This window comes from Mustela putorius, unplaced genomic scaffold (genome assembly GCF_011764305.1).
Source record: "Mustela putorius furo isolate JIRA1106 unplaced genomic scaffold, ASM1176430v1.1 tig00003909_pilon_pilon_pilon, whole genome shotgun sequence".
NCBI classification, from domain to species: Eukaryota; Metazoa; Chordata; class Mammalia; order Carnivora; family Mustelidae; genus Mustela; species Mustela putorius.
The window spans coordinates 42228448-42372626 of NW_025422057.1; the positions used below are offsets into that span (position 1 = coordinate 42228448).

The following is a 144179-nucleotide window of genomic DNA, read 5'->3' on the forward strand; positions in this document are numbered from 1 at the left end:
CGCTATTAGGGGCCTTCTCCGGACTCCACCAGACTGGTGGATGACAAACACCGGCGTGACGGGTTATCAGGTCCTCCTACTTAACAATGACTGATTAGTCTGTACTCCAGTCATTACAGGCATTACAGTCTGTCTAGCCCACGCAGAGATCCTATCTGCCCACGCTGAGACAGAGACAGAGCACTGCCGCCAAGTGGAAAACTCGGAGCCTCACTGGAAGGAACCCTACCTACATCGAGATCCTGACCACTCCCACCTCCAAGACTCCCTACCTTGTTACTGAGGCCAGCTCGGACCCATGATTGGGTCCTACCTTTGGTTCCTCTGAGGGGGAAATGTGGAGGCCAAGAAAAACAAGGCTGTACCCATCTCGAGTCTAGCCCTAGCATAAGTGCAGCCATCTTGATGTTCCAGATGATCACAAAATATTTCTTGGGTCCTGACCTACTCAGGTTAGCACTTTAAACAGTCCCTCTCTCCTTTAATGATGGATTTAAACCCCTGGACTCAGCTGCCTCTGTCTTTCATAACTCCCCTATACCTTCCCCAACTGATCAATGATGACCCGAGTAGGTAGGGACAACTCTACGCCCCTACTCAGTAGGAAGAAGTTACAGAAGATGAGACTTTCCACATTCAACAACCTTAAAGATTTAAGGGTCAAAATTGTTCAGGAGGAAATGTGGAGGCCGAGAAAAATCAAGGCCATCCCACCTCAGGTTTAGCCTCCACATAAACAGCCACCTCAGACCCTGTGCCCAAGGGCTAAACTTTCCCCTACTTTGCTTTAGTTCCAGGAAGCCCCACCCTACTTTAGTTCTAAAGACCCCCACCCTGCTTTAGTTCCCGGAAGCCATAAATACCCATGCCTTACCTATGCTCTGGGTCCAAGTCCCTACTCCGCTGTGTCGCTTGTACTTGGGCCCAAGCTTAAGCTTGTCAAATAAACCCTCATGTGATTGCACTGGTGCTTGGCTCCTTGGTGGTCTTTCGGATGCGAAAACTTGGGCACAACATTCTCCAGCCCTGCTGCTTGTCCTAAGCAAAAGAATCCCCACAAAGTTTCGGAAGCTTAAGAATTTATTCCATGTGGGGTGCCTGGGTGGCTCAGTGGGTTAAGTCGCTGCCTTCGACGACATATCAGATAAAGGACTAGTATCAAAAATCTATAAAGAGCTTAGCAAACTCAACACTCAAAGAACAAATAATCCAATCAAGAAATGGGCAAAGGGGCGCCTGGGTGGCTCAGTGGGTTAAGCCCCTGCCTTCGGCTCAGGTCATGATCTCAGGGTCCTGGGATCAAGTCCCGCATGGGGCTCTCTGCTCAGCAGGGAGCCTGCTTCCCCCTCTTTCTCTGCTTACCTCTCTGCCTACTTGTGGTCTCTCTCTGTCAAATAAATAAAATCTTAAAAAAAAAAAAAAAGAATTTATTCTGTCTGCCAGGGACCCGGGCTGGTTCAGTTGGGAGAACATGAGACTCTTGGGGCACCTGGGTGGTTCAGTTATTAAGTGTCTGCCTTTGGCTCAGGTCATCATCTCAAGGTCCCAGGATGGAGCCCTGCATCGGGATTCCTTCTCAGCGGGAAGCCTGCCTCTCCCTCTTCCACTCCCCCTGCTTGCATTCCCTCTCTCCCTGAGTCACTCTCTGTCAAATAATAAATAAACTCTTAAAAATAAATTTTTTAAGAAAAGTATGTATTCCTTGTGCCTTTGGGCAGGAGGGCGGAGTGGATTTTTATACCTTCCTTGGTGGCACTTAAGCAGCATTTGAGAGATTATTTTGCAGGTGATATTATCACATGGGTCCTAAAGTCGCCTGTACAACTTGATAAACTCTGGGAGTGGGCTAGGCTAAGAGAATGGAGAGGGTACAGAGAAGAGCTATGTCAAGGCCCTGTCCCAGCTAATGTCAGTCATGGGGACTGAGACAAACCCAGCCAAGACAAAATGTGGAGCAGCAGGCTCCAGGTCAGTAGGTTCAACCAGTTGCTGGAGTAGTTGGGAGGTGATCACCCCTGGCTCTGGTGAAGGGTGGAGAGCTTGGGGAAAGAACTTCAAATAGGGGCACTCTTGCGGGCAGCTAACAAAAACACTGAAGCTGCACAGCCCAGAGACCTGCTGAGGAAGAACAAGTAAGCCAGCTCCACAGGAGAAAGGAGGCTAAGCAGATAACTGGAGCCTGGGAGGTTCTGGAACAGGATTCTTAAGCCTGGGCCTGGACAAATTTTCATGGCCTGGAGCCTGAAACTTGGCGCAGAATTGGGAGAGCAAGCGCATTTTTCAGGGCACGGAGTTAACAGAGCATATCCTTTTCTCAAAGGTTGGCACTACTGAAGAGTCTGCGATGTCAGGAGACCCACCGCAGCTCCTGGACAGGGTGAGATAAAACAGAAGCTGCCTTCGATCAGACCTTGCAGTTTATCGACAGAGCCCGCAGTGGCGTGGCCCCCTAACTCACAGCTGCCTCCTAAAACCCTTTTGGAGGGGGGAGGAGGATTGGTATGAATTGCCCTCCTTTTACCAAAACTGACGTGTCATTCCCTTTCCACAACCCCAGGTGTCCTCCAAAGGTACCTCTGAGATTCCAGAGGAGGGATGCACAGCCTGGGGTGAGTATGGGAGACTGCGTGCACACATTTTTTCTGTAGGCGAGACCCGGGCCCCTGGACCCTGGGTCCTGGACAGAGGGAAGCCAAGGCTTGGGGAAGCAGAGGGCACACAGCTATTATAGGTGCGATTACAACTTCATCGTAGAGTGCTATTAGGGGTAACCAGGGAATTTGCGGGCGGAGAAGAGGTTCTGGTCTCCGAAGCCTGAGGTTGGTTGTGTATGTCAGCTTCAGCAAGACAGAGGAAGCAATGCAGAAGTGAGCGCGGGAGACCTGAGCGCTGCAAAGACCGGCAGGAATCGTGCACCTGGCAGCAAAGGCTCGGGTAGCGCAAGGCCTGGCTGGGTGGGCACTACAGCTCGTGAGGCGCCACGAGGCGGCCTCAGGCTCCGGACCGCGGGTTGGTGCCCACACTTCCTTCCGGGAGCTTTACAGGCCGCACCCCGATAGGACTCAGAAAGAGGGAGGCGTGACGGTGCCGGGTGTCCACACCATCGGGGCAGGCGCAGGGCCGGCCAAACCCTTTTGGACTCAGAAATCTCAGATAAAGATATCAAAGCCCAGGCGGGGGTGGACGGGCCAATCCCACCACCGCTACAGATTTCCCAACGACTCTAGAGCACCGCGCGGGACAGCAGAGCGGGTGCGCTCGGGGGAAGGCAGCCCCCACGCGCTCTTGGGCGGGTGCAACTCTTGGACCGGCCTTTGCTCATCACTCCGCTTCCGCTCCCTGGGCCGAGGCCGGACAGCCCCGCTTAGTCCCTGGGCCATCGATCAGTCTAGGAAGTGCCCGCGAGGTCATCCGCACAACAAAGGCGGTCCCAAGCGGAGCCTTCTGTCTTGTAAATATCAGGTCCCGCCCCGGGTAGAAGCTGATAAGGGCACCTGCCTCCTCTCCGCTCCCCACCCCCACAACTCCCGAGCTCTTTCATTTGAAATGTTAATGTCTCGAAGCTTCTTTCTGGGCCGGGTTTTCTCACTGAAAGGCGGTTGAAACCTCTGGGATTAATAAACAAACCGGCATTAGACTTGGGTGGGAACAGGGTAAACATTTGTCGGTCTAAAAGAGACAGGCAGGTGGGCGTAGACAAACGCGGGTAAATTATTACACAGCCCCGGCTACTCGCTTTAAAAGAGACCGTTTTGTGCACGGATCCCAGGACTTGGAGAAGTTTTCCCAAAGAGAAAACCTTATTTGCACCGTACAGACTGAGGGCTCCGACTGCACTGCCGTCCGCCCCCGCCTGGCACTGGGGAATCCAGGTCTCAGGTGGAGAGCGGACTGAGCCGCGCTCGGGCGGAGCCAAGGCCAGGCCCCGCCTAGGTCCTCCTAGGCTGTAGTCCTGCTGAGCTGGAACCTCCTCCCGCAAGCGGCCGCTAAGGTTCCGGGTGTCCTCGGGTAGCCCTGACCACCGCGAGGTTGGGTGTCTCTGGCCAGTTGGCCCGAGCATAACATGCTCGGCTACCGCGCCTGCGGAGGACCCAGAGGGGTGTCGTAGCCGGTGCTTTTCAAAAGTCTTGGCGTGAGTTTCCCTGTCTACATTCGATAGTTTGTCACGGTTATTGCCAAAATGTTATCAAGTCGGATTCCTTGCCCAGCCCAGCTGCTAGCGATGATAATAGTACCCGCGGTTACTTCGGGAGGGCTGACACTCGGCCGTGCACTGTTTGAAGCCCTTCACATTGAGAAAGTAAGCTGTGACGACACAAGGCATTAACTTGCTCTTTCTAGCGCGGGGACATCATGTATTCTCCACCTGTCATTGCGGGTGACAGCAAAATGAGGCATGTGCCCTCACCGGATTTGGGGTCCCAATGGTACAGGTCTGACTCCACGTGCCACAGGAACCGTGTGTGCCGGGGAGGGCTATGAAGGTGACCGAGGCACCATTGTGCTCCTGGATCGCAGCCAGGTCCCCACAATTCCCCAACTTCAGTATTCTTTAATCCACTAAATCCTCCCAGGCACAGCCTGGTCTTCCAAAAGCTTTTGCCTCAAGCTGGGAAAACCCAATAAAGGAACGATCATTTTTCAACCATGGGAGCCAGCAACACTCATACATAATGAAGCAAGTCGCACAAAGGAAGGAATTCTTTCCCCTTCCCCTGGGAGAGGCCCCTCAGCCCAGGGAATTTTCAGAGCTGCCCAAATGCCCAAACTATGGGCCAGCCTGGGGGGGGGGGTGCGGATATAAAGAGGGGGAGGTTTACTGAGGGGGGAGGTTTACCCTCCCACGCACCCAAAGGCCGGAGTTGTCACCTGAAGAAATGCCAGCCCAGGTTATTCCTAAGCATTTCTTAAAAATCCTAATTCCTGCATTTTCTCTGCCCCGGGGTGCCAGTTGTGGACTCCCCTGCACGTTGAGTGATACAGAGAAGAGAGGAAGAACAGCTTATAGTAGAAGATGACCACCCATGATAGCATTTGGATGCTGTCGGAGGACCCAATGGACAGGGTGGGAAGAGATTGTACACCACCTGGTTAGGACAAGGTGCATGGGCCCGGGGTTAGTACATACATCTGATTTTGTAAACACCCATCTGCCCTGCCCCTCTACCCTCAGTGCTCATAAGATACATGATCGCCCAGGTTCTTTACACATTCCCCGCAGGCACTAGCCCATTCTGACTCCAACCTGGTCACTTCCTTTCTAAACACCCCTGAGGATTCAAACAGATCCTCACTCCTCCAGCCAGGCCTGGATATCCTCGGGCTGCAAAGGACAGCAAAAAAATAGGATTCCTCTACCTGGTGCAATGTTAAAGACCCAGGGTAACATATGATTCATGCCTGTGACTTATGGAGAAAAACAGTCACCTGTTAAGTAGCTGAATGATTTTGGGCGAGTCATTTATCTTTGCTCAGTATTCCATAAGTTTCCCATTAGCAGAGTGGTCAGAAATAGAACATTCCTGGAATGCCTGGGTGGCACAGTTGGTTAAGCGGCTGACTCTTAATCTAAGAGTTGTGAGTTCAACCCCTGTGTTAGAGCCCAGCGTGAAGCCTACTTAAAATCCAATAATAATAAAGTAAAATTTAAAAAATGAAAGAAATAGAACATTCCCGGAAAGGTGGAGATGTGGGGAAATCTGCATTGTAAACTCATCACCCAGAAGCCTTCTCACACATTCTGATGAGGCCCCACTGTATGAAGGTGGAGAGGGAGCTCTCACTGCCATGCTGTCATCTGGCCTGGAAGCGAAATACTTGAAATTGACTCACCCTGGCATCCTGGCTTGAGTGAGAGGCAGTGAGGGACAGATTGCCTTTCAGAGCAGGTGACAGTCCAACAGCCTGTCTCCTATCACTGGAGACAGGCAGTCAGCGAACACCACCTTACTGCTGGGATGGATCATACTCCCAGCATGGTATCCCACCACCTCTTGCCTGGGATATGAGCCCAAGGGATCTTCACTGACATTAAATAGCCTTGTTCTGCTCCCACTGTTTCCGTCTCAAGGATATCAATCCCTAGCCCGCGTGTGGCTATCAGACTTCTTTTTCAGCATTTCCATATCCACTTTCCAAACTTCCATATGCCCAGTTTTCTGTATCTGCTTTTATTTAATTTAGAAAAGGTTTTATTTATTTGAGAGAGAGAGAGGGAGAGAACGCATACACGCATGTGAGCATGTGCTGGGGGTGGGGGGACTGGCAGAAGGAGAGGCAGGGGGAGAAGCAGGCTCTGGGCCAAGCAGGGAGCCCAACATAGGGCTCCATTCCAGGACCCCAATCATGACCTGAGCTGAAGGCAGATGCTTGACCAGCTGAGCCACCCAGGAGCCTCTGTATATACTTTTAATTTAGAATGTATAGAAACAGGGGTTAGAGGATGACTGACTATATGCAAGGGTGTATGATTCACTAGGTTCTAAAAGTGAGGAGGGAGAGGACTTTCCAGGTTGAGGGGCTGCACGAGTCAGGCAGTGGAGGCCTGAGACCATTGGTGAGTCTGGTTTAGCTGGAGAGGAGATGAATTGGAAAATGGGGAGAGGTAAAGTGGCAACAACTAAAGCCAAACACCAAAGCCAATCATAGTGGTTGTGAACTTACACTGGTAGACACTAAATTTTTTTTTTAAGAGGAAAGTGGTGTGTTAAATTTATGTTTTAAATCATTTTGGTAGCTAGCTGTGCAAGGGTGAATTCATTTTTTAAAATAGATTTAAAAAAAAAATAATAGTAGTTTTATGTTCACAGAAAAATTGAGCATGTAATACAGAGAATTCCCATATACTTCCCACCCCTTCCCATAGTTTATTACTACTGTCTTGAATTGGTGTGGTATATTTGCTAAGTCAGTGAATCAAAGTGAGGTATTTTTTTTAAAAGATTTATTTACGTGTCAGACGGAGATCACAAGTAGGCAGAGAAGCAGGCAGAGAGAGGAGGAAGCAGGCTCCCGGCTGAGCAGAGAGCCCGATGCACCTATGCAATGAGGGGCTTGATCCCAGGACGCTGAGGCTTTAACCCACTGAGCTACCCAGGCGCCCCTCCAAATGATGTATTAACTAAAGTCCATAGTTTACATTAGGCTTCATTCTTTGTCTTGTACACTTCTATGGGTTTTGACAAATGTGTATCATGTATCTACAATTATGGTATCAGACAGAAGCGTTTCATCCCCCTAAAAATTCCCCTGCACTTCACCTATTCATTCCTCCCACCTTGCTGCTGTAAGCCCTTGGCAACCACCAACTGCTACAGTGTTGCCATTTGCAAAACATCATATAGTACATGGACTTTTCAAACTGGCTTTCTCTTAGTAATATGGATTTATGGTTCTTATATATCTTTTTGTGGCTTAATAGGTCATTTCTTTCAGGAAACCTTTTTTCCTTTCAGGAAACTCACCAATGGTCTCAGGCCTCCACTGCCTGACTCGTGCAGCCCCTCAACCTAGAAAGTCCTCTCCCTCCTCACTTTTAGAACCTAGTGAATCATAAATAAATAAATAAACTTTTATTTATTTATTATTTATTTGTCAGAGAGAGAGAGCACAAGCAAGGGAACAACAGGCAGTGAGAGAAGCAGTCTCCCTGCCAAGCAAGGAGCCAGATGCCTGACTCGGGACTCTGTGCCAGAACCCTGGGATCATGACCTTAACTGAAGGCCGACACTAACCAACTGAGCCACACAGGCATCCTCGGTAAGCCTTTTAAAAAAATCTTTTCCTTTGGTAAATATTTGCTGAAATTCTGTATTGGTACTATCTGATAGAAATATAATCAAGGGGGTACCTGGGTGGCTCAGTCAGTTAAGTGTCTTCCTTCAGCTCAGGTCATGATCCCAGAGTCCTGGAATCAAGTCCTGCATCAGGCTCCCTGCTCAGTGGAGAGCCTGCTTCCTCCTCTGCCTGCTGCTCCCCCCATTTGTTCTCCCTCTCTCTCATTCTCGCTCTTGATGTATCTCAAATAAATACATAAAATCTTAAAAAAAAAAAAAAGAATTATGGTCAAGGTTACAAACTTGCTTTTCTAGTAGCCACTTTTAAAAAAGGCAAAAAGAAACAGATAAAATTAATTTTAACATTCTATTTGATATATTCAAAATATTATTTCAGTATTTGGTGTAAATATTATGGAGATACTTTTTTTTTTTAAAGATTTTTATTTATTTATTTGACGGACAGAGATCACAAGTAGGCAGAGAGGCAGGCAGAGAAAGAGAGAGGAGGAAGCAGGCTCCCCGCTGAGCAGAAAGCCTGATTCCAGGACCTTGGGATCATGACCTGAGCTGAAGGCAGAGGCTTTAACCCACTGAGCCACTCAGGCGCCCCTATGGAGATACTTTTATTCTTTTTTTGTACTAAGCCTTTTAGTACAAAATCCAGTGTGTTATATTTTATTTTTAAAGATTTTATTTATTTGAGAGAGAGAGAGAGAATGAGAGAGGGAACACAAGCAGGGGTAGTGGGTAGTGGGTAAGGGAGAAGCAGGCTTCCCACCAAGCAGGGAGCCCAGTGCAATGAATGGCTTGATCACAGGATCCTGGGATCATGACCCAGGCTGAAGGCAGATGCTTAAGGACTGAGCCACCCAGGCACCCCCATGTCTATTTTATATTTTCAGCATATCTCTACTTGGACTGGCCACATTTTTAGTGCTCAGTGGACATGAAGTGGAACAGAGCAGTACTGTGCTGGGTACTGAGGACATACAGCAGGGGACAAAATGGACAAGGCCTCTGTCCTTACATGTAAGGACAGTCTAGTATGGGAAACCCATAACAAAGTAAACAAATCATTTTGGAGAGTGGTATTATAGACTGGGAAACTGAGCTAGTTTGCCAGGGTAGTCAGGAAGGCTTTTCTGAGCCTGAGAACCAAAGGAGGGGTCATTAACCATCAATTATCTATTGCCACAATAATGCAGTGTAACAACCCACTCCAAAATGCAGAGGCTTAACATAATAACTATTTATTATTGCTCGTGAGTCTAAAGTCATCTGGGCAGTTGGTCTGGCCCCAGGTGGGCTCACACAGGCATCTGTGGGCAGCTGCAGGTTGGGTAGGTGGCTATGCTAATCCTGGCTTGGCTTGCATGTTTGGGGTCTGCTGACTATTGACTGGTGTACGATGACCTCAGCTCTTTTCCATGTGGCTTCTCCTCCTCCAGCAGGCTAGCCCAGGCCTGCTCTCCTTGTGGAGGCAGGGATCCAAGAAAGAATGTGGAATCGTTCAAGTTTTCGTTAAGACTCCAGCTCAGAGCTGTATCTCTTCTGCCATGTTCTTTTGGCCAACCCAAGTTACAAGTTACAGCCCAGATTCTTCAAGGAGCTGCAAAGTCACACTACAAATGGTGTGCCTACAGGGAGGGATGGAAAATTCAGGTGATTTTTGTGATTGATCTTCTGTATTACTTAAAAAGCTTTCAATTCCACCAGGAAGTTATAAAAAAAATTCCAAATTTCTATGTGCCCAATAAAATATCCTGAAAATATGAAAATGAAGATAGGTTTTTTATTTTTATTTTTTATTATTTTACCATGAAAAAAAAAACAACAACAATAAGGAAAGGGGATATGGAGTGCTTGGCTGGGAGGGTGAGGGATTTAACTAAAATAGCACAGTTAGGGTAGGCACTACTGAGGAGACACCTGAGTGGAGGCCTTAGAGGTGACTGAGTGAGTCAGGTGCTTATCTCCAGGACAAGTCGAGGGAACAGAGGCCTGAAGGCAGGAGCTGGTTTGGCAGGTTCTAGCAGTAGATAGAGGCAGGCTGGGTGAGGTGGGAAGGGATAGGAGTATTGGGTCCCAATAGCCCATGGCTTTATAGGCCACAAGATGATTTTGGGTTTTACTCTTGATGATGGGAAGCCCCAAGAGGGTTTTTGTTGGTGGGGCGGCGGGGGGGGGGGGGATACCATAGAGCATTAGGGGTGAGGGGCCCAGGGGAAAGTGGCTGTTTGGAGATGAGGGTCAGGTAGCCAGAGTTTTAGAGGTTGCTGGGTACCAATCCTTGTCAGGCAATATGTCCCCAGGGAATTCGCCTTGCTTTGCCTTTCAACTACCTAGACAGCAGCTTATTCCCCAAAGGATGTCACCATCTCTGGAGAACATATTCCAATTATGCTGGAAAACAAGGTAATTGTGATTATAGTAATATTCATCTTCTCAATTCTCAGAATGAAAGCCTATCCAAAGCAAGAACAAAAGATAACTCCAGAAAGCATTCTTCCCCCACTTGGGAAAACCCAGTCAACTATTTATGGTGCTACCAGTTATAGGAAACTATTGTTAGTTTCAAGTCTCTTTCCTTTCAAGATACAATCTTACATGAAAGAAGGAAATAAATGGGGAGCATTTAAGTATTTGTTGAGCACCTACTGTGTGCTACACACTCTTCCATGTGCTAGGGTTTTAGCAGGAGATAATAATCCCTTCCCTCATAGGGAAGATAAATATATAATACAAACACAAAAATGTGATATACTAGATGAGATAAATGCCCTGAAGAAAAATAAAGTAGAAATAATGAACATTTTTGGACTGGGGTGTTACAATTTACAATTTATTTTTAATTTTTATTTTTTTAAAGACTTTTATTTATTTGAGAGCTCAAGCAGGCGGAGGCACAGAGGGAGAGGGAGAAGTAGGCTCCTCTGCTGAGCAGGGAGCCTGGCGGAGGTGGGAGGGTTGGGGGTGGGGTGGGTGCTGAATCCCAAGACCTGGGGATCTTTACCAGAGCCCAAGGCAGATGCTTAATTGAACCAACTGAGCCACACAGGCACCCTGGGTATTATAATTTAAGTAAAATAGGCTGGGGTGGGGGTGGGAATAGACTAACTGAAAAGAGAGAAGGGTTGGGGAGTGTTAGGGAGGTAAGGGCAGGGCCTGGCCCTCATCTTGTAGGGCACTGTAACACACCACTACAACATGCAAGTATATGATTTATAATTTTTATTCCCCATCCAAAGATAAGGAAAAATTTCCTATAACCAATGTGGTAATTTCTGACTTCTAGTTCTCTGAATTCTGTAAATTGGGATACATTTTATTACCCATTATCAGAAAAAAAGATTACACAACTCTATTTAGCAACTCTAGTTCTAATAATTCCCATGCCTGGGCTAGAACAAAGACACAACAATGGCAGGACAGATTCTTCTAGTAGTTTTCTTTGCAGGATTTTCTTTTTTCGGCTGAAACAAAGTAGTACTCCACCTGAATGGAGCTCCCTAAAGGCCCAGTCTGAACTTCCTCCTGGAGGGGGTCTAGAATAGGCAGTCTTTAGTATGAGGCACTAAAGGAGGAGAGCAGAGAGCCCCAGCACAGCTCTGTTCGGGATTAACATACTAAGCTTCCACATACTACACCCACATGCACTGTTTTCCACTTTTCAAATCCTGTACCATTTTCTACTAGATTCAACAGTATCTGTAAGTAATAATGGGTATCCAATGTTTCAGAAAATGTTTGGGGACGGCTGGGTGGCTCAGTTGGTTGAGCATCTGCTTTCAGCTCAGTCATGATCCTGGGGTCCTGGGATGGAGCCCAGCATGGGGCCGGCGGCAGCGGGGAGGGGGGGGGCAGATCCTTGCTCAGGAGGGAGCCTGCTTGTCCCTCTGCCTGCCACTTCAGCTTGTGTGCTCTCTTGCTGACAAATAAATAAAAACTTAAAAAAAAAAAAAAGGAAAATGTAGGACTTCCTCATTAGTTACCATACCTTGAGCAAATGCCAACCTCTCAATTTCCTCACCTATAAAACAGGGATAACAAGCAGGGATGCAAATGAAGAGCCTGGCATCATATCTGTTGTATAATAGGTTCTTAATGGTCTCTTCTTTCCTTCCCGAATCGTAACAAAAAAGATTCGAGTTTAGATAAACCTATAGGTATTCTTGAAAAAATAGGACTTGTCCACCTTTCCTGTGTGGACCAGTTACCTGGGGAATCCTGTTAAAAGCACCAATTCTGATTCAGTGGAGTTGGGGACAGGAATTCTGTATTCCCAACAAGCTTCCAGATTATGCCATGCTGCTGACCTGGGATCACTCTTTGAGTGGCAAGAATTTAATGCTATGCAAACACAGTTACTGCACAAAAAGCCCCTAAATGGGTTCCATGGATTGTCTCTGTCTATAAAAAATTACTTCTTGTACTTAAGCCTCATGTGGAGTCACTGACCCAGCCAAATAACCAGGCCAGGTCATAAAGAATACATCCTTTGGTCCAGGAGGGTTCACAGCACCACTTCTGCAGGAAGATCCTGCAATTGTCTCTCCACCACTTTCGGCTTTTTGATCTTAGCCTTTGCCTCTGATGATAATTACCCCTTAATTAGCACCCACCACTCTGTCATCTAAATAATTATAGTAAGTGCAGCTAGCACCTCTGCTCTGCTCGCAATCTCTAAACAGATAAAATAAGATCCTATGCTGGTTTTTTAAAAAAAGACAAAACTGACCCAAATACAAGTCATGCACATACTGCCCACAGTGGAATATGCAGACCTGGTTATAACTTCTAGTCACAAAAGCTATCAAAAGTTTATTTATTTTGAAACAATCAAGAGAAAGTACTGTTGTGATATTTGGGAAATTGTAAATGTCAGAATATAAATTTTGTAAGCAATATTGCAAAAGTCAAACAAGTCAGCCTGCTAAAATCCACTTTAACTTCCCACTGGGAAGGGCTGCAGAATCTCTGAACTATTTTTTTTTCTTTATTCGGAGTTTTCTGAATATATTGGAGGAATTTGGTAACTTCTGGGCGCGTTTAAAGCACATTATCCTTTTGTGGAAGAAGGGGCGGGGTTTTCACTAGAACCAATTAGTTTTCTAATTTCCCAGGTGTATCTCCATTAACCACCCACCCAACAACAGGGCTGTCCGGGACAGATGAATCACGTACCTCTTAACACAAACTGATAGCGCTACTTTTTAGAATGCTGTTTTCCCACTGAAGCTTTAAAAAAAAAAAGACAGAAAACCCCCAAATTTCCAACTTTCTGAATACGTAATACATTGATCTGGAAAAAGAACCCGAACAGCACAAAAGAGCGTACAGTGTAAATAACACTTTCCCCCTTTCATCTCCCACCTCCCTGTCCTCCCCAGAGGCAATCACTGGTTCATTGCTCTAAACTTTTCATTATGGAAAATTTCAGAAACATTAGAGAGCCTGGAATAATGAGCCCTTGTGTACGTATCACGCAACAACGGAAAAACACCCCCTTGGTTTCTTTTATTCCCCTTCGCCCGGTATTTGTAGGAGTTACTTTCAAGTAAATACCAGACTCGAAATCATTTTACCCATCAAAACTTTAGTCATTTTTTAAAATTAGTTCTTACATAACCACATTATCGTTATCAAACCCAACAAGGTTAACGATAATTCCTTAATATCAGCCAGTATTCTCGGGGTCACTTTTAACCGGTGCGGGAGAGATCCGAGAACTATGAACGTACGGCCGAGGAGTCGGAGGGGGAGCATTTAAGGGCGGGAGCCGACATCACTCGCGGCGTTACCTGCCCAGCGCATCGGGCTTCCCGGTTCCCGCAGTCGTTACCTGCGCTGGGCCAGCATCCGCCGGGCCGGGCTGAGGGCGGTTCCGAGCCGCCAGCTCCCCACCTCCCCGATCCCGGGCCGCGGCCCCAGCAGGCCTGGCGCAGCTGCACAACCCATCCTCCCTAGACACCGGCGTGTCCCTGGGGGGGAAACGATTGACACAGCTGCCTGCACTGAGGCCCCGGCTCTCCCCCGCAGCACCTGGGTCTCCCGGCAGGGCCGGGAGCTGAAACTGGCTCCCGAGCCCGAGCGGGTCAGACCCGCCACGACCGTTCCTCCCGCCACCCGCTCCCGCGCCCCGCTCCGAGTATAGGGACCTCGCGGACCGGGACTACAACTCCCGTCGGGCGCCGCGGCCGGACCAATGGCGGGCGCCGGAGCATGCGGGGAGCGGCGCCTGCGCGGCGGTTTGAGTAAGCTGCCGCGCGATTGGCTGTGGGGTCGGACGGCCGCGCGGGGCCTGTGGGAAGCGGAGTGACGGAGCGAGCGGCTGTTGGAGGAAGGAGGTGGGGGCCGGGAGCGCAAATGGCGTTGAGATGGTTCAGGGCCCTGTTCAAACTCCAGCGCTGACCATTCACCGGCGGAAGCGGCGGCGCAGGAGGCGGCGGCGGCCTAGCGGGGGCACGTAGCGAGCTCCGGTACCGGCTCCAGCGGCGGCGGCCAGGGAGGCCTAGACCCGGGCCCGGCCGGCGGCGCTCAAGGCGGGGAGGGAAGTTGCGGTGCCGCCGCTCCTCCCCCCTCCTCCACCGGGTTTCCTATTTACCCACAGCGGAGTCGCGGGTTCTGACGGTGGCGGAGCCCCTTGCCTCTCTTCGCGCACAAGCCGCCCCTGTTCTCCCGCGCGGGGCTCCCGCGCCCGTCCGTGGGCCGTTGGGAGCAGGAGAGGCGGAGGCGGCCCGAGGCCAAAGCACCCGCCAGGCGCCGAGGGTAAGTGAGGTCTCGGGCGGCTGCCTAGGCCCGGAGCGAGTCAGGGAGGGTGGGGGAGGTAGGGGTCTGGAAGTCTCGCTGTCTCACCTACACGGCCTCTGAGGAAGTTGGGCAGGGAAACGACATGAGGAACTCTCTTTTTCCTCTCTTATTTTTCCTTTTTCTGAGTTCCTTCCGGGCGGCTTCTAATTTACTTCCCTCCCCAAGCGCGGTCAAGTGCGTTGGTTTCAGCCCTGAGTCCTTCGCCGTCTTTTCTCCGCCCCTGGCCGCCACCGAGGCCTTACCCTGCTTTGGGGATTCAGTCGCAGAGGCTTCCGGGGCGTCGGAAGCTACATCCCGTTCCTGGCGGTGGGGGTGGGGAGGAGAAAAGTTGCGTGAGCTTCCAGCCGGAGGGGGCCGCCTCTCCCCGCCACCTCCCGGTGCACCGACCGCCCCCAGGTGAGGATTTCTGGGTGGTTAGCTTCGCCCTCTCCGGCTTTCACTTCTTAGTGGAAGCCTCTAAGCTCTTGGGGATCCTAAAGACGCTGCACTTGGTTGAGGGTTAATTGTGAGGACTTTTCATCCTAGCGCACTTTCCTGAAAATTCGACCTGGCTTTGGGCAGAAGCAAGGGCCCAACGACCGAAAAAGACTTAGTTGTGAATCATTCTTTCCTTTTTCGTTAGGAAAGTCTTTGGAGTTTGAAACCTGAACAAGACAGCCTATGTACTTGAGATATTCTTAAAATATAATGTCAACTGTGTCTGCACACTTACTTGAATTAAACCTGCTTTACACCCTAGGCGTAGATAATGCTACCACAGTTGTCTGTTTAGTGACTTTTCCAAAAAGACATGGAAAACTAAAGGAAGTCAGAAGTAGGGGGTATTATGTAATGATCACCCGTGTATTAATCGTTCAGATTCAATAGTTACTCTTAACCAAATGTTTCTCATTTACATGCTTTCTGTTCCACATCCTTTAAAGCTAGAGAATTGCTGATGTTATTTCACTAGTATTTTAGTATATATTTATAAGGGTGGACTCTTAAAAAACATAAGCATTATTTTCTTATTGCTTAATATAGTTAACTCCTTTATATCAAGTGCTTACAGACTTTCAACATGAAACAGTGAACGCTTTGTGGTTCCAGGACCGTTTTCCTCCAGGGCCCAAAGGAGTTCAAGTCTAGATTTTTGGTTTGGCCTTTAGTTGACATTTTTAGGTGATCGCTACCATGTAATTGTATACAAAATGTTCCAGCTTTGTTGGTGTATGTGTAAATGTAGGTGTGTGGATCAGGGCTTTATTCTGTACTTAGAGCTGCCAGATATACTTAGTTTTGTTTAGGCTTTATGCAACAGGAACGAATGATTCTTTAGTGTAAATCTACAGTAGATGGGAAATAGATCTCAGGAAAAGGTTTTCTGTCATATTAGAAGGTCTTCACACTATTTTCTCTTAACGGAGAGCTGTATGATGACCAGATAGTTACTTTGTCAAATTAGAATTGGTTTCTAACCAAAAATGAGAGGAAAATCCTCTACTGGATATATATAAAACTAAGTTTATAGTGATGTAAGTTGCAAGAATTTAAGTTAGTAGAGGAAAATGTGTTTAAAATGTAGATCAAAACGTATTCAAAAGTAGAAGACAAATGTATTTCCAGTTGTCGTATTTTAAATTTCAAGATACAAAGATTTTCTCTAAAAAATCTAGACAGTTCTTTATTTCTAGATATAGTTGACATATCGGTATTTAAACTTTAGAAGGTTAAAGTGTAGGAAATGGATAAGAATTCATAGTGTTTAAAAAGGACTGTAATTTGCTTTAAAAACGTTTTACTTCTGATTTACTGTCCTAAATTTTTTTTTCTCATAGTAGTTATTATGTAGGCACATCAGATGAGTGCATTTATCTTTTATAAAGCAGAGTGGAAAATAAAGTTATATGCTTCTTTTGCTTCGTTTAATAATCAGAGCAGTCTAGTATGCTGGAGTTCACCAGCTTCAGGAAAACGTAACTCAGCAAAGGAGCACAGCACTATAGGGACAAAGAAGATAGAAAAAGTATGGTTCCTTGTGAGTAGGAAGATGACCAACTAGGGAGTATTTGTCAAGTCGCAGTTCAACCAACATTAGACCAAGAATCAGAACCTTTAAGATTGTTTTAAAAGCTATAGGTTCTGGGTTGCCTCGGTGGCTCAGTGGATTAAGCCTCTGCCTTCTGCTCAGGTCATGGTCTCAGGGTTCTGGGATCAAGCCCCACATTAGGCTCTCCGCTCGGCAGGGAGCCTGCTTCTCCCCCTGCCTGCCTCTGCCTACTTGTGATCTTTCTCTCTGTCAAATAAATAAAACCTTAAAAAAGGGGGGGGGGGCCTGTAGTTTCTAATACGTGAGAAAATAGTACCATTTTTCTGACTTTTTCCCCTTCAGTTGAATAAATGCCCTGAAGTTTCAAAGACCTAATTTAGTCAATTATTTGGTATTTCTGAGATCCTGAAAAAAATCAACGTTTTGTGTTTAAGATTTTATATTAGGAGTAATAACCTATGGAGATTATTTTTGTAAAGGTAACTTGTATTTATAAGGATAGTGCTTAGATTCATTTGAAACCTAAAAAAGGGTTTCAGTGTTTATCAACAATGTTGATGTTCTGTTCTTAAGTTGGTTTGGGGGATAAGTTGGTTATTAGTTTTTATACTTGCTTACTTTCTAAGTAGTTTGTGAATATGTACTCACTGAAAGAAGGAAATGGAGATCTGGAAATCTGTAGAATAAAAAAATGAACCCCTTTCCTTTATACGCCCTCTCATATGTATTTAACCATTTTACAGGTTTGTATCTTCAGTTTTGAAAAGCCCCAAGGGGAGAATTCCTGGTTCTTATTTTTATATTCAGTGTTAACATTTGTTACATATTTGGTGATTATATATATATTCTTACTTTTTTTTTCCACAGAGAATATGAAACAGGTGTCAAAATGACATCCAGATTTGGGAAAACATACAGTAGGAAAGGAGGAAATGGCAGTTCAAAATTTGATGAAGTCTTTTCCAACAAACGGACCACCCTTAGCACAAAATGGGGAGAGACCACATTTATGGCTAAATTAGGGCAGAAGAGGCCCAATTTCAAACCAGATATCCAAGAAATTCCGAAGAAACCTAAAGTGGAAGAAGAAAATACTGGAGATCCTTTCGGATTTGATAGTGATGATGAGTCTCTACCAGTTTCTTCAAAGAATTTAGCCCAGGGTAAGGGTTCCACTTATTCAGAATCTAGTGAAGCTGCTCAGCTGGAAGAGGTCACTTCTGTACTTGAAGCTAATAGCAAAATTAGTCATGCAGTGGGTGAAGACAGTGTTGTATCTGATAAATGCTTACATTTGGAAGAAACTTTGGTTGGGAAAGAAAAGAGCACAAACCGAATCTTGGAAGATGATGCAAGCAAAAGTAGCTGTGCTAAATTAATGACTTCAGGTAAGTTTTGAATTTCTTTATTCTGAGCCAGAAGAGCTTTGTGTAAACCATTTAGTTAAATGCTTTGAATTCTAAAATACTGTGCTTCTTGTGTTTTCTTTATGCAATTGTGGTTAATGGGGACTATAGGTAATTTTGTAGAAGAGACTTAAGAACTTTAAAGAAACCATTTGGGGGTTGAAGTTTTATTTAAGCAACTTGGATATTAATGTTTCCAGGCTGTTACTCATGGTACATTTTGGGAACAGTTTTTCTTATATCCGTAACTCCGTTTCCGCAAGAAACATCTCTTTTTGTTGGGTTAGCATCACACAGTATCTCATTTCTGTTACTGTGGAGGATTTGTATTGTTACTGATAATGGAAATTGGATGAGCATTTACACTGAGGATTAAGTTTAGGAGTGTTTGGCTTTCCTTCAAAACTAGTTTAGAAAGATTAAGGAGGTATTGTGGAAACATTGAAGAATTGAACTTGATTGCAATTTGAGATTTGTTTGGAGTCTGGTTAGCAACTTGTATTAATAGATTTTAATCCACAAAACCAGTTGTATTTTTAAGGTGCTAATTTGTAAATCTGGCATCTAGTATTCATTCAGAAAACAATATATTTTGTCCATTTTACCCCTAGTCCTTTTGTAAAAGATTTGAGATTTAGAGTAAGTGATGAAAGTATAATTAATTAAAAGACCAAAGAACTGAGATTGGAGGTAGCAGGAGAGAGCATGCTTGCTTTATTAGTAATAGGACAAGGATGGATAGCACTGTAGTTGAAAATAGACCTTAGATTTCAACTTCTGGCAAAGTTTGGGGATACAAAAGATTATACAGATCTCTTATTTTGAAAAGAGATCTGTATAAAGACAAAACTTTTCCTCGTACTGAATTCTTAAGAAGAGTTTGTACTTGAGGCTTAATATAAGTGCCTCGGAACAGTATAATAAAAGACTTTGCCTTGCATAGTTTTACTAAAAATGCTGAACATTTTTCACTCTTTTTTTCACCCTTGGATGAGAGGACGAGCCAGCTGTTATTGTCATTCCCTTGATTCTGCCGGTTAATTCTGATTTGGCTGTCCTTATGCTTTGCCCACATTTTCTTCTGAAGCATTGTTTAAAACTTAAGGTTAGGATAAACTTTCATTAAAAAAACAGCTTAAAAACTGTTTCTCAGATCAGCTTCTAAAAACGTAATCATAGGACTGTTAAACCAAAATAAACTAACTCAGGTCTACTTACTTTATAGATGAGGCTCAAAGAGGTCAAGTGCTATCCAAGGTTGGGTAGTGGCACAACTGGAGTGAGATTCACTTAGCGATTTTAACACGTTGAGCACATAATGTGTGCCCTCCACTGTGGCTGTGGGAGTGCTGTTCCACTTCAGTTATCCAGTGTTCTTACTGCTGTGTCTTGTCCTCTGATAGTTCATCCACTCTGTGGATCACATAGCCTGGAGGAAGGAAGATGAGGCTGAGGAAGTGACAAAACTGGTCAAGGAAGGCAGACACAGCTTTTCCAGGTGCTGTCTTTTTGAGAGCAGGGTGTCACTGGCAGGGAGAGGATAACAGCAGGATGAATGTCTAGGTAGAGGAACAATATGAACTTAGAAATTAAATGTACACAAATGGCAGTTGCTTATATGGTTTTGCTGATGTTAGGTCTGTATCTGTCCATACCACCATAAGAAGTTGTTAGGTGGGAACTGGAAACAGTTTTCTGTAGAAATGAGATATTAGCTTCCCAGTCTGATACAGCTAAATTGTAGTTCTGCTGCTGATACTGTGGACTGACTGGGAGCCCAGACAACATTAGAATGGTTTCATGAGGAGAAAATGTGTACTAAAATACAGATAAATAGATGTTTAAGAACATCTTGTCCCTCTTCCTTCTTTTATTTTTTTTTTAAAGATTTTATTTGACAGAGATCACAAGTAGGCAGAGAGGCAGGCAGAGAGAGAGGAGGAAGCAGGCTCCCCGCTGAGCAGAAAGCCCGATGTGGGGCTGGATCCCAAGACCCTGAGATCATGACCTGAGCCGAAGGCAGAGGCTTAGCCCTCTGAGCCACCCAGGCGCCCCGTCCCTCTTCCTTCTTCACGAGGTATTCTTAGTGGAAAGGGCATGAGGTAGCTCTATGAATATTTTTTTTTCCTCTCTTTTCCTTTGACCACTCAGAGCTGCAGCAACTCTGGCAGCCCCCAGTAGGGTAAGAAGGGAACTTTAAAGGAATGGTTTTAGTTCTTACGGTAGTCTTATTCTAAGTTCTTTTTTTTTTTTTTTTTTTAAATTTATTCGATAGGGAGAGATCACAAGTAGGCAGAGAGGCAGGCGGGGGTGGGGGGGAGAAGCAGGCTCCCTGCTGAGCAGAAGCCTGATGTGGGGCTCAATCCCAGGACCCCGAGATCATGACCCGAGCCAAAGGCAGAGGCTTAACCCGCTAAGCCACCCAGGTGCCCCTTATTCTAAGTTCTTAAAAACCATTTATAGGTTTGTATGTTTATAAGTTGATTATAGTTTTGGAAATACTTGTGTACATTATGACCTTCCTTTTTTTTTTGCTCCTGCCCTCTAACATTTGGGCATTTCCCTGTTTCTAGACTCTACTCTTACTATGTCTGTCACATTGTTACTGTCTTTACTGTCCTTGAACAAGCCTTTGGTTTTAGTTGAAGTTTAGAAACCCAAACTTAAATTTTTGATAAAGGGAGTCTTTATAAATCTAAAGTGGTTCCTAGCCTTTTTTGAATTAGAGATCCTTGAGAATGATAAAATTTTGGACTCAAGATAAAACTGTACATGTAATGTCTCAGAACTCCCTTGCAGGTCATTTTATTCAAGAGCCTTTGAGAAATTTTGGGATAAAGTTTGTTCAAAGCATACTAGCTAAATTCCTTCCCATGGAATTCAGAACATTTTCACTGTAGAATTATATCAAATCGGTGAAAAGGTTCAGATTGACTATATCTAATTTCTCTTAGCATTAAGTGTTAGGTGCATATCTTTCTCTGTAGGGGAATATGTGGTTAATTTTTTAGCTATTGGTAAAATTGTTTCATTATCTATATTATTATACTTCATTCGAGGGAGTACTTTTAAAAACTGGCTTATTTGGAGAGGAAATGCAGAATGAGGTCATGATGATATGTATTATTGTTGCCATTTTCCAAATAGAGGTTTGATGGGAAAGACAACCAGAAGCAAGATTACAGACTAAATGAGAACTGCAAGGAATGGTTGAGTTGCTTAAATGTCCTAACTTTTCTTTCTTTCTTTCTTTTTTCTTTTTTTTCAAAAAGATTTATTTATTTAACAGAGAGAGAAAGCCAGAGAGAGAACACAAGCAGGGAGAGTGGGAAAGGGAGAAGCAGGCTTCTTCCTGAGCAGGGAATCTGACATGAGACTCGATGCCAGGACCCCAGGATCATGACTTGAACTGAAGGCAGATGCCCAACGATGGAGGCACCCAGGTGCCCAATGTCCTAACTTTTCATTTAAAAACAGAAAACTTAAGGGCATCTGGGTGGTTCAGTAGGTTAAGGTTCTGCCTTTGGCCCAGGTCATGATCTCAGGATCCTGAGATTGAGCCCCAGGTTGGGCTCTGTGCTCAGTGGGGAATCTGCTTCTCCCTCTTCTTCTGTCTCTCCATGCCCCATTTGCTCCATACTCACTCTACTTTCCATCCTCTACTCCCTGGATTATTTTAAAGATTTATATATTTATTTGGGAGAGGGGGTGGGAAGGGTGATAGGGGGAGAAGCAAACTCCCTCCTGAGCACAAAGCCTGATGTGGGGTTTGATTCATGACACTGAGGTAACTTGAGCTGAAATCAAGAGTCAGACACTTAACCTACTGAACTACCTAGGCCTTCCTTCCTGGATTATTATTATTTTTATTTTTGTTATTTTTTAAAGATTTTACTTATTAGGGAGAGAGAGTGAGCACCCACACACCAAAGGGAGAGAAGAGAAGCCCCCACTGAGCAGGGAGCCTGACCTGGGCCTCCATTTCAGTACCCTGAGATCATGACCCAAGCCAAAGGCAGATGCTTAACTAGCTGAGCCACCCAGGCACCCCTCTCTGGATTATTATTATTTTTATTTTATTTTATTTTTTAAAAGATTTTATGTATTCGACACAGAGAGATCACAAGTAGGCAGAGAGGCAGGCAGAGAGAGGGGGAAGCAGGCTCCCTGCTGAGCAGAGAGCCGGATGCGGGGCTCCCAGGGACCCTGAAACCATTACCCGAGCTGAAGGCAGAGGCCCAACCTTCTGAGCCACCTAGGTGCCCCTCCCTGGATTATTTCAGTGTAGATTCAGGACTTGTGTTTTATACGCAAATACTTAAGTTGTGATTGCTATTAAAGTGAGTTTTTAAACAGGTGTGCTGCTTAAAAATGGCCCTTAGCAGGACCTAAAGGTTTGCCCTTTTAATTATGAGGTCGTGGAATGTTCTTTAAAAAGTTCTTTAAAGGGCTGTATTAGGGTCACAAGAAGGCTTCTCTTGCCTTTTGTATGAGGCTGTTTCCATTTTCCGTCTTTGTGCTTTCTGCTACAGGTTTTTAATCAGGACTCTAGAATAAAGTATGCAAAGACTTATATTTCTACTTGGCACACTTTCCTTGCCAGCCAGCTGGGATTCAGTCTACACATCCTGCCAAATATTGAGATAACTACTGCATAGGATCTTAATTTGCATGACTGGTTTCGTAGCCAATATATTTTTTTTCCATTTGCTTAAAGCTGTACTGAGTGTTTGTGTGTTAGATGGATGTTATTGTCAGGAGTTTAAGAACTTTGATTAGGAACTAAAGATGATTTTTATAAAGGGTTGCATTATTCTATTCCTGAAAGCTTAAAGTAGGCCAGGAACTCCTGAGGTGAGATGAGATTTTCATCTGCTTATTGGATAAAGTATAGGTGTCTAATGAGGATTATTAAAGAATTCTGAAAGTATAATATCACGAACAGTTACTAGTTTTCATTTAGGTACTGAATATATTGTTTAGAATATATTTAAGTAGTACCTAAAATTCAGTTTTTCAGATATTTTATTTATTCATTTGAGAGAGAGAAAGTACAAGCAGGGTGGGAGAGGGACAAGAAGCATACTCTCTACTGAGCTTGGAGCCTGTCATGGGGCTCAGTCCCAGGACCTGGAAATCATGACCCAAGCCAAAGGCAGATGCTTAACCATCTGAGCCACCCAGGTGCAACTAAAATTCTTTTTAAGAGAAGTAGATAAAAGACCTATTATTTATTTAGCTCCTACTTTATTTTGAGCCCTTTATGTATCAGTTGACCCTTAATCACAACTATGTAAGCCAGGCTTTATTTCCATTTTATAGAGGGTAAAGGACAGTTTAGTGAATAATTTGGATTACTAGTAGAAGATATGAAAGACATCCACAGTGTTCTTTTCATGAATGAACATAATTTTATCATATTTAAAGACTTATATTTAAAATATGTCAACCTGCGTGCCTGAAACAAATAACACTTTATATGTTAATAAAAATAAATAAAATAACATGTCACTGGGGCACCTAGGTGGCTCTCAGTGAGGTGACACCTGATTTTGGCTTAGAGCAAGTCCTGCATTGGACTCCTCAACAGGGATTCTGCTGGAGATTCTCTCTCTCTCCCTCTTCTCCTTCCTAACTTGTGCACTTTCTCTCTCTCTCCCAAATAAAGAAATCTTTAAAAAAATAATAGTGTCACTGTACAGTCATTTTTGATGTTGGAAATAACTGATGGGAACATATTATGGATTCTCTCTTGTTGTTATTTAAGTAATTCTAATAAGAATTTTGGCCTAAGTAGTTATAATACTTAGTCAATAAAACTGACCTTATTTTTATAAGTAATAAATATCTTCTATTTTTAATTTTTTGTTATATACAAATGGAAATTCAGTATGCAAATTCTGAAAGATTAATTTTGCTTATTTTGTTCTAAAGTAGAATTTTTTTTTTTAATTTTATTTTTCTTAAAGATTTTATTTATTTATTTATTTGACAGAGAGAGAGAGAGAGAGAGAGATCACAAGCAGACAGGCAGGCAGAGAGAGAGAGGGAAGCAGGCTCCCTGCTGAGCAGAGAGCCCGACGCGGGCCTCGATCCCAGGACCCTGAGATCATGACCTGAGCCGAAGGCAGCGGCTTAACCCACTGAGCCACCCAGGCGCCCTAAAGTAGAATTTTATTTTTCAGATTTTACTTATTTATATGAGAGAGAGAGAGAGAGAATGAGAGACAGAGAGCATGAGAGACAGAGAGCATGAGAGGGGAGAGGTCAGAGGGAGACGCAGACTGAGCAGGGAGCCCGATGCAGGACTCTATCTTGGGACTCCAGGATCATAACCTGAGTCAAAGGCAGTTGCTTAATCAACTGAGTCACCTAGGTGCCCCGTTTTTTGTTGTTGTTTGTTCGTATGTTTGTTTATAATTTATTAACTTTTTTAAAAAAGTTAATAAGAGAGAGAGCACAAGTAGGCAGAGAGGCAGGCAAAGAGAGGGGGAAGCAGGGTCCCCGTCGAGCAGAGAGCCCGACGTGGTGCTCGATCCCAGCACCCTGGGATCACTACCCGAGCCGAAGGCAGAGGTCTCAACCCACTGAGCCACCCAGGCGCCCCATAGTTTATTAACTTCTCTAGTAATCTCTATACCCAGCATTGGGCTTGGAACTCACAACCCCGAGGTTAAGAGTGGCATGCTCTTCCGACTGAGCGAGCTGGTGCTCCAGAACTTTTAATTTCTTGTAAAATTTTTTTTTAGTAAAAGGAGAATTATTTTCAGGGTCTGAGCAAATAACAAAAGTGCAGTAGACCACTAACAAGTTTCTTTTTGGATCCAGGTTGAATACCAGCCATGGGAGGGTAGTACATAGAAACTTAGAAACTATAAGCATAATCTCTGCCCTCTGGGAATGGAACTCTTGATTGCCGCTGATTAATAAGTAACTGCTTTTAAAACAATGACCAACACATTTGTATAATACTTGATGCTTTTCAGAGATTTTCCATATGCCATATTTTTAGAATTTAGAGCCAGATGACACATATATTTTTCTGGTCCAATCTCTGACTCCAGGAAGCAGTCCACAACTTTTCGAGAGCCCTGATAGTAGAGGAGGATAAATTAGTTTGTAGGAAGGTCTGGGGGAATGCCTGCCTTCCATCCATTCAGCTATTTTAGTGTCCTCTATGCTGAGAGCTCATTTATGCCAAAGAACAAGATCTTGTCTTATTCACATTCTAGTGGGCAAGGCAGTAGATTGAAGACAGAATAAAAAGTGTGCTGAAAATTATAGAAAGATAGAAGGATCTGAGATGCCTGGTTGGCTGAGTCAGAAGAGCCATGTGACTGGATCTTGGGGAACTGAGTTCTTGTGCCATATTGGGTGTAGAGATTACTTAAACTTTTTTTTTTTTTTTAAGATTTTATTTATTTATTTGAGAGAGAGAGAGAGAGCATGAGAGAGGAGAAGGTCAGGTGGAGAAGCAGACTCCTCACGGAGCTGGGAGCCCCATGCAGGACTTGATCCCAGGACTCCGGGATCATGACCTCAGCCGAAGGCAATCGGTTAACCAACTGAGTCACCCAGGCACCCCTATTTTTTATTCATTTGAAAAAGGTTTTATTTATTCATTTGAGATGGAGATAGCATGAGCAGGGGGAGAGGTGGAGGGAGAGGAAGAAGCTGGCTCCCTGCCAGGGAGCCTGGTGCACGACCGCTCCATCCCACGACCTTGAGAGTATGACCTGAGCCGAAGGCAGCTGCTCAACCGTCTGATCCAGCCAGTGCCCCAATAAATAAACTTTAAAAGTGGAAAGAAAAATATAGGGTCCTGTGAAATTGTATAATAGCCTATTTACTGGTCTGAGTGAGGGGTAGGGGCAAGGCTAACATTTAACTTGAGACCTGCTGTACTGAGCAAAGGATAAAAGTGACAGCTTAGTAGCATGGGCAGTAAGGAAGAAGGAGACGTTAAAAATGATTCTCAGTATTTAATGTGAGCACCTGAACAAATGGTAATGTCATTCTTTGAGATAAAGGGACATTTTGAGGGCAAGTTCATCAGTTCAGGTTTATGCACATTGAATTTGATGTATTTGTGAGGGTTAGGATATACTAGTATGGAACTTAGATAAGAAGTCTTGGTTGGAGATAATACATTTGAGATTCAGCATATAAATGTTATTTGAGGTGGCACCTGGGTGGCTTAGTCAGTTAAAGGTCTGACTCTTCCTGTCAGCTCAGGTCTTGATTTCAAGGTCATGAGTTCAAGCCTCCTGTTGGGCTCCCTGCTTGTGTGTGGAGCCTACTTAAAGTAAATAGTAAATGAATGAGTGAATGAATGTTACTTGAAATTACAGGATTACATGAAGTAATTGAGAATGTAAGAGGAAAAAGCACTGTGCTATGAAGAACTTGTAATATTTGATGGAGAGAAGAAAAACTAGATAAGGAAATTGAATAAGAGCAGAGCATCAATAGGCACATTGAGTCAGTGCTATCTTATAGAAGCCAGCAAAAAGGTGTTCATGAAGGATCAACTGAATTGGAATGTTCTCAGGACCACAAAGCTGGCATTGGAGTATGCAGCTTGGGTTGAAACAGTCTGAGTAGTGAGTACATAGTGAGGGTATGGGGGTAGCAAGAATGTACATGACTTGTTAAAGATGTTAGATGGGGAGAAGAGAGGTTTTGAAAAGTTATGAGGTGATGAGAGGGGTTCTGCAAGGTTTGATTGCATGGAAGAGCCTTAGAACATAGGCTTCAAAGCACAGGAGCGAGAGAGGTCTTGGGAGAAGGATGCTGCGTTTTCTGGACAGGAGGAAAGATGGTTGAGAATGTGAGCTTCCTGAGAGGTGGAAGATAAAGTGGCTTATGGAGGAAAGTGTTTTTTCCCCCATGAAATGATAGAAGAGGTTATCCCCGGAAGTGGGAAAGAAAGGCAAGGAATTGCAGGGGCTGGAGTGAAGGAAGGAACAAAGGGTTTAAATTGATGTTGCAGAAAATGGAAGGAAGAAGTTGTGAAGAGACAATTTTTGGATATTAATGAGACCTTAGTGAAGATAATACCATTAGAAACTCAGTTTCTAACTTCCCTCATTATATTTGTGCCCCTCCTCCCACCTTTAGCCATGAACCTGCACAGAATGTAGAATACTGGAAAGGAAAATTAGATTATCCTGGATGGTCATTTTTGTCTAACAAGATGTGGTGTGAACAGATAGAGAAGGAAGAATTTAGGGTATCGCCCAGAGAGTGATTGAAATGATGGACTGTAGAATTTAAAATGTTTAGGATCTGGACAAGGCTGGTGGATAGGAGAAAGGAGAGAAGAGGGGTCAGTATACTAAGAGTCTTACTAAATAAAAGTTAAGAATGGGGTTACTGGAACAGGTTAGGTAGTTAGTAGACTGTGATTGAGAGGTGAAGCCACTTTGGATAGAAGTGGCTTTACCTCTCAGTCACAACCTGCCACCACAAAGATACCCAAAACTATCCAATCTGATTTTGATATTTAAGAGGTGAAGCTTTCTGGGACATGACAAGTTGCTTCATGAAGCTAAGAACTGGTGTCTGAGCTGGAATGTAGAAGACTACAGATGGGAGATGGTTAAAGAACTGTGAGGTCAGGAGATTGGGATTTGGTGGAATTCAGCATGATAGCAAGACTGGCATGAGAGGTAGGTTATAAATCCTGTGTAAAACCCTTAAATGAAGAATAAGAGGTTGTTAGATGGACAGGTATGAGGAAGATTAGAGGGTAACTAGCTGAGTGGCACAAGCCTCAAAAGAATGGGCTTTTTATAAGAGGGTGGAGTCATAATAGTTTTATAAACAGGTTCTGGGGAGCTAGAATACCAGTGACCCCAAAGCATCCTACTCTCAGATACATAAAGGGGCTGAAGAAGAACAGACATGTGTAGTCAGGGTTCTGCTAGGGCATGGAATTGGTTGAAGGAATGAATCCCCAGGCATATTTGAGTGTCCTGATCACCAAAGCCTGCTTGCTTTAGACATAAGGGTTTGGGTGGTGGTGATGCTCATTTTTGGATTATGATATTGGAAAGAAGTACAGATACATTTTGAGTATTAACATTTAGGAGAAGGTAGATCACAAGATGTGTTCACGTTTTGGATCAAGACACAGAGAAAGAGGTGAGAAGCATACGTTAGAACCAAATTTTCCTGTAGCAGTTTTTGAACCATATATATGCAAAAGATTTACTGAGAGAGAGAGAGGACAGAGAATGTACGGGTGTGTACATGGAGGGAAGGGACAAAGGGAAAGAATCTTCAAGCCGACTCCCTGCTGAGCGTGGAGCCTAACTCAGCTGCAGCCCAGGACCCATGATACCATGACCGGAGCCAAAACCAAGAGCTGGATGCTTAACTCACTGAGCCACCCAGGCACCCCTCCCCATATATTTTTATAAGTTCTAGTCTGGATTTATTAGTCAAGGTTCCCACTGAAAATAGGTTGTGTGTCCTAATTAGGCTAACACCAGGAAAATATAAAGGAGCTATTTAGAAAAGTGTGGGGAGAATGTTAGGGAAAGCACAAAAAATGGTGTTGTCGACTTGGTTAGCTGCAGTGAAGCTATTATCACCCATTTTCACAGGGACAAGAAATCATTTGAGTCTTATAGTGGAGGCCACCTTAAGAGGAACAGTATTCTGTTGAGGGGCTTCATAAGCAAAGGGCTGGAGGGGTAATGTACCTGAACCTGTTTCCTCCTTCCCTCCTTTGTCCTGCTGGGGGTCCTCATGGGTAGAACCCAGTAGAAGAAGTAAGGGGACTTTGATACAGGTCAGCCTCCTGAGAGGGCTAAGATCAGGGTGGAGAGTGGATCTGGAAGGACAAGTGGAAAATACTTGATGTAATATCTTAAAACAAAACTGCTAAGTTCTGTGGAAATACATACATTTGTGTAATTATTACCAAGATACAGAATATTTCTGTTATCTCGAAAGTTCCTTCATGCTTCTTTTTGGTTAGTTCCTTCTCTTACTTCCAGGCCCTGGCATTCACTGATCTGTTTTCTGTCTCTGGTTTTTATCTTTTTCAGAATGTCCTATACATGTGATCATGGTATATAGCCTTATCAGCCTGGTGTCTTTGAGTTAGCATAATGCTTTTAAAGACAGTTCCATGTAACAGTAGTTCATTCCTTTTTGATTGCTGAGTAGTATTCTATTATATATATACTGTAATTCATTCATTAGTTGGAGGACATTTAGATGGTTTTCAGTTTGGGGCAGTTATGAGTGAAGCTGCTATAAACTGTCACATTGAGATTTTTGTTAGACATATGTCCTCATTTCTCTTGGATAAGTACCTAGGACGGGATCGCTGGTCATGAAAACATTGATCATAAATTTAAATGGTTGCAAAGGGTATAATTTCCTATGAAATAATATAATTTTAAAGTAAAACTAACACTCCGTATAAGTATCAGTGATTTTTTTAACCTTTTTATTGTAAAATAAAACACAGATACGGAAAACCACACAATGTAATGCATAACAATATGCTTAGTTTAATGAATTATGAGAGCAACACCCTTATGACCAACACCCACATTAAGAAATAAATTTTGGCAACCACTCTAGAATCTCTTCCATCTGTCCCTTCCTTCAGTCCAGAATAACTGCTCTCTTGCCTTTTATCATAATCCCTTTGTTACTTGCAAGTGCTGTAATTATTTACTGTTTATTTTCATATATTAAATAATAATAAAAGAACAAGTTCTTTTTTTAACAGCCAGATGATTTACAGTACTCCTTTTTCTTTTTGAAATATTTCTATACCACCTCCCCTTCAGAATTTTATCCTAATGAACATACTTATGCTTAGCCTTTTAATGGTCATCCTTTTCATAATTCTTTGTACAAAAATGTATATCTACTTAAACTTCTAAGAATTCTCTGTGATTGTCATGCTCTAGGTATTTAAAAATTCCCCTAGATTATTTGCACAATTAATAGTGCATAATTTATCAAATATGAATGCTATATGTTAGAGTTAGGGTTTAAAAGAAAAATACTGCTGCATGGTTATGTCAGTATCTATGTGCTGTAAATTTCTTAAATGGGTCATTGTTGATATGAGACTTTTGGGTTGCTTTCATATTTTTGTTCTCTTTTTTAAGTTGCTTTATTTTTCAAATACCACTTAATAACTCTATGACTATCAACTAGTAACTTATATCTGTTATATTTAATTTGCAAAATGGGGTACAGGTTCACATTTCCTTATATAAAACCTTCGGGGCCAGATTTGTCTTGGAATTTAGGATGATTTTGGAATATAGGAAGTGTATATATATATATATATTTTTAAAGATTTTATTTATTTATTTGTCAGAGATCACAAGTAGGCAGAGAGACAGGCAGAGAGAGAGAGAGGAGGAAGCAGGCTCCCTGCTGAGCAGAGAGCCTGACATGGGGCTTGATCCCAGGACCCTGAGATCACGACCCGAGCCGAAGGCAGCGGCTTAACCCACTGAGCCACCCAGGCGCCCGGAAGTGTATATATTTTATATTAATATTGCCTGTCAGAGTCTGAGGCGGCACTCTAATTGAACACCATGTTTGTTCAGAAAAAGAAAATAAATTCTGAAGTATTTGTATTTATTTAAATAGTCTCACTTAGGTGAGGTCAGGTTTTGCTTCAGAATGTATTATGAGAAAACTTAGTTTTCAGAGCTTTTTGGGTGTTGCAATTGTGGATAAAGTCTTATGAACTTGTAATAATAGTGCCTACCTCAGATGGTTGCTATTAGTCAAATGAATTAATATGTAGAAAGTATAACAGTATGGGGCATATACTTAGGGCTTAGTAAGTATAAATATAGTTCAACTTTGTTTTTTTCTCAACTTTATTGAGATATAATTAACATATAACATTGTGTACTTTTTTTTTTTTTTTTTTTTTAGGAGAGAGAGGTGGAGCAAGTATGTGTTTGCGGGGGTTCAGGGGTCGGCAAAGGGAGAGGGAAGAAGGGAGTGAATCCCAAGCAGGGTCCATGCCCAGCATGGAGCTGGATGCAGGGTTCTATCTCAGGACCCTGAGATCATGACCTGAGCCAGAATCAGGAATCAGACCCTTAAGCAACTGAGCCACACCGGTGTCCCATGTACTTTTTTATTTTTAATTTTTTTTCTTTAATATATATTTTTAAAAGTAATCTCTGCATCTAACATGGGGCTTGAACTCGCAACCCCAAGATCAAGAGTTGCCCGCTCCACTGACAGCCATCCAGGTGCCCCTGTACTTTTTTTTTTTACTTTGATTTTTAATTGTGAATGAAATAAAATACTTTTTCATAAGTTATTCATTTATATTTTTCTTTAAATTGCTTCTTTATGTTTCTAACTTCTGTTTTTACTGAGATGTTGACTTGCTCATGCATAAGACTTTTTAATATATTAAGGAAATTAAATTAGCCTTTTGCATTTCCCTAATGACTACCAATGAGCATTTTTCATGTGCTTATTTGATATCAGAGTAGTTTCTTTGCTGATACCTGTTTATTTTTTTGCTCATTTGTAATTGGGTTGTTTATTTTCTTTTCTTTTTTTTTTTTTTTTTAAAGATTTTATTTATTTATTTGACAGAGAGAAATCACAAGTAGATGGAGAGGCAGGCAGAGAGAGAGAGGGAGGGAAGCAGGCTCCCTGCCGAGCAGAGAGCCCGATGCGGGACTCGATCCCAGGACCCTGAGATCATGACCTGAGCCGAAGGCAGCGGCTTAACCCACTGAGCCACCCAGGCGCCCGGGTTGTTTATTTTCTTGTTGAATTTAAAGAGTTCTTTATATATTTTGGATAAAGATCTTTTGTAGGTATATTTAGTGCAGACATTTTTTCTGGGTCTGTGGCTTGTCTTCGCATTCTCTTAACAGTGTCTTTTGCAGAGTAGAAGTTAACTGATTTTAATTAAATCCCACTTTATCACATACTTCTTTTATTACAAGGGAGTATACTCTTTCCCCTAGGCATTCCCTTTGGAGACTTCTAATTTAACGTTAATGTTCCTGCTCTCAGCCCTTACAGTTTGTATGAATTGAATGATTTCTACACATTGAATAAGTTTGTTCCCTCTTCTCATGACAACAACCCTGATAATTAAAGACAGCTTGAAACAAACAAAAAAAGAAAAAAGGCAGCTTGTTTGTAATGGAGGTTCCCCTTTACCCCGTAAATTAACTTTTCTAGTTACCTCCTCTGTATTTGATGAATAATGATCTCCAAAGCTTCTTCTCTGTCTGTACAGTCTCCTTAGTCAGGTTTTGTTTAAATCTAGTCCTCAGCACATCACTTGATTCATCTAGCCAAAACATTAGATGTTTAATCTGGATCTTTTCTGTTAATGTGGATTAAGATGGTTTACCTGCTTTAGTATTGCAGTTTTCAGCGACTACCCTTCTAGGTAGTTTAATGTAATAGAACTTATCGCCCTCGACCTGCAAGGACGACAAGAAGCCCCAGTTCAGATGTATCTTCTCTCTCTCCATTTCAGCAAGTCTACACACTTATATACGTTTACATGACCAATCAGCGAGCAGGTTACAGGAGGGAGCGAATCAGGCCGTGCACCTAAACGAACAACTTCGCTAGCAACCAATGCTGTTTACTTCCTCTTTGGGCGTTTCACTTAGTCTCACGAGGCAATCCTAACCTGGCAACTAAACAGGCGCCATCTTTTAATGGCGGAGGCCGCCCTGGCCAGGGGCCTGCCTCCGACAAGAACTGGGCTTTTTAATTAGGTCTTTTGGATATTGGCTTAGTTGATAACTGTTGCTGTCATTGGCTTCTCTGAGCCTCTTTTTTCTCACCTGTGTAATGATGCGTTTGGTAAAAGTAAAAGGAAATATCTTTACTTTCTTATAAGATGGTGGAAGAAGTATATATGTTGTATATGTGTATATATATGTTGTTAGTCTATAGCAAATAGCATACGGTTACACAGATGTGTCTGTTATGTAGCTTCAGTAAACAATTCATAGTCAGTCTTGTCTTATTTTTATCCCTACCTTTTCCCTTTTTATAATGGATTATTTTGAAGCAAATTCCCTACATAAATGTAATTCTTTAAAAGATAAGGACTCCAGGGGCGCCTGGGTGGCTCAGTGGGTTAGGGTGCTGCCTTCGGCTCAGGTCATGATCTCAGGTTCCTGGGAACGAGTCCCGCATCGGGCTCGCCGCTCAGCGGGGAGCCTGCTTCCTCCTCTCTCTCTCTCTCTCTCTGCCTGCCTCTCTGCCTGCTTGTGATCTCTCTCTGTCAAATAAATAAATAAAATCTTAAAAAAAAAAAAAAAAGATAACGACTCCAGGGATACCCGAGTGGCATAGTTGGTTGGGTGTCTGATCTTGGGGTAGTGGGATCCAGCCCTGTGTCTGGTACCATTGTTACTCTTTTTGTAGGGGGCAGTGGAGGGACAGAGAATTTTAAGCAGTCAACTCAATCAGGACCTTGAGATCATGACGCTTAACTAACTGAGCCGTCCAGGTGCCCTGTACTGTTCTTAGTCTTCAAGGTATATAATATGTACCTTTGCCAGTTATTATGTTTTAAGCTTTTGAACAGCCTGTTTTTAGACAGTATACAATTCAAGAGACAGGAAAGTCTTTTCCATCATCCCTATCCCTCAGGGCAACCCTATCTGTACATAATGTAGATCTGCCTCATTCTTTTTTAATAGCTACATAGCATTTAGATATGTGGCTGTATGATAATTTAGTTCTTTATTGATAGGTGTTTGTATTGTTTATGAAGGCAAAAACCAGGAAAGTTGTAATGAGTTTCCTTGTTACTTATTTTATTTCGTGTTTATTATTTATAGAGTAAATGGTTTTAAATAAAACTGCTGGCTTCAAGGGTAAGTTCATTTCTTTGACGTATAGATTTCTAATTTTAAAAGATACTACCACGCACCTGGGTGGCTCAGTCGATTAAGGGTCTGTCTTCACCTCAGGTCCTGATCTCAGGGTCGTGGAATTCAGCCGCACATCAGGCTCCCTGCTCAGTGGGGAGCCGGCTTCTCCCTCTCCCTCTGCCTGCTGCTTCCCCCTACTTGTGCGCATGCTCTCTCTCTCTCTCTCTCTCTCTGTCAAATAAATAAGATCTTAAAAGAAATTAAAAAATGAAAGATATTACCAAATTATCCTTTGTAGTTATACTAAGATATGCTCCTACAGAAGTATAGTTTTATTTTTGTTTCTCTGATGTATTTTTGTTTAAAGATTTTTTTTTTAATATTTTATTTATTTATTTGACAGAGAGAGATCACAAGTAGACAGAGAGGCAGGCAGAGAGAGAGAGAGAGAGGGAAGCAGGCTCCCTACTGAGCAGAGAGCTTGATGTGGGACTCGATCCCAGGACCCTGAGATCATGACCTGAGCTGAAGGCAGCGGCTTAACCCTCTGAGCCACCCAGGCGTCCCTTGTTTAAAGATTTTATTTATATTTATTTGACACACAGAGATCACAAGTAGGCAGAGAGACAGGCAGAGGGAGGGGGAAGCAGGCTCCCTGCTGAGCAGGGATCCCGATGCGGGGCTTGATCTGAGGACCCTGGAATCATGACCTGAGGTGAAGGCAGAGGCTTTAACCCACTGAGCCACCCAGGCGTCCCTGAAGTATTTATTTGTATAAGCAGACCACTTTATTGACTGGCCTGCTAATGAATATTCACATTTCATTGATGTTGTTGTTGTTGTTGTTTTTTTAATTTTATTTATTTATTTGACAGACAGAGATCACAAGGAGGCAGAGAGAGAGGAGGAAGCAGGCTCCCCGCTGAGCAGAGAGCCCAATGCGGGACTTGATCCCAGGACCCTGGGATCATGACCTGAGCCGAAGGCAGCGGCTTAGCCCCCTGAGCCACCCTGGCGCCCGATTTTTTTTTTCTTTGAAGATTTTATATATTTATTTGACAGAGAGAGCCCAGCAAGGGGAGGAGGGAGAGAGAGAGAGAGAGAAGCAGGCTCACAGAGCATGGAGCCTGATGCGGGGCTTGATCCCCAGACCCTGAGACCATGACCTGAACCGAAGGCAGAAGCTTAACCCACTGAGCCACCCAGGCGCCCCAACTTTTATTTATTTTTAAAAAGGTTTTATATATTTATTTGAGAGAGAACAATGTGGGGGAAGGATAAGCAGACTGCCCTGAGCGCCGAGCTTGAACATGACTTGATCCCAGGACCCTGAGGTTCTGACCTGAGCCAAAGCTAAGAGTCTGGTTCTTAAGCAACTAAACCATCCAGGTGCCCCAATTTATAACTTCTGTGAGAATATTTTCCATAGGAGTCTTTTTTACTTTTTGTACTTAAAATAGATTACATGTAAGCTCACAACAAAGTTAGGCATATGAAAGATAGCTTATTTATGGGAATAAATACATGTAACAACATGTATTCTCTCTGATTGTAGGAGAAATGGGAGTAATAAAAGTGAAACTTCTAAAAATAAACTTTTAAAAAATTAAAAAAAAAACTTTTAAAAGTAGGGTTTTTTTTGTTTGTTTGTTTTTTAAAAGATTTTATTTATTTACTTGACAGAGTGAGAGCACAAGCAGGGGGAGCATTAGAGGGAGGGGGAGTAACAGGCTCCCCGCTAGGGAGCCTGATGGAGGGCTCAATCCAGGACCCTGGGATTATGACCTGAGCTGAAGGCAGACGTTTAACCATCTAAGCCACCCAGGCACCCCTGATGTAGTTTTTTAAAAATAGGGATACTAACATTTATTGTTCACAGAAACTTTTTAAGTCAGAAAGATACTTACTACATAAAACAACTAGATACAGCCTAAATAAATTTTGTGACATTAAGACAGTAGAACGCTCTGCAGTTATGAGAGTGATGTGTAGGGGTGCCTGCGTGGCTCAGTTGGTGAAGCATCAACTCTTAATTTCTGCTCAGGTTGTGATCTCGGAATTATGAGATTGAGCCCAGGCCTCCAGCTGGCTGTGGAGCCTCTTTTTAGGATTCTCTCGCTCTCCCTCTGTCCCACCTCTCTCCACCTCCCTCTTTTAAAAAAAAAAAACAAAACACGTCATGTAATATAACATTTAATTATCTGTCACAGACCTTTGTGTAGCTAAATATATGAGTACTCCCATAAGCTATTTATTAGGAAATAATTCCTTCAGTAATGCTGTAATGTAGTCTAGGTCAGTGGCTTCCCTTTTGAGAGAAATTGAAGCCCTCAGGGAAACTCTCAAAGTTTAGGGGTCTTGCTTGGGCTCTAGAGAGCTAGTTTAGCCAGGGCAACACAAGCTTCCAGACTCCACTACCAGTGCTCTTTCCATTTGATAGTAAAAGCAGTGGTGGTATATTTTCTGGTTTGTTTTTAATCTTGGCTTTGATTCTTTCTCTTTCAAAGTATCAGCTGTCAGAATCAGCTTTTAGTTTTTAGCTTTTCAGTATTTTAGGCTTAGTGATTGGTACTTCTGAGATAATGAAAACTGTAGTTCCTTCTGCTGGGAAATGTCTAAGAATAAAACAGGTATTAGATGCCTTCTAAAGGTAGGTAAGTATAAATCTAACAAGTTAAATTATGTTTAAACCCGTTGGGTAGTATTAAAAATTGTGCGTTGAATTTATGTAATCATCCCTTTGCTTATACTTGATGGTTTGTTAATTGAGATCTGTAATTGGCTTTTCTTAAATGTAAGTGCACTTTTTAAATACTTCTATTGTTTGGCATAAACATTTTGCCAGTGTTTCTCTACCACTGAGTATTGGGAGAATTAATTATAATACCAGTTTGAATCATATTTCCATCTCTCATTTAGAAAGGTTAACAAAAAATGTTTCTGATGATAAAAATTAAAGATAGCAAAAGTGAATTCCCCAAGTACAAAGTGAATAGGAAGTTTAAGGTTTGCTATTTCCTGATATGCATAAATAAGCCACTGTAGTCACTTAGGCACCAGAACTACTGTTAAAAAAGAAAAAAAATCTTTGAAGTTATATGTATATGGCATTTAGGATTAGGAGAAAGAGTAGAAAGCAGGAATAGCAAAAGAAACCTGACTTTGAGACAGGTTTCTAGACAGAGCTGGCATGCCTTATGGGCATCCTTAACTCAGAGAAACACATTGCCAGAATGTTGTCATTTATTGTGTTACACTTTTTTTTTTTAATGTTTTATTTATTTATTTGAATAGAGCATACAAGCAGAGGGAGAGGGAGAAGCAGACTCCCTGTTGAGCAGGGAGCCCAGGGGGGACTTTGATTCCAGGACCCTGGGATTACGATCTGAGCCAAAAGCAGATGCTTAACTGACTGAGCCACCCAGGTGGCCCCTGCCTTACACTATTTAGGTATACTAAGTAAATCTGAATTTAAGGTTTTTATTTGCAAAACCTGTAATACTGCTGAGAAGATTTGGCTGAGTCATTTAATTCTGAATTGATCTGTTTGCTTAACACTGTTGAAATCTCTTGAATTAATTTTTTAAAAGATTTTATTTATTTATTTATTTGACAGATCATAAGTAGGCAGAGAGACAGGTGGGGGTGGGTGGGGGGGTAAGTAGGCTCCCTTCCAAGCAGAAACCTGATGTGGGGCTCCAGGACTCTGAGATCATGACCTAAGCTGAAAGCAGAGGCTTTAACCCACTCACTGAGCCACCCAGGTGACCCTCTTGAATTAATTTTAACAAATTTAAGGGACTTGAATGACTAGGGAGAGGTCATTAAAAGACATGAGAGCTCTATGCTAAGCCTACATGGCTCAGTCAGTTAAGCATCCAACTCCTCTAATTTTGGCTCAGGTCACGATCCTCAGAATTGTGAGATCTAGCCTGTGCAGGCCTCCGTGCTGGGTGTCAGCCTGCTTAGGATTCTCTCCCTCTTCCTCACCTCCTTTCCCCCAAAATAAAAGTGAAAGTGGAAATGTCAGATATTCATCAGTTTCTTCATAATTTAACATTACTGTAGTTATTTTAAGATTAATTGATTCTGTATTCTTAAGTAGCTAGATACTCCCATTTGTTAATGTTTACATTGATGTCACTTATCTTTTTATCCTCATTTTTAATTTTTACAGATAAAATGGAGAATTTTAGTGAAGAATATGAAAAGAATAGTCACCATATTTACAGAAATGCTGAAGATAGTACAAAGAAACCCAGTGCAGAAACAACTGTAGCTTCTGGATACAAAGCTGATGAAATCAAGGAAACAAATGATACTTGGAACTCCCAACTTGGAAAAAGATCAGAATCTCCATCAGAAATATCTCCGATTAAGGGATCTGTAAGAACTGGTTTATATGAATGGGATAATGATTTTGAAGATATCAGATCAGAAGATTGTCTTTTAAGTTTGGATAGTGATCCTCTTTTGGAGATGAAGGATGAGGATTTTAAAAACCGGTTGGAAAATCTAAATGAAGCCATTGAGGAAGACATCGTGCAAAGTGTTCTTAGGCCAAGCAACTGTAGGACGTACTGTAGGGCCAATAAAGCGAAATCCTCACAAGGAGCATCAAATTTTGATAAGCTAATGGACGGCACCAGTCAGGCCTTAGCCAAAGCAAACAGTGAAACAAATAAAGATGGCCTGAATCAGGCAAAGAAAGGCAGTGTAAGTTCTGGGACCAGTTTCAGAGGGACGGTTGGACGGACTAGAGATTACACTGTTTTACATCCATCTTGCTTGTCAGTTTGTAATGTTACCATACAGGATACTATGGAACGTAGCATGGATGAGTTCACTGCATCAACCCCTGCAGATTTGGGAGAAGCTGGCCGTCTAAGAAAAAAGGCAGATATTGCAACTTCTAAGACCACTACTAGATTTCGACCTAGTAATACTAAATCTAAAAAGGATGTTAAACTTGAATTTTTTGGTTTTGAAGATCATGATGAGACAGGAGGTGATGAAGGAGGCTCTGGGAGTTCTAATTACAAAATTAAGTATTTTGGGTTTGATGATCTTAGTGAAAGTGAAGATGATGATGAAGAGGACTGTCAAGTGGAAAGAAAGACAAGCAAAAAAAGAACTAAAACAGCTCCATCCCCCTCCTTGCAGCCTCCTCCTGAAAGCAATGATAATTCCCAGGACAGTCAGTCTAGTGCTAATAATACAGGTAAGACTTTAAGAAAAATTATAAATAAATGTTTTTCAGGATTAAATCAGCTAGCTTCTGCCTAGATACTTAATTTTAACTTGTTATGTTCAATTTTAATAGAAGTACTGTGTAGGACCACACATTACCTGAGGTACAGGTATAGCATTTCATCCAGAGGCACAACATTTTAAATGTTAATAAAGTTCCACATTGTAAGGATTGATTTATAGATTGGAATCTTTTTGTTTGTGTTTTAATTCTGCTATTAGCACTTGAGAATTTTTAAGAGTGTGTGTATAGGGGTTCTAGACATCTTAATGTTTCAGCTTTGAAAATCCAAATGCAGACTTAGGGTAGATTTTGGACATTTAGAACTACACTGATAATAGATGGTTTGTGGTGAGGGAAAAATTAGAAAATTAAAATTGATGAAAAGCCTTTGTAGTTGTCTCAAAACTAATCAACTAACAAATGTTTAAAACATTCTCAAGAAATCTTAAGTCTTCATCTTAAAAATCATCCTCTTGAGTTGATTTAATAAAATTGAAAAGTGCTGGTTAAGTATTTATTTAATCTTAACAGTGACATTTAATTTGTCTCTTAGGTTGTAGGGCCAGTAATGATTAGAGGCTCTCAAGGAGTTGATAGTCTACTGAGAGAGACAAAAGAAGTATGATAGCTTTACCAGACAAGGGCTTTGTGAAGTGGATTGATTGTTGAGTGAGGAAGAGTAAGTGAAAGCCTCTGGGATACAGGAGCTATATTTATATATATTTAACCAAATACATACTTTTTCTGTATTTATTTACTAAATAAAGCTTTTGTCCTATTAAGTCATACAAGAAATATCATTATGGTGAGTTAGAATTCTGATAGTATTCTTACATATAGATTCACTTGTACATTATAAGTCATACTTGAGACTACCTACCTTTTTGTTGTATTTGGCTTAAAATTAGTTTTGTTAGATTAGAGTCAGTCTTTAAAACTAGAATTATATAGGAATAGTCCCCGAGGCTCACTTCTTACTTCCATTGCAAAAGTAAATAAGGGTATTGTCAGAATTCATCTAGTGCGGTCTTGAATTTCTTTTGGAGAACTGAAGTTGCAGCAGCCTTGCTAGTCACATGTGATCTCACTGGGCAGACAGCTTTACAGTTGCTTTCTCAGGAGGATGATAAGTAATTATGTACGAAACCTGAGCTCCTGTCTCCCTGCAGTTTACTTAGTTCTTACTGCTAACCTTGATAGCAAGTTATCTTAATCAGCAATTGAAAATCTGTGGCAGAAATTTACATTTTGAGGTCATAAAGCTTTTTTTTTTTTTTTTAAGATTTTATTTATTTATTTGACAGACAGAGATGACAAGTAGGCAGAGAGGCAGGCAGAGAGAGAAGGAAGCAGGCTCCCTGCTGAGCAGAGAACCTGACTTGGGGTTTGATCCCAGGACTCTGGGAACATGACCTGAGCTGAAGGCAGAGGCTTAACCCACTGAGCCACCCAGGCTCCCCAGGTCATAAAACTTTAAGCATTGAAATGTGAAATCATTAGGCGCCCCTTTCATAAACTTTATGTTGCTACCAAATAAAATTTAAAAATTAGAGACCATTTGATTGATACACCCAAAGTTGGAATTTGGGTGTTAATATGAAGTATGAAATAGCAAACATTTTTAAGGTTGGGCTAGCAAAAAGCCCTCCTATTTTTCTTCTTTTGTTTAGGCTGGAATAAGTATAACCATTTAGGAATTAATCTAATTCTTGGGTTATTTTTTTTTTTTGAAGACCCACAAATCATTGAGCTACATTGTACTGGGGTCATTTTCCATCTGTTGCCAAGGATAGCTATCTTTTTTTTTTAATGTGGTTTTTGTAGATGTAAACAGACATTCTTTGAAGGCCAGCATGATTCAGTATACTTAAGTTCTAGAAAAATGTTAAAGGTGAATACCACCTGATACTGTGTGTATGTGTGTGTGTATTTAAACTAGACCATTTTAATGTCGGTGTCCATAGATATCCAACAGTTATTTTACTAAGGAATTGATTTTGCCATTTACACAAAATAAAACTGAAGCACATACACTGTAACTAGGTTTCTGATTTTCTCCTTGAGTAGGGAGCAAGCAGGAGGGTGAGAATAGCAAAATGAAACTTTATACTGTTAGGAGTATTTTGTCAACTGAGTGGTGCTTTTATTCCTTTTATTTTTTCCCCCTCATAATATGCCACTCCCTCAAATGTTCATAGGTTGTTTGGTAGATAATTGGAAGTATTAGAAAGCTAGCTAGTTTTGATTGCCTTTTCAGAAAACTTGGATTTTACAGAGGACTTGCCTGGAGTGCCTGAAAGTGTGAAGAAGCCCCCAAATAAACAAGGAGATAAATCAAAGGAAAACACCAGAAAGATTTTTAGTGGTCCCAAACGGGTAAGTAAAGCACTATCTGTGATTTGTATTACTTATTTATTATTGGGGGGAGGGGTGCAATTCTTACTTATTTTATTTGAAAATTACTAACAAATTTTGTCTTTTTTTAATTTGAAAATTACTAGTAAATTTATTTATCTTCCAAGGGATATAAGTCAATTTTTTATATGTAACCATTTTTTGAAGTGTACAAAATATACCTAACATAGTTTTTATTATATGTGCAGTTCAATAATATTAAATACATTCACAGTGTTTTGTAACCATCCCATTATCGTATACAAAACATATCATCTCCAGCAAAAACACTGTACTCATTAAAAAATAACTGCCCCTTTGTCCTCCCGGCTCCAACTCCTGGTAAACACTCTTTTTTACTATTTGTCTGTTTGAATTTGCCTATTCTGGTTACCTCATATAAGTGGAATCATAAAATACTTAACCTTTTTGTGTCTTAAAGCATATTTATTCTGTCACAGTTCTGCATGCCAGAAATCCAAAATCAAGATGTTGGGAGAGCTGTGCTTTCTCAAAGCCCCTATGGAGAAATCCTTCCTTGCCTCTTTCAGCTTCTGGTGGCTCCAGGTCTTCCTTGGCTTGTTCTGAGTAACTTGCAGTATCTACCTCTGTCACATGGCCTTCTCCCTCTTTCCCTGTGTCTTCTTTTAGAAGGACCCTTTTATATACCACATTTTGTTTATTCATCATTAGGGTTGTTTTCACCTTTTGGCTGTTAGAGCCCCTGCTTTCAGTACTTTCGGATATGTATCTAAGAGTAGAATTTTTGAGACATAGGGTAGGTCTGTGTTTAACTGTCAGACTCTTCCGCCTTAACTGAACCATTTTATTACATTACCACCTGCAGCAATGCATGAGGGTTCCATTTTCTCCATGTCTTCACCAACACTTATTTTCTGTGGTTTGTTTTATTTTGCTTTTTGTTTTTGTTTCGTGTTAAAAGATTTATCTGTTTACTTGGGAGAGAGAGAGTAAGCATACTTACTCTCTCAAGTAAGAGTGCGAATGCTGGTAGGAGCTGAGTGAGACAAGCAGACTCCCCACTGAGTGGGGAGCCTGATGCAAGGCTCCATCCCGGGACACTGAGATCATGACCTGAGCCAAACTGAGAGACCCTTAAATGACTGAGTCACTCAGGTGCCCTATTTTGCTTTTAGTTTTAGGTGCCCAGTGTAGGGCTTGAATTCATGACTCTGACTGAGATCAAGACCTCCGCTGACGTTAAGCTAAGCTTAACCAACTGAGCCACACAGGCCACCCTATGGGTTTTTTAAAAAATTTTAATAACTATTCTAATGGGTATGAAATGTATTTCATTGTGGTATGATTTCCCTGACTAGTGATGTTGAACATCTTTTTGTGTACTTACTGGTCATTTGTATACCTTTTTAGAGAAATATTTATTCAAGTCCTTTGTACATGTTTAAGTCGAGTTGTCTTTTGGTTGAATTATAGGAATTTTTTACATAGTCTAAATATTAATTTATTAGATAAATAATTTGCATATAGATCCTTTATTCTGTGACTTGTCTCTTCATTCTCTTGATAGTGTGCTTTGATCACAGTTTTTAATTTCAGTGAACTCCTAATTTGTTGTTTCTTTTGTTGCCAGAAAATCACTGCCAAGTCAGGTGTCATATGGCTTTTCCCTTATGTTTTCTCCGAAGGATTTTATAGTTTTAGGTCTTATATTTAAGTCTTTGATCCATTTTGAGTTCATTTTTGTATATGGTATAAGTTAAGGGTCCAGCTTCATTCTGATGCATTATGTGGGGCTTAAACCCATGACCTCGAGATCAAGAGTCCCATGCTCCATCTACTGAGCCAGCCAGATGCCCCAAGATAACATATGTTTGTTAAGCATACATACCTGGCTGTGGTTATGTGAGTAAAGTTCTTAAAAACATTAGCAGATCTTTGATATTATTTGATGTTTAGTCCATATTCTGTTTACCCCAGCTATCTCTGAATTGTCTTTTAGTGTTTTTATTTTTCTTCCAAACCATAATCATTTAGTTGTTATATCTCGAGTCTTGAACAGTCCTCTCGTCTTTTGAAAATTCTTGTGGCACTGATTTTATTTTAAAAAGCTCATGAGGGGCACCTGGGTGGCTCAGTTGTTAAGCGTCTGCCTTTGGCTCAGGTGATGATCCCAGGGTCCTGGCATCCAGCCCCACATGGGGCTCTCTGCTTGGTGGGAAGCCTGCTTCTCCCTCTCCCACTCCCCCTGCTTGTGTTCCTTCTCTTGCTGTGTCTTTGTCAAGTAAATAAATCTTTAAGAAAAAAAAAGAGCTCATGATACTAGTTTTGTAGAATTTTCCACATTCACAGTTTGTCTGATTTTTTCCGATGATATCCTTTAGGTAATTATTGTATTGAAGTAGTATAGTGGTGGGCGCCTGGGTGTTTCAGTTGACTGTCTGCCTTTGGCTTAGGTCGTGATCCCAGTGTCCTGGTTATCAAGCCCTGCTTCAGGCTCCCTGCTGAGTGGGGAGCCTGCTTCTCCCTCTTTCTCCCCCTGCTTGTGCTTGTGAGCTCTCTCTCTCCGTCAAATAAATGAATAAACTCTTAACAAAATATAAAGTAATATAGTGGTATAGAACACTGGAAATTAGGTCTATACGCTTGATTAGATTCAGGTTAAACATATTTTGGCAAGAATAAGTCAAAGTGATAATTGTTGCTTTACATTAGAAGCTACGTAACACCTGGTAATTTTGCTCTTAATATTGACTACCAAGTGAATGTTGTGATCACCAGCTGTCCAATAAAGGTCTATTTTTCCTTTTGTAATTTAGTAAGTAAGCTTCTGGATGCTACTTTGGTACCATCTAAATATCCAGTTCCCCGTTATTTTTTCACTTCATCATTTTAGCATCCATTGTTGATCTTTGTCTGCATCATTTATTACACTGACAGTTGTAGAAAGGTGAGTTTTCTTTTCTTTTTTTAAAGGGTGAGTTTTCTAATGGCTCTTTCTTCTATATTTAATAACTGGGATTCTGTAAAGAGTTTTCTTTCTCCTTTCCCCACCACCTTGCACTCTCTCTTCCTCTCTTTCCTACAGTATAGACTCAATACTTTTTGCTTTTTAAATGTATTTATAGGAGCTCCTAGGTGGTTCAGTTGGTTAGGGGTCTGATTCTTGTTTTCAGCTCTGGTCATGATCTTAGGGTCCTGAGATGGAGTCCCATGTTAGGATCCACACTGGGCATGGAACCTGCTTGGGATTCTCTTGCTCCCTCCCCTCCGCCCCTCTTCCCAACCCCTGAGCACACACAGGCATGTTCTTACTCTCAAAAAAAAAACAAAAGTATCTACAGTAACTGGGCCTGTGTGAGCCTTTTATCTCTTGTGTCCTTTTGCTATAACTGCATCATCTTTTATTCTCCCTAAGATTTTATTTTTTTAAGTAACGTCTACACCTGGCATGAGGCTCAAACTCACAACCATGGCTGAGATCAGGAGTTTGCTTGCTCCACCACCTGACCCAGCCAGGTGCCCCAACCCCATCATCTTTGAGTATTTCCCATGCTTTCTGCACACAAGATGACTGGGACTCATCTTGTGTTTTACCTGTTTCAGTCATGGAAGCATTCATTTATGCAAGAATCCTTGGTTCTTTTGGTGGGAATAGTATTTAGAAACCCAGATCTGGATGCTAGGTGTGTTCATTGCTTTTAGGCACTTTTGTTGGACAGAACTATGAAACATGTTGAAAAATAAACTGTGAGTTCATTTTGGTAGTTTCATTTCAAATTTAAGATTACAGAATTTTGTACTAGTTTACTTGCTTTATCTTATAGTATATATTACTCTCAAAATTGTAATACCAATATTATTATAATGTTTGTAAGATCTTGCTTATTTGTTAGAGATTGAGTGCACAAGCAGAGGGAGCAGCAGGGAGAGGGAGAAGCAGGCTCCCCACTGAGCAAGGAGACCCATGTCAAACTGGATCCCAGGACTCTGGGATCATGACCTGAGCTGAAGGCAGATGCTTAACCAACTGAGCCACCCAGGTGTCCCAAAACACTATTATTATGAACAATAAGTACACTGAGTGAATTTTAAGTTTTTCCAGTTTTTTTGTCCTTAGATTATTTCATTGAGGATGAAGTCATAGTAATGTGTTCACAAATTTTTAAATACTTATATGCTTATGTTAATTGATACTCATTTACATCCATTTGTATTCATTTGTGTTCAGGTTTTTTAGCTTAGTTTTAAACTTAAATATCGGAGTCATTTCTTTGCTACTAATGTCGCTTAGAAGGCAGCAGTGTACATGTACTTGACCCGATTATGAAGCAATCTCTCTGTCCTAAAGTAAATTAGGTCATATAACCTAGTAGGCAGAAGACCTATTTACTGGTGATGGCTAATGACTGAGAAAAATTCAGAAACTGCTAATTTATAAAGCCAAAAGAGCTATGAAATTGAACTTCATTGAAACATGTAATATGGGTAAAGCCCTGCCTTAAAACCAAAGTTCTAAATAACATTTTATTTCCTGAAGAAAACACTTAAGTGTTTCAGTTTCCTTTTTAACCTCCTACTGAAATATTTGCCAAAATATTTTAAGTGAGAATTTATCAGAATTTCTTTACATATGTTAGTAATACTTAGGTGGGTAATTTTCAAAAATGAAACTTTGACCCAAGTGTTATTGTACTTTAATAAAAATAATAATGTTTTAGATCCCGTGGAAAATATGTACCCTCACAGAAATATGTAGGTAAAGAATTTAGAAGCCTACTTCAGGAAGAGAGCAACAAGAAGTTAAGCAGTATAAAATAGCTCATAGGAAATAGGTCATCCATTTGCCTTTAAGACACTAAAAGACTACTTCAGAAAGCCATTGAGAAACAGAAAAAGAAATTTTGCCTATTGAGTTTTGATGAGTGTAAAGGAATAGAGGAAATAAATAGGTTAAAATTTTAAGCATTTAAATGATATAAATTAATATAATGGAAATGATAGATGTTTTATATATAAGAAATTAGGAATTTTGTTATCTGTGCAAAAAAAAACATAGATAAGCTCATTTCTCAAAGGAATTTTTATGTAGGTTACCCCCAAATCTCCAGAGAAAAAAGAAGGGGGGGTTAAGTACGTGGGTGTAGGAAATGTTCTCAGCAGTTGTTCTAGTTCTCCATTATAATAGAAACAGCATCATGTTGCTGATAGGTCAGTGGGAGTATCTAGGTCTTCTCTAATCTGATTAGATTTAAAGACACTAATGACCTCCTTTCTGTGCAAAGAGGTAGCCCTTGGCTTGGGGTGGCAACAATTTCCTTCCCTACCTGTCAGGCTTTCTTAGCTCCAATACTGTAGATATTTTGGACTGAATAAATCTTTATTGTGGGGTTGGCCCTTGTAAATTGGAGAATATTTAGCAACACATGTGGCCTCTACCTATTAGATGCTAATAGAACTTGCTCCCCCTAACCCCCCAAAAAACCCCACCACCAGTTGCTTCAACCAAAAATGTCTGTGGACATTGTGAATGTCTTGTGGGGGTCAAAGTGGACTTCCCTCCCATACATTGCTGTGTTTGTGTGTCTTGAGAATCATGTTGCAGACTTGATGTCCATTACTCCATAATCTCTTAGTCTGTACTTTCTAAACACAAGAGCACTTTACTCTATAGCAGCAGCAGTCCCATCAACACAGGAAATTGGTTTGACATTGATAAAATAGTCTAGGCCATAGATCCCATTCATATTTTACCAATTGCTTCAATAATGGTTTTATGGCATAAGATAACCCTCCTCTCTCCCAAATAAAGAGCCCGTGCTCCAGTCCAGAATCACATGTTGTGTTTAATTGTGACAAGTCTCAACTCTCCTTCAGTGTGGAACATCTGTGTCTTTCCTGGTCTTTCCATGACTTTGACATCTTTAAAGTGTTAGGATCTGCTGGTATTTGTAGTTGCCCCTCAATATATGTGTGATTTAGGTTATATGTATTTGTTGGAAGTACCACAGAAGACATGCTGAGTTCTCATTGCATCATATCAGGTGGCACACAGTTGGCCACTTTGTACCATTACTATTGATGTTAACTGATCCTTTGGTGTCTGTCAGGTTCCTCAGCTTTCCTCAAAGTTTCACCCACTAGTTTTAGCATTCTTGCCCAAATCAGTTTTTTACTATGATGGTTGTTGGATGTTTTTTCCTATTTATGGCATTCTTTCTGCAGTTATTAGCAGTTGGCCTTCTACTTTAAGGCGGATCTTTTTCTCTGTAAGACTGTGTGTATTTATATGTTTATATTTATGTATCATTTCTTTATCTCCATATGAACACGGATTCCTGTTTCATTCAATCATTTGTTAAATACTATTAAATGATAATATCATTCTTTCAATGCCCAGTTTTCTTAGATTTGGCATTTGGATGTTTCTTCAGACTGCTTTTTGATGTGTCCAGTTGTTGAATTTCTTTACTTAATGGCATATTGAAATGTTCAGTATTCATCATATACCTTCCCAGCCCTGGAATCAAGCATTTATCTAAGGACCCCTGTTTTCTTTTAGTGGAAAATGGTATTTAGAAATAAAGGTCTAGGGTCCTGAGTTTGAGCACCATGTTGGGCATAGAGAGGACTTGAATAACTAAAGCTTTAAAAAATTTAAAAACAAAGAAATGAAGGTCTGGTGACTAGGTATGGTCACTTATTCTACATTGTCATTCCTTCTAGGCCTTCTTTGAGTTCACAGAGCTAGGAAGTATGTAAATATATGCATCTGTCTCACACACACATATTTTGTATCTATATCTAGAGCCATGAATTCACACTGATAACCTCTCACCATGTTTTATTCTAGCCTTTCCACATTTTCCCTTTGCTGATAGTGAGCGCTCTGGTCCCATTATCCTCAGTGTATTTATTTTTTCAATCCTCATGTATATACCCAGTTTCCTGACCACACAGGCCATCTCTGTTTTAGTGCAAGTAGCCAAGAGGTCCCTCTTCCCTCTCCCAGCCTCTCCATGTTAGAAAACATTAACATTTTAAAGCATGCTGCTCTAATAATCTTCCCCAGCACGTAACCAGGGATACAGAAAAGAGTTGTTCATAATAGGATCAGGGGTTGTCTAGGAGAACACATATGGCAGCAAGATGAGAAGGGTGAGGAAAACTTCTGGTAAGAATGTATTGAGGGTACCTAGGTAGCTCAGTCGGTTAAGCATCCTGACTCTTGATTTTGGCTCAGGTCATGATCTCAGTGTTGTGAGATCAAGCTTCTGTTGGGCTCTGTGTTCAGCATGGAGTCTGCTTATCCCTCCCCCTCTGCTCCTTCCCCTGCACTTTCTTTCTCCTTCTTTCTCAAATAAAATCTTAAAAACAAACAAACAAAAACAAAACAGTGAAATGGTCAGAAAAGTTGTAACTTGCTAGGGAGAAAATTAAAGATAAGAGTGTGAGGGATTAGGTTGGGACATATATGTATTTAAATGCCTGTTTCTCGGGGTCCCTGGGTGGCTCATTGGGTTAATAAGCCTTTGCCTTCGGCTCAGGTCGTGATCCCAGTGTCCTGGGATCGAGCCCCACATCAGGCTCCCTGCTCGAGGGGAAGCCTGCTTCTCCTCTCCCATTCCCCCTGCTTGTATTCCCTCTCTCGCTGTCTGTCAAATACATAAATAAATAAATAAAATATTTTTAAAAACAAAGCCTGTTTCACTATATGGTTTTATTGGTCATTTGGCAATTTTGATGCCTTTTTTTCTTGAAAATTTTTTATTCCTCTTTAAAAAATGCTATCCTGGGGTGCCTGGGTGGCCCAGTCAGTTAAGCATCTGCCTTTAGCTGGGGTAATGCTCTCAGGGTCCTGATCCCAAGGTCCTGGATTGAGTCCTGCAGGGCTCCTTGCTCAGCAGGGGGCCAGCTTCTCCCACTACTTGCTGCTCTCCCTGCTTGTGCTCCCTCTAAAAAAAAGTAAAAAGTGCTACCCTATTTTTGTTAGCTAGGCATAGTTTCCTTGAATTGTTATTTGTGGTTGTCATATATGTGCTGATACACTTAGATCATTTTTTTTTTTTTTGCCTTCAGTGCTTTTTACTTGATTTCTAGGTTTCCTTCGACTGCTTTTCTGCTCTCTTTCTTAAGGCGTTATCTGTGTAATCATCTTAATTTTTTGGTGCTTGGAGGGTTATATATTATCTAGGACTTTGGCCATCTTATTTTGCTAGTTAAGATTGCTGCTGGGTCACTGATGAAATAAATCATATTTGTCAGTCTCCATTTCAATTCTCAAATATTTATATTTTCATTTTTATAATTTTCCTGTAGTGTAGTGTTGGGCCCATCTGGCACTATCTTTTGTCTGACTCTCGGGGAACATTCTGGGCTTTATTTTTTTTTTCTCCTTTCTTTCATTCAGTATGACACTAGTTAGTGGGCTTCTGGATAATTGAATTAAAATTAGATTATCACTGTAAATCATGGTTATATATTAGTTGTATTAAGATTACATAAAGCTGCAGTTTTAAAGTTAAGTATAACTTTATAGTTTTATAAACTCATTTTTTTGTTTCATAAAATGAATTGTATATCTTAAAAACAAAGTCTTACAATTAAAGAGATTTTAAAGATTTTATTTATTTATTTGACAGAGAGAGAGATATCACAAGTAGGCAGAGAGGCAGGCAGAGAGGGAGAGAAGGAAACAGGCTCCCTCCTGTGCAGAGACCCTGATGTGGGACTTGATCCCAGGACCTTGAAATTATGACCTGAGTGGAAGGCAGAAGCCTTAACCCACTGAGCCACCCAGGCACCCTACAATTAAAGAGATTTTAAAGGACAAGTAGTCCCAGCTCCTACCCAAGAGCAGATGTTCCTTCACAGTATCCTTGTTTAGCAGTTAACTCATTCTCATGAAGCAGCTTATTTTTTCATCATATTATTTTACCCACTGACCGTCCTGGGATCTAGTCTTCAAGATGGCAGTATGAAATTTACTACATCTCTTGGACTAGAAACCTGAGATAACCTGTGCAGCCTGGGCGGGGCGGTGTTGGGGAGCGGGGGAGACTCTAGCCATTGGTTTGCTATTGAAACTGCCCAAATTGTGCAAGTAAAAAGCCACAGCTACCCATTTATAGCTAGCTCCTCAGTTATTGATACAGAGAGTTGTTGAAGCTTGAACATATTCTTGCTGATCCAGGGTTTGGAAGAGGCTCAGTTTTAGTTGGCTTTTCTTTGTGATTTTTTTTTTTGTCTTTTTCAAGGTTTTATTTATTTGTCAGAGAGAGCACAAGCAGGGGGAGCAGCAGGCAGAGGGGGAAGCAGGCTCCTGCTTGGAGCATAGAGCCCCATGTTGGACTCAATCCGAGCACCCTGAGATCAGGGCCCAAGTTGAAGGCAGACACTTTACTGACTGAGCCACCCAGACGTCCCTGTTTTTATTCAATGTATACTACTTGGTTTTCACTGTGCTTGCTGCTGGAAAATAAAAAAAAGAATGTGTCTTTAAAAGGCTGTCTGGTGAGGAAGAATGTTTTTCCTCCTGTGGAAACTTTTGGGTAGTCTTTAATATTTCCTCAAGTGTGTTTATTTCAGAGCAGAAGCATCTGTCATCTTTTGTTTTGGTTTTTAAAGGTTTTATTTGAAAAAGAGAGATACAGAGAACACAAGTGGGGACAGAGGGAGAGAGAGAGAAACAAGCAGAGTCTCAGCTGAGTGCAGAGCCATACGTGGGTTTCAGTCCCAGGACCCTGAGATCATAACGAGTTGAAGTCAGGCGCTCAACCAACTGAGCCACCCAGGAGGCCCCTGTCAGCTCTTTATATAGATAGAATTTAACTTAAATAGTAAACGAGGTACTTAAATTGTTGATGAATAATGTAAAGACTTGGGAAAATGTGAATTATTTTCTTGATTAATTCTTAGGAGGTATTTTCTTACTTTATTTATTTATTTGTTTTAAAGGTTTTGTGGGTTTTTTGTTTTTTGTTTTTTTTTAAAGGATTTTTTCTTTTAAAGATTTAGTTACTGGAGTGCCTGGGTGGCTCAGTCAGGTAAGCATCTGCCTTAGGCTTAGGTCATGATCTTGGGGTCCTGGGATCCAGCCCCACGTTGGGCTCCCTGCTCAGTGGGGAGTCTGCTTCTCCCTCCCTCTACCCCTGGCTTGTACATTCTTGCGCGCTCTCTCTCTCAAATAAGTAAATAAAATATTTAAAAAAAAAAGATGGATGGATTTATTAGAGGGTGCGTGCCCGTGAGCCATAGAGGGGGAAGGGGAGAGAGTGTGGAGACTCCTGCTGAGTGTGGAGCCTGATACAGGGCTCTATCTCACAACCCTGGAATCATAACCTGAGCACAAATCAAGACTCAGAGGCTTAACCAGCTGAGCCACCTAGGGACCCCAGAAGGGTTTTAATAAGGAACGAAAGTACTATTAATCTTTTCCATTTTCTTTAATTCAAGCTCCTTTAACGTTTGAAGGTTCAAAATATTTTTTATAACTGATTTCCCCAGAAAATGAAGTTTGAAATGAGGCAATGAAGCCATAGGTTAATCAAGAGCCTGAGAACTTTGACATGTATTTGACAGTTTGCCAAAGAGTATGTACCTGCATTTATTAGCGTACTTATTTTTTGGAATTTGTTTTTCCTTTTTTTTTTTTTAAATATTTTATTTATTTATTTGACAGAGAGAAATTACAAGTACATTGAGAGGCAGGCAGAGAGAGAGAGAAGGAAGCAGGCTCCCTGCTGAGCAGAGAGCCCGATGCGGGACTCGATCCCAGGACCCCGAGACCATGACCTGAGCCGAAGGCAGCGGCTCAACCCACTGAGCCACCCAGGCGCCCCTGTTTTTCCATTTTTTAAAGTTTATATTTAATTTATTTATTTGAGAGGGAGAGAGATCACAAATAGGGGGAAGGAGTAGAAGAAGCATACTCCCCACTGAGCAGGGAGCCTGATGGCAGGTCTCAATCCCAGGACCCCAGGATCATGACCTGAGCCAAAGGCAGAATTTTAATCCACTGAGCCACACAGGTGCCCCTGTATTTCCATTTTGTAACACATTTTATTTAGAATTGCTCAGGATTCAGAAATCCAGAAAACTCACTAAACTTTCTTTTCCTTTCTTTCTTTTTTTTAAAAGACTTATTTATCTATTTTAGGGAGAGTGCATGCATGTGAGTGGTGGGGGGGTGCAGCGAGCAGAGGGAGAGAGAGAATCTCAAGTAGACTCCACTGAGTGTGGAGTGTGACATGGGGCTCAATCCCACGACCCTAAGATCATGCCATGAGCTGTAATCAACGTCAAGTGCCTAACCAACTGAGCTCCCCAGGTGCCCCTAGACTTTTCTTTTTTTTTTAAGTTTGTTTTTTGTTTGTTTCTTTGTTTTTTATTTGACAAAGAGGGACATAGTGAGAGAGGGAACACAAGCAAGCGGAAGATGAGAGGGAGAAGCAGGCTTCTGGCTGAACAGGAACCCAATGTGGGGCTTGATCCCAGGACCCCAAGAACATGACCTGAGCCGAAGCAGACACTTAACAACTGAGCCACCCAGGGGCCCCAGCTTTGTTTTCTTGATACTCTGATGACTTCATGCTAATGATGACCACAGATTAACATAAGATGTATAATTTTTTGAGGATGATGACCATGTTTTTGTTTACCTTCACATTCTCAGTGTATGAGACATAGAGTTCATAATGTTTATTTTTAGGATTCTTGGAGGTATCTTTTAGCAAAGAATATTTAGTACTGAATATATCTTTAATATTTAATGATTGGTAAGCCTATAAAATTTGTAAAAATTTCAGCCAGTATTTTTTTTTTTTGAAGATTTTATTTATTTATTTGACAGATCACAAGTAGGCAGAAAGGCAGGCAGAGTGAGAGGAGGAAGCCGGTTCCTTGCTGAGCAGAGACCCCGATGCGGGGCTCGATCCCAGGACCCTGAGATCATGACCTGAGCTGAAGGCAGAGGCTTTAACCCACTGAGCCACCCAGGCGCCCCTCAGCCAGTATTCTTCAGATACTTTTGTCTCTGTTTCCTTTTGGTACTCCAATTAAACTTATCCTACCTCAGTCAACCAAAAGTCAGCTGGTAAAATTTATTTATTTATTGTAATAAATTTATTATAAATAATAAATAAATTTATTTATTAAATTTATTATTTATACAATAAATAAATTTATTTATTGTAAAAAAGCATACTGCACACCAGAGGAGTGAGGGGACATCTTATCAAAGAAAAGGTTTTGTAGGATTTTGGGTGGATAGAGGAGTTTAAGTGGTGAAATTTAAGTGGAACAGTGTTTGAGAGGCTCAGAGCAAAGTGGTATTGTCTGTAAAGGGATCCATATAACGGCTTGGGCTACAAAGTGGGTCCAGGGATCCAATTTACTTGAAACCATGAAGTTAAAGTAATTATGGGAGGTTGTGTCAAGAAACTCTTTTTGAAGCTGTGTATCTCTTCAAAATAACTTAGATCCTCCAGGTGAGAATGTATGCCTATTAATTTTTGATAGAATCCTAGTCATAGAGGCTTTTGCTTTGTTAGGTATTGGATATTTCCCTTATGAGATTTATTTCATTTTGTTTTGTTTTAAAGATTTTGTTTATTTTTTTGAGAGAGAGAGCATGAGAAGGGGCAGGATCCGAGGGAGAAGCAGAATTCCTTCTGATCAGGGAGCCCAGTGTTGGGACTCGATCCTGGGACTCCACAATTATGACCTGATCCAAAATCATTTGCCCAACCAACTGAGCCACCCACATGCCCTCCCTTTAAGATTTGACTTACTCTTATTCCACTATAGCTAGTGGGAACATGAATTTTTTGCAGTTCTGGGAAAGAACAGTTGAGGGATTGTTTCCTTGCTCTTCTGGGGGGAAGTTCATTCCCTTGCTTCAGGTATTTTTTCTTTACACATTCGCTCATCATTACTCACTACATACTTGATGGGGACCCTCTGTATATCCAAAGTACTTTGAGCAGCTTTCTCCTCTGATATCGTGCTCTACAAAACTGCCTACTGCCTTCATCTTCCTGGTTCCATTTCAGAAGAGAGACTGCTGCTGGTTGAACTGTGAATTCTCCCTTCCTGTGTTATTGCCTGGAAACTCAGGCAATTATAGGACTGACTTCATATTTTTGCCCTCTCAGGGATCATTGTGCTATGCTCTCTGATGTCCATTTTCTGGAAGCTGTTTCATAGAATTTTTTTCCCACACTTTATTTTCAGATTGAAAAGTGAATTTGGTCCCTGTTACAAAATCATACCCAGAAATGGAAATCCTAGATTCATATATGTGTTAATGATAATCATTATGTTCTATATCCCCTTTTTTTTCCCTTCACGAGGACTTAAGAATATAAGGATTTCCTCCAAAACTAATGATCCATTTTTGTTTCTATTGTTCTCTTTTCTTCTCTCCTTAATTTTAACTTGACTTGATCTGGAATTTCATTTTAGAATTGAAATACAATTTTGTCTATATATGCTTAGTTATGATTTCTGTATTGCCCATATAAAAAACATTTGAGAAATGGACATTTGGTTTTTCCAAAACCAGATTAAAAATAGATGAGGAAATATGTTAAACAGTAAGGAGGGGGCACCTGGGTGGCTCAGTGGGTTAAGCCTCTGTCTTTGGCTCAGGTCATGGTCTCAGGGTTCTGGGATTGAGCCCTGTATCAGGCTCTCTGCTCAGCGAGGAGCCTGCTTCCCGCCCCCCACCTCTCTGCCTACTTGTGATCTCTCTTTCTCTGAAATAAATAACTAAAATCTTAAAGAAAGAAACCGTAAGGAGTAGAAGGAGGTAAAATCAGAATTTAAGCCTTTTTTTTGTGTGTGATGGATTTCGTAGGCCTACTGCAAATAGAACTTGGAGATTCTTTTTTTTTTTTTAAGATTTTATTTATTTATTTGACAGAGAGAGAGAGATCACAAATAGGCAGAGAGACAGACAGAGAGAGAGATGAGGAGAAGCAGGCTCCCTGCTGAGCAGAGAGCCCAATGCGGGACTCGATCCCAGGCCCCTGGGATCATGACCTGAGCCGAAGGCAGAGGCTTAACCCACTGAGCCACCCAGGCGCCCCAGAACTTGGAGATTCTTAAAAGCCTGGCAGAAATGGTTGACAGTAGCCCCTTTACTTTTCAGTAAGGACCATTAAAAGTAGAAAATCCTTGTCACCCAGGGTCACATATGGGTTATGTTTTAATTTTTTTCTGTATCTCAGCCAAGTAGGTATTGCTATTAAATTTTTCATTTGTTGGGGTGCCTGGCTGGCTTAGTTGGAAGAGCACAGGACTCTTGATCTCAGGGTCATGAGTTTGAGCCCCACATTGGGTGTAGAAATTAGTTTAAAAAAATCAAAATTTTCGGTGCGCCTGGGTGGCTCAGTGGGTTAAAGCCTCTGCCTTCGGCTCAGGTCATGATCCCAGGGTCCTGGGTTCGAGCCCCGCATCGGGCTCTCTGCTCAGTAGGGAGCCTGCTTCCTCCTCTCTCTCTCTCTGCCTGCCTCTCTGCCTACTTGTGATCTCTCTGTCAAATAAATAAATTAAAAAAAATCAAAATTTTCTTTCATTTGTTTTTGATAGGGTACTAGCAAAATTTAATTTCAGCTTATAAATAAATATGTTCTTAACACTTCCCACTTGTAAAATTGGCCATACTAGGATTATATTCATCTTTTTATTATTCTTTGGCTTCTTTCTTACTTTCCTTCTTTTTTTCCTTTCTTCCTTCCTCCCTCCCTTCATTTGTTCTTAAGACTTTATTGAGAGAGGGAGAGAGAGCAGCACAAGCAGGGGTGCAGAGTGAGGGACAAGCAGACTCCCTTGCTGAGCAGAGAGCCCAACGAGGGGCTCGATCCCAGGACCCTGGGATCATGACCTGAGCCGAAGGCAGAGGCTTAACCCACTGAGCCACCCAGGTGCCCCGTTACTTCAGATTCTTACGTGGCAGTGGCTTGCATCTATAAAATCGTTGCTACCAAATTACTTTGAAGTTATGTTCACAAACTGAATGGTGGTATGCATTGTTCTTCATGTAGATAGAAATTAACAAATTTTTCATAAAAATAGCAGCCCATTTATTTAAAAGGTTTATTTCTGGACTTTAACTTAAGAAGGCAGAAAAGATTTTCCGTTCTTTCTCTCTTGTACATGTGGATTACGTTCTCTTTGTAGTGCTCTGTATTAATCTATTCTGTATTAACCTATTCTAAATGTCTTGTTTTTAGCAGTACATTCTGATTTTAGTTTAAGGATGTCTGCATTTTTCCCTTAAATAATTTAATAGTTTGAATATTTAACAAATTATTAAAAATTTTTTTTGTCATAGGGTGGTACAATTTGAGATTATATACTTAAGCTTAAAAGAAAGTTCTAAAGAGCTAAAAGTTATCCTAATCTTGGTAAAACTTTCTCCCGCAAACTCCCTCTGCTTCTGCTACCCATCTTTTTTAAAACTCCTTAAAACTTTTTAAATCAATAAATTTTTATTTAAGGAATTTTACATGTGATTCCTTCCACTGCTTATCATCATAGCTCCTCCAAAGTTTGAATCATAATCTTCAAAATAGCCCTTTTAAAAAGAACTTTATTAGTTCAGTCCAGTTGTCACTGTCAGTCCAGAGTTATTTTGGTTGGGCTTCTTTGATCTGTACTTGAATATGGACATACTTCAAAAACTCTACACCTGTAATCTTTGGGATCCAATTTCGTTAGGGCCCTAAAAGTCAAATTGTACAAGTACAGTGACGGCTGTTTTGGCAAATGATCTAGAAGTATTATTTCTTAATTGTTTCTAGTACTGAAAAATCTTATTACTTCCACTCTACTCCGTGAGCCTAACAGAAAATGTTAACAGGTCTCATTGTCATCACTGCAATAGCTTGTGTCTCAATGTAGCCATATTAACCATTTCTTTCAGAACTCATATAGTTGTAGAGTATGCTGATTGAATTACTGGTAAGAGTGCTATTCTCTTCTCATGTTATCCTTGTGTGGGTAATGCTAGATGAATTCTAATCAGCTTACTATATTTATCTCATTTAGTACATAGTTTTCTTTAAAACTCAGAAGTAAATTTGGTACTTTAAAAAAAAAAATTCGGGGCGCCTGGGTGGCTCAGTGGGTTAAGCCGCTGCCTTCGGCTCAGGTCATGATCTGAGTCCTGGGATCGAGTCCCGCATCGGGCTCTCTGCTCAGCGGAGAGCCTGCTTCCCTCTCTCTCTCTCTGCCTGCCTCTCCATCTACTTGTGATTTCTCTCTGTCAAATAAATAAATAAAAATCTTAAAAAAAAAAAATTCATATGGCTTAAAAGCAGTTATTCCAATTATTTTTTTTTCCCTTTTAGGGGCCAGTTCAGTGAAAGACAGCATAATATTGTCATTTCTTCTTAGCTTTTGGTGAAGCAGTTCTTCTTTCCTCTGTTTTATAATTGTGATTCAGTAAGCCAATCTGTTAAGCATGGACTTGGCATTACAATTGTAAAAACCCCAATTTTATTCATTGTTCTCATAGAAAACTGGGTTCTCTGTCATAGATAAATGCTCCATACGTCTGTTACTGGCATGTTTTACCTTTAGCTGTAGTAATGTTATACTTAGGGTTTTTCTTGTTTGTCACCCCCCCCCAGAGTTGAAGAGAATAATATGTTTAAGATTAGAACTGAAATATGCTAAAATAATTCCAGATCTTTAGAATGTTGTTATAGGGATCTTTCTTACTTTTTTTGTTCTAAGTACTCTTCTCATTAGATGAGATTAGAGCAAACAGAATCCACAAATATTTTAACACCAGGAAAAATTAAGGAATTTGGTTAATGGGGCATCTGGGTGACTCAGTCGTTAAGCGTGTGCCTTCGGGACTCAGATCACGATCCCAGCGTTCTGGGATCGAGCCTGGCATCCGGGCTCCCTGCTCAGTGGAAAGCCTGCTACTCCCTCTCCCACACCCCCTGCCTGTGTTCCCTCTCTCACTGTGTTTCTGTCAAATAAAAATCTTAAAAGGAGGGGGCGCCTGGGTGGCTCAGTGGGTTAAAGCCTCTGCCTTAGGCTCAGATCATGGTCTCAGGGTCCTGGGATCAAGCCCTGCATCAGGCTCTCTGCTCAGGGAGCCTGCTTCCTCCTCTCCCTGCCTGCCTCTCTTGACTACTTGTAATCTCTATCAAATAAATAAATAAAATCTTCCAAAAAAAAAAAAAAACCCTAAAAAGGAATTTGGTTGATATGATATGTCTCCTTTTTAAGCCAGAATAAAATTAACATTAAAGGTAAGCCTAGTGTAATGGTACAGTCAGAATCACCTGGCTAAAACTTAGCTAGGTTGCTGAATGATAAGGTTAATTTTCATCTTCCATGAAAAGTTGATTCTGTACACAGTCACTTTCACTAGCATGTAGCACAGTATTTTTGTGTACTCTCCATACACAATTAACTTAGGTGCATGTGAATTTGGAATGATTTTTAGGAAGAGCTCAAGAGTCCATCATTGTCATCCTTAGCCACCCGCGCCCCTTGGGTATCTGTGTGCACACCACATCCAGGGTTATTTTTCATTTTAATCTTTAGATAGTAGGATTTATCTTCATCTCCTCCCCCTCCTTATAATAAACACTATATTAACCATGTAGAACTTGAAATAATAGTCAAGGAAAAGTTTTAATTGAATTGACTTTCTTTTAGATAAGCATTAAAGTGGTAAAGCATCAAAACTGTTTAAAATAGGGCGCCTGGGTGGCTCAGTGGGTTAAACCGCTGCCTTCGGCTCAGGTCATGATCTCAGGGTCCTGGGATCGAGTCCCGAATCGGGCTCTCTGCTCAGCAGGGAGCCTGCTTCCTCCTCTCTCTCTGCCTGCCTCTCTGCCTACTTGTGATCTCTCTCTGTCAAATAAATAAATAAAATCTTAAAAAAAAAACTGTTTAAAATAATAGTATTACTAAATTGCTTTGTTCAACAAGAGTAAACAAAGTTCATTGACTATGTCCTTCTAACATAAGTTATTTGGTTATTTTGTATATTGTTAGGCTTTAAGGGCTTTTTGAAAAAGAATTTATTGTGGTAAAAAAACAAAACATGGTATCTCCCCCCCTTGGGAAATTTCTATGTGTACGGTACACTATTGTTAACTGTAAGCACAATATTGCACAACCAATCTCTAGAACTTTTTCCTGTTGCATGATTATTTTTTATATGCATTGAGTAGCAGCAGCCCCCTGTTTACCCCTTCCCCCAAGCCCTTGGCAACTACCCTGCTGTCTGTTTTTATGAGTTTCTCCTGTAAGTGGAATCATGCTGTATTAGTCCTGTGACTGCTTCATTTAGCATAACATCCTACAGGTTTATCCATGTTGTAGCATGTGATAGGATTTCCTTCTGTTTTACGGCAGAATAGTCTATTGCATGGATATATTACATTTTCTTTATCCATTTATCTTTTTTTATGATTTTTAAAAAAGATTTTATGTATTTATTTGAGAAAGAGGGAGCAAACGTATGAGCACAAGCTGGTGAGAGTAGGCAGAATAAGAAGCAGACTCCTTTTTGTGCAGGGAGCCGGATGTGGGCCTTGATCCCAGGACCCTGAGATCATGACATGAGCTGAAGTTGGATGTTTACCACACTGTCAGGTGCCCTGGTTTTTTGTTTTGTTTGTTTTTTTACAGTAATCTCTGCACCCAATGTGGGACTCAAATTTAGAGTCACATGCTTTACTGACAGAGCCAGCCAGCCAAGTGCCCCTGTCCATTTGTGGTTTGAATAGTATTTCAATATTCAAATAGTATTTGAATATTTCCACCTCTTGGCTGTTATGAATAATGCTGCAGTGACCATGAAAATGCAGATACTTCTTCAGGATCCTGCTTGATTGATTGATTGATTGATTGATTTTTTTTTTTTAATGAATGCCCAGAAGTAGAATTGCTGGGTCATAGGAGTATTCTTTTTTGAGGAGCCTCTGTGCTGTTTTCCGTAATGGCTGCACCATTTAAATTCCTGCCAGCAGTGTAACAGGATTTCCAGTTTTTCTATATCCTTCCCAACACTTAATTATTTTCTGTTCTTTTTGATAGTGACTATTCTAATGGGTGTGAGGTGATATTTTATTAAGATTTTGACTTATATTTCACTTTTCTTTTCTTTTTTTTTTTCTTTTTAAGATTTTATGTATTTGACAGAGCACAAGTAGTGGGAGCAGCAGGCAGGGAGAAGCAAGCTCCCCATTGAGCAGAAAGCCCGACGTGGGGCTTGGCCCCAGGAACCTGGGAACATAACCTGAGCTGAAGGCAGATGCTTAACCTACTGAGCCACCCAGGCACTGCATCCCCCTTTTTTTTAAATTCATATGAGAGAGAGAGAGCACAAGCTGAGGGGAGAGTCAAAGGGAGAGGGAAAAGCAGACTCCCTGCTGAACAGGGTGCCTACTGACCCACCCAGGGACCCCTTAATTTATATGTCACTTATGATTACTGATGTCAGGCATCTTTTCATATACCTGTGGTTCTTTGTATGTCTTTTTTTTTTTTTTTTTTTAAGATTTTATTTATTTATTTGACAGGCAGACATCACAAGTAGGTAGAGAGAGGTAGAAGCAGGCTCCCTACTGAGCAGAGAGCCCAATGCAGAGCTCGATCACAGAACCCTGGGATCATGACCTGAGCCGAAGGCAGAGGCTTTAACCCACCAAGCCAACCAGGCGCCCCCTTTGTGTGTATTTTTTGGAAAAATTTCAAGTCCTTTGTCTATTAATCATGTTTTTGTTTTTGTTTTGCTATTGAATTGTAGGTGTTCCTTTTATACTGTGGATAGTGACTCCTTATTAAATAAATCATTTACAAATGTCTCTCCCATTTGTAGGTTGCCTATTTACTTGTTTCCTCTACTGTGCAAACTTTTTAGCTTGATGTCTGTGTGTGCATTTGCCTCTGTTTTTGGTGTCATACGCAAGAAGTCATTGTTAAGACTACTGTTGGGCTCTCTGCTCAGCAGGGAGTCTGCTTCCTCCTTTCTCTCTGCCTGCCTCTCTGCCTACTTGTGATCTCTCTCTGTCAAATAAATAAATAAAATCTTAAAAAAAAAAAGACTACTGTTAATGTAACGTTTCTCCCATGTTTATTTCAAGGTGTTTCACAGTTTTAGGTCTTTTATGTTTAAATCCTTAATCCATTTTGGGTTGATTTTTGTTTATGGTATAAGATAATTGTCCAGTTTTATTCTTCTGCATGTGAAACCTGGTTTTCCCGGCACCACGTGTGGAAGAGATGATCTCCACTGTGTAGTTTTAGCACCCTTGGTGAAGATCATTTGACCATATATATGTGGATTTGTTCCAGGGCTCTGTTTTCTTCCATTGGTCTTGAGATCTGTTTATGCGAGTACCCTACTGTTTGTTGTCGTTTTTTTGTTTTTGTGTTTTTAAAGATTTAATTTATTTATTTGACAGAGATCACAAGTAAACAGAGAGGCAGGCAGAGGGGGTGGGGAAGCAGGCTCCCCACTGAGCGGGTAGCTCAATGCGGGGCTCGATCCCAGGACCCTGGGATCATGACCTGAGCCGAAGGCAGAGGCCTTAACCTACTGAGCCACCCAGGCGCCCCTGTTTTTTGTTTTTTGTTTTTTGTTTCCTTAAGATTTTATTTATTTATTTGACAAGGAGAGAGCGATCACAAGTAGGCAGGCAGAGAGAGGCGGGGCGGGGGGGGCAGGCTCCCTGCCAAGCAGAGAGCCTGATGCAGGGCTCAGTCCCAGGACCCTGAGATCATGACCAGAGCCAAAGGCAGAGGCTTCACCCACTGAGCCATCCTCTACCCTATTTTTTTTTTTTTTTAAAGATTTTATTTATTTATCAGAGAGAGAGGGGGAGAGAGAGAGCACAGGCAGACAGAATAGCAGGCAGAGGGAGAAGCAGGCTCCCCGCTGAGCAAGGAGCCCGATGTGGGACTCGATCCCAGGACACTGGGATCATGACCTGAGCCGAAGGCAGCTGCTTAACCAACTGAGCCACCCAGCCGTCCCGTACCCTATTGTTTTGATTACTGTTGCTTTATAAGGTGTTTTGAAACCAAGAAGTGTAGGCCTCTAGTTTGTGTTTTGTGAAGATTGTTTTGGCATTTCAGCGTCTTCTCCCCCCCCAGCCCCCAGTGTCTTGTGATTCCATATGAATTTTAGGTTCTTTTTTTTTTTTCTTTCTGTAAAGAATACCATTGAGATTTTGATAGGAATTGCATTGGTTCTCTAGATCTGTTGGGAAGTATGACCATTTTAACAATATTAAGTCTTATAATCCATGAACACAAGATGTCTTCCCATTTTTTTTTCACCTTTTAATTTCTTTCAACAGTGTTTTGTACCTGTCAGTGTACAATCTTTTGCTTCCTTAGTTAAGTTTATTGTTAAAGTTTCTTTCTTATTTTGCTTTTGATACTATTGTAAATGGGATCTTCTTCATTTCCTTTTTGGATTCTTTGTTAGTTGTATAGAAATGCAGTTGATTTTTATATCCTACAACTTTAGTAACTATATTCTAATGGGGTTTTTTGGTGGAATCGAGTTTTCTATATACGTGATCATATCATCTGTGAACTGATAGAATTTTACTTCTTTTCCAGTTTGGATACCTTTTATTTCTTGCCTAATTGCTTTTGTTGATATGTCTAGTACTATGTTAAATAAAATACGTTAATATATTTTTCTTAAAGAAAAAGCTTTCAGTTTTTCACTGTTGAGTATGATATTAGTTCTGGTTTAATATATGACCTTTATTATGTTTAGGTAATTTCCTCGTATTCCTAGTTTGTTATTTTTATTATGAAAGGGTGTTGAATTTTTTTCAAATCCTTTTTTTAAATCCAGTTGTCATGATGGACAGAATTTCATCTACTCTGTTAATGTGATGTATTACATGGGTTGATTTTCATGTTAAATTATCCTTGCATCCCAGTGATAAATCCCGCTTGGTTATGGTGTATAATCCTTTCATTGTGTTATTGAATTCAGTTTTCTAGTATTTTCTTGAGGATTTTTTCCATCTATACTCATCAATGATAATGTTTTGGGCAAAGACTTTTGAAATGAGTGAGAACGATGTATCCCCGTCTGATTTTTATAATAATAATACTTGCTAACAGCTTGTTTTTATGTCAGTTATTTCATTTGTTTATTGCAGTAGACCACATACTCTAGTTTTCTTGTGAAGGTGCTAGACTCAGAATTACACATCATTACGTAACTATTAGTGGTAGTATTACCCATAATAGTTAATACTTATAGAGAACATACTCTTTCAGGCACTCTTCTAAGTGTTTTACATATATTCATTTAATTCTCACAACAATCCTTTGTAGTAGGTACTATTAATAACCGCATTTTACAGATGAGTAAAATGTTGAGTAACAAGTATAGAACTCAGGGTTTATCTGGATTTTAATACAGACCATCTGGTTTCTAAATCTGCTTTGTTAGGTATATTGCCATTCACAGTTAACTGGAAGGCAGTCTATTTAATTTAGACTCTTGACTTGCTCTGGCATTTTGTTACCTGTGGAATCAGATAAACTTCTTATTATCTAAGATTATTATGGGACATCAATTTTGTATGTGTGTGTTTGTGTGTGTCCCCCCATCAATCCTTTTTAATTTTAATTTTTTTAAGGTTTTTATTTATTTGAGAGAGAAAGCGAATGGGGAAGTGTGGGAGAGGGAGAGACAGAAGCAGACTCACCGATGAGTAGGGAGCCTTAGGACTCATTCCCAGTACCCTGAGGTCATGACCTGAGCTGAAGGCAGATTCTTAACCATCTGAGGCACCCAGGGGCGTTGTATCAGTGCTTTTTATTTTTATTTTTTATTCTTTTTAAAGGTTTTATTTATTTATTTGACAGAGAGCACAGTTGGCAGAAAGGCAGGCAGAGAGAGAAAGGGAAGCAGGCTCCCCGATGAGTAGAGAGCAGGAGGGCCTGGGATCATGAACTGAGCTGAAGGTAGAGGCTTAGCCCATTGAGCCACCAAGGCGCCCTATATCAGTGCTTTTTAAAAAGAAGTAAAGCACTTGAGCTTTGAGGCACCTGTTCTTTTCAAATGTCCTTGATCTTCCTGGGCTCATGAGTGTGCTTTGAATATTTAAAGTTGCTTAAGTGAGGTACCTAACAGCTAGCAGTCATAGGGATTATATAGCTGATGTTTGAGAGAAAAACAGTAAGGAATAGGGAGCTAGGTTTTAAAATTTATGTTAAGTCTAGTCTACGTGGCTGTGCCTTAAGAGGCTTGATCAAGTCATTGCCTGGTGCATAAATTTGCTTTAGATTACCAGTGTCTCCTCACTTTATGCAAACCTGGTATATAAGAATAATGGGTTTATATACATAATACAAGTGAGAGACTTTATTTTTCTACTTTCACAGTAGGATTTCTTTTAGTGTTAAGATTTTTCTAACATATTTAATATACAAATCCATTTAAGCTCTATCTTTTATTTTTATTTTTTAAAGATTTTATTTATTTATTTGACAGACAGATCACAAGTAGGCAGAGAGGAGGAAGCAGGCTCCCCGCTGAGCAGAGAGCCCGATGCAGGGCTCCATCCCAGGACCCTGGGATCATGACCTGAGCCGAAGGCAGAGGCTTTAACCCACTGAGCCACCCAGACGCCCTTTATCTTTATCTTTTATCTTTTAAGCTTTATCTTTTAATAAACCAATTCTTGTGGAGTTTAGACTGTATTCTTGATGTCACAACATGGTTATTTTAAAGGTAACATTTGAAAAAAGGTAACTTTGATGTTTAATTCCAGTTATGTGAGTTCACTGTGGCTAGTAAGGGAAGATGATTACTTTTATGGATGTAGACTTTTGGCCTGTCTTGAAGTATGTTTCCCCACTTGTACTCTTACTTTTTTGCATGTAGTACTGAAAGTGTGTTGTTTATTATACTCTTATAAACAGAAAATCTCTAAGGAGATCAAATCATTAAGAAGCTTAAAGGACAAAGTTTAACATGACCTTTGTAAAGGATGGAAAAAATGTTCTCAGTCTCAGTCTCCTTTTGAAAGTGAGGTTTTTGTGCTTTTTATAGAGATTTAAATCTTTGGATTTGATTATAGGAGCTTATGGGTCTTTATTCTCAATTTGAAATTCAGAGTGTTAAAATCATTTTTTAAGTTATTGCTCCATACACCTTTTTATTATTTTTTAAAATATATATTTATTTATTAGAATGAGTGGGGAGGAGAGGGAGAAGCTGAGGGAGAGCAGGGAGCCTAATATGGAACTCCATCCCAGGACTCTGGGATCGAGACCTGAGCGGAGGTCTTGATCTTTAACTGTCTTGAGTTAAATTACTTAGTTACGCTTAACTGAGCCACCCAGGCGCCCAAAACTGAAAATTATTTTTATTAAATTTATATTAAATTAAACGGTTTGTCCGCACACTGACCTGAACTGAGGTGGAGCAGTTTACATCCCACTTCATGTGAATAAGAATACATTTTGCTGCGGAAATAATATATGTTATTAAATAGTACTGCTTTAGATTCCCCTGTGTTACATAATATATGGGCTGTATTCCATAAATACTTTTTTAAAACTTTGAAAACTTTTTAGTAATGGTAGTCCTCTGGCCCCAAAAGTTTCACTTAAAAATATTTATGGACCTTTTACTTTCCATAAGTTGCCTTATTTTCATGGTTGGAAGAATATGCAGCATGAACCAGTAGTATTAAGAATGAAATATATGTTGAATTAACTATAGTGATTAGTAAGTACAGATTGGTAATAGTTGCCCACAGCACTAATTGTTGCTTTTGTGGCTGAATACCACAGTGACTTCCATAGGCAGAGGAGCACAGTGGGAATACAAAACAGATATTGTCTATCCTGCTCTCTCTAGGATACATGTTTATGTATTCAAGTTATTCTTTGTGATTTTTATTAAATGTGACACACTTTCAAGGATGCAAAATAAGGAAACAGTTGATCTTTTTCTTATTTCTTCAGTCTCCTACAAAAGCTGTATATAATGCCAGGCATTGGAACCATCCAGACTCAGAAGAGCTACCTGGGCCACCAGTAGTAAAACCTCAGAGTGCTACAGTAAGTGAACTGTACTTTTTAACATCGTTTTTGTTTAGGCCGTTGCTATCTTTATTCACAGTTTGAAAATCTTTGACCATAACAGTTTATTTTGGGTCTTCCTCACTAAAATTGAGCAGCTTCAGTTTAATTCTTTGGAAAAGTGAGGATTGTAGACAGGATTATTGAAATTCTGGTGCTACTAGTTTATAGATAAAGGCCTTAAAAAATACTGGATCATTTTACTCCTGACCCATATCTTACGGAATTACTATATTTAGTGTTTTATGGGTAAATTATTCCATATTTGAAGTTTATATTAGCTATTAAGAGCTATCTTAAGAATTATATCCTACGTAGATCTTAGAGTAGCAAAGTGGTTAGTTTGAAATTACTTTGAGTAATTAATTTCAGAGAACTTTTTCCTGCATTCCAGTAATAGCTTTCAATTCAAAACACATTTGAAAAAGATTCTTACCAAATTATTTTCTCCAGAGTAACTGGGAGGACCATGGATTAATACTTGAAGTTAATGGTAACACCTCAGTCATCTGGAGCTGTCAAGTAATGAATTCTTTATAACAACAAAAAAATTAGGGATAGAGATCTTTCTAAGATATTATAATTACAGTTCCCTGTGTTCTTAAAGTTGAATGTATTAAACTCCCTTTACTAGTATAAGATCATTATTGTGTATATTGGCTATTTATTTATACTCCAAATTACAGATTCTTACTTTAAAAGTTCTTTTGTCTATCTGTTGTGGTTTTCTTGTCCTGTTCCTAACTTTTTATCAATGCTATTTATGTGTGTAATTGTGGTTCTTTATTCCTTCTCATGGTCTTGGAGACAAAAAGCAAACTATGTATGAAATGTGAGGTTTAAAAAGACCAGAAGGAATTCCTGAGCGGTTCTTTTGTGAGTCTTACCTAGTAGTGCATAGAATTTTAAAGTAGCTCTTATAACATTTCAGAGGCCTCTCCCTGCCCCACTTTTTTTAAAAAGCCAAATTTGTTAGGTAGATGAGCTGTTACTATTTTTATATATTTATTTAGAACAATAATTTAATACCTTTATTAATAGGTGAGGCTGTCTTCAAAGGAACCAAATCAAAAAGATGATGGAGTTTTTAAGGCTCCTGCACCACCACCCAAAGTGATAAAAACTGTGACAATACCTACTCAGCCCTACCAAGATATAGTTACTGCACTGAAATGCAGAAAAGAAGACAAAGAAGTAAGCAGCCATATACAGTTTTTACTGCATGTGGATAGATTTTTATATGTAATATTTAGCCTTTTAATGTCTTGAACAGATATCCATGAACTTACCTTTCCTAGTACTTATCTAATGTTTTTTAAAACTTTTCGTTTAGTTGCCGTATAATGAACTGTTTTATACACTTCTAAATGAAGTACTGCAAGCCTGTAGATTTAAATATACTAGTTCATGGTTAAAAAAGAAGTGGACTTATCTTTTCTTGGCAGTTGTATACTGTTGTTCAGCATGTGAAGCACTTCAATGATGTGGTGGAATTTGGTGAAAATCAAGAGTTCACTGATGATATTGAATACCTGTTAAGTGGCTTAAAGAGCACTCAGCCTCTAAACACACGTTGCCTTAGGTGAGATCTTATTTTTATATTTGATAAATGTATGCATCCTCTAGCTTACTGAATATTTCCTGCCAGATAGAGCCAACCATTTTGTTACCATTATTTTGTTATCATAACTATAGTTTATAGGGGGTGGAAATAAGTTACAATGTGGTTGATTTCTTTTAAGGGGTTTGATTCTACATGGACAAAGGAAAGTTGGATGATTGTAGTTCATTAGCATAGTATAGATTTCACTTTACAGATGAAGTGTTATACTAACAAATCTTAAGTTCTTTTTCAGCCCCAAATTTCAGACACATGATAAATATGTTTAAGCATGTTTTGATTTGGATCATCTTTTGCATACTATAGTGGATTGAATTATCTTAATTTGATTGAATTATCCAGTCAGTTGGAATATATCCAATCAAATGTTATCTGTAGTCTTCATGTATCAGAAGCATTATGAAAGGTCGCAAGAGTGGTATAAAGACTACATCAAAGATGATTATGTGTTATTTATATTTATACTAATCACTGTGCATCAACAGGTTTTTAATAATTCAGTTTGCGCATGTGTTTTATATTGTGATCCATATGGGCAGTGGGTTCACACACCCTCACCCTTCCCCATTTGCTTGTTTTGATATTGCATAAACAAAAAACTAATGCACTATTTTCAGTACCCTCCCTAATGTAGTCTATTTTCTCCTAGTGTTATTAGCTTGGCTACTAAATGTGCCATGCCCAGTTTTCGAATGCACCTGAGAGCACATGGAATGGTAGCAATGGTCTTTAAAACCTTGGATGATTCCCAGCACCATCAGGTATTCTTAAGTTTCTGGGATTAGGAAGCATTATTTAAAATTTATAGTGTATTTGGGAGTGCCTGCGTGGCTCAGTCGGTTAAGTGCCTAACTCTTGATTTCAGCTTGGATCATTATCTTAGGGTCGTGGGATGGAGCCCTGCATGGGACTTGCATTCAGCAGGGAGTCTGCTTGCATTTCTCTATCCTCCCCCCATATTTAAATATGCTAGTTCATGGTTACAAAAGAAGTGGACTTCTTTTTAAAAAATTTGTGTATTTGGCTATTAAAAAATATCTTCATTGGATATTCATATATGATTATTTCCTAATTATGGGTTGAGTTTTATTTGCTAAATATATAGAGGTTAATACCAGAAGTTTTTGCTTTTGATATATTATTCAAGGTTATTTTCTCCTGACACTTCTTTCTTTTAATATTATTGTCAATTTATACCATTAAAACATCAGTTACCACACCTAACACACCATATTATACTGGATATTTAATTCTGTGAATATTGAGTTCCTCAAATTATTAAGTGCTGAAAAAAATCTTTTAGGGGCATCTGGGTGCTCAGTTGGTTAAGTATAAATGACTCTGGATCTCAGTTCAGGTCTTGATTTCAGGGTTGTGAGTTCAAGCCACACACTGAGCTCCATACTGGGCATGGAGCCTACTTTAAAAAAACAAACAAACAAAAAAACCAAAAAAACCCCTTTTTTTTAACTCTTTGATATTAATAGCATGAAAAAATAGTTTGAAATTAAGATTTAAAAAAACTTTTTGTTTGGATGTTGAATCTAGTTCTATCTAGCCCATTGTGAAAAGAAACAAAATTCTCATTTTCATTATGACTTTGACCCTAATCTCTTAAAAATCAAGTATCTGTAATAAAAGTCAGGTTTAACATTTTTGATGTTGGGGAAAAAATCGTTACTGGGGCACCTGGGTCACTTAGTCATTAAGCGTCTGCCTTTGGCTCAAGTCATGATCCCAGGTTCCTGGGATTGAACCTTGCATTGGGCTCCCTACTCAGTGGGAAGCATGCTTCTCCCGATCCTACTCCCTCTGCTTGTGTTCCCTCTCTCGCTATGTCTCTGTCAAATAAATCTCAAAAAGAATCAGTACTAACCATTATCATTAGTGGTATTTTCAGACAACTTTATTATATTTTTGTTTAAGGAAATTATGTTCCAAATGCAGATTAGGTGACACAGTCTAATACTGAATCACCTTCTTCTAATTCTTCTTTTTTTTTTTTTAACTTATTTGAGAGAGAGGAAGAGTACGAGTAAGGTGAGGGGCAGTGGGAGAAGCAGACTTCCTACCCAGCAGGAAGCCCGATGTGGGGCTCGATCCCAAGACTCTGGGATCATGACCTGAGCCGAAAGCAGATGCTTAACCAAATTAGTCACCCAGGCATCCCTAATATTGAATCTTCTGAAATTGAAAGCAGTGTACTTAACCCTGAGTGAGTATAATCCCATTGTCAAGTTATATCAGATACAGAACAATGAGGGGGAAGAGAATAGACTTAAGAATTAATTTGCTTTATTACAGTTAGGAAAGGGCCAAGGCATTAGTGTGTGCTCTTGGGGGCAGTGGATCTCATAAGGCCTGTACTGTGACATCATGATTTCAAAAAATAATTTGCTTTGTAAGCATTTAACTAGTCACCTAGACTGAAATTTTTCCATGTTAGGGGATTCAGAGTTTAAATCTTTAGGGGTATCTGGGTGGTGCACTCACTTTAAGCATCCAACTCTTGGTGTTTGCTCTGCACTCAGTGTGGAGTCTGCTTGAGATTCTTTCTCCCTTTCCCCCTCTTGCTTGTTCTCGCTCGCTCGCTCTCTCTCAAATAAATCTTTTTAAAAAAATCTTTAGATATTTATATTTTGTGCATTGAAATAAGTGTTAAGTACAAGATACTCCAAATGTTGGATTATCCCAACATAGACCATTTCGTTATGTAATGCTCACCTAAAATATATTACCTCAGTACCCTGGATTTTAGTACTATAAGCAGAGTATGCTAACTATCTTACCCAAATGATTTTTTTTTTCTTTTTAAAAAAAATTTTTTTTTGAGAGAGAGATCACGAGCAGGGATGAGGAATGGTGGAGGAAGAAGCAGATTTGCCACTGAGCAGGGAGCCCAGTGCGGGGCTCCATCCCAGGACCCTGAGATCATGACCTAAGCTGCAGGCAGACGTTTATCCAACTGAGCCATTCAGGTGCCCCCTATCTAAATGATTTTAAGAGCACATTATATTAATGGTTTTTTAAAAAATTGGTTCAATCAGACCTGATGGATTTATTTTAAAGAAATGAATCTAAATATGTATATTTGAACATCCCAGCTTTGTATTTCTGACACAAACTCAGCTGCTTATTTTATTGAAAAAAAGCTATGTCTGATGCTGATTTTAAGATACATATTACTGATTTAGAATTGAAATTCAACTTTATCAGTTATAAAGAATAAAGTGAAATATAGTGTAAAACATGGTTTTGTGTGTGTGTGTGTGTGTGTGTATGTATGCATAGCTAGGAAAAAATGTTCTTTAAACTCTTATCACAGAATGGCTAAAAAAATATGTAATTCCACTCACATTCTTCTAGTTTGCAGCATTGTTATGGGGAACATCTCTAGAAAGGAAAATTTTAAGTAACAGAGCTTTATTTAATGGATATTTTCCTAGAGTATTCAAAGGGGGGGATTTTCACTGAATGAAACATGTTCAAGGCTTCCAACATGTGAACAAATGTCAGAACAGTCATACTAACTGAAATTGTCACCAATTGCTCACATTAACTTTTATTTTTATCTTTTGAAGAATCTGTCCCTTTGTACAGCTGCCCTCATGTACATACTGAGTAGAGATCGTTTGAACATGGATCTTGATAGAGCTAGCCTAGATCTCATGATTCGACTTCTAGAACTGGAACAAGATGCTTCTTCAGCTAAGCTATTGAATGAAAAGGACATGAACAAAATCAAAGAAAAAATTCGAAGGCTCTGTGAAACTGTACACAACAAGCATCTTGATCTAGAAAATATAACGGTGGGTTTCTTCTTTCTACTGTAAAATGAAAATTACTTTCAGAAAGTTTTACATTAGTACATTAGCAGATGTGTGACTTTGGAGAAGTCATTTAACCTCTTGGTCAACAATTGGGCAAGTTCTTCTAAGGTTCAGTTCTGAGGATAATTCTGTTCCGTGTCTGAAATTCCTGGATTAGTCCATCTATATTTAGATTTTTTGCCAAATTTTCTACTGCATTTTGTCTATCTTTTTTCCTTGGGGGGTGTATGTGTAGGCGTCAGGAATAAAGATTCAGAGGATTTCTGAGGGCCATTTGAGTATTCACTTACTCCAGAGTATCTCAAGGTGTCTGAATAACTCTTCAAGGGCCCAAAACTCAGAAGGAAGTTTCCTAGGCACCTGCCTTTCCTGGAGCGATGGCTATAGTAATATTGGGGTCATGGCCAGTAGTAACTCTTAGATGACTGTGTTGTTTCTGGTTGATTACAGTTTTCCTTTCCTCTGGCTTTTTTTACTTATAGAATCAGTAATATCCCCACAGGTTACTAGACCAAAGAAGATAATTGGTCTTGTCATTTTGAAAAAATAAAATTATCTGCTTATATATAACCTTTCAGATATTCCCAGTATTAAAACTGTATAAATATTGTTTTTTCTACTGCCTACTAAACTGAAAACTGCAGCATTTACCTCAAAAATTAGAGAGTGCTTTGTGCTCGCCAGCTATGACTTAGGGGTATTGCTCTGTTTAATTAAGGTAGAATAGGATATTTGTGTAAAGTGGGGCTTGAGGGGAAAGGCAAGATGCAGAATTGAATGTATTCAGTACATTAAAGTTGGAAAAATAGCTCAGATGGTGGATAGATGATCAGATTGTACCTCACCAGACTATTTGTATACTATGTTTAAAATATATTTGTAATTGAAATATATTTGTAAATATATATTTTGTCATTTATTTTCTTTTAACATTTTTATAGCATATACAGATTTTTTAATGATACAAAAGAATAAATTTGAGATAATTTTTATTTGCTGCATCATTGAATAAGTATACCTTTTTTGCAGGGGTTTCCTATGTTATTCAACATTTTATAGATTCTTTCCAGGCATTTGCTGTTAAATATATATACTTGTCCATTGAATTTTCTCTGTGGTTTGATAAATTTATTAGGATGGTAAATAACAGTATAGTAACTTTCTTATATCATGTTAAGTCATTTACTTACATGATTAAAACCAGAACACAGTTGCTAATTTTAGGATGCCTCTTTTCCTCCCAACTTCAGCTAGTCTTGAATATTTTATTTGTTTTAAATCTTACAGTAGACATTGTTTTGTACAGTGATTGTCCCTCTACACATCAGTTTTGGATTTTTATTAATTACTTCTTCCTTGAAATACATTGTTATTCCTGATGTGCCATGGGAAGATAATTTAAAATATTATAGTGTTTTCATCTATAATTCATGTGACTGAGAGTTAACAGTTGCTCATTAGTATTCTGATTAATGATTTGTGCTTTAACTCTTGGAGAACTATTCCAGTTTTCATATAAAATGTTTGAATTGTAGGCTATTTTTAATTGCTAGCTTATGAGTAGGCTTTATGAATATAGCCTAAAACATCAGACAGCCCTTTTTATGCTGACAGAAGACAAATTAAAATCCCTTTTTAGCATACAAACTTAAGATTTTTTGCTATATTAATTTCAAATTACTGTCCCCTTTCTTCTTTAACAAAGAAAGCCTCATTAGGCTTCAGTTTTATTACTACAGTGAGTCTTGAGCTAATATACCTGAATTGATCTTATTAAATTACTTTTTCAGGGATTTAGAATAAGAATTGGGCAAAATGGAATCTTTCTGTAGTGATGATTTCTAGTTCTTTATTTGTCACCTTTGTGTGTGTGTAATAGACTAACATAGTCTAGATCTCTTCTAAATCTATAATACTAAGATTTTTGCTGGTAAGCTCTGTTTTTTCTCACTTCTCGGTATCTGTCTTCAGTTCTAGATAGGCCAGGAGGACTTAATGTAAACTTGTATCTTTGAAAGGATAAAAGCTTTGGAAAGAAAACCAGGTCTTATCAGCCTTCTAATTTTGTTATGCTGATATTCCTTATTGCAGCAGGAACCAGACTGTAATTTGTTGGTGGGTGTCCCATGCTTTTAAAAGGAAACACAGTAAGAGAGAAAAATAATGATTAAAGGCAAATCAAGAGAAAGAAAAACTCCAGTCCAGTTGTAACTTTGAGCTTTACTGCTCTGTGCTGCTTCTAGTGGTGGTCTCCTCAATCATTATTTATATATAATTTTGTCATGATAGCCACATGATGTATATCCAAGTTGCCAACCCTGCACACAAAGTTTAAGACTGGTGAATCTGAAACCCTGAAAGTAACAGGATTTTTATTCAGAATAGGTAAGGAAATACATGGAATAATAAGAAAAACAAGGAACTTTGCAAGGAAAGTAAAGAATAATGGACGGGGGACTCACTTTTGGAGAAATACAGTTAGCTTATAAATATGTGGGAAAAAATGTGTAAGTTTCCTGTAGTTTGAAAAACTCAAACCAAAGCAGTATCTTTTTTTTTAACCATTTGGCAAAAATGTAAAGTGATAACTAGTGCCACTGGATTCAGGGCCTCTGGTATGTACAAACTTTACTCCTGTAATTAAGTTAATCTAGTATAGTGATTTATAGTTCATATATATGCACTTTGATTTAGCAGTCCTATCTGTGCCTCTGTACCAAAGACCAAACAGTACCACCATTTATTTTATTGAATTGACAAATGGTAGACTACTTTTAATAAGGATTTTCTCTGTGAAAACAAGCTGGTGGTTAAAAGTATTTAACTTAAAGACTATTTTGATAGACATTAGTTCAGTTTTACTTATAAAAGCTATATTATATTATAAAGAATACTCTGGGCTGGTAGCATGCAGTGAACTTTTCCAAAAAATAGTCTCTTAGAAGTATTGCCTCAGAATTTTTGTTAAGAGTCAGTATTTATTAATGATGCCTCTCATTTTTAGACTGGGCATTTAGCTATGGAGACCTTGCTGTCCCTTACTTCTAAACGAGCAGGAGACTGGTTTAAAGAAGAACTCCGGCTTTTGGGTGGTCTGGATCATATTGTAGATAAAGGTATGACATAAACACGTATAATATTTTTATGTGTTAATTTTAACCTGAAGAAAATATTCTGTGTATGTACTTCAAAAAATTACTGCATCGATTTAAAAAATCTTCTTTAGGAGCATCTTGCAAATCTTGAACTTTTGAAGGAAAGGCCATTAGCACTTTGATATTGGAGAATTATGGAAATAATTATAATAAAAGGCTCATGTATTTCAACATCACAGAGTTTTATAAAACTTAGAATAAATAATGTTCAGAGAGGTTCCAGCATACTTCATATGTGAACAGATGGCTTTTAGTGTTAGCTAAGGGGATAGATATTGAGGTGATGAGACCTGCTAATTTTATATCCATTTCGTTTCTCCTAGTGAAAGAATGTGTGGATCATTTAAGTAGAGACGAAGATGAAGAGAAACTGGTAGCCTCATTATGGGGAGCAGAGAGATGTTTACGAGTTTTAGAAAGTGTAAGTATGGACAACTATGTTGGGAAAGTTGTTTAATTTAATTATGATTGTGTGTGGGAGACTATCATATTTTACATTAAGTATCCCCAAAATTTTACTTTTGTTAATCCAAATTGAAATTGTTACACCAATTAAGCAGCCAGTGTTAATGAACAAGTTAAATAATCAGTTTAGTTTATGTGTTTCGTCACTCTTTGGGAAACCTTGCATGTCAAGTTTGTTTTTATTTCAAAAGGTTATTGTTCTTCCCTTAATGTGGAATTCTTAAATATATTAACTTGTTTGTGGGAAATGATAGTTAAGAGCTGTCAGGTTTTGTTTTTTAATTAGTAAGGATTTCCTTGATTTAGCTGTTTGGGTCACATGGTTTATAATCACAGCTTATGATAATATTTGGCTTTGAGGAATGATACTCTTGAACTGTGTGTGCTATAAGTATATTTGTTAATTTGACTTTTATGAATGATTTAACAGAGTTCAGTGTAGGGTTACAAGTTATGCTGCCGGTGTGTTTCAGAATGAATAGATTGTGTATTGACCAGACTGGATTAGTAACGTACTTTTTGAAACATCTTTGGTATTAACCTAGTGAGAATTAAAAGTTCCTGAAAAGAAAAAATTGAAAATTGTTCTTTCTAAAGCTTTTAGAGTGCTTCAAGTGCCTCAGATTAAATAGATACCATTTTTTTATTCTAAATGAACCCACTTAGGACTTTATTAGTTTCTAAGTTAGAAACTGCTCTTTTCTGACATTCAGAGTGATTGGTAATTCATGATCATGAATGTGTAGTGCAGAATGTGTTACTTAAGAGCAAGCAATTTTAACAGTGTTTTTTTGATTTTGTAATAAAGGAATAGCTCTCGTATTTTAAATCTGGGAACATGTTGGTTATTCCCTTAGATGACAAGGGCTGATTCTTATATTTTTTGTCTTTAATAGTACAAAGAATATATATTATATGTGAATGAATGAAAATTATGGATGCCACAATTATTTCAAATTTTTCCCTTTTAGGTAACAGTGCATAATCCAGAGAATCAAAGCTACTTGATAGCATATAAAGATTCACAACTCATTGTTTCTTCGGCTAAGTAAGTTTTACTTAAATAATCATGCTGTTAATTGGGGTTGATCAAGTATCTAACTCTGAGTTTCTGGTCAGGGTCATGAGATCGAGGTCCATGTTGGGCTCCACACTCAGCAGGATGTCTGTTTGAGATTTTTCTCTTTCTCTCCCTTTGCTGCTCCTCCTGCTGTGTGCTTGCTCTCTCGGCTTTCTAAAATGAATAATTTTTTAAAAAACATGTATCATGATATTAAAGCATTTGAGTTGACCATAAAGGAAATATGATTGCTTCGCCTTCTTTCATAAAATACTTCTGTCAAGTTCTGGGAACTAGTACAGTATAGTACAAAAGTTAGGAGTATACATTCTGGAGCCTGAATGAGTAAATGTGGATCCCACCTTCATGACTCCAGCCCTGTCACCTAGGGCAAGTCATTCACTTGCTACAAGTTCTTCAGAAGGGGGTAATAATTACATTTACCTACCTGAGGTTGTTGTCACAATAAAGAGATCATATATATGCTAATATGTGTTAAACTATTTATGAAATTTTAAAAGATATGTTTGTTAAATATTATGTGTATGTGTAATTTTACATATTTTAAAATATTTTAAATGATGTTTAAATGTCTCATATATTGTGTAAAGTACCTGTTAAGGTATTTATATATGTAAAGGCCTGAACAGTTCTTAGCCTAGTAAGAACTAAGTGTTAATCCTTATTTTTATTGTAAATGACCTCTTCTAAACTAACCCTCTTCTGTCCTTCATACCTATTTTTCCAGATCTCCATGCAGGTCCCCCTATTTCACTCTCTCTCCCCAATTTGCATGACATCAGGCTAATGCCATCACCTTAGTTCATGTAAAATTTCCAGTTCTGACTCCAATCTTGGCTCGAGCTTAGTACAACAGGTTCTTCCTGGTATCTCCATCCTAGTTCATGATATTTCTGCCCTAGTTCTCTGGCTTCCAGCCTATCCAACACAATACCACAGTGGCTTAACTTTTGAAAAATAATCCCAAATGCCAAATCTCTGATTTCTTATGGTCTTTGAATGTGTATCCAAAGTCCTTGGAATAATATCAGAAGGCCAGTGTAGCCTGACTCAACTTCATCTGTTTTTTTAATCTCTTATTTTGGTACATTTCAAACATAGACAAAACAGTATGATAAATACTGATGTACAGGCCATTCAGCTTGAATAATCACCACCCATGGCCGATCTGTTTCCATCTGTAACCCTGTTCATAACCTTTCTATATTATTTTGAAGCAAATTACAGATTTTATATAATTCATTAAGTACTTGAGTATATATAATCTCTTAAAAAGAGGACTCTTTATTTTATTTTAAAGATTTTACTTATTTATTTGACAGAGAGAGAACAAGTAGGCAGAAGGGGCGGGGAGGGGGGGGAAGCAAGCTCCCTGCTGAGCAGAGAGCCCAGTGCAGGGCTCAATCCCAGGACCCTGAGATTATGACCTGCGCCAAAGGCAGAGGCTTAACCCACTGAGCCACCCAGGTGCCCCAAAAGAGACTGTTTTAAAAGATGTGACCACAATACTATTTTCATACCTTATAAATTATTGATTGCTTAATATTATATGCCCAGTCAGTATTCAGGTTTCCAATAGTCTCAAATTTCTGGTAGTCTTTAGTTTCCAATAGATCTGTATGTTTCCCCTCTCCTTTTTTGCCTTATATTTGTAAATTTTCTATCACAGTTAGTGCCCTTAAGTCATGTATTCTAGTTGTTTGATACCAGAGTTTTATCCTCCCTTACCAAGAATTTGCAAGTTAAATCAGTTTATTTCTTTTAAAATGTCTCTCATATACTTTATGACCCCTGACAGGTATCTTCCAGAAGGAGGTAGGGGTGCCTGGGTGGCTCAGTCGGATGAGCATCTGCCTTCGGCTCATGTCATGATCTCAGGGTCCTGGGATCAAGCCCCACATCGGGCTCTCTGCTCAGTAGGAGACTGCTTCTCCCTCTCTCTCTGCCACCTGCTCTCTCTGCTTGTTTCTCTGTCAAATAAACAAAATCTTAAAAAAAGAAACAAAAGGAGGTATTTAATACGACAGTTTTCATCTCTTTCATCTCAGATGTTTTAGAAGTGGTAGTGGAGGTCATAATTGGATGTGTGTGAAATATCACTCTTTTGGCTCTTTGAACTTTTCAGTAGGACCCTGATAAATGCAGAGAGAGCATATTGAAAGATTAAAATGGTACACCCCTGTTATTCTTCCCTCATTTACCAACTCAGACTGTGATTTAGTTCATTACTACTAAAGGCAGTTAACAATAACAGCATGGTAGTTCTGGCTAACATCTTCAAACATCTAAACACCAAGTTATTTTATATTAGACATGAGAAACACCTTCCTAACCATATGGTACATTTTAAGGAGAGGCTAGAGAGGCATTAGATATAGTGCAGTTTTCTTTAAGGGATTTGTATGGTGTATATAGTACATAAGGAATCAACTAACTGAGTCAGCTTCGTGTCTAATAGACTTTTTTAAGTGAATGGATCTGGTGATTTAAAGAGAGGCTTCAGAAATACTAGAGTCACTTAAGGATTACATTTCCTTGTTATTTTGGATAGCAGCTTGAGAATCCTTGGGATGTAGCTGATACCCTATGTGGCTGCCAGGAGACAGGTCAGTTAAATGACCTCATGTTTAAAAACATGATTAGCTCTAATGTTGATGAAGTATTTAATACCATATATTTATGGTTATTTATTATGCATTATTAACATAAATAATACACTGTACTGCTAAGAGCTTGCATCTTAAATGAAAAACATCTGAATGAGATTCAGAAATGTCCAGTGTTAGTTCTTATAGGTTTTATCTTGTGTGGGGAGGGATGATGGTCGGTCTGTTTTGTTGGACAGATTGGTAAAATGGGAACAACTTAAAGTAGTACAGATGTAAACTTCTGCAATGAGTTCATAATTTTAACTTTCCTTAGAAAAATTAAAATTATCAAGTTTTCTCAAAATTTAGCAGTGTGTTATTAGACACATTTGGTATATGACTGAATAGTTTATACATTATAGCTTCTGGAGTAGAAAGAGGAATTAACTTTGCAGCATTTATGAGAGATTTAAAATGTTAAGGTCCAAGTAAATAGAAATTCTTAGTATAACTAATTTTGTTTAGCATAATAGTCTATATTTTGTTTCTCTTAAGAGCATTACAGCATTGTGAAGGATTGATTCAGCAGTATAACCGTGCTGAGAACAGTATATGCTTACCTGACAGTAAGCCTCTGCCTCACCAGAATGTAACCAACCATGTGGGCAAAGCAGTTGAAGACTGCATGAGGGCCATCATTGGGGTGTTGCTCAATTTAACTAATGATAATGGTAAGTAATTTAATTTTCTACATGTATTTTCACTGAAAGCTTATATATTACATGTAAAAACAAGTTATTCCCCTTGTTTCTTAATGTAGTGATTTTTTAATTGCCATCGTATAATTCACTTACTCATGTATAGATGTAACTACTTTGAGGGTTAATATTTTTAGGACCAGCCTGGTAGCTGTACGGAGGCACCCAGGAGCCTAGTTGGTTGGGCAGCTGCCTCCTGCTCAGGTCATGATCCCTGGGTCCTGGGATCAAGCCCCGCATCAGGCTCCCTGCTCCATGGGGAGCCTGCTTCTCCGTCTCCTCTGCCTGCTGCTCTGCCCACTTGTATTCTCTCTCTCAAATAAATAAAAAGTTCTGGGGCGTCTGGGTGGCTTGGTCATGATCTCGGTCCTGGGATTGAGCCCCACATCAGACTCCCTGCTGGGCGGGGAGCCTGCTTCCCCCACTCTCTGCCTGCCTTTATGCCTACTTATGATCTCTGTCAAATAAATAAATAAAATCTTTAAAAAAAAAAATTTAAAAAGAAGTAGCTACATGTTTCTAACCTTTAAGTTCTATGTTAATGAATATTGGTTATTAGTATCACATAGAAGAATCAGTAACAATTTTCACATTGTTAACATTTCTTACTTCAGAGTGGGGCAGCACCAAAACAGGAGAACAGGATGGCTTGATTGGCACAGCAATGAACTGTGTGCTTCAGGTTCCAAAGTACCTACCTCAGGAGCAGAGATTTGATATTCGAGTGCTGGTGAGTTGGAGTAACTGTTTCAGAAAGCAGTATTTGATCTATTGAGTTGATAAACTTCTTAGTTTGGGGTTTAAGAAACAACTATTTGATATATTGTGGATTTCACTGGATTCCTTGTGAACACACCTTAATGTACAAAAGAAAGCTGTGAAGGTTTCTGTGCAAAAATTAAAAGTATAAGAACTAAAGTAATGATTTTTAAGAAGCGGTGAAATCATTGGGAAGACCATTATCTTACATACTGGTTTTTAACCATTTAGTGGGTGGTAGAACATTAAGTTTCTAGCTGTCAGCGGAAGTTACATGTATTATGTTGATGTGCTTTTAATTCTCACCTGTGGTAATATGCATATTTTAATTTTTGTAGGGCTTAGGTCTACTGATAAATCTAGTGGAATACAGTGCTCGGAATCGGCACTGTCTTGTCAACATGGAAACATCATGTTCTTTTGATTCTTCCTTCTGTAGTGGAGAAGGAGATGATAGTTTAAGGATAGCTGGACAAATTCATGCCGTTCAGGCTTTAGTGCAGGTAAGTAACAACTTCAAAACAAGCGAACACCTTCAGTTTGTGGATTGTCCAACTTGTTCATCAGTTGCACCTTTCCCTGCCTCTCCCTTCCTCCTCCCTGTGTGTGTGTGTGTGTGTGTGTCTGTCTGTCTCTCTCTCACCCTTACCAGTTCACTGAGAGGCACACTGACTTAGAATTTATTCCCTTCCTTACTTTATTCCAATGACAGTTCAACTGTAATAATAATCACTCCTTAGGCATTATTAGTGAAAAGCAGAAACAAAGCGTATTTGTTGATGAATCAAAAGATTTTTTTTTTTTTTTAAGATTTTATATTATTTGACAGAGATCACAAGTAGGCAGAGAGAGAGGAGGAAGCAGGCTCCCCACAGAGCAGAGAGCCCGATGTGGGGCAGGACCCTGGGATCATGACCTGAGCTGAAGGTAGAGGCTTTAACCCACTGAGCCACCCGGGCACCCCAAAAGATTTTTTAAGATTTTACTTACTAACAGCCATTGAGAGAGGGAACACAAGGAAGGGGAGTGGGAGAGGGAGAAGCAGGCTTCCTGCTGAGCAGGGAGCCTGATGTGGGACTCGATCTTAGCACCCCAATACCATGACCTGAGCCAAAGGCAGATGTTTAACGACTGAGCCACCCATGTGCCCCTCAGAAGATTTTTAATAACAAATTAGGAGTGAAGACCCAGCCCCAATCCTATCCAGTTCAGGTCCTTCAAGCATTTACTTTTTGGTCTGATCTCTGTCTAGTACTTTTTGTTCCTAAATATTGGGCCATAACTTTCCCCTTTCCCAGGTGAGGGAATACTTTTCAAAGTATATCTGTAGAGTAATTTCCTGGCTTAAGAATTATGTCAGTCACCTGGATGACTCAGTGGGTTAAGCTTCTGCCTTCGGCTCAGGTCTTGATCTCAGGGTCCTGGGATGGAGCCCCACATCGGGCTCTCTGCACAGCAGGGAGCCTGCTTCCTCCTCTCTCTTTGCCTGACTCTCTGCCTACTTGTGATCCCTCTCTCTCTGTTGAATTTAAAGAAAAAAAAAAATTTGTGTCGGGGGGCGGCTGTGTGGTTTAGTCAGTTAAGTATCTGCCTTTGGCTCAGGTCATGATCCTGGAGTCCTGGGATGGACCCCAGTATTGGGCTCCCTATTCAGCGGGGAGCTTGCTTCTCCCTCTCCCTCTGCCCACCCCCGATCTTGAGCTTTCTCTCAAATGCATGAATAAAATCTTTTAAGAAAAAGAATTGTATCAATATGTATTTAAAACTTGATGTCTCAGATGTTATAAGAAACTGATAAATTATTAAACACTAAAAAAAAATAACTTAAAAAATAAAAATTGAGGGAATCCTAGGTGGCTCAGTCAATTGAGCATCTCCCTTTAGTTCAGGTCATGATCCCAGGGTGGTCCTGGGATCGAGTCTGCCATTGGGCTCCTTCCTCAGAGGGTAACCTGCTTCTCCCCTTGCCTTCCTGTTCCCCTGCTTATGTGTGCTGTCTCTGACAAATAAAATAAAAATCTTTAAAAAAATTGCTACTTCTGTGGGGTGCCTGGCTGGCTCAGTTGGAGGATATGTTGCTCTCTGTCTTAGAGTTATAAGCTTAAGCCCCACATTGAGTGTAGAAAATAAATAAATAAACTTAAAAACAAAAAAGGTAAAAATTGATGTCCCCAATACACCTGATCCCAGCCACTAAACATAGTCTCTCTCCTCAGTTTACACTTCTCCCAAAAAGCTGCAAGTGAGTTTTTGTTTCTTATGGTGGGCATTGCAGTTTTTAACATTTTTTGCCAATCTAATAGGTTCCTAAGTACCTTTGTTATTTCTTGGCTTTAAATGACAATTTGCATATGTTCAGAATTGGTAATGAACTGTCTACTTCATTGTTTCTGAAACCTTTGCTACCCTGTTAATCCTTTTGGCCTTTTTGAAACTAATAATACCTGAAAGAAGGTAATCCATAACAACTTGATCTTTTTCTGATTCATAACTAGGACCCCATCATTCTCTTCTCAAATATTTTGATCTCAGGAGTTCTTTTACAGTATTAAAAATTACTGGGGACTCCAGAGAATTTTTGTTTATGTGTGTTTGATCTATTGATATTTACTGAATTTGAAATAAAAACTGAGAAAATGATAAAACAAAGACACTCCTTCCATTAGCCATCAGAGCAATAACACAATCACATAGTATGTAGATCCTGGAAAACACTGTACATTTATGAGAAAATGAAAGAAGGCAGTAGTAGTATAGATCTGATTTTGCCCTCATAGATTCTCTAGAGGGGTTTTGGAGATCCCTAAATTTTAAGAAATTTTAATACCACTTTTATATAAAATTCAAATTTTAGTTTTTTAGGGGTATTAAAGTTTATATACCACTGTTCTCTATACTCAGCAAATTTTTGAGATCTACTTGGCATTTGCTTTGCTGGTGGTAGTTTTTAGTAACTTGGAGTTTTTCCCAAATCATACAAGTAAATGCTTTCTATACATTCATCTCTGTACCAACACAAGGAAAATAAAGTACATGAAAGCAAGGAATTCAGTGGTTGCCTTTTAACTTAGTTTTCATTGTGTACTTCCATTGTTAATAATATTAGTTGAAGTCCAGTTCTGAGTTCTCTTGAGACCTTTTACTTTCTATTTTTACTGGTGCTTGTTTATCTCTTTATTTTATTTTTTTTTAAATATCTATGAGAGAGCAAACAAGTAAGCTAAGCCCGCAGGGCAGATGGTGGGGAGGGGCAGAGGGAGACACAGAATCTTTTTTTTTTTTTTAAGCTTTTATTTGTCAGAGAGACGAGCACTCACGCACAGGCAGGGGGAGCGAGTGGCACCCAAGGGGAGAACCAGGTTCCCTGCTGAGCAAGGATCCTGGTGTGGGACTTGATCCCAGGACCTTGTGTCATGACCCAAGCTGAAGGCAGACTTTAAACCCACTGAGTCCCCCTTGTTTATCTCTCTAAATTTCTTTCTGAAGAGGCCATTTTGCTTTCCCCAGTATTAGTTTTATTTAGTGTCCTTTCTTTCTTGATTTATTCAGTTTGCTCAGGCTTAAGAAATTTGCTATACATCAAGTTGGTATTTTTTGCTTGAATTATCCTGTCATTATTATGCAATTTAAGGGCAGGTGTTGAGATTTGCATTCTTAAAAACAATGCCTGTATCATTAGTAGATATATTTAGTTTACTTGATTGAATCACAGTAGCATTTATACTTTCCTTTTTGCCTTCAGTTGTAGAGCAAAAGTTCCTATTATTAACTTACCCTCTTATATTTTTATATATATATTTTTAAAAGATTTTATTTATTTATTTGACAGAGAGAGAGCACAAGCAGGCAAAGAGAGACAGGGAAGCAGGCTACCCACTGAGCAGAGAGCCCGATCTGGGGCTCGATCCCAGGACCCTGAGACCACGACCCAAGCCTAAGGCAGAGGCTTAAACCACTGAGCCACCCAGGCACCCCTAACTTACTCCTTTTAACCAGACCGCATGCTTCTTAGGGTTAGTGATCTTAAAAGCAAACATAACTTTATATTTGGGTGCATACATGTTACTTGATGTTCTTTTAATGACCTTCAAAAATAATTTTTATCAGCTATTCCTTGAGCGAGAACGAGCAGCCCAGTTGGCAGAAAGTAAAACAGACGAATTGATCAAAGATGCTCCCACCACTCAGCATGATAAGAGTGGAGAGTGGCAAGAGACAAGTGGAGAAATACAGTGGGTATCAACTGAAAAGACTGATGGTACGGAAGAGAAACATAAGAAGGAGGAGGAGGAGGATGAACTTGACCTCAATAAAGGTACATTTATTTTAAATCGTGTATTCAAATTCAGAATGTTTTCTCCTTTTTTTTTTTTTTTTAAATTTTATTTATTTATTTGACAGAGATCACAAGTAGGTAGAGAGGCAGGCAGAGAGAGGGGGGAAGCAGGCTCCTTGCCAAGCAGAGAGCCTGATGTGGGGCTCGATCCCGGGATCCTGGGATCATGACCTGAGCTGAAGGCAGAGGCTTTAAACCACTGAGCCACCCAGGCGCCCCTGTTTTCTCCTTCTGAAACATTTTTAATTCATGTGTTGTCATAATCTTGCTATTATTTTATGACCTCTCTAGTTCAGTGTAGCAAGCTTTAGTATTTCAGTGCTTATAGGAGTTCTTTGCTGGCTTCCTAGCAGTGAGGAAGGCACACATGCAGTGCAGGAAAGGTCTGCCTTTTCTTCCTGCTCTGGCCTTTCTTTAATCACCTGAAAAGAGAGTGGTTGAACAATAGGACTCCTAAAGGTTTTTACAGTTTTGAAATTTTGATTCTTGTATGAGCCTCACTTTATAAATTGAGATCTATTATCATAAACTACGGTAATAGTTCTCAAATGGTATGTCGTGGCTTGGAAGCACAGTAAGGAATACACTGACGGAGATGTTACATTTATTATCTCTTGTCAACAACTGGTATTGGATTTACTGGTTATGCAACTACTGCAGGATAGTCATTTGTCACCCAGGTTATAAGATTGAATAATGTTTAGCCTCAACCAAGCTAGGAAGCAAGTCCCAGCAAATGTCTTTTTCTGAGCCTAGTCTTGTTCTCTTATGCCCACTTTTCCACTAATGGCATTAGTTCTGATATTGTAAGAAATTGCTGTTCCATCTTCTAAGTGTTCATGTTTCCTTTGGCATAATATTTTTGGTTGCTTAGCAGTCTTTTTTAATAACAGCTCTGTTGGGGTAAGTGTTAGCTTGTGAGGACTACTGTAATGAAGTACTGTAGACTGAGTGGCTTAAACAGCAGACGTGGGTTTCCTCACAGTTCTGAAGGATCCGCATGTCAGGGTTGGTCTCAGGCTTGACTGTCCAAGCTTGGATTGTAGATGACCATCTTTTGCCTATCTTTTTAGATAGTCTTCCCTCTTTGTATATCTTTTTTCTAATTTCCTGTTATGGAGATGGCAGACAGAGTAGGCCTCCACCCCAGTGACCTCATTTAAACTACCTCTTTAGTTAAACGCTCTATCCAAGTGTAGTTGAACCCTGAGCTACTGGGGATTAGGAGCTCAACATATGCAAGGAGTGGGGCCATAGTTCAGCAGGTAACAAGGTAAAATTCACCTTTTTAAAGTGAATAATGGAGTGGTTCTCAATACATTTACAAGGTTGTGCGACCCATCAGCACTCTGTAAATTTCAGAACATTTTCATCACCCCCAAAAGAATTCCTATACCCATTACCTTCTGTTCTCCCCTCCCCAGCCAGTGGCAACCACTGATTCTGTCTCTAGATTTGTCTTTTCTGGACTTCTCATGTAAATGGAATAATACGTAGCCTTTTGTGACTGGCTTCTTTCATTTAGCCTAATCTTTTCAAGGTTCAGTCATGTTGTAACATGTTATTAGTACTTAAATGCTTTTCATAGCCAAATACTCCATTGTAAGTGTGTACCACACTTTATCTAGTTATCAGTTGATGCATGTTCGGTTGTGTCCACCTGTGGCTCTTAAGAATGATGCTGCTGTGACCTAGTATTCATGTACAAGTTTTTGTATGAACATATATTTTTACTTCTCTTGGGTGAAAGTGCTGGATTATTTGTCAACTCAGTGTTTAATATTTTAAGGAACTACCGTGCTCTTTTCCAAAATAACAGCTTCATTTTACATTCCTACTGCCCATGTATAAGGGTTCTGGTTTCTCCAAATCCTTACAAATAGTTATTCGTCTTTTTTATTTTAGCCATCCTAGTGGGTGTGAAGGTATATGTCACTTGATTTGCAGTTCCCTGTTGAATAAATAGTGTCAAGCATGCTTTCACATGCTTTTTGCCCATTTACATATCTCTGTTGTCTTTTCACTTTCTTGATAGTGTCTTTTGAAACAAAATTTTTAAGTTTGATGTTCAATTTATCGGAGTTTGTCACATTTGGTTTAGGGGTGTGGTTTCCTAACCCGAGGTCATAAAGATTTAGTCCTTTATTTTTGTTGAAGAGTTTTATGGTATTTGTGCTTTATATTAAGGTCCCTCTTCCATTTGCGTAATTTTTTGTTAATTTGTGTGGATATCCCATTTTCCCAGCACTATCAATGTTTAAGGAGTTCTGAAGAAAAGATAACTAACAGAATTGTTGGTGTTCTGGGTAGGATTGTTTTGTTGTTGTTGTTTGGTTTTGGTGATATACTGTTACAGTTTTGTGTTTAAATATTCTCAGCCCTTCAGCATGCTGGCAAACACATGGAGGATTGCATTGTGGCCTCATACACAGCACTACTTCTTGGGTGTCTCTGCCAGGAGAGTCCAGTAAGTAATAGTTCAGTATTGTTTTATGTGTCTTAAAAAGATATTCTTGTGACAACTTTGTACCATCACCTAATTAACTTATGTATTACTGTATTTTCCCCCCTCATGTTAAAACTTCCAAATATTTGGTAAACTTTTTTATAATTGCTTATTTTTTTAATTTCATGATTTTAAAGGTACATTCCAAAACAAAAGTTTAATGAGAAAGTTTTTGAGTGATGAATGAATTGATTTACATGGCTTTCATTGAAGTAAAAGCGTAATATAAAACCTATGCTCAGCTGGCGTAAGATGGAAAAGTATAGTCTCAGTGATATTATGTGCTCTTTATCTTTAAACCCTACTGTCTTGTGGTAGGTCTCCTCCTGACCCCATGCTGGCTCTGGCTGCATGTCTCTTCTAGTTAAATAATGTCCAACAGAAGAAGGCGGCCTCTTCATGTCTGTTTCTTTTTAAGAGCAGTGTTTTCTTCCCTCTGGGATCGCTCCACACCCACTGTACCAAGTAGAGTTCCCCTTATCTTGGCCAGCATTGGCTCATGTGACTTTTGACTTACTGGCAAGGAAAATAGGATTATTAAAGATTTAGATGATGATAATTTCACTGGTAGTATTAGTGTCCAGTTGGTGGGGTTGAGTCAGCATGGAAGCAGAGGGTTCTGGCTGTTGGGACAGTCATTGGGAGGACTTCTTAAGGGAAAGGTCTAGTGGAAGAGCCAAATTTTAAAATGAAAAGGAGGTTCTTCTCCGTAGGAGCCAAGGGCATTCAGGAGGCAAGAATGGAAGTCTGTTCTGTAGTGAAAGGGTTAGCTTCTCTTTTGTGTTTTTTGTTTTTCCTGATTCCCTGTCTCTTCCATATTTATATTACAGCCAAGCTCTGATCTAAATGCATAGTAGCCTGCTCCACTGTGACCCTTGCTGGCACCATGGCTTTCAAGAACAAGACCAAAGTTCTCATCATTGCTGTGGAGGCCCTGCAGGATCTTTATCCCCTTTCCTGAAATCTTTTCAGTTCAGTCCTTTTCCTTATTTCCTTAAAGTCAGAGCTTTTAAGGGCAAATGAGAAACATGCATCAAGCAAAGGGAAAGAGGGAGACGCACGTCTCCAAAAAATTATGGGCTTACTATTTAATGACTTTTTAGGTATTCTATTTTGCACACACCCTAGTTTCAGTTGTGTTCTTTTTAAAAAGATTTATTTATTTATTTATTTGACAGATCACGAGTAGGCAGAGAGGCAGGCAGGGAGAGAGAGAGAGGAAGGGGCTTCCCTGTCAAGCAGAGAGCCCGATGTGGGGCTCGATCCCAGTACCCTGGGATCATGACCTGAGCCGAAGGCAGAGGCTTTAACCCACTGAGCCACCCTGGTGCCCCAAGTTGTGTTCTTTTTTTTTCTTTCTTTCTTTTTTTTTTTTTATAAAGATTTTATTTATTTATTTGACAGATCACAAGCAGGCAGAGAGGCAGGCAGAGAGAGAGAGAGAGAGAGGGAAGCAGGCTCCCTGCTGAGCAGAGAGCCTGATGTGGGACCCGATCCCAGGACCAGCCAGGCAGTGGCTTAACCTACTGAGCCACCCTGGTGCCCCAGTTGTGTTCTTTTTTAAATAATAGGTATAGACATTAACATGATACTGGCACATGTGATTTATCTATGGCCATTTTTGTCATGTGAATGTCCTGTACCTATTCATCGGTTATCTCTCTTTTCTAAAGAGATCATAAGGTCCTTAAGCTCTGGGCAATATTGTGAATTCATAGGACTCTAGGTGTCATTATTGCCTTGTGGGGGGTCATTATGATTACCTGCTCCCCCCCCCCCAAAAAAACTGGGTGATAAACAAAATGTAAAGGAAATTGGTTTGCTGAATGTGTAAGTGGAAGAGATGAGAAAGCAGGTCATTGTACTATAGTAAAGGCTGCTTAATGGAAGCCCAGGGGATTGGGTCGTCTTCCATTGCATCTTGGAAGCTGTATAGTTTCCATCGAGATTGCCCTTATGACATTCATCTGGTGCATTGCAGTGGTCAGTCTCCTCACTGGTCTTTGTCTTTTCTGCTCTCTTGACTCCATTCCTGAAATCTTGGACACTGCCACCACAGCTGACTTCCCAAAGAGCACATCTGATCACTACTCTTTACCAATCTTTCTTGGTTTACCATCAGTTAGTTTACTGCTACAAGTAAAACTTGTTAAAACTGCTTCTGCTTTTTCTAAATCTGTCATACCCATTGGGTATTTTCTAAATTTCCCAGATAAGCCATGCCATTTCTCATTTTTTTAAGTTTATTTAAGTAATCTCTACATCCATTGTGGGGCTCAAACTCACAAATCCGAGATTGAGTTTTATGCTTTTCTGAAAGAGCCCCTCTCATTTTTTCTTTTTGTACCTGCTATTCTCTATTTAAGAACACATGCTATGGCTCCCCTTCCCATGCCCCAGCCACAGTGTGTTGGATTCTGTAGAGAATATTGATAGAAAAGGGTTTGATTATTGAGGGTTTCACTCAAAACTTCGGGTCTGTTCATTTATTTTGTATCATAGCAATGCAGTTCTCTTCTGAGTGGCCTTTGTAGCCACTGAAGCTACTGCTCTTCCTGCCCTCATGCTGTCTTCCTGGAATTGTTTAAAGACATTCTTAAACCCAGCTTTCCTTTAGCTGTGTAGTTTCCATTGGGATTGCCCTATAACATTCACCACTCCAGTGATTGATGTTGCATAATTTAGCATATGGTTACTTAGTAACATTCATTAGATCTTTTCTGAAACTGTATTCATACTATTTTGTTTATCATTTCAAAAGTACATTGACAAAAAAATTTTTTAAAAAAGAGAAGGAGGAATGCTTGGGTAGCTTAGTCAGATTGGTTTTATATATGTGTGTATATATAGCAGTGTCCTCTGCTGGCATTGCTGACATTCTCTCATGAAACAAGATTATCTTTGGAAAGATCTGGTTAATTCCCAGCCTACATAGGAACATGAGGATTTTTATTATTTCATAAGCACCAGAGTACATTCTCAATTTCCCCCTTATTTTCTTGACATTGCTTCCCACCCCAACACACATATACTCAGCAGTGCATTTTATTCTTTCAGGCATTTTTCAGTATACTTAACAAAAGTAAATATGGATACAGGTGTAGCTTTTGCCAGTTTTACCTTTCTGAGCATGGGATTGAGTAGGGAATGCACACATACACACACACAAAAGCAGAGTTTAGGAGGGTGGAAATGGCAACGGCATATTAAACAAGGAGGTCAAGGACCTTGTAGAAGTTTGGAAGAAGGTATGTGCCAAAACCAGCAACACAGTGCAGGGTGCAAACTCCTGTTTTCTGCCACCTGACCAGTATATATTTGATCTCTTTTCTCAGATCAATGTGACCACTGTGCGAGAGTATCTGCCAGAAGGGGATTTTTCAATAATGACAGAGATGCTCAAAAAATTCCTGAGCTTCATGAATCTTACTGTAAGTAGCTTCTGTGGTCATAAATATGATGCATTAATGACCATAGAAATGAAAATCCTGTATGGCCCTCATGACCAGAAGCAAAAAGGGATTTTCTTGTGACATATTGTTTTAAGATAATAGAAGAGCAATATATTTGGCCATAATAATTAACAATTATCAAAGCCACCATTTAATCTTAGTGTTTTGATTTGTAGTGTTCAGTTTAGTGAAGCTAGAAAAATTTAAGCTTTGATTTGATACTTGTTAAATATTAACTGTTACTTCCTCTTTCCCCTCTCCACGCTTCCTTCAGTGTGCTGTTGGAACCACAGGCCAGAAATCTATCTCTAGAGTGATCGAATACTTGGAACATTGCTAGCTGCTTTACCTTTGCTTCAGGTGCTCGGTAATGCTGGAGCTATTCTTAGACAAAGAAAAGTCATGAAAGAAGTCCTTGAAGATATACCAAGAACATTCATCAGTATCATTCATGTTTGGATTTTTAAGGCCACCTGATTTCTTCGTCATGCATTCTGCATTTGCTAAATGACAGTTACTACATCAATCTGCAACTATCAAAAATGAGGGAAAAGGTTCAGGCTGTTAACAATTCCATGCAGTATTTAAATACACTTAACTTTGGCAGAGTTTATACTCTCCCCTTGTTCTCGGCAAGTTCTAAGGGGAAAATTTGTGCTGCTGTTAGTGCAACTGCTGTGTATGTTGAGCCACTGTTGTCATGCCAGCCAGGTGCAAAGGCAGCTTAGCTACTGAGGTATCGAATGTTTTGAGGACATTCTAGACAACAGCTTAGTTCCTTTTTCAGGCTCATTTGCTTTTGCTTTTTTGTTGAATGATTCCAATCGTAAATAAAGCTTTTAATAATTTTGTGAATTTTTTTTCGTTGTTGTTCCCTGAACTACTGTCTATATTTAAAATTAGATGGAATCCAAAGACACAAGGGATTAATAGTATATTTTTTTATTTTTGATTTGGTTTGGGTTGTTGAACTCTTTTTCACTTTTGAGACCATAACCATATTACCATACCATGATGAATCGTAGCTGTAGACACAAGAAAACCGACAACAGTTTGATGGAATATTATGTAGGCTGATATGCCCTGTTTTAAAGGATGAAGCAAGATAGACAAACCCAGGGTAGTTTCAGCTTAATACTAGAGGAGGCTCTTGAAACATTAAGTTTTGAGGGAGGACTCTCTAGATATATTTTCTAATGTTCAGTACAGTCATATAAGGAAGCTAAGACACCAATGTGGAATTCATGTTTCCAGATAATGTGTATATTCTTCTATAGAGTGACAGGATCAAATGCATAAACGCAAAGCCTTAAATTGCTGGTTCAGAGAAGATCCTTTTTTTCATTCAGATTCTTAGTTCATAGAACAATGTGTTTGGAAAATAGTCATGGAACACACAAAACACATATATTTAATTTCACAACATTGCAAATCTTTGTGTTAATTATTATTCAGTCCACTGGTTAAACTTTTTTGTTGTTGTTGATTGGGCCTGAATACAGGCTTTCCAGAGATTTCTTTCATTAATACTTTTAAATACCTTTCAGGTAGTTATATCATGTTTCTTCGTTGGATTTGTAAAACTTGAAGCCATAAAAAATATTAGTTTGGTGTGTATTGAGGAAAATAGCTTAAAGTCTAACTGTTACTCATTTAGACTTTGTTATTTCCTTGTATAAAGTGACAAATCGGGGCTCTTGTATCAGTGCCAGCTGTAATGTTTTTTAAATGCAGTGGCTGCCTTCTATTGTCTTCCTATTTTTGATAATGCAGATTGTTGGGAAATCTATAAGGAAGTAACTGATTCCAGGCAAATTGTTTTCTTCCTCCTACCCACCCAACCCCCACCCATCACCTTTTAACAGCATAGTTATGCCAGTGTAACTTGGGAAAGATTGAGGTTTTATTTGCCCTGAGTATAAAAGCTAGCTTAGCAAACTTTTAAAAGTATATCAATAAGTGATATTCATAAAATTGAATTAGTTAGATATATTTTGTTTAATAATTATAAAGTGCATTGATATTTATTAATCATTGGATTTAGGAAGAGGGACAGATTTTGGTAAAAACTGACTTGTGGCAGATGGTAAAGAATATTACAAAATGTTTGGATGAGAACAATCAGGGCGAACTACATTTTTCTGTTACACTGGTAATCATTTGAGAATTGATTTACCTCAGTGTTTAACAGTTTTTTGTTTTGTTTTGTTTTTTAAATAATAACTAATTGTCAAGCACTGATAGAGATGCAGACTTTGGTGGGGGGTGGTGGGGGAGAAATCACCTCACCAGCTGCAGTGCATTTGTGTGTTTTTAACCCTCAGAGAACTCTGCATTTTAGGGTACTTGAGGCTGACTTGCAAATTAAAGTTTTAAAGTAACCTTTTTTTCCATTGTAAATATTTCTGTAAATACTACCAATTGGAAATTAGAACAGTAGAGTACTTTTCTGAATCCAATCCTATTTTTATTTTATACAGTATTTCTCAGCTGTGATCTTTGGAGCAAAAGCCAACGGCAGGAAAAAAATAGTTTGTACCAGTTTCATGAAGTATGTCTTTGGGTTTTTGTAAATAATTTTAACTCAAATAAAATTGCTACTTTCAATACACATGTTGTCTTTAACATAAATCTATTGAACTGTTTTGGAGAAAGAAGTCTCACGAATTTGATACAGCTGACCAAGGGGAAACATGATGTGTTATGTGACTTTCCCTTCAACATACACATAAAAACCAATTTTTGTTAAACATTATGTACTTCTCCATGTTCTTAATGCTTCTCTAAATGTAATGCCAGTTCTCAGAAACACAGGTTCATTGAGGATGATGACTTTCTACTTGTATAGTTATGCCCATGATACATTTAAGTTAGCTGCCTTAGTCTTTTTGCCTGAGTATGACCCAAAACTTTTTTTTTTTTTTTACTTTTTTACAGTTGCTTTTTAGTTGTTCAGTTTTCTTCTTGTCAGACTTTTAAGTTTCCTGCATGGGATACAAGTGGATTCCTCAACCTCTCCTTACTGCTTTTAATCACAAAACTAGATTAAAGGATCTTCTGTGAGTTCCCATCCACTTTACCCCTTCCAGCCATAAACAGTGTATAACCCTGTTTAAGAGTGCAGACTGTGGATCTAGAAAGACCTAAACCATATACATATATTTGGAAACCAAGTGCTGATGTATGTTCAAGCAATTTCCCAGACTTTATTCTACTTACTCAGCTAGAAGATGGTGCTCCTGCTTGCTTCAGGGTTGTGAAGACTCAGTGAAACTGCATGTGAAGCAGTGGCGCACTGTGTTCCAAACGTAGATCCAAGTAAATGGGAGCTTTCACCAAACAGTTCTGTTCGCACACTGTCAGGAAATTAAAATGTTCTCAACAATGGAGTAGACTACCGTGACTACTTCAGACGTTTGGGATAATGGCTTTCATATTACTGAGGCCATTGGGTTTGGATCCCTTAAACTGCAAGTCTCTAAAATTATTTTCAGAATTGTTAATATCTTGGTAGTGACTAAAGCAGGGAGAAAATGAAACAAACTTGAGTGATTGTTAAAATGTTTCCAAACATGTCCCTCCAGTTTTCTTACATTGGAAGGAAAGACCGGAAGAGGTTTGCACAATTCACTGTCAGTTAATGCTCTTCTGATATTGGATGCATAGATTAATAACGACCTAGAAAATCTTTATTTTTAAAGTTTATTTATTTATTTATTTTTTAGTAATCTCTACACCCAACATGGGGCTCAAACTCATGACCTTGAGTGTTGCATGCTCTTCCAACTAAACCAGCTAGGCACCCCTAGAAAATCTTTAAACTGAACAAAGATTTTTAATAGTGTTTTGGTCAAACTTCTATTTCCTTAGCCTCTGTACAATTTAAATACTCCAAAGGTTTATGTTTTGGATTAAGGAGCAAAAACAGAAAACTCTATTAGTGTACTACCTAGTTTTCAGTTACTTAAAAGAACCTGTTACCTAGGGTTGTATTACGAGGGTATGGCTCAATGGAACTATACTGTTGGGAGGTTCATAAATCTTAAAGTAGGTTAATACTTAGTAAATTGTAATAAATTAGAGATGGATGTTATAATCCCTACAGCATCCAGTAAAAAACAATGCAGACACATAAAGGGTAGAGCTGCTTACAAGAATAAAAATGGAGCACTGAAATACTTTGGTTAACCAAAAAAAGATGAGAAGAGTAACCAAAAAAAAAAAAAAAATACTGAAATAGGAAACAAAGAGAAAATAAATTTAAAAATTCACATGGAAATGCAAAGGACCTAAAGAAGTCAAAATAATCTTTAACAAAGCTGTTTGATACACACTAATGAGCTCAGTCTCATAAAACTACAGTAGTTGAAAGCTGATATTAGCATAAGGAGAAAAAAATAAGTAAAAAAAAAAGATGTACACCTACACAAACGTATATGGTCAATTGATTTTTGGCAGAGTACCAAAGTAATTTAATGTAGAAAGTATTTTTTTTTTTAAGATTTTATTTATTTGACAGAAATGACAAGTAGGCAGAGGCAGGCAGAGAGAGAGAGGAGGAAGCAGGCTTCCCGCTAAGCAGAGAGCCTGACATGGGGCTCCATCCCAGGACCCTGGGATCATGACCTGAGCTGAAGGCAGAGGCTTTAACCCACTGAGCCACCCAGGTGCCCTAGGTGTATTTTTAACACATGGTTCTGAGACAACAGGATATCTATTAAAACAAAAACAAAAAAACTGACCCCTACACCTCATGCCAAACACAAAATAACAGATCATATATAAGTATGAAAGTGAAAACCCTAGAGTTGTTAGAAGTATGAAAGATATACTCATCATTTGGGGATTGGCATCAGATAACCAGTAAAGGAAACAATGGATTAGATTTCATCCAAATAAAATACTTGTTTTTCAAAAGACACCATTAAGAAAATGAAAAAGCAAACCTCAGACTGGGAGAAAATAATCACAAATTGTGTGCTTGACGAAGGACTTGTGTCCAGAATATAAAGAATTACAACTCAATAATAAGCAATCCAATTTTAAAATGGGCTAAAATCCTGAATAGGTACCTCACAAAGGGAACATGAATAACCAATAAACACATCAGTCATCATGGAACTGCAACTCTAACTTAGAAGATATACTTACGGTCAGTAGAACAGACAATTTGAAATATGCTGATACTAAATGTTGACACTAGCAATTGAGGGGCACCTGGGTGACTCTACATTAGGCATCTGCCTTTGGCTTGGGTCATGATCTCAGGGTCCTGGGATGGAGCCCCCTGTCAGGCTCCCTGCACAGTGGGGAGCCAGCTTCTCCTGCCCTGTTCTCTCCTCTGTCTCTCTCAAATGAATAATTAAAATCTTGAAAGAAAAAAAATAAAATTGAAACTTAATGTTGTGGGAATGTAAAATAACACCATTTTGGAAAAACTTTTGCATTCATTGTAAAAGATAGAGCTGTCCCCCAACCCAGCATTTCCATGTTCTCCAGGAGAAATTAAAACATTCCATGGAAAAACTTGTAAAAAGAAATGTTGATAGCTATTAACAATAGCTTACACTAGAGGGCACCCAGCTGGCTCAGTCAGTAGAGTGACTCTTGATCTCAGGGTCATGAGTTCAGAATCCCATGTTGGGCATAGAAATTGCTTAAAAAAAAAAAAAAGGTCTAACAATTGGCAAAAAAAAAAACACAAAAAGCAAAAAACCCACCAACTCACAAATACCCATCAACAGTCAATGTATAAACAAATTGTATTTAAGCAATAGAATGCTCCTTAGCAATAAAAATGGATGAAATCCTTTTTCAATCAACAGCATGGATATTGTATTCATAATGCTGAAGGGGAGATGAATAAGAAAGTGTACATACAACCTGAACCAACTGACACAAATTTGTAGAACAGGCAAAACTAGTTTAAGTTGAAAACAAAACAGTTGGGGCACCTGGGTGGCTCAGTGTGTTAAGACTCTGCCTTCAGCTCAAGTTATGATCTCAGGGTCCTGGGATCGAGCCCTGCATTGGGCTGTCTGCTTGGCAGGGAGGCCGCTTCCCCCTCTCTCTCTGCCTGCCTCTCTGCCTGCTTGTGATCTATCTCTCTGTGTCAAATAAATAAATAAAATCTTTGAAAAAAATACTCTAAAAAATAGCAGTTTATCTAGCAGATAAAAGGTTAGATGGAAAATGCTACATGTTAAGGAATTTTAAAACCTCTTAATTCATAGGCAAAAGAAATTATAATGAAATTTTTAAAAACTTGGAACTCAAAAGTATCAAAAGTTACAGGAGGCAGCAAAATGGACCTAACAAGAGATGTTTAACCTCAAACATCTATATAAAACAGGAGCTGAAAATTCTAAAAAAAACCCACTCCATTTTAAAGATAGAACAAGAGCAATAGAATAAACATTTGATGAGTAGAGAGAAGGTAATAGGAATGTTTTAAAATTTAGCCCAAAATTGATTATTTGAAAAGGATAACTTAACTTTGAGGACACTGAGCAAGAAAGAAAAAATCAAATATAATTTAAAATTTAAATATAAAAATACAAAAGTATAGAGACAGATTAAGAAGACATTAACTGGGTGGCACCTGACTGCTTCAGTCAGTGGAGTGTGTGACTCTTAATCTCAGCATCCTCAGTTCAAGCTCCACATTGGGTGTGGAGCCTACTTAAAAGAGGGACACCTGGGTAGTGCAGTTAATGAAGCAACTGATTCATGGTTTCAGCTCAGGTTGTGATCTTAGGGTCATGAGATGGAACCCTGCATCAGGCTCTACACTCAGCATGGAGTCTGCCTTGGATTCTCGATCCCTTTCCCTCTGTCCCTCCCACATGTCCTCTCTCTTTCTTTCTCTCTCTCTCTCTCTCTCAAATAAATCTTAAAAAAAAAAAAAGACATTAACTGAAAGATTAGAGGCGAAATAAATGAAACAGAGACTTTAATTATGATTTAATTCTATTTTTTAATTTTAAGTAGGCTCCATGACCAACAAGGAACCTGAGCTCAGGACTCTGAGATTAAGAGTTGTATGCTCTACCAACTGAGCCAGAAAGGTGTCCCTGAAATAGAGACTTTTAATTAATTTAAAAGATTTATTTATTTGAGAGAGAGAATGGGGGATGTAGGAGGGGTAGAGGGAAAGGGAGAGAATTTCAAGCAGACTCTGTGCTAAGCACAGAGCTTAAAACAGTGCTTGCCATAGTGCTCAGTCCCACATCCCCAAGGTCATTGCTGGAGCCCAAACAGAGGTGGGTGATCACCTCTGGCTCTAACTGAGACACCCAGGTGCCCCTGAAATAGAGACTTTTAAAGAAACAGAAAAGGTCAATGAATCTCTGAGTTTGTTCTCTGAAAAGATAAAACTGAAAACTACCAAAACTGAACCAGGAAGAAATAGAAAACCTGAACAAACCCATAGCCAGAAAGGAGATTGAAGCAGTCATCAAAAAATCTCCCAAAAAACAAGAGCCCAGGGCCAGAGGGCTTCCCAGGGGAATTCTACCAAACATTTAAAGAAGAATTGCTATTCTCCTGAAACTGTTCCAAAAAATAGAAATGGAAGGAAAATGTTCAAACTTATTTTATGAGGGCAGCATTACCTTGATCCCAAAACCAAGACAAAGACCCCATCAAAAAAGAGAATTACAGACCAATATCCTCAATGAACACAGATGCAAAAATTCTCACCAAAATACTAGCTAGTAAGATCCAACATTACATTAAAAGGATTATTCACCATGACCAGGTGGGATTTATTCGAGGGCTGCAAGATTGGTTCAACATTCGCAAGTCAATCAATGTGATATAATACATTAACAAAAGAAAGAACAAGAACCATATGATACTCTCAATAGATGCTGAAAAAGCATTTGACAAAGTACAGCATCCTTTCTTGATTAAAACTCTTCAAAGTGTAGAGATAGAGGGCACATACCTCAGTATCAAAGCCATCTATGAAAAACCCACAGTGAATATCATCATCAATGGAGAAAAACTGAGAGCTTTTCCGCTACTGTCAGGAACAAGGCAGGGATGTTCATTATCACCACTGCTATTCAACATAGTACTAGAAGTCCTAGCCTCAGCAATCAGACAACAAAAGGAAATTAAAGGCCTCCAAATCGGCAAAGAAGTAGTCAAATTATCACTCTCTGCAGATGATGTGATACTATATGTGGAAAACCCAAAAGACTCCACTCCAAATCTGCTAGAACTTGTACAGGAATTCAGTAAAGTGTCCGGATATAAAATCAATGCACAGAAATCAGTTGCATTTCTATACACCAACAGCAAGACAGAAGAAAGAGAAATTAAGGAGTCAATCCCATTTACAATTGCATCCAAAACCATAAGATACTTAGGAATAAACCTAACCAAAGAGGCTAAGAATCTATACTCCAAAAACTATAAAGTACTCGTGAAAAAAATTGAGGAAGACACAAATAAATGGAAAAATGTTCCATGCTCATGGATTGGAAGAACAAATATTGTGAAAATGTCTATGCTACCTAAAGCAATCTATACACTTAATGCAATCTCTATCAAAATACCATCAATTTTTTAAAGAAATGGAACAAATAATCCTAAAATTTATATGGAACCAGAAAAGACCTCAAATAGCCAGAGAAATGTTGAAAAAGAAAGCTAAAGTTGGTGGCATCACAATTCCAGACTTCAAGCTCTATTACAAAATTGTCATCATCAGAACAGTATGGTACTGGCACAAAAACAGACACATAGATCAATGGAACAGAAAAGAGAGCCCAGAAAAGTCTATGGTCAACTAATCTTCACCAAAGCAGGAAAGAATGTCCAGTGGAAAAAATGCTGTTGGGAAAATTGGACAGCCACATGCAGAAAAATGAAACTGGATCATTTCCTTATATCACACACAAAAATAAATGAAAGACTTCAATGTGTGAAAGGAATCCATCAAAATCCTTGAGGAGAACACAGGCAGCAACCTCTTCGAACTCAGCCACAGCAACTTCTTCCTAGGAACATCACCAAAGGCAAGGGAAGCAAGGGCAAAAATGAACTATTGGGACTTCATCAAGATCAAAAGCTTTTGCACACAAAGGAAACAGTCAACAAAACCAAAAGACAACTGACAGAATGGGAGAAGATCTTTGCAAATGACATATCAGATAAAGGGCTAGTATCCAAAATCTAAAAGAACTTATCAAACTCAACACCCAAAGAACAAATAATCCAATCAAGAAATGGGCAGAGGACATGAACAGACATTTCTGCAAAGAAGACATCCAGACGGCCAACAGACACATGAAAAAGTGCTCCACATCACTCGGCATCAGGGAAATGCAAATCAAAACCACAATGAGATACCACCTCACACCAGTAAGAATGGCTAAAATTAACAAGTCAGGAAATGACAGATGCTGGCAAGGATGCAGAAAAAGGGGAACCCTCCTACACTGTTGGTGGGAATGCAAGCTGGTGCAACCACTCTGGAAAACAGCATGGAGGTTCCTCAAAAAGTTGAAAATAGAGCTACCCTACGACCCAGCAATCGCACTACTGAGTATTTAGCCTAAAGATACAAATGTAGTGATCCGAAGGGATACCTGCACCCCAGTGTTTATAGCAGCAATGTCCACAATAGCAAACTATGGAAAGGACCTAGATATCCCTCAACAGAAGAATGGATAAAGATGTGGTATATATATACAATGGAATACAATGCAACCATCAAAATTAATGAAATCTTGCCATTTTGCAATGACGTGCTTGGAACTAAAGGGTATTATGCCTTATGAAATAAGTCAATCAGAGAAAGACAATTATCATATGATCTCCCTGATATGAAGAATTTGAGAGGCAATGTGTGGGGAGTTTGCGGGGGTAGGGAAGAAAAAAAGGAAACAAGTTGAAATTGGGAGGGAGACAAACCATAAGAGACACTTAATCTCACAAAACAAACTGAGGAGTGCTGGGGGGAGGGGGGAGGGAGAGAGTGGTTGGGTTATGGACATTGGGAGGTTATGTGCTATGGTGAGTGCTGTTAAGTGTGTAAACCTGGTGATTCACAGACCTGTACCCCTGGGGCTAATAATACATTACGTTAATAAAATATTATAAAGAACAACAACAAAAAAGATAAAACTGAGTAACCTTTTGCTTGATTCATCAAGAAAAAAGAGGACTTGAATAAATAAAATCAAATACGGAGGAGAAATAACAACAAACACCACAGGAATATAAAGGATTATAAGAGGATATTATGAAAAAATATATGCCAACAAATTGAACAATATAGAAGAAATGGATAAATCCATAGAGACCTACAGACTACCAAAACAGTCAGGAAGAAATAGAAAATTTGAACAGACTGAATGCCAGCAATGTAATTGAGTCTGTAATCAAAACCAGGACCAGACGTCTTCACAGGCAAATCCTACCAAACATTTATTTATTATTTATTTAAGAGAGAGAGAGCATGAGCACATGGGCAAGTTTTGGGAGCGGCAGAGGGGGAAGGAGAGAATCTCAGGCATGCTCCCCTCTAAGCATGGAGCCCACCTAGGGGCTCATGACCCATGAGATCATGACCTGAGCTGATATCAAGATTCGGAGGCTCCACTGACTGAGCCATCCAGGCACCCTGAGTTAATGCCTACTCAAACTATTCCAAAAAAATTTAAGAGGAGGGGTGCCTGGGTGGCTCAGTGGGTTGGGCCTCTGCCTTCACCTTGGGCCGTGGTCTCAGGGTCCTGGGATCGAGCCACGAGTCGGGCTCCCTGCTCAGCAGGAAGCTTGCTTCCTCCCCACCCCTGCCTCTCTGCTTGGCAGGGAGCCTGCTTCCTCCTCTCTCTCTCTCTGCCTGCCTCTCTGCCTACTTGTGATCTCTCTCTCTGTCAAATAAATAAATAAAATATTTTCTAAAAAATGCAAGAGGAAGGAGAATTTCCAAATTCATTCTTTAAGGCCAGCATTACCCTGATAGTAAAACTAGTCAAAGATGCTACAAAAAAGAAAACTACAGGCCAATATCTTTGGTGAACATAGATGAAAAATTCTCAACAACATGTTAGCAAACAGAATCCAATAATACATTTTAAAAGTTATTCACCATCATCAAGTAGAATTTATTTCAGGAATGCAAGGGTAGTTCAATATTTACAATCAACATGATACACTGCATTAACAGGAGAAAGGATAAAAACCAGACAATCATCCCAATAGATCCATAAGACAACATTTGACAAAACACAAAATTCATTTATGATAAAAACTCTCAGAAAATAGGTTTAGAGGGAACACATCTCAACATAATCAAGGACATATATGAAAAACCCAGAGCTAACATCATGTTTTTAAAAATTTTAATATTTAATTTTTAATATTTTTTAAAAGATTATTTATTTATTTATTTGACAGACAGAGATCACAAGTAGGCAGAGAGGCAGGCAGAGAGAGAGAGGAGGAAGCAGGCTCCCTGCCGAGCAGAGAGCCCGATGTGGGACTTGATCCCAGGACTCAGATCACGACCTGAGCCGAAGGCAGAAGATTAACCCACTGAGCCACCCAGGCGCCCAATTTTTAATATTTTTAATAACACAGAAAATAAATTCTGATTTTGAAGACATCGAAAGATGAAGACAAGCAAAATAAAATCATCTATAATCGCTGGCTAACATCATACTTAATGGGAATCAGGAACAAAATAGGGATGTACATTGTAACCACTTTTATTTAACATGATACTGGAAGTCCCAGCTGCAGCAATCAGACAAGGAAAAGAAAAAAAAGCACTTATTTTTCAGAAAGAGGTGAAAGTGTTACTTTTTGCAGATGACTTGATACTTTATAATAGAAAACCCTAAAGACTCCACCAAAAAAACATCCAGAACTAATGAATGAATACTGTAAATTTGTGGGATGCAAAATTAATATACAGAAAGCTGTTGCATTTTTATACACTAATAACAAAGTAGCATAAAGAGAAATTAAGAAAGCAATCCCATTTACAATTGTACCAAGAATTATAAAACACCTAGGAATAAAGATACCAAGGTGGTGAAAGACCTATATTCTGCAAGCTAAAAGATACTGATGAAGGGGGCATCTGTGTGGCTCAGTGGGTTAAGCCACTGCCTTCAGCTCAGGTCATGATCTCAGGGTCCTGGGATCGAGTCCCGCATCGGGCTCTCTGCTCAGTCGGGAGCCTGCTTCCCTCTCTCTCTCTGCCTGCCTCTCCATCTACCTGTGATTTCTCTCTGTCAAATAAATAAATAAAATCTTAAAAAAAAAAAAAGATAGTGATGAAGGAAATTGACACAAGCAAATAGGGAGATGTTCCATGATCATGCATTGGAAGAATTAACATTGTTAAAAAGTCCATAGTCCTCAAAGCAATCTACAGATACAATGAAATTGCTATCAAAATACGAATAGCTTTTTTTCATTTAACTAGAACAGAAATACTAAAAATTTGTATGGAACCACAAAGACTTCAAATAGCCTACACAATCTTGAGAAAAAACAACGAAGCTGGAGCTATCATAATCCCAGGTTTTGATCACTTCTTGACCTTTTGGCGAAGATCAAGTGTACAAGTATATTTGAGATTACTATAAAGATTCAGTAATCAAAACAGTGGGGTACTGGCATACAAACAGACACATAGATCAATGGGACAGAATAGAAAGCCCAGAAATAGACCCACATTTACATAGTCAATCTATAACAAGGGAGGCAAGCAAGAACATCCAATGGGAAAAAGACACAGTCTCTTCAATAACTGATGCTGGAAAAACTGTACAGATACATGCAAAAAAAAAAAAAACCTAGACTACTTCCTTACCCTATACACAAAAATAAACTCAAAATGGATTAAACACATAAACTTGAGACCTGAAACCATAAAACTCCTAAAAGAAAACACAGGCATTAATTTCTCTGACATTGGCTTTAGCAACATTTTTCTAGATTTTTTCTCCTTGGGGAAGGGAAAGAAAAACAAAAATAAACTATTGAGACTACAGTTAAAAAGCCTTTTTACTGGGAGGGAAACCATTACCTTAAGGAACAGCTAACGTACTGAATGGGAAAAGATATTTGCAAATGATATATCTGATAAGGGGCTAATATCCAAAATATATAAAGAACTTACACAAATCAACACCAAAGAAACAAAAAAGCTGATTTAAAAATGGACAAAGGACCTGAAGTCATTTTTCCAGAGAAGACATACAGATGGCCAATAGACATATGACAGTATTCTCAACATCACTGATCGTCAGAGAAATGCGAATCAAAATCACAAGAAGCTATCCCCTGTCAGACTAGCTAGAATCAGAGGACAAGAAATAACAAGTGTTGGTGAATATATGGAGGGAAAAAAACCCTTTGCACTATTGGTGGATTTGTAAACTGGTGTAGCCATTGCAGAAAACAGTGTGGAGTTTCCTTAAAAAAAATTAAAAATAGGGGCACCTGGGTGGGTGGCTCAGTCGGTTAAGTGTCTCTCTTTGGCTCAGGCCTTGATCTCAGGGTTCTGGGATCAAGACCTGCACTGGGCTCCCTGTTCAGTGGGAAGCCTGCTTCTCCCTTTCTCTCTGCCCCTCCTCCTGTTTGTGCTCTCTCTCTTTCTCTGGCTCTCACATAAATAAATAAATAAATAAATATATTTTTTAAAGCTTTTATTTGGGGAGCCTGGGTGGCTCAGTGGGTTAAAGCCTCTGCCTTCGGCTCAGGTCATCATCTCAGGGTTCTGGAATCGAGCCCCACGTCGGGCTCTCTGCTCAGCCAGGAGCCTGCTTCCTCCTCTCTCTCTGCCCGCCTCTCTGCCTACTTGTGATCTCTGTCTGTCAAATAAATAAATAAAAATATTAAAAGCTTTTATTTATTTATTTATTTGACAGAGAGAGAGAGCAAGAAAGGGAACACAACAGGGGGCATGTGATAGAGAGAACCGGGCTTCCTGCAGAGCAGAGAGCCCAATGCAGGTCTTGATTCCAGAACTCTGAGATCATGACCTGAGCTAAAGGCAGACACTTAACCGACTGAGCCACCCAGGCACCCCAATAAATAAAATCTTAAAAAAAAATTAAAAATAGAAGTACCACAGGATCCAGAACTTCTACTGGGTATTTACCCAAAGAAAATGAAAACACATTCAGAAAGATAGCGTACTTCTATATTGACTGCAGCATTATGTACAATAGCCAACACATGGAAGCAATCCAAATGTCCACTAAAGATGAAGGTCTAAATAAATTGTGGTAAATACATACAATGGAATATTACGTGGCCATAAAGAAGAATGGTCTCTTGCCATTTATAGCAACATGGATGGACATAGAGGGTGTTATGCCAAGTGAAATAAATCAGAGAAAGTCAAATGCCATATGATTTCACTTACATGTAGAATCTAAAAAAACAAAACAAAAAAAAAAACAGACTTTTTTTTTTAAAGATTTTATTTATTTGACAGAGAGAAATCACATGTAGGCAGAGAGGCAGGCAGAGAGAGAGAGAGGAGGAAGCAGGCTCCCCGCAGAGCAGAGAGCCCGACATGGGGCTCGATCCCAGGACCCAGGGATCCTGACCTGAGCCAAAGGCAGAGGCTTTAACCCACTGAGCCACCCAGGCGCCCCTAAAACCAGACTCTTAAATACAAAGATCTGTTGGTTATCAGAGGGAAGGTGGGTGAGTGGGGGAATGAATGAAACAGTCATCATTGAAGTCACCAGTGGGGAGCCTGTTTCTTCCTCTCCCTCTGCCTACCCTCTCCCTACTCTCTTTCTTGAATAAATAAATAAAATCTTTAAAAAAAAAAAGAAAATCCAAATATCCACAGATGATTTTTTTTTTAAAGATTTTATTTATTTATTTGTCAGGGACAGAGGGGGAGAGAGCGAGTGAGCACAGGCAGACAGAGAAGCACGCAGAGGCAGAGGGAGAAGCAGGCTCCCCACCGAGCAAGGAGCCAGATGCGGGACTCAATCCCAGGATGCCAGGATCATGACCTGAGCCGAAGGCAGCCGCCCAACCAACTGAGCCACCCAGGAGTCCTATCCACAGACGATTTTTTAGAAATAAAAAGAGGGGTGCATGGGTGGCTCAGTCAATTGAGTCAGACTCTTGGTTTCAGCTCACGTCATGTTCTCCGGGTCATGACATCAAGCCCCCTCTCTACTCCTTGCTGGGCATGAAGCCTGCTTAAGATTCACTCCCTCTACCATTGCCCACCCCCCTTCCACCGCTCATGTACATGCTTACTCTGTCTTTCTCTCTCAAAAAAAGAATCTTTTTGGGCGCCTGGGTGGCTCAATCAGTTAAGTGGCTGCCTTTGTCTCAAGTCATGATCTCGGGGTCCTGGGATCGAGCCCAGCATCAGGCTCCCTGCTCAGCGGGGAGCCTGCTTCTCCCTCTCTTTCTGCTCTGCCTCTCTGCCTACTTGTGCTCTCTCTCTGTCAAGTAAATAAATAAAATCTTTAAAACAAAATCTTTTTACCAAAGAATTGAAGAGGTGACAGCATAAGACATTATTTGGCCTGCGCAAAGGTGAGGAGAAAGAAGCCAGCACTCACAATCACTATTGCCCTGAGGGGTTTGCTAGTCCAGAATAAGTATCAGTGAAACTTTAAGGCAAACAATACTACATCATAAGCATTAGATTGTTGTTTCCTAATGATAAAATGGTCAATTTACAAGGAAGATACAAAAATTACAAAACTGGTTTTACCTAATAAGATTTCAAAATATATGAGCATTCATTTCCATATTCTAATGATAAGTTGATAAGCTAGACTTTATAAAAATTAAGAACTTCTGTTCTTAAAGTTTTTTATTTTTTTAAGATTTTATTTATTTGACAGAGAGAGAGCACAAGTAGGCAGAGAAGCAGGCTCACTGCTGAGCAGAGAGCCCAGTGTGGGGCTCAATCCCAGGACCCTGAGATCATGACCTGAGTCGAAGGCAGAGGCTTAACCCACAGAGCTACCCAGGCACCTCTTACTTATTCTTTTTTAGTAATCTGTACACCCAGTGTGGGGTTCAAACTCAAAACCCCGAGATCAAGAGTCTCACACTCTTCCAACTAAGTCAGCCAGCTGTCCCAAGAACTTCAATTCTTAGAAGCACATAGCTCAGAGAACCAACACATGAACTGCAGACTGGGAGAAAACATTTGCAAATCTCATCCGTTAAAAGATTAGTATCCAGAATGTATAAAGAACTCCCAAGACTCAGGAAGCAAATGGACAACTCAAGAACAAATGGTCAAGAGATTTCAACAGAGCTTTAAGGAAAGAGAATACACGTATCAATGGCTGTCTGGGTTTGTAAGGGAGAACAGCATAGGGAGGGATTCCCAGGGAGCAAGAGACAACTTCTGGGGTGATGTGTCTACTCATTCTTTTTTTTTTTTTTAAAGATTTTATTTATTTATTTGACAGACAGAGATCACAAGTAGGCAGAGAGGCAGGCAGAGAGAGAGAGATGGAGGAAGCAGGCTGTCTTCTCTGCAGAGCAGAGAGCCTGATGCGGGACTCGATCCCAGGACCCTGAGATCATGACCTGAGCTGCAGGCAGAGGCTTTAACCCACTGAGCCACCCAGGCGCCCTACTCATTCTTTTTTATTGTGGTGGTGATTTCATGGGTTTTACCTATGTCAAAACCTATCAGATCTTATACCTTAAATAAATGTAGTTTATTATAGAATTATAGATTATAGTATATAATATATATATACATATATCAATATATATACATCAAGTATACCTCAATCAATCTATTAAAAATAATAAAACTTTCTATAAAGAAAACATTAGGCCCGTTTCCCTTTACTGGTGACTTTTTAGCATTTTAAGAAAAAAATAACAATAGTCTTACACAAATGCTTTAAGGGAATAGGGGGGAAAAAAAAAGGAAAAGGCAACACTTCCCAACCAACCACTTTTATGGGATTAGTTTGTCCATAATATCAAAACCTGACAAGGACATTATAAGAAAAATTATCTCAGGTTAAGTGGATGTGAAATGGTAAATAAAATATTAGTGTTATGATTCTAGCAAAATACAAAAATGGTAATACCTCAAAAGTTGAATTTATATTAGGACAAGCACCAATTGGGATGCCTGTACAGAAGCTCCCTGAGTCCTTGACTCTCTATTCGCCCTCACTTTTGGGGGTCTTATCCAAATTCATGGCTTTGAGTATCATCTGTGTGTTGATGATTCTTCTTCAATCCTACCTTTTCCCTAAACATATAAATCCAGCTACCTATTCACCCCTCCTCCCACTGGACATCTCATAGGCATCTCATGAATAAATGTCTACAGTGAACTCTGGGTCCTTCCTCGCCCCCAAGCTGTACTTACCCCATCCAACGTTCATATCTCGTTTCCTTTCACTGAACTCTTATGCTCCGAACTTGGAATAATTTGGAGCCTTCCACCAGCTTTACTCTGAATTGATCCATTATCCTCTCATGTTCATCCTCAAATGTATCTGGAATCCCACTATTTCCCACCACCTTTTCTCACTGCCAAATACATTTTTATTATCATCTTGCTCCCCCTCCTAGCATGCAAGCTTCATGAAAAGTGGGGCTTTGTCTCCTTCATTTCTACTAAATTCCAGTGCCCAGAACAGTGACAGACAAACACACAGTAGGCACCCAATCAGTATTTTTTTAAATTAATAGCCTGCAGTAATTTCTCACATATCGCAAACACTTTAAAGATTGATATCACCAATTCTGTAAGGATGTAGGTCCACAGGTCCACATTCATTATACTGTGGGTGTGAGGATAAAATTTTCAATGGGGTCTATTGAAATTTTAAAGATAATTGATCTTTGATCCAAAAATTTTATTTCTAGAAATCCACTAGAAAAAAACACTTGTACCGTACACAAAGACTGAATGGTTTTCACTCTTTGTGTGGTTTTCTACACACCAACTGAGTGGTTTTCTACAACACTGGAATAGTCAAAGATCAAAACTGCCTGAATCACCAGTCAGAATGGCTAAAATTAACAAGTCAGGAAACAACAGGTGTTGGTGAGGATGCAGAGAAAGGGGAACCCTCCTACACTGTTGGTGGGAATGTAAGCTGGTGCAGCCGCTCTGGAAAACAGTATGGAGTTTCCTCAACAAGTTGAAAATGGAGCTACCCTGTGACCCAGCAATTGCATTACTAAGTATTTACCCTAATGATACAAATAGAGTGATCCGAAGGGGCACATGCACCCCAGTGTTTATAGCAGCAATGTTCACAATAGCCAAACTATGGAAAAAACCTACATGTCCATCAACAGATGAATGGACAAAGAAGAGGTGTGTGTATACATATATATATATATGTATACACACACACACACCCACAATGGAATACTATGTAGCCATCAAACCCCCAAAATCTTGCCATTTGCAATGGCATGGATAGAGGGTATTATGCTGAGTGAAATAAGTCAATCAGAGAAAGACAATTATCATATGATCTCTCTGATATGAGGAATTTGAGAAACAAGGCAGAGGATCATAGGGGAGGGGAGGGAAAAATTGAAACAAGATGAAACCAGAGGACTAGACAAACCATAAGAGACTCTTAATCTCTTAAGAGTCAAACTGAGGGTTGCTGGAGGGGTGAGGGGTGGGAGGGATGGGGTAGGCGGGTGATGGACATTGGGGAGGGTATGTGTTGTGGTGAACAATGTGTATTGTGTAAGACTGATGAATCACAGACCTGTACCCTGGAACAAATAATACATTATATGTTAAAAAAACAAAAACAAAAATTGCCTGAATGTCCCCTAGCAGGGGAATTGCTGAAATATCATACATTGTTCTTGTGCTGACAAGGACTTAACATCATACTGTTAGGGAGGAAAGCTAAGTTCATAGTACTATGCACTGTGTATAATAATCAGTTCAAGTATATGTTTATATAATATTTCTTTATGCTTATGAGTGCATAGACAGAAAAGTTCTCAGGGGCTACAGAGCCAACTGAGAGCAGTGATTAATTTCTGGGGGAAGATGAGATGAGGGAGATGTCAAGGTGAACTTTGTGTCATCTGTATTGATTTGATTTCTTTTTAATGAGAATATATTCGTTTCATATGTATTGAAAATTAAATTTTAGAAGGACAGAAAATCCAATGAACAGACAAAAAGTTGGTATTATTGGCCTTGCTACTTTGTAGCTGTACAAAGTAGCTGTAACAGAGAGTGTTACATATTCAGTCCTGCCGGAATGATCTGATTACATTCAAGAGTATCCCAGCAAGCCACATGTAACTTAGTTAAAACTGTCCTAATAGCTCACAGTGGAAACTTGACCTTTGTGGGAGCAGATCATCATTTAATGCCCAGGCAGGCAGTAAATATTAATATGTTTTCTGCAACTAAGTGTTCCTGAGGGGCTGGCACATAAGGCATATTTCAACAAGCATGATATTAATAGATAAGTGGGGTTTATTTATCTATTGGGAATAGTTCTTGTTCTTTTTATGAATGTCTTGATCCTTTAAAACTCTCCTGGAAAACAGCAAGCACTATTGAAAACAGAGTACACTTGATGGTATTTAAGTGTTTGAAAGCACGAGGAGCAGGGACGTAACTCAAAGTAACTCTGTGCAAAGATATGATGAGAACATGACCACCATTTGCTGACAAATGACCAAGACTTTGGGAGGAAAAGCAGGAGCGTGAGCAGCCGGAGCCCGGCCCTCTGATGGAGAGCCACGCTGAGGGAGTTGCTGTAGGATGGTCACGCTTTTAAAACTGCCCCTTTAGTTTTAAGTGATACTAACTGATAGTTGATGGAAAGTATATAATTCTCAGGGCACCTGGCTGGCTGGGTCAGTAGAGTGGACACTTCTTGATCTCAGGGTTGTGGGTTCAAGCCCCACGCTGGGTGTAGAGATTACTTAAAAATAAAAAAAATCTTTAAAAAGAAGTGTGTATTTCTCGGGGCACCTGGGTGGCTCAGTGGGTTAAATCCTCTGCCTTCGGCTCAGGTCATGGTCCCAGGGTCCTGGGATCGAGGCCCGCATCGGGCTCTCTGCTCAACAGGGAGCCTGCTTCCTCCTCTGCCTACTTGTGATCTCTGTGTCAAATAAATAAATAAATAAAATCTTTAAAAAAAATAAAAAATAAAAAGAAGTGTATACTTTTCTTAAAATATGAAACATCAGACCTTTTTTTTTTTTTTTTTTTTTTTTTAACTAGGGGGATTTTTCTCACAACCACTTCAAGAAATTTCTGACCTACAAAACTTGAGTTGAAGTCTGAAATGGGCATACATGGAAATGAAGTCATTACCTTCCAGCAAAATTCATCTTTTCTTTCCCGTAGTTACAAAACTGTAAAAGGGCAAAAAAGGTTATGGTGATTTCTGGGAGGACAATTACTGTATGCAATTAATATGAACATCAATCCGAGGGGCGCCTGGGTGGCTCAGTGGGCTAAGCCTCTGCCTTCAGCTCAGGTCATGATCTCAGGGTCATGGGATCGAGATCCACATTGGGCTCTCTGTTCAGCAGGGAGCCTGCTTCCCCCTCCACTGCCTGCCTACTTGTGACCTCTCTCTCTGTCAAATAAATAAATAAAATCTTTTTAAAAAGACCTCTTAATTAAAAAAAATATGATCCTAAATCCAAAGGTAAGTAAGTAACCCCTGGATTCTATTTGGTGGGTTTTTCTGTGACTGCTGAGGTTGAAGGGCCCTTTCAAGGGTCCAGTGTTTTCATGTGTGTCTTCTCTGACATCATCTCTGCAACGTCCTGGTGGGGGTGGGGGGAGGTGGCATCTAATTCACAGAGAAATACATCGAGGCTCCGGGAGGGTAGGTGATTAATGGAGGTCCCAGAGGAGGCCGAATCGGGATATAGACCCAGCAGTGCCTGATTCCAAAGGCAGGGACCTCAGAACACCTTGCTGTCCTCTGTGGGGTACCCTCTCACTCTAGTCCCTATGTTCTAAGTGTCCCTGCATCTTTCCATTGCATGGCTTTCCTGGTCCAAACTGAACATGTTGAGAGCAGGAAGCAAGACTTATTCATGTTCGAATGCTCGGGGTCCTGATGAAACTAACTTAAAATAATGGTTTTATTTTTATCTTGACCAATTTCTAAAATAAATTCTGATTTCTTACAGCAGGGAAGGACCCCCTTAACATTCAAAGGACGAGAGTAATTAGAAGCAGGAGGACTCTAGGAAGGACACAGTTAAGAAAGAAAAATTTGGCTGATAGGACACTCATTGGTTTGAATGTTTTGAGAAGTGATGTACATGTCGTTGGCAATGTGTGATGGACCCAAGATGTTTAGCATGCAAGTTACTTACTAATAGAGAGATAAGAAAATGTTGCATAGGAGAAGAAGTGCAACTGTGGTATAGTATATATGATACATGGTTCACCTGAGAGTAATATTTACATGGTTGTAGAAGTGAATACTGAATACTGATTTCCCTCAAACCTGTGATCTAGCTATGTTGGGAGGGTAAGTTTGTGGTGGGGGGAGGCACAGGAGAGAGAAATCCTAGACTTCCAGGGTAGCCAGTCAACAGGAAAATCAAGAAATAGCAGTATAAGTCCATAACCCAGAAGTACGGAGGGGTCAGGCCCAAGAAATAGCTAGAAGAGCTGGAAGTAGGTGCTTCTGGGGGCCAGACTCAGAGTGCACTGGAGGAGAACCAAGGGAACTATTATTTTTCATTGTAAGATTTTCACTATAAAACTTAAAAAAAAAGATTTTATTTTTAAGCAATCTCTACACCCACGGTGGGGCTTGAACTCAGGACCCGGAAATGAAGAGTCACTTGCTCCACCGACTGAGACAGCCCGGCTCCCCTCATTGTGCATTCTTGACTTTTTAAAGCACATACATGTATTACTTCAGGAGGGAGGAAGCCTACATTATGAAAGTAAAGTGAGTGGCAGCTGAGGCTCGGTTCAGGGTAGAAACCACATCCTGAGTCGAACCTTCAGACCATGGAACAGTTTCTAAAGTACTCAAGCATGAATTTTTGCATGATTGGCCACGGGGAGCATCAAATAATTTTTAGTGACTAGACTGAAAAAAAAAAAGTAAAAGGGGTCAGGGCTTCAGTACTATAGTCAGGACTTTAGCTATAGAGCATATCACAGAAAACAAAATCCTACAAAGCCAAGGATACTTAGGCATGTGTCCCTACTCCAAGTTTTCCTGTTGCTATCATCAAGGGAAAATGTAAGCATATCTTCGTAAAAACAGCCCACCTGTACTGAACTCTCACTATGTATACACCAGATCCTGTGTAAACCACATCCTGCCTTTGACCTTCGGATCACTCAACAGTTTCTGAATTCATGAGCGCAAGTTGCTGCACAATCTACCATGTTCAGCCAGAAATAGTCTCAGTGGACTAATATTAGATACAACATTTATTTTTAGGGTTTTAGGAGTGACATAGCAAAATCACATACAAGAGAAACTAAAATAGAGTAAAGTAAACCATCTATTTAAGGCATTTGCTATTTTTCCAAGTACTACCTCATCTTCCCTTCCAACCTAGAATGCTATTTTGGAGGATAATTTTTTTAAAAAAAAGAGTTAATTATGTATGTATGTATTTATTTATTTTCACGGTGGGGCGGGCAGAGGGACTCTGTGTGAGCACAGAGCCCGATGTGGGACTTGATCTCGTGACCCTGAGATCATGACCCAAGCCAAAGCTATGAGTAGGATCCTTAACCAACTAAGCCAGCCAGATGCCACTGGAGAATAATTTTTAATACAAACTGCTAGTGTTTACTGAGCATCTAGGATGTGCCTGGTACAGCTTTCAAGTTTTAGATGCTTCCAGAAGAGCTGATGTGTCAGTTCTACAGTTCTGGGTCTATGCTTGAGGAGGTCATGAAGCGTAAACAAGCTATCTTTAAATTAATTTTTAAGGCAATGTGAAGTTAAAAGAAAAAAGGAGGAAGGAGGTGGCATCTGGCTGGCTCAGTCGGTAAAGCATGTAACTCTTGATCTCGGGGTTGTGAGTTCAAGCCCCACATGGAGTGTAGAGCTTCATTTAAAAAGAAGAAGAAGAAAAGGAAAAAAAAAGAGAGAAGAAAAAAAAGGAGATCTACTTTGGGCCTTGCCTGCAAGTGAAGAGTTATTTATTAATGCAATATATTTTTTAAAGATTTTATTTATTCATTTGATAGACAGAGATCACAAGCAGTCAGAGAGGCAGGCAGAGAGAGAGGAAGGGAAGCAGGCTCCCTGCCAAGCAGAGAGCCCGACGTGGGGCTCGATCCCAGGACCCTGGGATCATGACCTGAGCCGAAGGCAGAGGCTTCAACCCACTGAGCCACCCAGGCGCCCAATGCAATATTTTTTAATCCAATCTTTACCCGGTAAAATGACTTGCCAGTGATGTACTGTTGGCTGCCGTGTGGAGGGGGTGGGAGCCACAGGTATGTACTGTCTTGTGTAGTAGGAAATGAACCACTCCTTTGCAAAAGTCAGTGCCGAGTGGAGATGGCCCAGGGCTTGGGTCCATGATGGCTGATAAAATGGGCAGACAGAGCCAGCTACCAGCCAACCCGGTAGCAGCCAGTGTCTACTGGACACCTGTAAGGGGCTCTGCAGGGTGTGGGGACCTCATGTGCACCGTCTTGTTAATAGCCACAGGGCCAATGTGGAAACTCCGGCCTTGAGAAGGACCCACTCAGGGCGGTGACCCAGTTCTCCAAACCTGTCCTGTAATGGCGGGCGGGGCCTGCCTCTGTGCTCTGCTGGGTGCAGGCACTTCCTCTCTGAGCTCTGTGGGTGTTTCCTGAAATAATCTGCAGGATCAGAAGGCCGATGGAGGTATTTTATCTGTGCAGCTTTGACATTTAGTTCTGTTTTGCTCCACCTACATTTGTACTGATGCTTTGATTTTTATGAAGATCTAAGCTGAAGAGAAATTGAGGAAGCAGCTGGGTACAGGGTGGGGAATGGTATGAAGGGAAAGGACTTGGCTTAATTATTCAATCCGGGGTTTACCCAAGATAAAGTTTCTTCTCTTCCTTAAAAGAAAGAAAATATTTTTAGACCAGTCTTTGTCTCCTAATTGTAGAATGGACAGTTTCTCTGTTTCCTGAAGCATGGTTGCTTAGAAACAGAAGACTCTGATGCCTGTGCAAAGCCCAAGGTGCTGGCTAGCGTTTGTTTATATTTGTGTTGGGGATTATGGCAGCCATTATCCACACCTTTTAAGAGCTCAGTGGGCAAGGAGCTGAGTTAAAGTAATTCCTAATGAGTAGGCTTTGTTAAGAGGAGGGAAGTCCTACAGGAGCTGCCCAGAGGGACACCTGTGAAAAGGAAGCCGTGCCCACGGAGTCTGGCTCAGATCCCTGACCCACAGAATCAGGGCAGATCCAATGGCTATTGTTGGGAGTCACTAAATTCTGGGGTACTTTGTTACACAGCTGTAGCTCACACAGACACTTATCCGGAAGAGCCTAAACTGAAAGATGCACAGATTCATTGGCCAAGGCTGAATCCCAGCGAGTTAAACTCATGAGGTATACAAGGCCCAGAGAAGAGGGTGAAAAGGTGAGAGAATTGAGGGGAGACAGAAGGAGCGGCGTCGCCATGAAGGGGAAGGTCAAGCCAGCTCTGTGGCTGAGGGCTGAAGAAGGCAGCCTGATTCTTCAAGAACTTTATACAGTGTGTGCCAGTGGCAGAAGTTCTAAAAGTCTTTGTTGAATAAACAAATGAATTCATGAGGCAGTCTGCTCTCCCATTCTGCTTATCTCCATTCCATTAGCAAACTATGCTCCTCTCAGGGTGTCAGCTGACTTCTTATTTATCTTGTGAACCTGTTCGTGCCCCTAATAATGCTCAGTGTCCTTGCTGTGCTTGGTCACTGTCATTGCAGCATTTTCCTCAAAGTGTCAAGGGTTCCAGAATTCCCATGCAGAGCACGTGGAGAAGAGGAACCTGGTTGGAAGGAGGCACTAGAGGCCTTTTTTAAAAAAGTACAACCTCTACACAGAAAATACAAATTGTAATTGTTTGCCTATGTAAACACCATGAGACTACCACTCTGATCAAATCCAGAATATTTCCATCATCCCAAGAGGTTCCCTCATGAACTTCCGAGGCACCACGAGATAACCACTATTCTGACTTCCGTCTTCATGGGTTAACTGACCCGGCCTTGAGCTTCATATACATATGGAATTACACGTATGTATGCATTGGACTTCTTGTTGCTCACATAAGGTCAGAGATTCATCTGTGGTGGTGTATCGGTCATTACGAAAAAGATGTAAAAGTCATCTTTTTTATTGTATGAATAGGCCACGATTTCTTTACCTTGTTAATGGACATGGCAGTTGTTTCCAGTGTGGGGCTATGATAAATAAAGCTGTCATGAACACTCTCATGCGTGTCTTTTGTGGGCACACGCGTTCAGTTCCCTTGGGTAATTATCTAGCAGTGAAATTGCCGGGTCATAAGGGCAGGCATTGGTTTCACTTTAGTAGATAATGCCCAACAGTTCTGTGATGTGGGTAAACCAAATTACTCTCCCTCTGGTGATGAAAGACGGTTGCTGGGTGCTGCGTATCCTTGTCAGAACTTAGTCCTGTCTGGTCCAGAGCAGTATCTCACTGAGGTTTTAATTTGCAATTCCCCCATGGGTGGTGAGGTTGAACACGTTTTCTTCGCGTGCTGGATATTTGCCTCAAGTCCTTTGCCCATTTTCCAACTGAGTTGTTTGCCCTTTTCTTGATCTGTAGGTCTCTTCTGTGAGATAAATGCATGTGAACCCATTTTCCCAGTCGCTGGCTTGCCTCTTAGGGAGGGCTTTTGCTTAACACAAGCATCTAATTTTAATGATCCAGGACTTTAAAAACTATATCATGTCTACGTACATTATAACGACAATAAAATGAGTACTTATAAACCAGCCCCAAAGTAGAACCTGAGCCCTGCTTTGGCGCAACCTGCCCTTCCTTCTGGGAACTGCTTCTTCAGAGAGAACTACTGCTACTCTTTCCATGCTTTAAAAAAACAGTGCGACCTAGTACGAATCTGTCTTTAAACAACATGTTGCTCAGTTTTGCTTGTTTTTGAGATTTATAAAAATAGTATCTTATAGTGTGTATGTGTGGGGTTTTTGTTTGTTTGTTTGCATCTTCCACTCCCTTTTTGCTTCTAGGATTCTTTATTGCGGCAGATAGGTGTAGGTCCATTCCCACAGCTGGAGGATAGTCTACTACATGGATTTTTCACATCTGTGCATTAGCACAGCACGTCCATGTGAACATGGGTTGTTCTCAGGATTCTTTTTTAATTTCAAAGAAAGCTGTTGTTTTCCATCTTGCAAATATCTCATTCACCCGAGCAAGAGTTTCTCTAAGGTATATCCCTAGAAATGGAAAATCCTGTGTGTAGGATGTGTACATACTGGTTTTACAAAAACACTGAATTTTCTAGAGTGGATTTCCAAATGTCTCTGAATGTTTTCCAGATGGTTGTACCAATTTATACTTCCCCTTGCAGTTAAAGTTGCTCCCACTGCCCCATGTTTCCCTCAACATTTTGAACTATCCGATATTAAATTTTTCCTAATTTTGTGGGTATAAAATGCCATCTCGTTATCTTTTAAAGAAATACTCTCTGGTTTTGTTTTTTAAGTAGGGTCCAGGTCCAGCATGGAGCCCAATGCAGAGTTTGAACCCAAACCCCGAGATCAAGACCTGAGCTGAGATCAAGAGTCAGCTTAACTGAATGAGCCACCCAGGCACCCCTTATTTTTTATTTTAAAAAATCTTAAGTAAGGTTTACACCTAACATGGGGCTTGAACTCATGACACTGAGATCAAGAGTCACATACTCTACCAACTGAGCCAACAAGGAACCCTGCTGTCTTGTCATCTTAACCTCCATTTTCCTCAGGACTAGTGACCTGGAGTGTATTTGTGGACCACCGGTGTCATGTCCATATTTCTGCTGGGTTGTTTCTCTTTTCCTTACTGGCGTTATGGTCATTTGTCTTCAGTACTGTTCCTTTGTTGGTTATGTATGTGGTGAATATCTTCTCCCAGTTTGGGGGTAGAATTTTTACTTTCTTTACAGAGTCTTCCAACACACAGACGTTCTTAATTTTAATGTAGTTGCATTTCTTAATCTTTTATAACTTTTTAATATTGTTGAACACAGGCATACTTTGGAGATATGGGTTCAGTTTAAAACTGCCACAATAAAGTAAGTCAAATGAATTTTTGGGGTTCCCAGTGTATTTAAAGATACGTTCCTACTACACTGTAGACCACTAAGTGTAATAGCATTGTGTCTAAAAAATGTATATACATTAATTAAGAGATACTTCATACTTGCTCTCAGCAAATCATAATCTTTCTGCTTGTTGAGGGTCTACCTCAACACTGATGACTGCTGACCAACCAGGGTGGTGGCTGCTGAAGGCGGGGGCAGCTGGGGCAATTTCTTAAAATAAGACAACAATGAAGTTTGCTGCAATGATTGACACCTCCTTTCACAGTTTCTCTGTGGCGTGCAGTGCTGTTTGATAGCATGTTACCCACTGCAGGACTCCTTTCGAAGTTGGAGTCAATGCTCTTAAACCCTGCTGCTGCTTTATCAACTAAGTTTCTGTCTCAAGAAACCATGTGCTTGGCTCATTCACGAGAAGCAGCTCCTCATCTGTTCAAGTCTGATCGGGAGGTTCTGAACAGGAGGTTGCCGCAATGTAGGCTCATCTTCAGGCTACACCTTTTTTTTTTTTTAAGATTATTTATTTATTTATTTGACAGACAGAGATCACAAGTAGGCAGAGAGGCAGGCAGAGTAGAGAGGAGGAAGCAGGCTCCCTGCTGAGCAGAGAGCCCGATGTGGGGCTGGATCCCAGGACCCTGGGATCATGACCTGAGCCAAAGGTAGAGGATTAATGCACTGAGCCACCCAGGTGCCCCTCCACTTCTGATTCTAGTTTCTCTTGCTGTTGTCACCCCATCTGCAGGTACTTCCTACTCTGAAGTCTTGACTCCTCAAAGTCACCCATGAGGGTTGGAATCCACTTCTTTCCAAGTCCTATGAATGTTGATATTTAGACTGCTTCCCATGAGTCATGAATCTTTTAAAAATATTATTATTTGAGAGAGAGAGAGAGAGAGAAAGAGCAGGGAGAAGCAGGTTTTCCGCTGAGCAGGAAGCCTGACATGGAGCTCAATCCCAGGACCCTGAGATCATGACCTGAGCTGAAGGCAGATGCTTAACCCATTGAGCCACCCAGGTGCCCCTAATCACAAATATTTTTAATGGCTTCCAGAGTGGTAAATCCTTTGCAGAAGGTTTTCAATGTACTTTCCCCAAAGCCATTGGAGGAATAACTATCTATGGCAGCTAGAGCCTTATGGAAATGTATTTCTTAAATAACAAGAGCTTAAAGTTGAAGTGACTCAATTGTCCTCAGACTGCAGAATGGGTGTTGTGTTAGTGACATGAAAACATTCATCTCACCATCCATCATCGGGGCTCTTGGGGGACCATATCTTGAAAGGAATTTTTTCTGAGCAGTAGGTCTGAACAGTGGGCTTAAAATAATCAGTAAATCCTGTTGTAAACAGATGTGCTATTACTAGATTTTGTTCTTCCATTTATAGAGCACAAGCAGAGTGGATCTAACGGAATCCTGAAAAGCCCTAGGATTTTCAGGATGGCTAATGAGCATTGGCTTCAACTCCAAGTCAGCAGCTGTATTATTAGGAAGCTGTGAAGACAGTCAGCCTGTCCTTTGAAGCCAGGCATTGTCTTCTCTCTAGCTCTGAAAGCCCTAGAAACATCTTCTTCCATTGTAAGGCTGTTTTCTCTACATTGAAAATCTGTTGTTGAGTGTAGCTATCTTAATTATCTCAGCTAGATCTTCTGGGTAACTTGCGGCTTCACCTTGCATGTCTATGTTATGCAGACGGCCTCTTTCCTTAAACTTCGTGAACCAACCTCTGCTGGCTTCCAGCTTCCCTTCTGCAGCTTCCTCACTTCTTCCAGCTTTCACAGAATTGGGGAAAGCTAGGGCCTTGCTCTGGATTAGGCTTTGTCTTAAGGGAATGCTGTGACTGGTTGGATCTTCTCTCCAGACCACTCAAACTTTCTCCCTATCAGCAGTAAGGCTGTTTCATTTTCTTACCATTCCTGCTCACTGGAGTGGCACTTTCAATTTTCTTCACAAACTTTGCCTTTGCAGTGACACCTGGCTATTTGGCACAAGAGGCCTAACCTTTGGGTGATCTCAGCTTTCAACATGCCTTCCTCAACTAAGCTAAGTCATTGCCAGCTTCTGGTCTAAAGTGTGACACATGTGACTCTTTCCCTTGACACTTAGAGGCCACTATAGGGTTATTAAATTGGCTTAATTTCAATATTGCTGTGTCTCAAGGAACAGGGAAGCCCAGGGAGAGGGAAAGAGATGGGGGAATGGTCAGTAAGTGGAACAGTCAGAAAACACACAACATTTATCAATTAAGTTTCCTGCCTTGTGTGGATGCAGTTGTGACAGCCCAAACTGGTTATAGTAACAGCAAAGATCACTGAACACATACCATCACAATATAATAGTGAAAAGATTTGAAGGATTGTAAGAATTACTAAAATGTGACACAGAGACACAAAGTGAGCAAATGCTCTTGGGAAAATTGCCCCCATAGACATGCTGGATGCAGGACTGCCAAAAAGTTTCAATTTGTAAAAAACACAATTTCTGCAAATCACAGTGAAGCAAGGCCCACGACCGGAGAGGGTATGTCTGTAAATCCTTCTCTACCCAAGTTGATAAAGATATTCTTCTATATTATCTCTAAAAACATTAAATTTCCCCTTTCACATTAAAAAAAAAGATCTGAGAGAGTGTATGCACACACATGTGGAGGAGGGGCCAAGGCAGAGAGTCTTTAAGGAGACTCTCCGCTAAGTGCTCAGCCTCACACAGGACTTGATCTCCCAACCCATGAGATCATCAGCTTCACCGAAACCAAGAGTCTGCCATGTTGGCTGAGCCATTCAGGAGCCCCTCTTTCCACATTTAAGTGTGTAATCTAGTTGGAGTTGATTTTGTGTTACTAATACCAATTTTGTTTTTCCCATATGAATAACCAATTGTTTCAGCATTATTTCTTTTCCTCTTTTTTTTTTTTTTAAGATTTGATTTATTTGTTTGAGAGAGAAAGACACAGTGAGAGAGGAAACATAAGCAGGGAGAGTGGGGGAGGGAGAAGCAGGCTTTCCATCAAGCAGGGAGCCTGATGAGCGGCTAGATCCCAAGGCCCTGGGATCATGACCTGAGTCGAGCACAGATTCTTTTTTTTTTTTTTAATTTTTTTTTATAAACATAGATTTTTATCCCCAGGGGTACAGGTCTGTGAATCGCCAGGTTTACACACTTCACAGCACTCACCAAAGCACATACCCTTCCCAATGTCCATAACCCCACACCCCTTCTCCCAACCCCCCAGCAACCCTCAGTTTGTTTTGTGAGATTAAGAGTCACTTATGGTTTGTCTCCCTCCCAATCCCACCTTGTTTCATTGATTCTTCTCCTACCCACTTAAGCCCCCTGTTGCATCACCACTTCCTCATATCAGGGAGATCATATGATAGTTGTCTTTCTCTGCTTGACTTATTTCGCTAAGCATGATACACTCTAGTTCCATCCATGTTGTTGCAAATGGCAAGATTTCATTTCTTTTGATGGCTGCATAGTATTCCATTGTGTATATATACCACATCTTCTTTATCCATTCATCTGTTGATGGACATCTAGGTTCTTTCCATAGTTTGGCTATTGTGGACAATTCGAGCGCAGATTCTTAACGACTGAGCCACCCAGGTGCCCCATGTCAGCACTATTTCTGTCCCTACTCTGTTGGTCTTTGTGAGAGGCTGAATACTGGTTCTCCAAAGATGTCCTCTTCTCAATCCTTGAAACCTTCAGATACGTTACCTTCTATGGCAGAAGGAACTTGGCAGGTATGGTGAAGAATCATGAGAAGGGGAGATTATCTTGGATTATGTGAGTGAGCCCAAGGTAGTCAGGAGGATCCTCATAAGAGGGAAGGAATTAGACTTGGTCAGACACTGGAGTGCTGCACTTTGAAGAAAGAAAAAGGGGTCAGGACCTAAGGGATGTGGCAGCCTCTAAAAGCTAGAAAAGATGTATCAACACATTCTTCCCAACAGCCTCTAAAAGGAACACAGCCTTGTGGACACACTGAGAATTCTGACCTCCAGAGCCCTTCCAACAATCAGTTAGTGTTGCTTTAAGCTTCTAAATGTGGGACAATTTGTTGCAGCAGTGACAGGAAACTAATAGTCTTCAATGTCACCTTTGTCATATGCTAAAGTTTCATACTCTTCTGAGGCGGATTCTGGGTTCTTTATCTTGTATCATTAGCTGTTCTTGATCTTTCTGCTCACGCCACACTTTTTGTATGGAAGCTTTATAATAAATACTGATACCTGCTAGAACAGATCCTTCATTTGCCTCCTCCCTATGTCTTGGCTACTTTGACTATTCTAGGCCTTTGCATTTCCAGGTAAATTTCAGTATCTTCTTGTCTAGAGCCTCAAAAAGACCTGGTTGAAGTTCTGTTTAGGATTACATTGACTCTATAATCCATTTGGGGAAAATGGACCTCTTTAAATATTGAGTTTTCCTAAGAACACGGCATATTCTTATATTTAGGTCTTTTATATGTTACAAGAGGCCGTACATTTTTTTTATTTTTTATAAACATGTATTTTTAGAGGCCGTACATTTTTTTCCATATTGATGTTGCAAGTCTTTTGTAAGATTTTCTCATAATTATTTTGTATTTTTTTTTGTTCTAATGGAAATGGTGTTATTTTTAAGATGCTTTCTAACTGCTGTGGGTACCTAGAAATGTGATTTTTTTTTTTATATAACCTCTTACTACAATAATTTTTCTATGAAATTTTGTTTTGTTTTCAATTAGACAGTAATATCACCTGTGCAATGAAAGTTTGATTTCACCCTTTTAAAATATATTTTCTTTTTATTCTCTTACTGCACTGGCTAGAATCACCAACATAACATTGAATCGAAGTGGTGATTGACTATGGTCATCCTTTCTATATTTCTAGTTTTATATTTTATATTTTTTAAAGATTTATTCGAGAGAGAGAGAGCATGAGTAGGGGGAGGGGAGGCAGAGAAGGAGAAGTAGGCTTCCCACTGAGCAGGGAGCCCGACGTGGGGCTCAATCGCAGGACCCTGGGATCACGACCTGAGTTGAAGGCAGACGCTTAACTGAGCCATCCAGGTGCCCCTATGGTCCCAGTTTTAAAATAATTTTAACATTTTCTCATGACAGTAATATCTGATGTGAATTCTTTTTAAACTTTGGTCTGGTGTTGAACTTCATCAAATGGTCCTCTTTATGCTTTCCTTTCAGTGAAATACAGCAACATTTTCCATTAACAATGGATTGTCCCTGCTGTTGTCTTTGATTGCTTCTCTGTCATCTCTATGAGACATGTCATTCAGCTTCTGACCTAATCTGCTTTGCCAAAGCTCAGGAAGGGACAGCCCTGGGTAACCTCAGCCAAGAGTGGACATATGACCTAATGCGCATGTGGCTCAATGCTGGCCAGTTATTCCAATGTCATGACCTCAACCTGTGTTCAAAAGTAAAGCATGAGAACTTCTAAGCCACAGAGATGAGAAGTCAGAATTGGTCATGGCAATCCTGAATCACTGCAGGATAAAGTTACAGGGAGCAGAAACCTTGAACCATGGAGCACAGGTAGAGTCACAGAAAGGAGATACACAGACTCCACACACATGCAAGGAGTTGCCTCCTTGGATCTTAAGTATTCCCAGATCTCAGGCTCATGCCCATGAGGCCTGGTTCTGCTTCATTTCTGCCATACAGAAAATTCCCCCCTCCCCCTACTGGTAGTCTGAGTGGGCTTCTCCACATGGTCAAACTAGTCTGACCCACATCTCCTCCCAGATCATTCCCTAGGACGCTGGCCTCCACAGCGTCTGCCACACTGACCACTGCTTTCCCATCCCTAGAACCTCACTCAAGTCCTTCTTATGTCCCCCCTCTGGCTCTCCTGCTGGTGGCAAACCAGTCTCTAGGCTCGCCCTTTGGCAACCATCTTCCCTGGCTTCCAGATGCCTCCAACTGTAGCCTCACTCTGAAACTGCCCCTGCCCTACCTAATAACTGGTCTCGGCTGCCCAGCCTCTCTGGACCTCTGAACACCTCACCTTGCTTGGCCCTCAAGGGGCCATACAATTTGCTCTCACTGCCTCTCAAATGTATTCTACCTCTCAGCTATGACTGACCCACACAGTGAAAAATCCTATTTGCTTTGGACCTCAGTGTGCCCACATTCTGCTCTCCAGTCCTTGCTCCTGTCCTCCACCCATGGGTCCATGCTCCTTAGGTCCTCTCAGGAGGACCACTACCCTCTCAGGTCCCTTAGGGATGGAGACACAGGGAAGTCAGGACACACTCAGCAGTAGTGACCAGCCCTCAGCAGCACATGTACATGGATCCCCTGCCAGCAGGCCTGCTATTCCCACAACTCCTGTGCTCTACTGACTCCTGTGCTCCATCTGTGAGTCCGTCTGCCCCTACTTCAGAGGCCACGGGGAACATCTGCCTCTCCGCCTGTCGGTGAAGCCACCTCTCACCAGGAAGCTTCTGCCCACACCTTTTCCTCAGAAGCACCTATAGGCCTAACACGCCCATGGTCCTCAGGGATTCTTCTTCAGGATAAATGCCTTTCTTTTTTCCCTTCAAGTTTCCCTACTGGAAATATATACTTACTGTATTTTTTTTAAAAAGATTGGCTTATTTATTGAAAGCTTGAGTGGGGGGAAGGCAGAGAGTGAGAGCGTCTCAAGCAGATTCCCTACTCAATGTGAGCCTAACACAGGTCTGATCTCACAATCCTGAGATCCTGACCTGAGCCAAAATCAAGAGTCGGGTGTTTAAGCACTGAGCCACCAGGAGCCCCTATACTTACTGTAATTTTAAACATTTTTAAAATTTTAACTTTTTCATTAAAAAAATCAAAACACAGTGATAATGCTGGAGTCCCACTGACTCCCTCTTCTAACCTGGTTCCTCTCCTCAGAGTGACCTTGATACCCATCAGGGCTGTCTCCGGGCCTTGGAAAAAGGTTTTCTAAAGAAATTAAGTTTGCCGCTTAAAAAAAAAATTATATCCTATTTTATGCATTGATGATGCTCCTCCCCCATCTTACTTATTGTTGCTTGTTTTGAACTATTTCCTCCCCACATATTTGGAAGAGAGAGAGATGAACTAGGCCAACATTCACAAGGTAGAAAAGGACAAGCAGTGGAAAGCGGGGCTGTCCCTGTCCCTCGGCAGAAGCCTTCTCCACCTGCAATGCCTCTCCCCGTCCCTCTTGCCCCAGTTAACTTGTTTTCAAGGCACCTGTCACCTGCTGACACAGAAGCACATGTGCCCGTTTCTGCCGCCTCCCGCACTGACTGGAGGCCACAGCAGAGAAGGGACCGGGTCTGTCTTGCCCAGGGCCTCTTCTCCAGCCCCTCTTCCCCAGCTCTTAGAACCTAGTGCCCCACCCCCAGTCGAAGGTGGAATCAGGAGACAGAATCCGATCTGGGGGTCCCGGCCATAGTTTGCAGCTATGGAAGGCGCAGTCCTGGGACTGGAGAGCTGTCCTTTGAGGAAGGGCACGGAAGAGAGTTGAGGACAGAGGTTCAAGTGGAAGGAGGAGGGAAGGATCCTTCAACCGAAGGGCGACCGGGGTAGGGTGGGGAGAATCTCAGGTACCAGGTGAGGCCGGTTCTTTTTCTAGGGCACTTCACTGCCCAGGGCCACTGGTGTGTCCTCCCCTACCGTTGGCCCATCCCCAGCATTCCTGAGTTGCAGCCTCTTGGGAGACCGGCTCAAACCTGTCCAGGAGCAGCAGCGATGGCAGGAAATTGCGGGGGTGGGGGATTGGGGGCTGGGCTCCTAGTCCAGCACCAGTTGGGGCACGGCTCTACGCTGGCGGGCTAGTGGAGGATGGCGCCGCCGGCCGGAAGCGCTGCTTAGTTCATCGGAGTCCCTGGGAGGTCCGTGCCACCCATGGGCTGCCCAGAGGGGAGGCGGGGGCTGGAGGGGGCGGACAAGGCCTTGGGCCTGGCACCTGTCCTCTGTCCTTCTGTCCTCTCCTGGCGTCTTGCCAGCATCCTGGGGCGGCGCAGGCCAGGGGTCGCCGGTGTCCCTGCTTGCAGGAGTAGGCGGTCAGTCTGCAATCTTTGGGCGTGGGCACTGCCTCTGGCCGCTCCCCACGGGGCCGGCTCGAGCGGACTTTGGAGGCACTGGTACCCTGGCCCCAGCACACCCGCCGCCTCCGGCTCCCAGTCCGCCAAGTGGGCGTGCGAAGGGGAGGCTGGGCCCAGCCACCACTCCCGCCAGCAGCCCCAACCCCGCCCTCATCTGTCCCCACACGAGCAGCCCCGGCTTCCATCCTCCCTCCCGGCCTGGAGGGTGAGGGTGTGGGAGGCCCAAGCCATACCCGGGAAGTCAGCGTTTTCTGTGAGCAACAAACTCAAACTCCAGCCCGGCCGCGCGGGGAGGGCCGCCTGCTCCCGACGCCGCCTGCCGGGCTGGTTCTCCCAGTCCGCACGCCCGGGCCTGCCCGCCGGCCCGCCCACCCCGGATCCCCGCAGCCCTCCCGGCTCCTCCCTGCTAGCCTTCCCCTCGTTCCCTTCTCCTTCTAGTTCTGAGCCAGACCCACGGGGGAGAGAGGCCGACCGGCTCCCAGCACCGCCGTGCGGGCCTCGGTCCCGGCGTGTCTGCAGCGCCCCCTGCAGTGAGTCCGAGACACGTTCCCAAACCCGGCGGCGAATAGAGGCCCGGGAGCCTTCCTTTCCTCTCCGCCTCTGTGGGCTCGGGCATTGGATGCTGGCGTTACCCGTTCTCAGTCTGCGTCTAGTCCCCAATATACAAGCTTAGTATATCATGATACAGGGAACAACCTTGACATCACCGCCCAGGCCGAGAAACCAGCCTCTCCTGCACACCCGCCCGAGGCCCCATCCTGATCTCAACCTTCTCCTCCTTCCAAAAGTACCCGCTGTCCTGACTTTTACAGTGGTTACTCTCCTTGAGTTTCCTTATAGTTAAAAAAAAAAAAAAAGTCATTCCTGTGTGCCTCTCTAAATGCTAGAGGTTAGTCTTGCTCATATGTCTTTTAGGCCTTTGAATCTGCAGGTTTCTTCTCCATCTCTCTTCTCCTCACAAGGTGTGGAAGATAGTGAGCCATTCCCCCTGCAGAGTGCTCCAGGCCGGAGTTTGCAGATTGCATTCTCCGTGCAGTTCAGCACCTCACTCTGCTTCCTACAGCTCCTGCCCGCTGACCGCTGGATCCAGAGGGTCGGTCAGACACAGCATCAGAGATTTCTGATGATATTCTAGGTGCTGATGTGCTCTTTCATCAGGTGCACACAAAGTCTGCTTGTCTCGCTTTTTCCAAGGTGTCAGCAGAGATGATGTTCAACAATTCAATGCTTACATTAACTCGTTGTGAAAAATACTGAAATTTTAATTACATCATTTCTTTTTCATTTAGGAGCTGGATTGGTTTTATAAGGACACCTCCCATCATCCACCATTTGGTTACCCAATGAAACAGTTCATAAAGTAGAGGCAGGATAGATGCTTGTTCCTTTTCATTTATTTGCCCACTTTCTTTTTCTTTCTTCCTTTCTTTCAAGATTTTATTTGAGAGACAGCAAAAGGTAGAGAGATCACAGAGGGATCACTAGAGAGACAGAGGGAGAAGTAGACGCCAGCTGAGCTGAGAGCCCAACTCAAGGCTTGATCCCAGGACCCAGGGATCATGACCTGAGCCAAAAGCAGATGCTTAACCGGTAGAGCCACCCAAGTACCTCTAGATAATCAATTGCTACACTGTCATCCTTTATTGATAAGTTAGTTTTTAAAAATATCATGAGAGGTGTGCCTGGGTGGCTCAGTTAGTTAAGCTTCTAACTCTTGGTTTGGCTCAAGTCATGATCCCATGGTCGGTGAGATGGAGCCCCACATGGGCAGGGAGTGTGCTTGAATATTCTCTCCCTCAGCCCCTCCCCCTGCTCATGCTCTCTAATAAATAAATAAATCTTAAAAACCACGAGAAAGTTAAGGATTTAAACATATTTGATGGATTTCAATACACCACAGTTACTATCATTATTAATGTTCAAAATGTCCCATCTTTAGCCAGTTGGAGCCTCTTCAGGTTAACTTCTAAGTCCTTCTGACAAGACCCTTGTAGGCTGAGTATTTCCTTGCCATCTATCTGATTTGGCAAGAAGTTTTCAGCTCATCTTGTTTATTTCCTGCCCAAGACTAGAGTCAGCCATTTCTCCAAGAAGCCTTGGTTTCTTTTAGTGGAAAATAATAGTAAAGACTACAACTGGGATGTTAGGAATCCTCCTCACTTCTGGGTTAATCATTTCTATTTTCTTTCTTTTTTTTTTTTTCAGCAAGAAAAGCTAGAAATGACATATGTGATAAGATACTCTGGGATTTTATGCTACTCCATCCAATTCCAGCTGAGGACACTAGGGTTTTTACTTAAACTCTTCTATCTAGGGTGCCTGGGTGGCTCAGTGGGTTAAGCCGCTGCCTTCGGCTCAGGTCATGATCTCAGGGTCCTGGGATCGAGTCCCGCATTGGGCTCTCTGCTCAGCAGGGAGCCTGCTTCCTCCTCTCTCTCTCTGCCTGCCTCTCTGCCTACTTGTGATCTCCCTCTGTCAAATAAATAAATAAAATCTTTAAAAAAAAAAAAAAAACTCTTCTATCTATATTTCCTTTCCTCCACACTGGGAAACCTGGTTCTCAAGGACACAGTGAATAATTGAATTAGAATATCCATTTAGTGGCTTTTTATTGCCATGCACACATGGGTTCAGAATAGCAATATCAAACCATTTTTTTTGTTGTTTTTAAGATTTTATTTGTTGATTTGACAGACAGAGATCACAAGCAGACAGAGAGGCAGGCAGAGAGAGAGAGAGGGAAGCAGGCTCCCTGCCGAGCAGAGAGTCTGATGCGGGACTCGATCCCAGGACCCTGAGATCATGACCTGAGCCGAAGGCAGCGGCTTAAACCCACTGAGCCACCCAGGCACCCCCAGAATAGCAATATCAATGATACCACAGAAGACACAGATGAAAGAAATTAAAGAAGATCCAAATAACTCAAAAGATATTCCATGCATTTAGACTGAAAGAATATTGTTAAAATGTTCATTCTACCCAGAGAAATCTACAGATTCAATGCAATTCCTATCAAAACTCTACTGGCATCCCCCCCCCCCACAGAACAAATAATCCTAACATTTGTAGAGAACCACAGAACACTCTGAATGGCCAAAACAATCTTAAGAGGAACAAAGCTGGAGGAAACATTCTCCCTAATTTCAAACTACATCACAAAGTTTCAGTAGTTAAAACAATGTGGCACTGGCAATAAAACAGACAATTACTTCAGTGGAACAGAAAAGGAAGCCCAGATATAAACCCATGCATATATATACAATTAATTTACAACAAAGATCTCAAGAACATAAGATGGAAAAGGACAGTCACTTTAATATGTGCTGTTGAGAATACTGAATAGCCACACATAAGAAAATGAAAGTGGACACTGTCTTACACCACACACAAAAATGAACTCAAAATAGATTAAAGACTAGAATGTAAGATGTGAAACCATACAACTCTGAGAGGAAAACATAGGCCATAAGCTCCAGGATGTCAGCCTCAGTGAAGATTCTTTTGAATCTGACTCCTAAACCAAAGGAAATAAAAGCAAAAATAAACAAGTGGTACTACATCAAACTAAAAAGCTTCTGCATGGCAAAGGAAACCAGCGACAAAATGAAGACATAACCTGCTGACCAGGAGAAAATACTTATGAATGATGTCTGATAAGTGGTTATTCTCCATCATATATAAAGGATTCATACAGGGGCGCCTGGGTGGCTCAGTGGGTTAAAGCCTCTGCCTTCGGCTCAGGTCATGATCTTAGGGTCTTGGGATCGAGCCCCGCATCAGTCTCTCTGCTCGGCAGGGAGCACGCTTCCCTCCCTCTCTCTGCCTGACTCTCTGCCTGCTTGTGATCTTTCTCTCTGTCAAATAAATAAATAAAATCTCAAAAAAAATTCATACAACTCAATAGCAAAAAAATAAAATAAAATGAAATAAAAAATTTAAAAAAAATTAATGGGAAGATCTGAATAATAGACATTTTCCCAAAAAAGACACACAGATGGCCAACAGACACATGAAAATATGTTCAACATTATTCATCATCAGGGAATGCAAATGAAAACCATAATGAGGGGCGCCTGGGTGGCTCAGTGGGTTAAAGCCTCTGCCTTCAGCTCAGGTCATGATCCCAGGGTCCTAGGATTGAGCTCCGCATTAGGCTCTCTGCTCGGTAGGGAGCTTGCTTCCTCCTCTCTCTCTGTCTGCCTCTCTGCCTACTTGTGATCTCTGTCTGTCAAATAAATAAATAAAAATCTTAAAAAAAAAAAAAAGAAAACCAAAATGAGCTGTCCCATCACACCTGTTAGAATAGCTATTATCAAAAAGACAATAAGTGTTGGGATATGGAGAAAAGAGAGTCCTTGTGCACGGTTGGTGAGAATGTAAATTGGTACAGCCACCATGGAAAACTGTTCCTCAAAATTCCTCAAAATTTTAAAAATAGAATTCTCATATGATCCAACAATTCTACTTCTGGGTTTTTATTCTGACGAAAACAAAAACACTAACTCAAAATGAAATCTGCACCCTCATGTTCACTGCAACATTACTCATAATAGCCAAGCTATGGAAGTCACCTGAGTGTTCACAGATGGATGAATGGATTACAAAAATGGTGATGCACACAGACACACAGACACACACACACACAGGAATATCATTCAGCTGTAAAAAAGAATGAAATCTTGCCATTTGTTATAACATAGATGGACTTTGAGGGCATTATGCTAAGTGAAATAAGACAGAGGAAAACAAACACCATACTATCTCACTTATGTGGCATCTAAATAAAACAAAACAGAACACCAAGATCATAGATACAGGGAATAGATTAGTGGTACCGGAGGTGGGAGGTGTCTGGGTAAAATGGGTGAAGGTGGTCAAAAGGTTCAAACACCCATTTATAAAATAAGTAAGTCATAGGTATATAATGTACAGCATTGAGTACAGTTATTAATAATACTGTTTTTCATATTTGAAAGACGTTGAGAGTAGATATTAAAAGTTCTCACTTCTGAAACTAATAATATATATTGATTAGAAAAAAGTGCTCATCACAAGATAAAAAATTTTTGTAACTATGTGTGGTAATGGATGTTAACTACACTTAATGTAGTGTTCATTTTACAATATATACAAATACCAAATCATCATGTTGTATACCTGAAACTAATATGTCAATTGTACCTCAATTTAAAAAATAAACAATATCCTAGAAAAAAAAATACCAGAACTAGACTTCTGAAAACAGTTAAAACATTTTTTTTGCACAATATTTAAATTCCATCCATTTTTCTTCCTTTGTACCATATCTCCATTCTCAGATCACAGAACCATTACATACTATAATCTCTCATTTTTAACGCTCCTTGGATCTTAATTCTACAAGTTCCTGCTCACCACTAACCCTTACTGCAATGTCTCTTCAGTTATCTTGGTTCTGAAGATGGCTCTTGGGGACTTCCTCAGTCCCTAAGGGGGCTGTGGTGAGTTTTTCTAGAACTCTATAATAAAGGCAGGGTCAGTATTACTGATTTCCCTCCTTGACCTCAAGCTCCGATCACGCTCAGCACAGGGCTGTGAACGGTTCTCTCCTGATATAAAAGTTTGATATTTTGCTCATCAAGAGTTTTTGGCATTGGGTTTGCTTTTTAAAAAGCTACTGTGGTAAAATCTCATTTACCTTGATTATTGAGTTATTTGATACTCCCTAAAACTCTGTTTTTCTCACCTCACTCTGGTTCCAGCCTGAAGCTGGAGCTCGCTCTTTCTTTCTTTTTTTTTTTTTTTAAAGATTTTATTTTATTTGACAGAGAAAGAGATCACAAGTAGGCAGAGAGGCAGGCAGAGAGAGAGGAGGAAGCAGGACCCCCACTGAGCAGAGAGCCCAATGCGGGGCTCGATCCCAGGACCCTGAGACCAGGACCTGAGCTGAGGGCAGAGGCTTTAACCCACTGAGCCACCCAGGCGCCCCTTTTTCTTTGTCTTTACTGTTCCCAACCTACTTAATTCTGATTCCACTCCCACCAGTGGCTGTCCACTGTGGAGTCTGCTGCCAAAGAAGCTCAGGCAGGGAGAATTCACAGACCTTCAGACCTTACTGGATACCCTTACCTCACTCACTGGTGGGGTGAGCCCAGCCCTCCCAGGAGCAGCTGCAGGGCCTTACTCTGCCTCTATGCTGTGCTGGGGAGGTGCTGTCCTGCCAGGAGTGGGTGGGGGCTCATTCTGCTCCTATACTGAGAGTGGGCAGGGCCCTCTGCTGTCTAGTTACCCAACTGCTTCCTTCTGCTTTCCCCAATACTCATGGTGATGGAGGACCGGTCTCATGGCTGTTTTCCACCCACTTCTATTTTGTGGTGATGGGGGAAACCTGATCATGTAGTTTGGTAAAGACTGTCCATGGTTTTGGTTTTAATATCTTACCGCTCCGTGTTTATGTGGGAATTCTGGAAGGTAAAAAACACTGTTTCCATTACCACGGCCATCTTCCCAGAATTCTTGGGCATTTTTTAAAGATTTTATCCATTTATTTATTTGAGAGAGAGCGCGAGCGAGCGAGAACACACTGGGGAAAAGAACAGAGGAAGAGAGATAAGCAGACTTGATCTCACGACCGCAAAATCATGACCTGAGCTGAAATCAAGAGTTGGAAGCTCAACCGACTGAGCCACCAGGCACCCCGAGAGGTTTTTCTGGTTGTTGTTGTTTATTCTTTTTTTTTTTTTTTAAGATTTTCATTTATTTATTTGATGGGAGGGAGAGGGCGCAAGCACACACGAGCAGTGGAGAGAGTCAGAGGGAGAAGCAGACTCCTGGCTGAGCAGGGAGCCCCATGCAGGCGCTCAATCCCAGGACCCTGGCATCATGATCTGAGCCAAAGGAGATGCTTAACTGACTGAGCCACCCAGGCGCCCTCACCCCAAGAATTCTTATATTTTTAAAAGGCTACCTTTAAAGAGAACAATGGAGAGCCAGAATTATTTTTTCATGCACAGAAAACATAAAAAAAAAAAAAAGCAACTCCATAAAAAACGTCTATGTTTTTGTTGTTGTCTACTCAAGGCCTAGGTCTGTTCCCATTGTTAACAAGGGCCTTGCAACTATAAGGGATGTAATAGGTCCTAGTCCAGGCAAGACAGTCCCGACACCTGTGTGCCACAAACACCCATACATGCGATGGCCTGGCCAAGTGCAGAAGAGAAAAGCAAAGGGCCCTTGAGTGAAGAGGAAAGGGAAAAACCAAGGTGCAAGTTTGTGACCCAGTATTGCAGCGGTCAGGGTGGGGGACCTGTTATCGGTCTATGGAGCCAGGTGACTGGGTTTCCCTGCCTTGCGACGGGAGAGGAGACAGGGATTAGGGGTGGAGATATGCACACCACCAGGTACCTGGGAGGTTTGTGGAGGTTGACTAGAAAACATTCTGCTCTTCAGGAAGCTTTATTGTTTGGGCTCTGGGTAAGGAAAAGACTCCTCTGGGCCGGGGGGGAAACATTCCTAGGCCTGGGTTATGGACTGAAGGTTTATGTCCCCCCAAATTCATATGTTGACATCCTAACCCCTATGGTGATGATAGAAGAATGAGGGGCCTTTTGGAAGTGATAAGGTTATGAGTGGGCTAAAAAGAGGCCCGAGAAAGCCACATTGCCTCTTCCACCATGTGAGTGCACAGCAGAAAGAGGGCTGTCTGTACACCAGAAAATGGGCCTTTGCCAGAAGCCAAATCTGCAAGCATCTTGATTTTGGATCTCTGAGCCTCTAAAGCTGTGAGAAATACATTTTTTTTTTTTTTGTTTATATGCCACCCAGTCTGTGGTATTTTGTTATACCAGCCCAGAGGACTAAGACAAGCCTGGGATTTGGATAGCTAGTATCTGAGAAGTGTTATGGATATAAATAAAACAGGAGGAAGGAGGTGGGGAGCATTTTATTTCAACTAGGGTGATAAGTGAAGTCTGTGTGTCAGGAAGAACATTAAGGAAATAATATTTAAGAAGAATATTATATGTTCACCTCCCTGGGGCCTAAAAATGCATTTGAGAAAATTCAATATCCTTTTCTGATTGAAACCCATTCAACAAAATGGCAAGAGAGAGGATTAGAGGCCCCCGAAATTTTGGGAAATAGAATAATCTGATAAAACTATAAAATAAATTGCTCTAAGTCTTTTAGGTTAAAGACTTAAACGATTGCAATGAAGTCACAAGTGAATAAGATAATGTGGAAAAACAAGAGGAAAATAGAAAAATAAAACAACAGGAAAAGAATTTCTAAAACCCTCCTCTGAAACCCAGAAAGGCCATGAAAATGAGAACACTGCTGGGTGGTTTAGATATCAGGTTAATCATGATTGAAGAGAGAATTAGGAGACCAGAATGCTGCAGGCTGCAGAGAGAGGAAGTGGTGGAAAATAAAAGGATCATTCAAGAGTAAGGACATAATAAGAACATTTTCAGACAAGGAAAGATGGAGTTTGCCACTCTCAGGTTCTCACTGAGAGTGTGAAAGGATATATTGAAGGAAGAAAGTTGGTGAATCCCGGAAGGGATGAGGGGGTGTGAGAAACACGGAGGGCAAGGAATGGGTGAATGCCAGTCTAAGACCAAATAGTCATTGACTGTATAAAACAATAATAGAATTAGTAAGAGTGACTCATTTAGAAGGCACAAAAATAATTCCTTACTCACATATTATCTCTGTTTAGCATTTCCAGTTCTATTTCATTTCTATACCTTCTAAATTAGCCAGTTATTTTACTACTACTCCTTTTATTGTTGTTTCACAGTTAAAAAAAAAAAAAAAAGTGGGAAAGAGAATGCCAGACAAAAACAATATGTGAGAAGAGTACTGAAATTAAAGCTTTCCTCAAGCCTTTGTGTTGTGTAGGAGGAAGTTAGAAATACAGATTAATTTTAGGCTATGCTAAGTGCACATATTCAAAGTTTAAGGACAACCACGACAAAATAGCCATATAACATAGAACGCTCACGAAACATAAAAATTCATCGTATACTCCCTGACCAAGCAAATCTCAATAAATCCCAAGGGATTTATATCATGAAGTAATGCCAATAAAAATTAAAAATATGAAGTTGTAAAAGCTCTCAAACACTGGGATATTAATAAGCGTATATCCAGAGAAGGGAAGGTGACAGAGCCAGAAGATGCTGAGCTTACCTCCTCCCATGCACACATCAAGGCTGCAAATGCACAGAGTGCAATTTATTCTAGAATGATCGGAAGACTAGCAGAACAGCTCTTCCATGGCTAACGACAGAAAAACAATTACCTCAACAAGAATAGGAGGGCCAGGGACGATGTCAGGAACCAAACCCCTGGTGTGGTAGCCCTTAAGATATCACAGCAGAGATCCTCTCTGAAGAGCCCCATATTGAACACGCCTGGTCCTGGGGATCTGTGGTGGGAAGACAAGCCCCCCCGATGTCTGGCATTGAAAACCAGAGGGATTTAACTCTGGGAGAGCCAGAAGGCTACAGGAACAATATCACTCACTCCAGACTCAGCACGGAAGCAGCAGTTTGCAAAGCACCTGAACTATATGTGAAAGAGATTTGCTGACCAATTATAAGACATGTGCTGAAATGGCAAGGACCTATAGGAACTTTCCCTGAGAATGAACATTTTTTTTTTGAACATTTTTTTTTGCACTCCTTCAGCCTCGCTGGCATAATGCTGGTGGGTACCAGTTCTGACACTGCCTTGCTAGGACTTTTTGCTCTGCCTTGCAGTGCTTCTTCAAATCTATTCTCCCCAACCTGCCCACCCCAACAGGTGTCTGTCCAAAGTGGCTCCCATGCTGCCACACCTGGTGGACAGCCTCCTTTATGTCCCCATAAAGCAACCACCACCTTGCCACAGCTGGTGGGCAGCCCTGGCTGGGACTGGGGCCCCACCAAAGTGACTTCTGCCTTAAGGATAAAGGGTCTAGCCTCATCTACTAGTGCACCCATGGCTGTTATCATAACAGGTGGATTCACACACAAGGGACACCTCTGGAGTGCCTGGTTCTGGTGACAGGGGGGACTGTGCTACTGGAATCCACAGGATTCTACAGAAGGCCACTACCTTCAAGACCAGAAAACACAGCCGACGTATCTAATACACAGAAGTAAACACAGGAAGTCAGACAAAATGAGACCAGATGAATAGGTTCCAAAGGAAAGAACAAGACAAAACCCTAGTAAAACAAAACAAAACAAAACAAAACAAAAATGAAACAAAATAGAGATAAGTAATCTACATGATAAAGAGTAATGTCATAAAGATGCTTCCTGGACTTGAGTAGAGTGGATAAACTCAGAACTCAACAAAGAGATAGAGAATATAAAAAAGGAGCACCTAGCTGGCTCAGTCAGTAGAGCAGGAGACTCCTCAGCTTAGGGTCATGACTTCAAGCCTCACATTGGGTATCAAGCCTACTTAATAAAATTTTTAAAAATTTTAAAAAAGGAAATATAATAAAAAAAAAATCAACCAGAGCTGAAAAAATACAGCAGCTGAAATAAAATCATTGAATCATCTTCCAGGGAAGATGGCAGAGTAGGAGGTCCCTAAGTTTGTCTTGTCCCACAGATTCAACTATATAACATCCACATCAGTGTAAATAACCCAGAAATTTTGGCCCAAAGTCCAGCAGAATAGATTCTCCACAGCTAAATATAGAGAAGAGACCACACTGAATAGCATAGGAAGGGCAGGGATGTGGTCAGAAGTCAAACTGGTCTATTGGACTGTCTGCAGGAGAGTGGGATGCAACAGGCACAGAGAGGGGAGAGGAGCAGACCCCACACCAGACAAGGGGCATTTACACTGAGAAGATGAATCCCCATAACATTTGACTTTGAAAACCAGGGGGAGCTAACTTCATCAGTTCTTACAATCAGTAGGGCTTAATACCTGGAACTTTAAAAATCTTCAGGCTTAGAGTACCTGGATGGCTTACTTGGTTAAGTGTGTAACTCTTGGTTTCAGCTCAGCTCACGGTCTCATGGGTCATGGGATCAGTCCCTGTGTTAGGCTCTACACTCAGCAGGGAGTCTGCTTGAAGATTCTTTCCCTTTGTCTCTCCCCCTACTCGTGCTTTCTCTCACTCAAATTTTTAAATTTTTAGAAATTAGCAGGCTCTGCTCTGGGATACCTAGAGAGTGTTGGGAAAAAGAGTCCCTACCCTTAAAGAGACAGCATAACAAACAGTCCTGCTGAGATATAGCATAGAAGCAGCAGTTTGAAAAATGCCTGGGGTATACGGGAGGGAGATTTGTTTACTAATCTCAGAGCATGAGCTGGAGGGATAGGGATCCTTGGGAGACTGCTCCAAGAATAAAAGAGCTGGTGGGTGCTCTTTCCTTCCTCTGTCCCCTAGCTTAGATACATGGACATCTGTGGGAACCAGCATAGCTCAAACATTCTCTACCTAGCTCACTAACAGTGTGTCCCACTCCCATGTTCTCTGATGGACCTTCCCCCTCCAACCTGGCATCAACAGTTTTCCAAAGTGGTATAAAAAGTGTGCCACTTCTGCAAGCAGTCCCTACAGGGTTCAGCAACATTCTAAGTGACTCCTGAACAGGAGAAAGGAAGATAATCACACATACCAGTCAGACTGTGGCCCCAACCATGGGCTAGGACCAGATATTGGGTCTGACTGCAGGCCCCACCCATCAATGAACGCTTCTTGGACAACACAGGGAGAATACCCTGCCATTTGGTGTTACAGCAGCTAGGCTGAATGCCAAGTTTGACCCAACTCAAGCTACAGTGGCCCATGACCAGCCCACTAACAGCACAGGGACCAAAACCTTCCAATAATAGGCAAAGACCATTGCAGATGGCTGGACTGATAGGTAATAGCCTGACAGAATTTAAAGTATTGGTCATAAAGATACACTGGACTCGAGAGTTAAGAACCTCAGTGAGACTCTCAACAAAAAGACAGAAAACATAAGAAGCAATCAGATGGAGAACTCAATCACTGAAATTAAAAATACACCACAGAAAGTAAAAAGCAGACTAGAGGAAGCAGAATGGATCAGTGACTTGGAGGTCAGAGTAACTGAGTTATGAGCTTTTATTTAAGTAGTTCAGGGTAATTGAAAGCAATAAAGCTGAACAGGAGAAAGAAAAAATAATAAAAAATGAGAAAGATTAAGGGAATTCAGTGATACCATCAAACATAATCATATTGGCATTCAAGGATCTTAGAAAGGGAAGAACAAAAAGGGGACAGAAATAATAGCTGAAAACTTCCTAAATCTGGGAAAGGAAACAGAAATCCAGATCCAGGAGGCAGAGTCCTCAACAAAATCAACCAAGGAAGTCCACATCAAGACACACAGTAATTAAAATGGCAAAAATTAGTGGAAAAGAGAAAAATTTAAAAGCAGCAAGAGAAAAGAAAACAGTTATATACAAGGGAAATCCCATAAAGCTATCAGCTGATTTTTCGGCAGAAACTTTATAGGCCAGAAGAGAGTAGCAGGGTATATTCAAAGGGCTGAAAGGAAAAAAGGTGCAACCAAGAATACCCTATCAAGGCTATCATTCAAAATAGAAGGAGAGATAAAGGGTTTCTCACACAAAGGAATTCATGACCACTAAACCAGCTCTATAAGAAATTTTAAAGGGGACTCTGAGTGGAAAGGAAAGAGCAGAAGCAGGAGTAAGTAGGAAACACAAAGCAATAAAATTAGGTATATCTATAAATATCAGTCAGAGGTTTTACAAAATAAAAGGAGGTAGAGTATGCCACTATACACCTAACAGGTAGACAGGGAAAGGAGTAAAAAATTAGTGCTTTTAGAATGGGTTCAAACTGAGGCACCTGGGTGGCTCAGTGGGTTAAAGTCTCTGCTTTCGGCTCAGGTCATGGTTCCAGGGTCCTGGGATCAAGCCTGGCATTGGGCTCTCTGCCCAGCAGGGAGCCTGCTTCCTCCTTTCTCTCTCTCTGCCTGCCTCTCTGCCTACTTGTGATCTCTGTCAAATAAATAAAATCTTAAAAAAAAAAAAAAGAATGGGTTCAAACTTAAGGGGCCATCAACTTAATGTAGATTGCTATATGCAGAAGATGTTAATATAAATCTAATGGTAATCACAAATCAAAAACTGATAAGAGATATAAAAAAATAGAGAAAGGAATTCAAATCTATCACTAAAGAAAGCCAGCAAACTGTGAGAGAAGAAAGAAAGAGAATAAAGGAACAGAGAAGAACAACAAAAACAACCGCAAAACAAGTAACAAAATATCAATAAGTACATACATGCCAATAATTACTTTGAATGTAAATGGACTAAGTGCTCCAAACAAAAGACATAGGGGGATGACATAGATAAAAAATGCCAAGATTCATCTACACATTGCCAACAAGAGTCTTGCTTCAGACCTAAAGACACATACGGACTGGAAGTAAAAGAATAGAAAGAAATCCCATGTAAATGGAAACAGAACAGAACCTGGTGTAGCAATACATACATCAGACAGAGTAGACTTCAAAATAAAGACTGTAACAAGAGACAAAGAGGGAAATTATGTAATGATGAAGGGGGATCAATCCAATGAGAGGATATAACAATTGTGATTATCTATGCACCCAACATAGGAACACAAAAATACATGAATCAAATGTTAACAGACATAAAGGAAGAAACTGAGAATAGCACAATAATACCAGGGAATTTTAACACTCCAATTTCATCATTGGGTAGAATCATCCACACAGAAAAGTAGTAAGCAAAGTGGCTTTAAACAACATATTAGACCACATGGACTTAACTGATAAACACAGAACATTCCATCCAAAATACCAGCAGACTATGCTTTCTTTTTTTTTTCAAAGTGTACACGGAATATTTTCCATGATAGATATGTTGGGCCATAGAACAATTTTCCAAAAATTTGAGAAGACTGAAATCATGTTGAACATCTTTCCCAACCACAGCAGTATGAAACTAGAAATCAATTAAAAAACAAACAAGAAACCCGGAGACAAATAAAAATGGTAACAATAGTTCAAAATGCTTGGGATGCAGTTCTAAGATGGTAGTTGATAGCAATACAAGCCTACCTCAAGAAACAAGGAAAAAAATCTCAAATAAACAATCTAACCTTATACCTCAAGGAACTAGAAAAAAGAAGAATAAACAGAGCCCAAAGTTAGGAGAAGGAAGAAAATAGTAAAGATGAGAGTGAAAAAAAAAATCAAATAGAGACAAAAAACAAACAAAACAAAAACAAAATCATTAGGAAGGATCAATGATACCAAGAGCTGATTCTTCAAAAACAAAGAAAATTGATAAACCTCTGGCCAGACTTCAAGAAAAAAAGGAGAGAAGATTTAAATATAATCAGGAATAAAAAAGGAGAAGAAATGGCTGAAAACATTAAAGGAGAGTATGATGAAAAAATTATATGCCAACAAGTTGGACAATGAAGAAGCAGTGAATAAATTCCTAAAAATATGTAATATTCCAAAACAGAATCAGGAAGAAATATGAGATATGAACACACTAGTTTCTAGTAATGAAATTGAACTGGTAATCAAAAAATTCCCAACAAACAAATACTGGGACCAGATGGCTTCCCAGGTGAAGTCTACCAAATATTGAGAAGTATAGCATTAACTGTTCTTTACAACTATTCCAAAAAATAGAAGAAGGAAAACTTCAAATTCATTCTTCAAGACCAGCATTACCTAATACCAGAACCATACAAAACCACTGCAAGAGAACTAGAGGCCAATCTCTCATGAGCATAGATGCAACAGTCCACAACAAAATATTAGCAAACTGAATACAGTGCATTACAATGTGTTATAATAAATCAATAATACAATAAAAGGATCATTCACCAAGGTCAAGTGGGATTTATTCCAGGGATGCAAGGATGGTTCAATTCTGCAAATCGATTAGTGTGATACATCACATTAACAAAACAAAGAATAAAAACCATATAATCATCTCAATAGATGCAGAAATAGAATTTGATAAAATTCAACATCCATTTATAATAAAACTTCTCATAGCAGTAGGTTTAGATGGGACATGATTCAAAATAAAAAAGGCCATACAGGATGAATGCACAGTGATATTATACTCATTGGGAAAATACAGGGACAAGACAAAGATATCCATGTTCACCTTTTTTTTTTTTTTTTTAAAGATTTTATTTATTTATTTGACAGACAGAGATCTCAAGCAGGCAGAGGCAGGCAGAGAGAGAGAGGAAGGAGAGCAGTCTCCCTGCTGAGTGAGAACCTGATGTGGGGACTCGATCCCAGGACCATGAGATCATGACCTGAGCCGAAGGCAGAGGCTTTAACCCACTGAGCCACTCAGGAGCCCCATCATGTTCACCATTTTGATTCAACATCATACTGGAAGGCCTTGGCATGGCAATCAGACAAGAAAAAGAAAGAAAAAGAAAAAGGCATTCAAATTGGTTAAGAAGTTGAACTGTGACGTATTACCTGTAGAAAGTCCCGAAGACTCCACAAAACCAAAACCTGTTGGAAGTGATACATGAATGCAGTAAAGTTGCAGATATAAAATTAATATAAAGATAAACCATTTCTATAAACTTCTAACAAAGGACTAGAAAGGGGAATTATGAAAACAATGCCATTTACAATTGCACAAAGAATAAAACATGTAGGAATAAGATTAACCAAGGAAGTGAAAGACCTGTACTCTGAAAACTAGCAGATACTGATGAAAGAAATCAAAGACTACATAAATAGAAAGGTATGCCATGCTCATGAACTGGAGAATTAATACTGTTAAAACGTCCATACTACACAAAGCAATCTACTGATTCAATGCAATTCCCAAAATACCAATGGCATATTTCACAGACTAGAACAAATCATCCTAAAATTTGTATGGAATCACCAAGGACTCCTAGTAGCTAAAGCAATCTTGAGAAAGAAGAACAAGGCTGGAGGTATCTCAATGCCAGATTTTAAGATACATTACAAAGCTATACTAATCCAAACAGTATGGTACATAAAAATAAACATCTAGATCAATGGAATAGCAGGGAAAACCCCCAAATGAGCCCATGCTTATATGATCACTAAATGTATGACAAAGGAGGTAAGAATTACAATGGAAAAAAGACTGTGTCTCCAATAAATGGTGCAGTGAAAACTGGACAGCTAACTGCAAAACAACAGACCTGGACCACTTTCTTACACCATACATGAAAACAACTAAACATGGCTACAGAACTAAATGCAAGACCGAAAACCATAAAACTCCCAAAATACAGGAAAGGAAGTAAACTACTTTTTTTTTTTTTAAGATTTTATTTGTTTGACAGAGAGAGGGAGTACAGCAGAGTTGAGAAGCAGACTCCCTGCTGACCAGGGAGCCTGATGCAGAACCTGAACTGAAGGCAGATGCTTAACCAAGGGAGCTACCCAGCTGCCCCAGGAAGTAAACTTTTAACATTGGTTATAACAACATTTTTCAGGCTGTTTCCTTGGGTAAGGGAAACAAAAGCAAAAATAAACTACTGGGACTACACAAAAATAAAAGCTTCTGTACAGCAATGAAACTCGTTGACAAATGAAAAGACTAACCAGGGAATGGGAGAAGATATTTGCAAATGACATATCCAATAAGAGGTTAATAACCGAAATATATAAAGAACTTACAGAAGTCAACACCACTCCCCCTCCAGTGCACACACATAGATTAAAATAAACAATCCAATTAAAACTGGGCAGAGGACCTGAACAGACATTATTCCAAAGAAGACATATAGATAGCCAGTATGTATGTGAAAAGTTGTTCAACAGCACTCATCATCAGGGAAATGCAAAGCAAAACCACAAGAAGATACTACCTCACACCAGTCAGACTGGCTAGTATCAAAAAGACCACAAAAAGCAAGAGCTGGCAAGGATGCAGGGAAAAATAGCCCTTGTGCACTGTTGGTGGCAAGGTAAGTTGGTACAATTACTGTGGAGAACAGTATGGTGGCTCCTCAGAGTTAGAAATACCAAAAAATCCAGTAATTCCACTACTGAGTATTTATCCAAAGAAAATGAAAACACTAACTTGAAAAGATAAATGTACCCTTATATTTACTGCAACATTATTTACTATAGCCAAGTAACTAATTGTCCTGTCATGGATGAATGGATAAAGAAGATGTGGTATGGAGGTGTTTGGGTGACTCATTCAGTTAGTCTGACTCATCGTTTCCATTCAGGTCTGATCTCGTGGTCCTGAGTGAGTTCTAGCCCTGCATGGGGCTCTATGTGCAGTAGGGAGCCTGCTGGAGATTCTATCTCCCTCTTCCCCTCCCCTTGCCCACACGGATACGTTCTCTCTCTCAAAAACAAAAATAAATCTTGGGGCACCTGGGAGGCTCAATTGTTAAGCAACTGCCTTTGCCTCAGGTCATAATCCTGGGGTCCTGGGATCAAGCCCCACATGGGGCTCCCTTCTCAGTGGGAAGCCTGCTTCTCCCTCTCCCACTCACCCTGCTTGTGTTTCCTCTCTTTCTGTGTTTCTCTCCATCAAATAAATAAATAAAATATTTTAAAAAAATTAACACCACTTAAAAAAATAAATCTTAAGAGAAAACATGGTACCTATACACAATGAAATATTACTTAGCCACAATAAAGAATGAGATCCCGTCGTTGGCAACAGCATAAACACA

General features: G+C 40.4%; 2 protein-coding genes and 1 long non-coding RNA gene across 5 annotated transcripts; 2 read left to right on the plus strand and 1 right to left on the minus strand.

Moving 5' to 3' along the window:
* The first annotated feature begins 2316 nt into the window (after positions 1-2316).
* Positions 2317-7629, plus strand: LOC101684183. Its single transcript, XR_200442.2, has 3 exons — positions 2317-2377; positions 2558-2609; positions 7598-7629. It is a non-coding gene; the product is annotated as an uncharacterized LOC101684183 (long non-coding RNA).
* Positions 7630-8695: 1066 nt separating this feature from the next.
* On the minus strand, positions 8696-15502 carry LOC106007167. Its single transcript, XM_045069008.1, has 3 exons — positions 15485-15502; positions 13621-14231; positions 8696-9415 (listed from the first exon to the last, which is right to left on the minus strand). The coding sequence occupies exons 1-3, from the start codon at positions 15500-15502 to the stop codon at positions 9364-9366; spliced, it is 681 nt and encodes a 226-aa protein (XP_044924943.1). The 3' UTR covers positions 8696-9363.
* On the plus strand, positions 14094-93788 carry WAPL (WAPL cohesin release factor). Of its 3 annotated transcripts, none has more exons than XR_006603278.1 (19): positions 14094-14546; positions 17485-18005; positions 38070-39113; positions 41404-41522; positions 66510-66605; positions 67668-67820; positions 68072-68208; positions 68897-69008; positions 71829-72056; positions 75082-75193; positions 75556-75653; positions 76669-76745; positions 79922-80097; positions 80739-80854; positions 81222-81386; positions 84991-85198; positions 87598-87686; positions 88556-88696; positions 91061-91127. XR_006603278.1 is itself a non-coding variant. In XM_004765782.3 (19 exons), exons 2-19 carry the CDS (start codon positions 17507-17509, stop codon positions 91515-91517), a joined length of 3573 nt encoding a protein of 1190 aa, XP_004765839.1. In that variant the 5' UTR covers positions 14094-14546; positions 17485-17506; the 3' UTR covers positions 91518-93788. The 3 variants fall into 3 exon arrangements, 2 of the variants coding, with proteins under 2 accessions (XP_004765839.1, XP_004765838.1); XM_004765782.3 differs by lacking the exon at positions 88556-88696 and adding an exon at positions 91452-93788 and having other exon boundaries at positions 41422-41522; positions 91061-91156; XM_004765781.3 differs by lacking the exon at positions 88556-88696 and adding an exon at positions 91452-93788 and having other exon boundaries at positions 14095-14546; positions 91061-91156.
* Positions 93789-144179: the final 50391 nt, after the last annotated feature.

Bases quoted from the DNA above. Each gene is read 5' to 3' on its own strand.
- LOC106007167 (XM_045069008.1), bottom strand. The intron at 9,416-13,620 runs GTAACGACTGCG...CCCTCCCTGTAG, and splicing joins CGGATGCTGGCCCAGCGCAG to GCACACCATTTGTAGTGTGA.
- WAPL (XM_004765781.3), top strand. From the start codon at position 17,507: ATGACATCCAGATTTGGGAAAACATACAGTAGGAAAGGAGGAAATGGC. The intron at 80,855-81,221 runs GTGAGTTGGAGT...TAATTTTTGTAG, and splicing joins GATTTGATATTCGAGTGCTG to GGCTTAGGTCTACTGATAAA. The intron at 91,157-91,451 runs GTAAGTAGCTTC...CGCTTCCTTCAG, and splicing joins TGAGCTTCATGAATCTTACT to TGTGCTGTTGGAACCACAGG.